At 35.7% G+C, this 144,179-nt stretch overlaps 2 protein-coding genes and 6 pseudogenes across 3 annotated transcripts; 5 read left to right on the plus strand and 3 right to left on the minus strand.

Annotated features, from left to right (window-relative positions):
• The window catches only part of LOC107502714, an 80,241-nt pseudogene extending 69,655 nt beyond the window's left edge, over window positions 1-10,586 (plus strand).
• Window positions 10,587-17,928: 7,342 nt separating this feature from the next.
• Window positions 17,929-99,985, minus strand: SPTA1 (spectrin alpha, erythrocytic 1). 2 transcript variants are annotated; one of them, XM_016130183.2, is made up of 52 exons: window positions 99,783-99,985; window positions 98,346-98,585; window positions 97,126-97,251; window positions 95,345-95,485; window positions 94,404-94,550; window positions 92,632-92,765; window positions 91,935-92,079; window positions 89,544-89,698; window positions 88,467-88,602; window positions 88,265-88,366; window positions 86,391-86,528; window positions 85,672-85,782; window positions 83,119-83,196; window positions 82,817-82,972; window positions 81,491-81,695; window positions 79,960-80,141; window positions 79,261-79,504; window positions 75,380-75,502; window positions 72,832-73,049; window positions 71,964-72,056; window positions 67,764-67,901; window positions 66,381-66,532; window positions 65,581-65,767; window positions 63,665-63,766; window positions 62,603-62,694; window positions 61,603-61,747; window positions 60,591-60,772; window positions 46,249-46,348; window positions 45,937-46,134; window positions 41,034-41,177; window positions 40,391-40,494; window positions 39,806-39,968; window positions 39,413-39,544; window positions 36,319-36,456; window positions 36,032-36,136; window positions 34,743-34,951; window positions 33,456-33,576; window positions 32,733-32,854; window positions 31,772-31,904; window positions 31,159-31,257; window positions 30,255-30,417; window positions 29,608-29,684; window positions 27,382-27,591; window positions 25,158-25,454; window positions 24,228-24,340; window positions 23,111-23,128; window positions 22,621-22,672; window positions 21,274-21,461; window positions 20,348-20,401; window positions 19,852-19,998; window positions 18,955-19,099; window positions 17,929-18,285 (listed from the first exon to the last, which is right to left on the minus strand). In XM_016130183.2, the coding sequence occupies exons 2-52, from the start codon at window positions 98,580-98,582 to the stop codon at window positions 18,160-18,162; spliced, it is 7,227 nt and encodes a 2,408-aa protein (XP_015985669.2). In that variant the 5' UTR covers window positions 98,583-98,585; window positions 99,783-99,985; the 3' UTR covers window positions 17,929-18,159. The 2 variants fall into 2 exon arrangements, with proteins under 2 accessions (XP_015985669.2, XP_015985676.2); XM_016130190.2 differs by lacking the exon at window positions 23,111-23,128.
• LOC118613176 lies at window positions 77,826-77,944 on the plus strand (annotated as a pseudogene).
• A 671-nt stretch (window positions 99,986-100,656) lies between the features above and the next one.
• LOC107502759 lies at window positions 100,657-102,672 on the plus strand (annotated as a pseudogene).
• Window positions 102,673-108,552: 5,880 nt separating this feature from the next.
• LOC107502767 (olfactory receptor 6K3-like) lies at window positions 108,553-118,747 on the minus strand. Its single transcript, XM_036235196.1, is given in 2 exon segments — window positions 108,553-108,640; window positions 117,873-118,747. Coding segments are annotated over 2 exon segments (921 nt in total). The 5' UTR covers window positions 118,706-118,747.
• A 12,918-nt stretch (window positions 118,748-131,665) lies between these two features.
• Window positions 131,666-132,641, plus strand: LOC107502775 (annotated as a pseudogene).
• A 759-nt stretch (window positions 132,642-133,400) lies between these two features.
• LOC118613115 lies at window positions 133,401-133,519 on the minus strand (annotated as a pseudogene).
• A 901-nt stretch (window positions 133,520-134,420) lies between these two features.
• Window positions 134,421-134,539, plus strand: LOC118613159 (annotated as a pseudogene).
• Window positions 134,540-144,179: the final 9,640 nt, after the last annotated feature.

Here is a 144,179-nt window from a genome sequence, read left to right on the forward strand (position 1 = left end):
GGTTGTTCTATAAATAGGTTGTACTTTGATGCGGTCATTTGAGGAGGCAAGCATAGCTTTTACCTACTCTGCCATTTTAACTGGAAGTCCCTGGTATGTTGTGTTTTTAAAGAATTTTTTTTGTCTAAGTTCTTTTAATATATTAGCATTAGGTTGTTCATAATATGTTCTCATACTCTAATTGTCTGTAGAATATTAACTGATATTCTTGTGTTCACTTTTGCTTTTTGTAACTATTTTCTCTTTTTCATAATCATGTTTGTTAGGGATTTATTCTTTTCACTAAGAATTTTTAAGTTACAAATTCCACTATTGCTGGTTTCTATCTTTATATTTAAATTTTATTTTTCACCAGTCACATCTATATTATGTCTTTTTTAGTATTGGATTAATTTTACTAACCCCCCTCCCCACACACAAAAAAAATTAAGTTAAAATACAGAGTATGTTATTAATACTTTTTTCTTTTCTAATATAAAAATGAAATATAAATTTGCCTTTAAGCAATATTTGGTTTCATTTTATGAATGAAAATAGATTTTATTTTTATTATTACTAAGCTAGAAATATTTTCTTATTTCAGTTTTTTCCTACTTTCACAATAAGTTATGTAAATAAAAAATATTTGTTAACCTGGTTTTATTACTTTAACACCAGCTGTTCCAATTACTAAAGCAAGAAAGTGATATGCTGTGATTGGTTCAGCTAATATCAGATGGCCCACTTGAACAGAGGCATGGGTAGAGTGGGTAAGACATTTAACCAGAAATAAGGTGAATGGATGCTCAGCATGAACTAGAATTAGAGAAGTTAGTATTGACATGAGGAGATCCAGTGATTCTACTCATAGACAAAAATAATTAAACATGGGCAAAAACATTAAAAACAATTATTTGAAGGCCCTGGAAAGTGACTAAAGTCAATCAGAAATTTTAGAAACATTTAATCTTAAAATATTACTATTTTATCATATTAGGGAAAACCTGTGAGTTTTTGTTTTTGTTTTTGTTTTTGCCAAGGAGCAGTTCCCAATACCTCCATATCTCCATTCCCTCAGGAAGGCACATTAGTAGAGTTTCAAGAACAAAAAATAGAAGTTTAAGAAAGGAATTTTTAAAATGAGACAGCTACAGAAGAGTAGAAATACCAAATTTGAGTATTATTTCTGCCCAAAATCCTGACTGATTATGGGTTGCTGAGCAAAAGAAAAGACACGAACAAATAAAAGAGAAATGTACTCTTGAAAGCCAAATGGCTCTTGGTAAGATTTTCGAGCATTATGTGCTTTTGAATTAATGTATTCCTTTATTACCACGCAGATTTGAGAGCTAAAAGAGGACTCTATTGCCTTGACTTTTTAGATTGCAAAAATCAGGAGTAGCAAATCAAACAGAATTTTAGAGAACTATAGAGAGAAAGAGTCTCAAGATTTGAAAGTAAACTATGCACAAATATTTGCTAACTACTAAACTATATATGCATAGTGTTTAGGAAGCCAGACAGAAAAAAATTTGCTTCTAAAAGCCAAATACAATATGAGCAGAGACATCAACTGCTACAAAAAATAGGTGAGAATAGAAATATTCTGGGTTTTTAGATCAAGGAAGTTAACTGCCTACTAGAAAAACAAAAACAAAATATTTACAGTTACTTCAGTGTCTTATCTAAAGTGTTTTTCAACAGAAAATTATTATATAAGTAAAAATTTAATAAAGCATAATTCATACGTAGAAAAAAAATCCAGTTAATAGAAATTGATTCCAAGTGAACCGCAATTTGAATTTTGCAGTATTCACATCAGTTATTATAATTATGCTCAAAGAATGAAAGAAGAATATAGTATTAAAAATTAAACAGATGGGAAATATTAGCAAAAGATTGGAATTTAGAAAAAGGAAACTATTGGAAATGTAGGGTTTATAGTTAGAATAGCTGAAATTTAAAAGAAAATTGTGAAATGAGTTCAATAGCATTTTGGAGATGATAGAAGAAAAAAATCAGTAATTTTGAAGCTGAACAGTAGAACTTATTTGTTTTGAGTAAGACAAAATAGAGATGAAATGAACAAATTCTTTGAGATTTTTGAGATGATATCAAATGATCTAACATACATATAATCGTAATATCAGAGGGAAACTAAAATATAAAAAAGAAAAAATATTTGAAGAAATAACACCTAAACTTCCCAAACTTGGTGGAAGATAATAACTTACGAATGCAAGCTGTTCCACAAAGCCACAAGTAAACAAAAAAAACAAAAATTTAAACAACAACAACAAAAAAAACCACACCTAAGTATGTAATAATCAAATTGCTAATAAGTTGAGGTAAAAAAAAATATTGAAACAGCAAGAGAAATTTGACACATTACATACAGTAGAATGGTGAGTCAATTAATGGCAACGTTCTCTTTACAAACTACAGAGAACAGAGATATTGAAATGGCATATTAAAAAAAATACTTTGTCAACCAAGAATTTATATCCAGAAAAGAATATTTTCCAAATGAAAAAAAATGACGAAATTCATACAAACAAAAGTGTAGATAATTTGTTGCTAGCAGAAGTGCACCATAAGATATACTCCAGGCTGAAAAAAGTAAAACCCATGGTATCTTTGCTATGCAAGAAAAAATGATGAGCACTGAAAATAGTAAATGTATGTTTCAATATAGAAGATTATATGAACGTACATATTTTTTCTCTTAATTTTTTTAAAAAAGATGTATGCCTGTGTAAAAATTATTGTAGTGTGTTGCTGAATTCAGGTAAATGGAATAATGCCATTGCAATTTTTTATATTATACTAGCAATAATTTCATCTTTTACTAGCAGTAATTTCACATTGTTTAAGTACATTGTTAAGTTAAAATACATGTTGTACTCCCTAGACCTACAAATAAAACAATAATACAAGAAAGTTCTGAGCAAGATGGCAGAATAGGTAAAAGCCGTGCTTGCCTCTTCTCACAACCAGATCAAAATTACCACTAACCAATAGAAAAGTCATTATTGGGAATCACCTGAAGTCTACTCGAAAAGAAGAGGCTACCTCAAGACTGGTAGAAGGTATGGAGACATGAAATGGGCTGTTTTTACACACACATGTGGCAGTTGAGAATCGAGATGGATGTCTCGAATGCAGAAATAACACTGGAGGAGCAAAGGGTCCAAACCCCATACAAGGCTCCCAAGCCTAAGATTTCAGTACCAGTAAGAGGAGTCCTCCACAGCTTCTGGCTATGAAAAACAGTGGAGATTGCGGCTGAATGAGACAGAGGGTAGCTGGAAGCACAGACATTTCTCCTAAGAGACCCACTTACAGACTTATTTACTGATAGACTTACTTGCTCTGAGCTCCAGCACTTGGGCAGCAGACTTAAAGGTGCCAGGGATATATGAGGAGGAACATAATTGTCTGGCTTCGGGTTGAGGGCTGATGGAGCAGCTTTCTCCCAGAAAGAAGTGCTGGTGGAAGCCATTGTTTCTTTATTGAGCCCATCCTGTTGTGCTGTGCAGATGCAGGCAGACACCATATCTGAGTCTCCCTTAACCTGGCTAACACTTATTATCTCACCCTGGTGATTCCCTGAGAACCTCACCCCCCAAAAAAAATTAGGCTCACCAGAGCCTCATCCAGTGGTTCTTCCATACAAATGGCTTGTTTTGGCTCATTCTGCAAACTTTCTCAAAATCTATCAAAGATCTGTAAAACCCAAACAAGCAGCTCAGCCCTCCACATGTGCCCTAACCTTGCTGAGTAGTTCCAAGCCCAGGAGTAGCAGCAGCCAACCTCTATTCATGGCTTGGCCTCTCACAGCCCAGCATGAGCAGTGGCTATCTGTGAATTGCTGGGTGGTTCATGCCAGGTGGCCCAGGCAGGGTGCAGGCTATGGCTCAACTTGGTTTGTGGTGGGGCCTCTTCCAGGAGACCCCAGTGTTGGCATTCCTGGTGGCCAGCTTTGTACCAAGCCAGAGCATTACCTGAGGCTACATCTGAGGACAACACATCCAAAGTGCAGACTGAACAGGCACTACAGACCTGTCAAAGTGAATCCTGATCCATAATGCCAGCTCCTCTCCAGTCAGTCTACACAACCAATCAGCCCAAAAGTCAATCTCTCCCATTGAGGTAGAAATAAGAAACAAGGCTCAACTACAAGAGCGGGCACACACACCCATATAAGAAATATACTTGAAGTACCTGGCTCCAGTTACCAGGGAAGTCTGTGCCACAGCACACTTACTACATAAGGCCACTCTACTAAAACAAGGAGACATAGAAATTAGACCTAATACACAGAAACAAATACAGGCAGGCAGCCAAAATGGGGAGACAAAAAAAACATGACCCCTCAAAAAAATAAAAGAAGAGAGCTCCAGAAAAAGAAGTAAACAAAATAGAGAGAAGAAGTCTACCAGATGCAGAGTTCAAAGTGCTAGCTATAAGGATGTTCAATGAACTTAGGAGAAGAGTAGGTAAACTAGTAGAACTTTAACAAAGATATAGAAAACATAAAAGTGGAGCTACAAAACATAAAAAAGCACCAGTTAGAAATAAAAAATACAATGACTGAAATGAAAAAAAATACATTAAAGGGAATCAACATTAGATTAGGTAAAAAAGGTTATTGAATTAGAAATTTAGGAGATAAGATAGCAGAAATCACTGAATCATAATAGCTACAAGAAAAAGAAATTCAAAAATGTGAGGACAGTTTAAGGAGCCTGTGGGACAACATTAAACCTACCAACATTGACATCACAGAGATACCAGAGAAATAAGAGACCAAGGACTTGAAAATATATTTGAAAAAATAATGATAAAAACTTTCCTTCACCTGACAAAGAAAATAAACATACAATCCAGGCAAGCACAGATAGTCCCAAACAAGACAAACCCAAAGAGGCCCACTCCAAGACACGTCATAATCAAAATGACAAAGTTTAAAGACAAGGCGAGAATCTTAAAAACATCAAGAGAAAAAGCAATTAGTTACCTACAAGGGAACTTCCATAAGACTGTCAGCTGATTTCTCAACAGGCCAGAAGGGATTTCCAGAAACATTCAAAGTGACAAAAAGCAAGGATTACAACCAAGATTAAACTATCCAGCAAAGCTCTCATTTAGAATTGAAGATTCTAAATAATAAAGAGCTTCCTAGACAAGAAATAGCTAAAAGAGTTTGTCACCATTGAACCAGTATTACAAGAAATGTTAGAGAGACTTCTTTAAGAGGAAGAAAAAATATGAATAATAAAATGACAATAACAACATGTAAATCAATAATTGCTTTAAATATCAATGAATCAAATGCTCTAATTAATAGATAGGGTAGCTAAATGGATAAAAAGAAAAAGACCCTTACGTATGCTATTATAAGAGACTCTCTTTAAAAAACATACACAGATTGAAAGTGAAGGGATGAAAAAAATATTTCATAAAAATAGAAACAAAAAACAACAAAAAAGCTTTGTAGGAATACTTATGCCAGACTAATAGACTTTAAAACAAAAACTATAACAAGAGACAAAGAAAGATTCATTAATCCCACTTCTAGGTATTTATTTGAAGGAGCCCAAAACATTATTTAAAGAGACGTGTGATTCCACATGTTTAGTTCAGTATTATTTATAGCCAAGATATATTGGCAACATGAGTGTTCATCAATAGATTAATGAGTAAAGAAAATGTAGTACATGTATACAATGGAATATTACTCAGCCATAAAAAAAATAAATTTTGCCATCAGCAATAGCATGGATAGACCTAGAGGGTACTGTGCTGAGTAAGTCAGAGAAAGACAAATGCCATATGAATTCACTTTCGTGAGAAATCTAAAGAACAAAACAAACAAAACAGAAACAAATTCATAGATAAAACAGCACTTTGCCAGATGGAAGTGTGGTAAGGGTTTAGGTGAAAAAGGGAAAAGAATTAAAAAGTACAATTTTGTAGTTATAAAATAGTCATGGGGATATAAAGTATAGCATAATGAATCTAGTCAATAGTATTGTAATAACTATGTATGGTGTCAGATGGGTACTAGAATTATGAAGGTAATTACTTTGTAAGTTATATTAATGTCCAATCATTATGTTCTACACCTGAAACTAATACAATATTGTATGCAATCTTTAATTTTAAAATGAAAATATATTAAAATAAATAAAGTTTTGTTTATCCAACCAAGAACGTTTCCAAAAATCAAAACCACACAAACCCAAAACAATAGTACAAAGAAATAGCTATAAAACCAATAATTATACTAGTTTCCACACCATACTTATCTATTGGATCCCTTATCATGCTGTTTCCCTTTCTATAAAACACAACTATTAACATTTTATTACTAGGTCCTTGCAAGTTTTAAAATAGATCATGTGAAAATAATTAATATAGCATTTAGCACATAATAAATATAAAAAAACCATTGTTTAAATTATGATTCCAGTACCTTTTTGTTTATTTCCTGTTTTTGCTTTCCCCAAAAGAATAGTCCCAGCTACTGACAAGCACAATTACATGTTCTTCCTATAACGGCACCTGTTGGGACTGGGGATCTCTCAGTGAGAGAAGATGTTTTAAAGGAAACAAATACAATTCACCACCTGTGGGTAAGGATATAAAAGGAGATTTTCTGGTGTCATTTGGGAACATTACTTTTTGCTCAGAATAGGAGTTTCTGAGATGGATCTCATGTTCTTTCCCTTGCAGGTAAGCCTGCTGGGGGGCAGTCTAGTGCATGATTCCTGAAAAAGCAGGATTTGCCCTCACGTACTCCTCTTCAGGTGAGTGGAGAATCTTCCTATACATAATCTCTTCCATGCCTTGGTTCACAATAGATTATTCAAATATAGTACAGGCTGATGGCTGATCTTTGGGCTGAGGGTATATAACTTGCCCTGAGACTTGATTCTTCTTTCAGTGCTCAGCATAGACCCATGGGTAAAGAAATGGTATAAATACAAGAAATTATTTTCTGAGTAATATGTTTCTTATTCTGTGTTCATGTTAGTGAGTGTCCCACAGTATCTGAAAAGAATCATTATTGTTTAGGGGAACTGATATTAGATTAGGGCTCAAGACATTTTTTCTCTAGTCTTGCCTCTGACTTTGAGCAAATCCTTCACTTTCTTAGCTTTCTTGCATGATTATAAAATAATTTTCACTAAGGCATCCCATCTCAAGTTCTAACAGGCAATGTATATTCTTTTGTGGCAATATATGCCTAATGTTGGCATCAATATATGTGTAGCGCACATATTTACATATTTATGTGCTATCTAAATATATTTACATTTATAATGTACATGCATGACTAATATATTTGTGGATATGGTCATTAATGGTGAATGTGCAACTCAGTTTTAAATGTGGGATATGTCCATAATAAGGTTGATTGTTTTGTATGTGACATGCATGTATTTATGTTTCTGAATGTGAGTCATATATGTGTCTGTATGCATGTGTCTGTATATTGTGTATCTTTGTGTATATGCACATAAGTTCATATGAGAATGGATCCATAAATCTGTGTATCTAATGTAGCAAACACCTGTTTGAATTTGGTTGCTGTCTAAACAGAACTTTATTTTCAAGTTACAACAGGCACAAATAAATGACAATCCATAACATCCTGCCTTCCAAAGAAACTAGGCATCTACTGGCATGGTAGAAGGAATTAACAAACCTATTAAGGATGTCACTCAGAATGAGGCAGACTACTGCAACCTCTTGGAGGGTCTTTGTCCTCTTGGGATTCTCCAGCTTTTTTTTTGCATTGTTCCTCTCCCTCTATCTTGTCACCCTGATCGGCAGTGTATTCATTATTATAGTTATCAGGCTGGATAGCCATCTTCACATGCCCATGTATCTCTTCCCTTCTTTCCTATCTTTCTCTGAGATCTGCTACACCTTGGGTATCATCCCCAGAATGTTCTCCGGTTTGGTCATGAGGGACTAGGCCATCTCTTATCTGGGGTGTGCTGCCCAGATATTCTTTTCTGTCTCTTGGGCTTATACCAATTACTTTCTTTTGGATGCCATGCACTATGACAGACATGTGGCCATCTGTGCTCTACTTTACTATGCCAGCTGCATGAATCTTACCTTCTGTGCTCAGCTAATTGGCATCTCCTTGCTGAATTGATATCTCTTTGACCTGGGAATGACATTGATTATTGGCTCCAATCCTGCAGCTCCCATGAGAGTCAGCATTTTTTTTGTGTGTGTGATATGCCACCAATGTTAAGCCTAGCCTGTGGGGATACAGACCTGAGTGAGATGAGCGTTCTCATCCTCAGCTTGCTGGTCCTCCTGGTCCCCTCTTCTTCATCATCTATGCCTTCACCCTGGCAGCAATACTGAGAATTCCCTCCACTGAGGGGAAAACGAAGGGCTTCTCCAAATGTGCTTCCCACCTCACAGTGGTCATTGTTCATTATAGCTGTTCCTCCTTCATGTACTTGAGGCCCAAAGCCAGTTACTCTCATAAGCGAGGTCAGCTTATTGTTGTCACTTATACTGTGGTGATCCCTCTCCTCAACCTCATTGTATATAGTCTAAGGAATAGAGCTGTGCAGATAGCTCTGAGAAAAGCTTTTCAAGGGAGATTGCTTGGTAAAGGATGAAGTTACCTTAATGGGACCATCTTCTCCACATAGGCTGGACATAGACCAGGAATCCAGGCATATGGGCCAGGTTTTCAGGGTCTCACACCAAAGCTGTCCTACCCTCAAGCCCCTGGGAGATTTACCTACTTCCTCCTGCACTCTTCCCTGCCCCAGAGCTGTAAGTGGATGCAAAGGCAGGGCTTTCTGCTCTGTTCATTGAGCTCAGAATCTGACTGCGTACTTTTAGCCCAACTGATGCCACCCAGTCAATTAAGAATTTTCTAACTGATCTGGACAAGATGAGGGAATTTGGGATTGCTCAAGTTCAAAGCAGAGATGACTGAGACCCTATCAGGGATCCTATAGAGATTTAAAATTATTACAAAATTAGACTATGCCACCTTTAATGTTATTCCAAGATCTGAAACTCAGTGAATACAAGTTTGTCAGATCGGTTTGAATATTTTAGTAAATGAAAAGGCAAGTTACTTTCTTTTTCTCCCACTGGGTGTCTTTCATCTTTTTATGGGATGTCCTCTCTGTCTCTGGCTCATTATTACTTTGCTCTCTTCCTTTTAATTGGTTCTTCTATTACGGTAGATTTTAATTCAGAAAAAAATATTTATCTCCTATTTTCCTTGATAATTGTTCTTGCTCTTTGGTGCCCTCATAATCTTGGGTGTCAAGGACTTCCTCAGTTGGTTCACTCTCTAGCACGGATACTATATTTTAGAATCTCTTGAGGAACTCTATATCATGCCTATTCCACCTACAGTATGTCATTGATGGTGCTAGACATTCTTAGGGATAAGTAAAAGTGTAATTAGTTTGCACAGTTGTCAGGTAAGAATTTGAGTACAGGTTCGGAAACTTATTGTCTGACTCTGGGTAATTCACTTAACCTTTCTCAGCTTCAATGCCCTCATCTCTAAAACTTCATAGTTTTACATTTCTGACTAAACAGGATCATGCATATAAAAAACTTAACACAATGCCTTGATAATAATTTTATAATAAATATCAGCTGCTACTATTGATAATGTGCTAAGCAAAGTGATACTGGCTTTAGTTAAAAGAGAAGTTATTCTTGGATATCAAAAAAGGCTTCATGTCTAAGGTAGCACTTAAATGTGCTCCTAAAGGATGGGTGTGTTTCGCATGCAGTAAGTTGGGGAAAAGTATATTCAAAAAAAGAGAGAATAGAATAACTAAAGTGTCAATGACAAGACACTATAGGCCTGTTTTGGAGTGTCCAGAGGGACTAAAAATGTATCACAAATGATGTTGAGAAGTTAGCTTAGGTTAAGACTTCTTTGTAGACAGCAGTTTGAACACCTTGCTTTCAACTTCAGCCTTTTGGCAATAAGTGATGTGACGTTTCCCAGACTCTGAGCATCTGGGAAATGATTTAGAAAGATTAATTTAGCAGCAGAGAGGATTATAGATCTAAGTAGGGAGAAAATAGAAGTAAGGAGATTGGTAAGAAATCTATTGTCATCATGCTAAAGAAAGGCAAAGAGACCTGAACATGGATAGTGGTATTGAAAATTGAAGGAATTTATTAACATAAGGTATTTTGGCAATGTAAAATTTACATAATTCAGCACTGAGTTAGAAGTGGGGTAAGACTTGAGAGATAGGAAAAACTTATATTCGGAGGATATTACCTTAAGATAGAAATTTATATTTTTCTATGTTCTCAGGGAAGAAACGCTTTTCCTAGTTAAAATTTGGTGGAAACCAAATTTAGTTGGAAGGAAGCTAGATCGAGAGAAGAGAACAAATTGTAAAGAAGTAGGAAAGTTAGGTGACAGAAAGGGCCTGGGTCAGGGGAAAAAGGCCATGTATTCTAGGATCCTTTCTACTATAAGCTATAAGTAATCCCCTCATTGCACTAAAGTTGTTTGAGCAAATTTATTTCCAAAATCTATTCAGTAAATCTAGCATTATATTCCTTAAATGCACAGTGAGCAGTGGTGGGTAAAGATGTTCCAAGAATTGTATAGTAATACTAAGAGGTGCATCTAGATTCCAAAATCAGTAGTCTTAAATGTTTATTAACATTTCTATACCTCTACTTTCTTAGTTGCAAATGGAATAACAAAATCTATTTTATAGGGCTTTTTAGTTAAGATTAATATAAAGTCTTTAGATCACAGTCTGCCATATATGAAGTACTTGATATAACTATCAATTATTATTTGGAATTTCTAGACAGTATTACTTTTGGTCTTCCTGTTTGTTACCTACTTGATGTTTGTGGACACCAAAACCAGCAGTGCCTAGCATCTTACATTTCATAATAAAATAGACAAAGAAGAGTAATGTGCTGTTACCTGGCACCTTGTCTGACTGGAGAAGGTAGGAATATGCACCTAGATCCAGAGACTTGAGAGGATTTAGTACTGGGAAACGGGCCAAGCTATAGGAAACAAGAATCAGATGACTTCCAGGCAAATATTTAGCATCGGACAGGTCCATGAAAAGTAAAAATGAATGTTATCTTAGGAGCAGAACAGTTTTGGAGACCCAACCAAGCAGTAGGAATTATGAAAGAAAATAAGAAATATAACCATATGGCCGAGGCTCAGAGGCAATCTCTAATCTATAGGTTGTGTTAGTAAGAATAAATCAGGGATTCCAATTTAAAGTAAGTGAATAGAAGGTCAAGAAAAGATGAGTACCAATTAGGAGAAACTCAACCATGAAATAAAGAGAGAAATTTGATACAAGTTTTGTTATAATATTATAAGTTAAATAGTCCCCAAGTAAATTATGTATGCTGATTACCATATTGTCATATTTTTCTTGAGTGCATAGGTGGCCAGAATCTGATTTCAGAAGGAACTGTATATAATAACTCTGACAGTGCCATCTTCTTATGGCATTTTGTTGATTCTTCCAATAAGTATTTTCTCTAGTCTCTATATTACCTAACCTCTCTTATAAAATGCTTCTAATGATCCCTTGCCTTAAAGAGCATTTTTGACCCATTGTATGTCCAATAATCTGATTTAGGCCTTGCAGATGCTTGGCAGGTGTTGGGGAGAGAATGAACCGATACTCACTTATGCCTTTAATTATTACAAGCCACATTTTTTTAGATTCTCCATACTTAATAAGTGTGATATTAAATGATACTGATTTCTGATGAACTATCAAACTTTGCTTTTTTCAACTTTAACTATTTTTGGTAACTCATATTCAGGTAGTTTAGATATTTTTGGATATGTTTTTCAAATACTTTTTAAAAATTTTATTTTATTAGTTTCAAATATACAGAACATTGATTAGACATTTATATAGCTTATAAAATGATGCCCCTAATTGCTCTTTCTCTTTTCTGGCTCTCTACATAGCCAATAACATTAATGCTAACTTCTTTCTCTGTACGGTGCTCCTCATCCCCGTGACCATCTATCAACTACTAATTGCACTTTGACCCTTCACCTCACTGTTGTCTTCCATACTATCCAACTGTTCAAGCAAAAATCAGTAAAAATATTTATACATTATCAGCAACAAAAATAGCTTTGTAGTTTTAACCAAAATTATTTTAAATAACTTTTATGACATGAGAGAGGACAAATTTCTATATAGAGGATGAGAACGAGACTAAAAGTGGTAATCGAGTGGTAATATATATGGATGGGGAGGTGGAGACTGTTCATGCAGGATACTAGAAGTTTCACACAAGCCAAATAAATGACCTAAGAATCCTCACCAGCAAATGTCTCTATCAGCTTTTACAAGTAAGGACAGAATGTCAACATTTGAACCTGATAAAATTAAAACTGGCCAAAAATTCTTTGCAAATTACACGACCTCTTCTCGCTTTTTTTTCTTAATTCTTAAATTTATAATGATTCTACTGACTCATACCAAGAGAAGATGGAAGTAAATCAAAACAAATATTATTTTTATAACATTACAATTAAGAGATAATTTGTGGACATGGAGGACAAAAGCTGAAATTTTGCCATTCTGAGAGCAATAGCATTATTCTAGTGGGGAAGTATGAAAAGGACAGATTAAGAAGAAAATAAATGCTATGCTTGTCTTTTCTGTGTGGTTTCATTTTACAGACTAAAATATTGGGGTTCCTCAGACTCAAATATCTTCATTTTCAAATGTAAGAATTTAAATACATCACAAAACTTAAAGGAAATTGCTTGTAAATCATCTTAGATTTTATTTATTTACTCTAGCATGGCTATTGTTTTACAATGTAATTAACCGTTAATATTTAGATGATAGAAAATTTTTCAGATATATAAAAGTCCAACTAAGTCAGTAACATTTTACTTTATATGGCCCTATTAAAACACTTAATTTTTTAAAATAAAATACTTTATTTTTTAATTAGAACAAAACAATAATAAAGCTACGTAGAATTCAAAAAAATAAAAAAAAATAAATTCCTCTCTTCCATCTCTATTAATGACATACCTCTCAAAGCTTGAGATTTTTTTTAGGTTCTGCAGTAAATGTAATAAACACAAACGCACACACAGAGTACTATCTTCCCATTCTCTGTTTTCGCTGGTCTCATTCATCCTCCTGTTGTAGCCACCAGCCCCCGAAAGACACACAGACCACCAGAACTCAGTGAGTTAGTTATAGGAAACACGCTCTTTATTTAGCCAGCTGGGTCTGCCAGGGGTACGCAGACTCTAAATTAAGCAGCCCTGAAATGTAGAGGTATGAGGTTTTTAAGCCTAAAATTTCATTTTTTATTCTGTCTAAACACAAAGGTCTATTTTTTGTTCCTTTTATTTCTTTTATTCACAGGTCATGTGTGAAAGCAGGGTTAAAGAAGCAGAAAGCTTATTGTTAGAATGTTATGTTTTCGTGGGTGACAGCCTATGTTTTTATGGACATAGCCAAAGAGTAATTTCCAGTGAGAGTCATTTTTTTAGCCACCACATTCCCAACTGGCCTTAGCAGACAACCAAATCTTTGATTCTTTATGCAGAATTCGCTCATAGCTTCTATTCTGTAATATTAAAAGTCTAATAGAATTAACTCTTTTATATATATATATATATATATATATATATATATATATATATATATATAAACAAGAAATTAAGGAAACATAGGTCAAAAGTTAACAAGAGGAGGAGGTTGATTAAAGGTCCAACTACAGCAGATAAAAGGGTTGTTAGCCATGGTGACCAATTGAACATCTTATGAAACTAGTTAGTTGACTCTACTGTTTTTCTCTGGCATCTAATTTTTCTGTACTAGTCGTAAGGTTTTTAAAATTATTTTAGAGTTATTGGCATAGAAGCAACAGGTTTTACTTAGAGCCATATATAATCTATCTTGTTTTAAGAATAATAGATTTAAAAGTTTTTTATTTTGAAGGACTATTTTTACTAGTGAATCGACTCGAAGTTCTAGCCTGCTGAGCTCAGTTAAATTTAGGGCAGTTCCTACCCCGACATAATAAGGGGGTTTTGGGTTTAGACACAACCAGCAATCATGTCCTTCCTATGTCTGGGGTGGTCTTATTTAAGACCTTGTGTATTGTCATTAGCAAAGTTTTTAATATTCTTTCTGGTTCTGGTTGTGGCTGGTTGAATGCCTGGGCTGAAGAGGAAAAAAGGAAGAAACAGGGTTATATTTCTGTATGCTTGAGTCTTAGTCTTAAGGGCCTGTTTTTTTTTTTGGGGGGGGGAGCTGTCTACTCTCATGCTGTCTTTACGTGGGAGTGATGAATCCATGATGGGATGCCGTCTACATTAGGTAGACAGCGAAGGGTCTTTTTTATTTGGGTTTTAGTCTGTTGGAAGTGAACTTCTGGATCTACACAAAGTCCCTAGACTGAAACTGATGGGGACATCTGTCCCCCGGGGCTGAGTGGGCAGCACGAATCCAGGACTAAATTTCTTTTTGTACACTTTGAAGGGCCTGTAAAGATTTTAGTAAGACAAGGTTACCCAGTTCTGTCTTTTTCTCATCTTCTATTCTAGGTATTAAAGGTGGGGGTTTTCTAAAGAAAATTTTAAATGGGATGAATCTATTAATATATGGAGTATACCTGCTCGGAGAAGAGCAAAGGGGAGAAGTTTTACCCAGGTCTCACTAGTTTTTAATCTTAACTTGACTAATGTCTTTTTTAGGGTCTGATTCATTCGTTCTACTTGGCTCAAACTCTGGGGCCGGTAGGCACAGTGGAGTTTTTATCACAAATTTAGGTAGCTAGCCAATTGTTTTGATACCTTTGCTACAAAGGCTGGCCCATTCATTCATTATCTGACCCTAAAGTTCCAGGGAGACTAAATTGAGGGAGGATTTCTTGCAGTAGTTTCCTAATAACTATTAAGGCAGTCTCTTTTTTGGTAGGGAAGGCATCTATGTATCCTGAAAAGGTGTCTATAAAAACAAGTAAATATTTGTAGCCCCCCATAGTTGGAGTTACTTCAGCGAAATTGACTTCCCAGTGACCCTCAGATAAGTTTTTTTTGCTGTTTTTTTGTTTTTGTTTTTGTTTTATGCCTAGGGTTTTTTATCTTTTCTTTTTTTGGATTAACTTTGGCACAAGCCAGGCATCGTGAGGCAATCTCTTCTGCAGTTCTTCTTCTTTCTAACAAGTGAAAGTAGGGGTCTAAAGCTTGGAGCATCTTGCCCTAGGTGTGTGGTCTGGTGTAGTTGGTAGAGGATACTCTTTTCAAGGGCCCGTGAGAGACCAATTTTTTTTATCTGGGGTCATCTACCACCCCCGTTGGTTCCTAGTGGCTTTTTTGTCTTGAAAATATATGTCCTCTTCCACTGTATAGGTTGGAGACAGAGGCAGTTCTGGGAAAGGGACAACAGTCAGTAGATGTGGTGGGAGCCCCACTGGCCTTGTGGCCACTGTTCTTGCCTCTGTATCAGCTTGTAGGTTTCCCTCAGCCTCAGGACTATTTTTTTTATGCCTTTTGTAAAGAATAATAGCAAGAGCCTTAGGCGTCTATATGGCTTTAAGTAAGGCTAAGATCTCTCTTTTGTTCTTAATGTTTTTTGCAGCTGAAGTCAGAAGCCCTCTTTTTTTGTAGATGGCTCTATGTACATGTGTAGTGGCACAGGCATATCAGCTGTCAGTGTATATTGTGACTGCCTTATCTTTTTTTTTATCTTAGTGTCTCAGTGAGGGTGATGAGTTCTGCCTTTTGAACAGAAGTCTCATGGGGAAGAGCCGGTGACCAGATAGTGCCAGTTAGAGTTATGACCGCTAATCCAGCATACCTTTTTTTTTGTCTGTATAAAGTTGCTCCCATCCGTGAACAGAACTTCATCGGCCTTAGGCAGAGAGTAGTCTTTGAGGTCTGGCCGTGAGGAACACACACAGTGTCAGTGAAATCTGTGTAGTCATGAAAGGGGGTTTTGGGGTCTAGGTCTGGCAATAGATTGGCTAGGATGATGACAGTAGCTTTGGATTTTAGCCATATGTTTGGGGTCATCTAGTGTTTTTTGTTGTTGAACACCTTCTGGGCTATCTCAACAAGTTGGGACAGGTTTATCTCTGTAAAATTTTTTAATTATTGCAATTCACACTGGATATCAGGAGCCGCCTGAGTAGCAAATGCTATATTAATTGCCTTTTGGTTTTCAGGGGCCTCAGAATCAATGGGGGTGTATACCCAGTATGCCTTGTTTAAGAAATATTCCAGGGGATTTTTAGTTATCTTAGAAAGATCAGTTGGCTGGCGAGCAGCTATCTTAATTCCCCCAATTAGAATCTGGTGGTACGGATCTAATGCCATTCTCCCTGCCTGAGAATTGTGTCCCCAGTCTGGGCAGGTGGAGGGAAATTCCTCCTCAATCTGTTTTCTTGTTTTTTAAACTTTTTTTCTCTCTTGCAGCTATCTTTTGTGTTTCAGTCTGAATGCATCATGTTCTTCTGAGGTCAAGGGGATAATTAAAAGCTGTTGGCAATGTCTCAGGTGGGGAAGTGAGTCTGAAAGACACTTTCTAAGAGTCTCATTAATGCCTGGGGTTTTTCAGAGAAAGGTGGACTTTGTGCCTTCCACCTGTACAGGTCACTAGTCGAGAAAGGAAAGTAAACCATAAAGGGCCTGTCAGTGTTATGCCCTTGGGGTGGGGCTTCTAGCAAGAGGAGGATGGCTGGGGTGGTGGTATTAGCTGGTGCCACACCTAGAGCAGGAGCAGGAGACCGATAGAGGTTACCTGCCCACATCCGAGGAGGTGAGGCTATGCTTTTGGGCCTCTGTTGTCTTGGATTATAGGGTGGAGGAAGGTCACTGTCTTCCAGTGGAGATTGGAGGACTGGAGGACTGGGCTGTCATGTTTTGGGGTGCCCACAACTAAAACTTGCACCTCTAGAGAGAGGGCACATGGGTGGAGCCAAGGAGGGGTTTCTAAACAAGGTTTAACCATTGATCAATGTAGAGAAACTGATCGAGATGTCCCGGGTCTCTTGTGACAACTTTCTAAACATTCTTCACCAAACTCTTGTCAAAAGAGCCCTCCAGAAGCCAGTTTATACCATAAGATGGTTACTCAACTTCACACAATGTCTTTAGTCTACCTGGAGAAAACTTTATGCCATAGTCAGCTCCCTCTACAAACCCTTTTTTAAAATGTTGCAGGAGACACCCCAAGGTGTCTTCTGTAAACTCAGGCTTCCCCCCCATCACTTGCACAGAAAACACAAAACAGAAAACACAAAACAGACATTCAGACAAGAACAAGATGTTCTGAGGTGTAGGTGGACCCAGAGAATTCCGCCACCTACAACCTAGACAGGACCAGAGACAATAAACAGAACCCAACAACAGGGCACAAGAGGCAGTGTCCCACGGCCTGGCTATTGTCTGGGAGATATGACTGTGTCCAGTCTCTCTACAGACCCCCAATGACTGGTCAACAGAACCAGGAAGGTATCTTTTATCCAGACGCCGGGACCTCGGAGATTCCAGATTCCCATCGGGACCAGGAACAAAGAGCATGTCCTAAAAGTTACATTCTTGATGATTGCATTAACCTTGTCATGACATTCAAGGGCCCTGGAACGTCTCAAGTTGGTCACTCCTTTGAAGCTGTAACAGAGACAGCAACCGATTTGGAGGCCAGTCTGGTCTTAGATCTCCGGACCACTCCCTGAGATCTCGTTGGGGCCTCCAAATGTTGGAGCTGCCAGCCCCTGAAAGACACATGAACCACCAAAACTTACTGAGTTATAGGAAACACACTATTCAGCCAGCTGGGTCTGCCAGGGGTACACAGACTCTAAATTAAGTAGCCCCGAAATGTAGAGGTATAGGGTTTTTAAGTCCAAAATCTCATTCTTTATTCTATCTAAACACAAAGGTCTATTTTTCTTTTATTTACTACCTGTCAACTCATAGGTCAGGTGCGTAAGCGGGGTACAGAAGCAGAAAGCTTGTTGTTAGAATGTTATGTTTTTATGGGTGACAGTTTATGTTTTTTGGGCATAGCCAAACAGTAATTTCCAGGGAGAGTCATTTTTTTAGCCACCAAACCCCAATACTTTCCTTCACACCAAGATATTATATAATCTAAGAAAAACTACTTATTAATTGCCGAAGTAGGAACTGGTGAAGCCAACATAGTCATAGCCGGCAGGGTGGCTTCGGCCCCGTGGGTCCACATATTGCTGCATATGTGAGGCACAGAATGACACTTGTTCTGGGGTTAGCGCCTGAAATACCAACAGAAAGAGACACAGTAATAAGAATTCAAAACAACTTGTTCCTTGGGGCTTCCAATATGCTGTAAACTCAGGGAGTGGAAGAACTTTAGAAGAAAAAGCCAGTCCTGTTCATATCATAGTTTTCTCATAAATCCATAATTTTTTGAAATAAAGTTTATCAGGGTGGCACCAGTTAACACAATTACATAGGTTTCAAGTATACGGTTCAATAATACATCATATTTATATTGCATTGTGTGTTTGCCACCCAAAGTTAAGTTTTCTTCTGTCACCACATATTTGACACCCTTTACCCTTCAAATATGATCAACTAATCTCTTTGGTTCACTTCTGACCTGAAGAATCCTGTTTCAATTAAACTCTGTAGTCTATTTATTCTATATCATAAATTTGGATTATTTAATAAGTGGGATAATAAATTTCCTTGAAAGTTTCAGGTTTGGGATTGACCCTGATAGTTGTTAGGGCTTGATTGTAGGTTTTAATTACAATGTGAAATGGTGAGAAAAGTAAATGATATCTAGAGCAAGATTATATCTGAGGGGGAAAAAGAAGCTCAAGGAGGGTAGTTGTCTGTAGTAGGCAAGAAGGCCTGAGATGAGCAAAATCTAGATTATGATGAGAGCATAATGAGAGTAGATACAATTGGAATCTGACCTGCTTCATGTCCTCTTTGGTAATATAGGTCTTGCCCTCTGCCAGGGCTTGGAAAGCATTCTCTATTTCATCGCTGGATTTGATGTTCTCTGACTCTTTGTCAATCAGGAATGAGGTATAGTCTTCCAGTGAGACATAGCCTTTTCTGTGAGAGAAATAGATCAGGCATTGTGCCCATTAAATACAGAGATGAAGGCAGGCCCCTTTCTCATCCTAATAACTGTCTCAGAGACAGAGGAAAGCCAGATTTTTCAAGTGCCTCTTCCAAATCAGCAATCTGACACTATTATCTCTATTTGACCCAACTCCTCATTCCCTTGCAGCCAAATAAACAGTTTTCTAAGTTCCAGACTCTTTCTATGACGGTCTTTCAGTCTGATATACTAAATAGAATTTGGGGATTTCCCATTAGCACTAATATCTAGGTACCTCGAACTCTTCAAGTTAAGTTGAAGACCTCTATTTTGTGTCTTCTCTAGTCTTAATTTTAGAAATAATTAGTCCCTAACAATAATGTGATCTCTCTATGACTTAGCTCCACTCTCCCAAGCATAAAATAACCCCACCCCATGAGTTATTCATCCTCTTCTTAGGGCTTTACAGACATGACCGGACTCTTCTCTTAGGTTCTATTTTAAGAATTAGCTGGAATTCCTATGTCAAGCATAAACCACACATTTACCAAATTGCAGAATTTGTGCCTGAGTTGGAGTTAGTGTCACAAACTTCTGAGATAATCCTAAAAGAACACCAAAAGCTAACCAATTTATTTATGGTAGTCTGTATCTTTCTATTCTTGAGGAGTTAATTTTATGTCTTATGAATCATTTTACTTTTTGTGTTTTTCATTCCAAGTCCCATTCCCTACTATGGTTTGGCCCTTAGTCTTCCTCTTACCTTCCTGGATCGACGGCATCAAGAAATTTCTCAAACTTGGGCTCAGGTTCACCCTCCTCTACCATGGGCAAGTAGTAATTGAGTCCTCTCAAACAGGACCGAAAATCTTTATGACTCAAGTGCCCTGTCAAATTCTCATCAAAACGTCTAAAAACCAAAAACATTTATCAACTTTAATAGAGAACCAGATTATAATAGAAAAGAACAGTTTTTATTGCATAAGCTGGAACTTTATTAACATTGAGTGGAGAGCTTGTCTGTGTTTCTACACATTTTTATAACCTAATGAATGGAGGAAAAAAAGCCACAAAATGTTGAACACAGAAGAAACATATTTTTCTAAAGTGCAGAACTACAACTTGAAGCTAAATAACATAACTAGATCTTCATTTAAGATTCTACCAAGCCACACTGAAGATAAAAATGTTGCTATCTGGAGATTCATTGTGAGAGAACTGAAAAATAGAGAGTTAATCAACCACAAAGTTATACTCACTTATAGGTAGTACTAAACTCCTTTAGTGTCTCCTCACTCACACCAATGGTGTCTCTGAAAAGAAAAACATTAATTTAGCCTTCAATATAACAGAGGAAAGGAGAAGACATGCCACATGAAATAGATAGGCATTTTAGTGAGCATTATGTTATTTGTGTCATTTAGTTTAGAGGTTGGCAAACCATGCTCAATGGGTCAAATCTGGTGTGTCACTTGCTTTTGTACAGTTACAGAGTTGATAATGTGTTTCACATTTTTATATGGATGAAAATAATCCGAAGAAAAAGAATTCAATAGAAAAGTTAAATAAAATTCAAATTTAAATGCCCATAAATAAAATTTTATCTGAATGTGTCTCTGCTTATTCATTTATGGTTATCAGTAGCTTCTTTCTCTCTGCAGAAGCAGAATTGAGGAGTTATAACAGAGACTATATGCATCACACAATCTAAAGTATTTATTATTGGAGTCTTTACAGAAAAAGTTTGCCAATCTCTCATCTATATAATAACACTGCCCAAAAGCTATGGAAACCTAAATCTTTTTTAATACAATTAATTTTTTTAGAAAAATGAATTCTGCTTTTTTGTTATATACCTTGACTATTTCTTACAGTCTAGAGGACATTTTACTAAAAGGAAAGCTTTCTGAAGAGATTACATAAGATGCTGAGGGAACTGAAAATTGGGTGATGAGTAGATTCAGGGTGATGAGAGTACTGTCTTCTATTTCATAATAAAATAAAGTAACATAGTCATTCCATGGGGCAGTAAACAGAGAGACTATTGTTTCTGAAGATGGTGAGTATACTATCTCTGAAGCAGCTCTTTTATCTATCATCCGAAACTCTAGCCCTTGGAGTTAAGTTTCTAATACCTAATAACTGCCCATGCCCTGTCCCAGCCCTGGATATAGGTTTTCAGTACTTGGCTTGTATCTGTTGCTCCAGGTTGTGTTGCATTCGCATGCCCAGCTGATAGAGCTGGTCCCATTGCTGGGCCAGCCCGATGGTGCTGTATTTAATGTCCAGGATCAGAGCCTCTTCTAGGTTGTCTCCCAGGTCCTCAATCTTGGTCAGGTGACGCTTCATCACTTGGATCTCCTTCTGCTTTCTCTGAAAAAAAAAGAGAGAGAGACAGCTACACAAGACATCAGCTCTAAACCTAAGGATGGGAGTGAATATAAGATAAGAAACTAATGAGTTTTGGTTTCCCCTAAGTGCTCCTTTTCAGTTATTTTCAAGGATATTTCTGTCATCCCTGAGAAATGAACTATTCAGCAAGATCATTTCATTTTTATATTTCTCACTTTAAAAGTGGTAGAGAGTTTAACTGATATGACCTATGTCATTCTGATAATCTTTAATATATAAATCAAAGAGTTAGTAGTTATATACTACAAATAGAAAAGGGCAGGATTCCAAATTCCATGAATCATCAATTCCCAGTGATTTTCATCTTGAATTATCTGCACTATTGATTGGGGTTGAGCATTCAGGCCTACAGTAAGCTCCACAGTATTCACTCTTGGTCCTCTTTCACTAGCTTGAGAAGATTTTCACAGAATATTCCTGTCATTTGGGCATATTATATGCCAAATTTCTGTATCTAGGTCATGTTACTCTACTGGGCAATATCTTTCCCTAAAGAGGAGAATAGTGAATTGGTTCTGATGATGGGAGTTGGTAAAAAAAAAAAGACATTACAATGCCTTTCAGCCCTGCAAAGATCAATCCTACCTGACAACATCTTATTCTTTAGTATTTTTCTCTCATTAAGAAGAAATTAAGTTTAATCAATTAATTTTTTCTCTAGGGGTCAATAATTAAAATAAGGGTAAGAAACACCACTCTAAGCCATAGCTTCTTCACTCAATTGTAAAGAGATCATCTAGACTCAACTGTATTATCAAATAATTGTTACTATCAAATAATAACAGAAGTTTGTCAATGTTCTAGGTTGTAGGCTAGGAATTTTTGCATTCGTTCTCTCATTTAATTAATATAATACTCTATAATGTAGGTATTATCAATTCTATTTTATAGATACAGAAATTGAATTTTAGAGATTTAAGCAATCTGATTTCCATGAAGTTGTGGACAATGGTTAGAATGCAAATTTTTGGCAGGGTTGGCACAAGAGCCTTAGGCTCTTGACTTTAAGGCTAGGGAATTTACCTAAAATTATTTCTTTAAGAGTTTCCTTTAAGCATTTTTTTCTTGCCTTCCTTGTACTTCTAGGTATATCTTTAGGTAATGAATAAACATTACTTACTTTATTTGCTTCTAACTGGGATTCCAGAGTTCCTGTTTCTTTGAGTAAAGATCTAGTTAAAAACCAGAGGAAAACATTACTTACAATATCAAAGGTCAATATTTTATAGAGACAAACAAACTCAAAGCCCATACACTTTTCTATTGCCACGTCTTCCAAGTTATATGACTTCTCTGTAATAAATTTTCATGACCCCAAATTTTCATGATCTATACCTTTTGTCTAAAGACAACCTTGCCAGATCCTTCTCTGCCTATGAGATCTCTCTTCTAGTTCTTATTTTCAAACATACCTTAAACTTAATGTAGACAAGGCATCTAGTAGGATGTGGAGCCAGAACAACATATATTAGGCTTTTCCTTCTCACTTTACATTTTTATTTAAGTACCATCAGATTGAGATGGGATGAAGATGCCTCAGTGCTAAGGCCTCCTTAGGTAAGTATTCCAGAATTTATAACTAAACAAACACAATAACATAAAATACTGACCCATCCAGAAAATAAGCCCTGTACATGGAGGTCCGGAACAGGAATCAGAAAAGAAAAAATGGAAATTATATGTTAACATGGATTACTTTAATGATCTTTTTTCTTCAGATTTATGAAACATTTTAAATCTTTTGTAGCTAAAAACATATAAACACGTTCTACCCATTGTTCCCAAAGACTCTTCCATACTGAGAAGCTGAGTCTTTCATGCAGTTCCTTCCTAAAGGATGAAGAGCACAGTGTCAGGTGATATGCTCAGTGTTGAGCATATGCTGCTGGGGAGAAGTACCAAAACAAGAGGAGAAGAGAATGAGCTATATTTCTTCTGCCTTCTGTCAAATGTATTTTAGCAATGATACAGGATTTCTTTTTGTTAATTGTCTGATTTATCCCTATTACTGGTGTGTAGAATCAGAATCATCATTGGTACCACCTAAACTTCTACTTTAACTCTCAAAAGTCCACAATTCTGACTCATCTACCAGATACAGTCAACCAAGTTAGGCCATTTATTCTGACATATTACATCTTCTAAATCTCCTTTTCCAGGTAAGATGTGACATTGGTTCTCATCACAGCTTTAGCAGTCAGGCAACATAAGAGCTTTATATTTGGTGTTCACAATATGCTTTGCTCTGCTTGTGTCAAAAAATACAAATGTGACCTTGAGCAAGTCAATTTATCTACTGAACTTTTCACACTTGGAGACAGAGGTAATAAGATCTACTTTGTACACTTTTCAAGGTTGTCCTAAACGTTAAGTGAGGTAACAGATATAGAAGTTCTTTGTAAAATGTAATGTAATATGGAAACATAAGGATCTATTGTTATTTTTGGACCATAATTATAGGCAACAGGAAAAAAAGTGAGAGTATCAAGAAGAGAATAATGAAGGTTGCACGATGGGCAGCAGGATGAAATTTCATTACTCAATTTTGCAAGGATCGATTCAGAAAGCAATCAATTTCAAGTATAAAGCATAAATAAAATATGGTGACTTTAGGACAGTATAAACGCTATAGGAGTTCCTCATCCTCCCCTCATAGATATTCATCATCCTTATATAAAATGGAGTGTGTGGCATAGAGATCATAAGTTTTAAGGTACCAGAGCATACCTGGTCTCCAAGATCCATTGAAGGAAGGCACTGGCATTCTGTTCAAACTCCTGGCACATCTCAAAGTTCTTGACCTGTCTTGACTCTTCCTTTTGCAGCTCCTGCTCCCGTTCCTAAAACCACAAATCACAAATAGTGCAGTGCACATTGAAGACTTCTCTTTGCAGCAAAATAACTGGTTTCCAGGCTCAGCTGCATATCTTAACTTTCCCAAATCTCACCTATCTTTCATAGTCATGTACCTGTGTGCTCACATTTCTTCCAGTCCACCTCTTCTCACCTCCAAAGGTCAATAAAGTTCATGTCACTTCCCATAAGTACTTGCAGATGTCTCAAAGACCAAGCCCAGTAATAAGTAATCAAGTAATAAAGGCAAATACTTCCCCTTCTCAATTTTTTTCTAAGTGAAATTTTATTTAATAGCAGCTTTGAAGGGAAAGGTAGTAATAAGAGTTACCAGCTAAAATTGGTGATTTTATGGTGAAATTTTGCTCTTTAAAACTTTTAAGTACTTCCCATAACTTTATATAATGAATATAATTATAGACAAAAATTAAATACAAACATATTAAAAAGATAATAGAGGAGTGTATAAAATAAAGAATGCCTTGGCTAGGGAAATATATAGGCTGTAAATATATATATAGACCTCATGAATTTTTTATAACCCATTTTTAGAGCCACCTCCTGGAACTTATGTTTACTTTTCTAAATCATTACTCAATACCCAGAAGTATGAAACTATCCAAATTATGGTGCATAGTGCTATACTTATAATAAAAATATTCAAAATTTTTCTAAGACTTCTGGTTTATGACTGCTTTCCTAATTAATGGTGTTTTTTTCCTCAAAAGTTTCCCAACTTGGATAATGATCTAAAGGGTTATGACCACTATAGCCAAGGTAAGTCTCTGCTGTGTCTCAAGCTACCTTGATGAGGTCAGGCAGGTGCCTCCAGATTCTTTCTAGCACCTCCATTGTTAACCAGGTATAAGGACTGGAGGACACATTTAAGGTCTTAATCTGCTGGTTTAGCTCTAGCAAAAAGTTGAAGTCTTCTTGGGCCCTGGCCAAGCTGGCCAAGAAGGCCTCATGGTTCTTCTGCAGCTGGCGAATCTCATTCAGAGAGACACAGTGCACAGGCTCTGACAAGTCCTCCTCAATATTTTCACACCAGTGGTTGAAAGCTGAAGCTTTGTGTGCAAATTCCATGAAAAGTTCCTCAGCCTACAGAGAAAGAAAAAGACACCTTCATCTTTCCCAATAGAAAGAGAAGAAAATATTGAAGAGAAGAGACAAGAAGACAGAGGATAAAAATAATAACTGTCTTTAAATATTTTCAGAGCCAGTACTCTCATAGGGCAGAACTAAAACCTATAGAAACAAAATGATTAAGAGGATGAACATGTGAGTTCAAGTATTAGCCCTGATCCCAGCATTTCTCTTTGGGTGCGTGCAACTGGTCAAGTTTTCCATCATCTACAAATGAGAAGACAGAATGAATTCTAGAGTTATTTTAGCTCTAAGATTCCAAGAATGATGAAGGTTGTTTTCAATGATAAGATTTCATGATTTCTTATTCTGAAGTTCATGTTTCAATTTTACTTGCCATATAGTAAACATGTAAAAATAGGTGTTAAATAAATGAATAAATAAATGGTTAAATGAACGAATCATTTGTTAGATAGGCAAATCTATCCCATTCTCCTCTTTCTTCTGTCTGCGGACCACACCTCTCTGATGTCTGTCTATATTGTTATTTTTCTACCTTTCTTCTAAACCTTGTTTAGGGCTCATCTGTTGCCTGAAGCTACTGCTTAAAATATGTCCTACTCTCCAAACTGTATCCTTATTTCTGCAATACTCTCTAGAGTTATCCATATATTCTGAATGACTTTGGATTTTTGAATGACAGAAATAACATGGATTGTTCTAAACAGTAGGTAATAAAAAATACTTTTAGATTTTAAATGTATCATAGATTTTGGGTCAGCTGACTATACTCCCAAGGAGATTTATGTTACACAAATGAGTTTTCATCTCCAAACATAAGGGTTAAAGAGAAAACAATTTGTCCAGTGGAAGGAAGATTACAACGTTCTGCATTATTACATTTCCCTGTACTCGTTTCAGCAATATATATTGGTAAAATAGGTCAACACAGATAAAACTAATATGGACTCTATAAAGAACATGGAAACCATAAAGTACTTCATATTATTTTCATAATACTAAGGATCAAATAAAATTTTTACAAAGATTTTATAATCAGAAAGTAATATAATACAATCATAATATGAAGTGTTTTTATACATATATTTTTATATACTTTTAAAGTTACCCATTAATTGATTCAGTTCTTCACCTAAAGTTAGGTATTATGTCCTACAAAAATGTAGAAATTAACTAAGGGTCTAAATTAACTGACTATTTATATGATTGTTTTCCAATTCCCTAACTCTCTATTTTAACTTGTCGTCAGGTAAAATACCAGTTACGATATAGGAATCCTTAATAACTTCCCTGACCATGCTGACTTCCTTTCATCATTGATTTTCTTTCTTTTTTTTATGATCAACATCTAATACTTTAGCAGCCACCACTAGAAAAAAAATTTTTTAAATCACATATATTCATATACAACTTAGTGGTCCAAACTACATTTTCAGATCCATTATTTCTTTAATAGCAATAACAGAGAACAGCAGAAGATGATGGTAAAATTTTATAAATGGGAGAATCAAGATTTGAAGATATTAAATGATAAATATAAAGTCTATAGGCTGGGGAAGATGAGAACATAGTTTTACTTGTTTAGTTATTCTTTTATTCAAGTTAGAGAAAAGCACAAGGATGACCTTTTCTCCCATCAGTTTTAGGCCTTCCATACAGCAAGATCTTCTGTTCTTTTGTTTCACCTGCCTCTTACATTACATGTACTTGGCTTTCATATTGAGTCAACTGGATAATTGACAAATCAGTCTAAAAAGTGTCCTATCAGTCTAAAAAATTGAGTAACTTCTTTCTTAATTAGAATTTCTTCCTGATCTTTCTCAAAGTACTAAAATATGTATAGATTACCCAAACAGAGTTTAGTTAATGTATAGATAATTAAGGCCTTATCATGGTTCATCAATTTTTTTTTGAAATTTACCTTCTGTAAAGGTAGCCGTTTCTCTAGCAATTTGTCTTTGTGGGCTGCAGAGACTTCCAGAAGCTGATCCCAATGCCTCAGCAGGGCAGCATGGCGCTCTTCAATGGCTTTGGTCTGGCTATGCTGAGAAGCCACCAATTGGTCCTTTAGACCAGTTATCTTTGACAATTTCTCTTGCTGGAAACTCTGCAGACTGACATCTAGTGTGTCCTGAGAAAGACCCATAGAGAAGCAGAAAAAAGAGAAATAATACATATTCCAAGAGGTTATTCACACCTGGGTTCCATCAGATTTTTATCAGAGGTAAGAGAAGCACTATGAAATAGAATGATGACAAAAGAAAGAAAGAAAGAAAGAAAGAAAGAAAGAAAGAAAGAAAGAAAGAAAGAAAGAAAGGAAGGAAGGCATGAATGAGGAAGGAATGAGGAAGTGAAGGAAGGAATAACTCCAGCAACACTAAACATCACTCAAGACCGACCTCCCTCACCTACAATAACAGAAAGAAATATGATTTAGAGATTAAGTGAACATTCGGGATTAAAATTATGGTTAAGTTCTAGTGGACATATGTTTTATAATTAGATTTTAGGTTAGGTGGATTATTAATATTAATGAAATATTGGAACATCATATGATATATCAAATTTCCCAAATCGAACTAAATTCTTCATATAGCTCATATCCTTTCTAGGACTCTTTTATATCACTTATTAGATTTTAAGTTCTCATTAGTAGCAGTGCACTACTAGAGATCTTGAAAGTACTCAAACCAACAAAAGACCTCCTACAATTGGTATTTTTATGAAAATGCTGTTATAAAATTAGGGATGTTCTACTTCCACCTTTAACAGTGTGGCTCGTATAACCGATTTTTTCTTTGAGAACAACTTAACTGTTGGATAATAATACAAAAAATCAGCCATATGAAAAAGATCACAATGCAACTCAGGTAGCTATAACTCAAGGGATCAAAATTCCATAGAGGAGAGAATACTAATAGAGTAGAAGTAATATTCTCTGTTAGTTTTCCTTTTGAAGTATAAACTGTACAGGGTAAGAAGAGAAAACAGCTAATCAGAGATTTTGAAAATCTCATGATGCTAAAGAGACAAAAATTGAAGTTCTGGGAAACTGAAACCATGAAAAAGGAACTGCAGAAGTGTAGGTTTAATATTCAGTTTATATTTTCCCCTCAAGCCATTTATAGATTCCTAAATTGTGCAGGATACAAGTCCTAGAAGCCAAGCAGAAAACAATAGTTAAGAATCTAAAATGCTAATCAGTTTTCTGTAGTCACACAGTACTTAGTTCAGTACACATCGATCAGGAGTGACCTTAGTGAAAAAGATTTAGTTGAAACCCCTGAAAGGCCCCAAGTATAAGAGCAAACTGGAAAAGGCTAGCTTTCCAAAAAACTGAAACTATGCCTTAAATCATTTCAATCTCTGGCCAAAAAATAGGGGTTGGGTGGGAAATTGGAAATATTAAATTATAGCTTTAAGTCAAAACTTATGAATTAATTACTTTAAATGTAAATGGAATCACTATTCTAATAAAATGATCAAATTAGATAAATGAAACAATACTCATTACACATTATTTATTAAGACACATCTAAAATATAAAGACATTGGACTTCTATATTTATTGTAACATTATTCATTATAGCTAAAATATGGGAACAGCCTGTGTCCATCAATAAATGAACAGATAAAAAAAAAGATGTGATACAGATAGATAAATACATACAACGAAATATTTGTTTTGAGCATGAAACATTGAGCATGAGAAAGAAGAAATCCTGCCATATGCAACAATTTGGATGAATTCTGAGTGTATTATGCTAAATGAAATAAGTCATAGAGAAAGACAAACACTATATGAAGTCACTTATATGTGGAATCTAAAAAAGTAGTTACAAGAACTGAACACCAGGGTTGGGATACAAAGGGTACGACACAGAAAAATTAGAAAGCCAAAAGCTGGTTCTCTAATAAAAATAATGAACACCTATTGCAAGACTGTTGAGAAAGAATGGAGAAAGAGAGAGAAGAAGAGAAAACTGCCTAATTATCAATATCAGAAAGTAAAAAAGAAACAATATTCTAAGTCCTACAGACAATAAGATCACAAAATTTAGAAGTGAAATAATCCTATATTCAGCTTCTGTGTGATATGAGTCTTGGACCTCACTGACATCTATTAACAAGGCAGTCTTGCTCTCACCTGCTTTGCCAGGAGAGTGAAGAATGCAGCAAGGTCTGTACCATTACCATTGGTCTTCAGGCTTGTTTCTTTTTCAGCTAAAAAGCAAAGATAATTAATAATGTAGGAAAGATAGTTGGTCCTGTATCAGATTGGTAAGGAGAAACGGAATTTATCCTATAGGTCATAAGAGAGCATCCTAAGTCTCAAAGTGGTGATTTATTGGAATATAAGAACAATGGAGATTAATGAATTGCTTTGCTAGCTAGATTTATGCAGGATAAAACTGGCTGAAAGAGACCTAGGACCAAAAGGACTTCTGAGTGTTTCATAGAAAAAAAAAATTGTGTGTTAAATATAAATTATAAGTAAATATATAAATTTCCTATCTTTCTGAATATCACATGTGAAATCACCAATTCCCAAAAAAGAGTTTCTCTGGAATAATGGCATATAGTTTTCCCCTTAGCATGTCTCTGTGTGCACATGTATGTATGTGTTTGCACACATGTGAGTGTAATTGTAATTGTGTCCCGAAAGGCTACAGATGTGTGATGAAGGGAGAATCTCTCTTTGTAAGATAAGTGAGAAGGGCCCAGGAACCATTTTATAAATGAAATTTATCAGCATTTCTCAAACCCAAGGACTCTGGCCTTCGTACATCATACCTATCCAGGCCTCTACCACATCAACGTTCCAGTTGAACTGCTGAAAGCTGTAATCATTTTCAAGTTGCAACTTCCAAACAGCTATTGCTTTGGCTAGAGAAGGTGTCTTTTCATTCAGAGTCTCTATTTTAACAGAAATCTTCTCCTTGTGCTGATTTTCCTCCTGCAATGCCAAGGTTAAAAAGAGGAAAGAGAACGAGGCCAGGAATGTGAATTCTTTAGTACTATTGAAAAGCTCCTGTTTTCTTCATTCTAAATATATAAACTATTCCCTTGTATGTCTAGTGAATTTATTCTATTATTTATCTATGTCTCAGGGGGTTATTTCCACCCCAGCATTTGGAAGATCTTTTCATGTTTATCCATATAAATATGATCTTCTTAGTGAAAACATCTAATAGATATGAAGTCATCTCTGCTTAGGGTTCTTTTTACAGCACTTAGATCATTGAGCTTTTATAAAAACAAGAATTTGAACAAAAGAATGGCTGTCAACTTATGAAGAGGTCTCCATGTAATCCTCGCTAGAAGTTTACAAAGTTTTTTCACATTCTTATAATACTTTATAACCAAAGTGAGTCATTTATATGTCTTCATAAATGCTATATTGTGCATAGGTTAAAAGTAAGAATGTCCACAAAGTTTTAAAGAAATCCTCAAGCTGTACTTATAAAAACTTGAAATAAGAATTTCCAGAGAAAAGCAATTAAATAGATAACTATTTCTTAATAACAGCAAAAAAAAAACCCAAAACAAACAAACAAACAAAAAACGAAAACAAGAAGGTAGGTTAGAAGACATTATTAGAAGTCTATATATGATTTTGGCACTACTCATGAGTTTATATTGGGGCCAGTCTCTTTTGAAAATAAAAAATTGACCTGGAAGCCCTGGAGCTCCTCACCTGACTCAGGATGCCTTCTCCTTGAGCACACACATTTTGCACTCGGGCCTCATGGACAGCAAAGTCATTTTCCAAAGCTTCATGCTTCTTTAGCAAGCTCTGCATAGGTGAGTTAGTGAGAATCAAAACATCTGGAAAACCTATCTCACCCACGTTCTCACTTCCTTTAATGCCTTTCACCATGGATGATTCAGCTAAATTGACAGAATGATGAGTGTCTACTTTTTCCTGCATAGCTCTACTAAATTATTTTCCCCAAACTCCACACTTGCCAAAAAGGGCAAACTTACCAGAAAAAAAGAGTCAAAGGCATATAAGTGACATTGTTGCTAATTTACCATGTGACCCTAAGGTTTTCTGGATTTTGGAATAAGAGTGTAGACCAAAATAAGGTACAGGACTTCTCCACATTGAAATTTATATAATTTTATGAAACACTGCATCTGCTAGAAAAATATTAAGTATCAAGAACATTCTATACTAAGAGCTGACCCTAATGTCTGCTTTCCTCACCAGGAGAAAAATATTAATGTTAAAGCTGAAAACATTGACTACTTAAAAAAAAGATCTGTAGTAAACAGAAGACAATTGGTTCATTCAGCTTATTTCTCACCTGAGTAGCAGCCAACGTATCTCCAGAATCCCCTTGGGCAACCATTGCTTTCTTTTCACTGATCCAAGTTTCTTCCTCCTCAGCATTCTCCATGAATTGCAAGTATTCTAGGGACTCTTCCAACCGAAGCCCTCTATAGCAGGGCAGCAAGCCCCAACAAGGATAAGAAGAAACTAGTAAGCAGTAAGAGTGGAGCCAAATGGCATGATCTCACAAGGCAACCACCATTGAGCTGTTCCACAAAACAATCAAATATGTGCCTATTGGTCATCTGTGTTGATTTCATCTTAAAAGGGAGACACCCTTGCTCCAGAGGCTCAATTTTGTGGCATCATCTACTCTTTAGGAATTTTTGTTGGAGGAAGGAAACCATGTTCAAACAAAAGTGCCAAGACTTTGGAGCTGGAGAATAACAACAATTAAGCACAGTCTCTTTCTACTATGAGAACTGCTATTCTTTTTATAAGCATTGCCAAGTACTTTTATTCCCCAATGGAAATGTCTTTTTATTACCAATGGACATGGTAGTATAGGAAGATATTTTATTTAGCAATAGGACTACTTGATTCAAAATAGCTCTATGGCTGTAAGGGAGAAAAGAACAACATTTCTTCATTTTTCCACTACTGAGTGTTGTACACAGAGTTAAAACTGGAGAGATAAACAAAAAGGCCTGTGGCAAATAACCTGGTATGAAGGATAACATATGTATGGCAACAATGATAACAGCTGCAAGTAAGTGCAGGAGTAGAGGTATATTTAGAACACAGAGGCAGCAATCACTTCTGCCTGGTTAATGGGAGTAAGCTTCAGAGAAGACTTTGCATTTGAGCAGTGACTTAGATAGGTAGAGATGGATAGTGTGGGAGATATGCTGAGCAAGCATTTAGTATCTCCAATCCCAACAACAACCAACAATTGCAAAACAGGAAGAGAACTGGGCTTCCTATCCTCAACTCACCGAGCCTTGGCCAACTCTTTGAGCTTCTCCCAGTGTTGAACAAACTGAGCCAGCCGTTCCTGGATCTCTTCTTGCCCAACTGCAGCCTTGTCCCCCAGCCTCTCTGCCATTGCCAGCACATTCTAAAAAACACCCCTTCCATGTTGCATTATCTCACAATCTCTCTCAATTTAGACAGTTTCCTGTAAATGTATCTAGTTCTTCCTACCCTCCAGATCATTTCTAATCTTCATGGGACTTGGAATGATCCTGAAAATCCTGGGAGAATGAAAAATGCTGCAGTGAGATCTGCCATGCTAAGCTTACCCAAGATTTTGGACAAATATGTTGGCATCTGTACAAGTTTACTCTACATGATCTACCTTATGAATGATTCGTGGTTACAGGGTGACCCTGCTGCCAAGTCAGACCCAGAGTTGCTTTCTTTCCATATGATTCAGCTCAAATGCTGCTTTTCCAGGTGTTCCAACCTGCATCCAAATTGTCAACAAGTGTGCCCTGAACTGTTAAAGTGATTCTTCCAGAGAGGAGAATGGGTTCTGTGCAGAATTCTTCTATTCACAGAATACAAAATGTGGAGGAGAAAAGAACACTTGTGAACTCTGTGACTAACTCGATTTTACCTTGGCATGCCACCTTCACATTTTATCTATAACACAAGGGGATTATTTGTTAGATTAGATCATCTCTGTCTTTCCAGGTCTCATATTCTATTATTCCTACCTCGATTGCAGGTTCATGTGCCATTAGCTCTCCCTCTAGACGTTTGTGTTTCTTCAGTAAGTTTTGAACCCCTTGCAGATCCTTCCCATAGTCCTGGGAGCTCACCCGTACCAACTTCTCCCTACAAACAAGAAAGAAAACAGCAAATTTAGAGTTTAGATATCTGAAGTCATTTTAGAACAGTTCTCTAAGAGTGTGTATAGCCGGGGTGAGGTAACACTCTGGTGTCAGTAATCACAAAGATGATTAGTGCCAAAGGCTTTCAGCAAAACTTCTGATTTATGCTAATACAAATTAAATAACATACTGATATCTACCAAAGGCACAGCTGTAATAGTTTTCTCATTAGTCATTTGCATATCTATTTATGTTATCTTCTCTTTTTTGCTTAAGAACATTTACTACCATTTCTTTTTCAAAAAGTGAAAATTATACATGTACACATAATCACAAACATATATACATATATGAGTTTCATGGCCTTTGTTATTTTTGTCTATTAATATCATTAATGAACTTAGGTAGAATGAGTTATAAAGAGCTGATACTATAGCAATTATGGCAGTTGGATCAGTTTTGAGCATGAAATGTTTGGACATAACCCGGAGCACAAAAAAGACTACATAGACAAGATTATGTTCTTACTATTCCTAAAAAGGTTTCTAAAATATCCTGCTTATTGCCCTGTGCACATTGCTTTTTCTAATTATTTTTTCTGATTCTTACTAGCAAGAATCAAAAGGTTTGTTTAAGAGAAACACAAGTCTGGTTAAATAGTAAATAAAGCAAATAATTTGATTTGCTAATACATTCAGAATTTTATTTTTTATAACAAAAGTAATTGGTAATAAAACTATGGCAGGTAATGTGTAACATTTTCTATTCAATATACAATTCTGTGGCATGTTAAATACAAGGATACAGAGAGAATAATAATGATCTCATTAGCTGAGTAAGTTGTAAATGCCCAGTTGTCTGATTCAGAATGAGCATTACACATTCTGTGAACTATCTAAAACAAATATATATGGCTTCTTAATTTTGTTCCCAGAATGTATATGAACTGCTCCCTACTCTCTCCATTCTTGTTTTTCTCTTACTGAATACAATGAGGGAATTTGGGGAAAATAAAACCAATGCTAACTTCAGGCTAAGGCAAACATGATTAATAAGTAATATCAACTACAATAAACATTACATATTTCATTTAAACATCAAATAGTAACATATTTGGTGGATTATCCACTCTCTTAGATTGTCAATGCAATATGAGTTGTTAGTACATACTCTATCCAGGATTCTTCATCATCTAGGTCCTGGAAGAACTGGAACAAGGCGTAGGCCTCTTTCAATTTCTCATGGTGTGCAGCTGCTAAGTTCTGGACATCTAGGTAGCGCTTATTGACATTATCTATTTTCTCCATAATCTGGTCAGCATTGAAAGTCCCACTGGAGTGTAGATTAGTAGCCAACTCATTCAAGTCCCTGAGTGCGTCCTAGAAAACCCAATATGCTCAGTGAACAGTACAGTATAGGTATTAAGTAGACTTGCAACTTTAACCATTGCTGGTTCGGGTTCAAAGACTGGGTCAAAACATTGTTTTTGAAGATAGTAAATTTTACATTATGTTCTTTTAACATTATATTCTTTTAACATTATTTTTACATTATGTTCATTTCGAATAAAAGCAAGATCTGAAGGCAATATGGATAGCATGACTACATTACTCAAATTGCACATTTGGCCTTATGTGTTTTCTTTTTTATGATGTTTCCCTGCTTTATTTGCTTCCTCTTCCCAACTAGAAAACAAGACCTTGGTGAGCAAGCACAGTACTGAATTTGATGCAGACTAATTCATTAAAATATTTATCAAAAACTACTCTTAGATTGGCTGCAGAACACACCCAGCCTCTTCTTTATTTTCATTTCAACTCTGCCTCTTTATGTAGTCAGAAGGTATATCATCAAGTCCTGAAATAACTGAACTTAGAAAGCCTTTGACTTCTTGTCCTTTCTGTGAGTATCTCTAGCTCCAAAAAAAAACTGATAATGTAAAATTCTCCTGCATAAAATTAACACCTGACAGCACTTTAATCACTGCTCCTAACACAAATATTTGTTTGATATTAAAATGCTACTGGAATCCTCGAATGGATTTCCAGAGTGTACATGTAGTTTAACTGCACTGCATATGCCCTCATCCAATTTTATCATTTTTCTCTCTAATTCTAGAAAATAAACTTGCATTTTCTTTCAAAGACCATATGAAATGTGCACTTTTGGATGACAGTGAGTTTATATGCATGCATCAATTAAATAAACAAGATAACTTTTAGGATCCACTTCCTGGAGTCCTAGAAGCAAATTTAATGATCACTGGTTAACAGTGACTGTTGCAACCTCTGCAGCCCATGAATTGAGCTGGTTATAAAGACTGCTGGCTGATAACACCATGGCGAGTTTTGCAAGACTGTATTCTCAAATGATCTCATAATACAGGAGAGAGGTAAGTCAGAAATTTTTTTATTGTAGAAATGGAAATTCCAAAAGAGTGAGATTCTAACACCACTTACCTCTCGGGCCAACATCTCAGTTTCCAATAGTTGATGCTTCTTGAGCAGGTTTCCTGCAGAAGCCAAGTCCCTGGCCTGATCTTTCATGGCCAGCAGTGTCTCTGCCTGAGAATAGAAGAATAAGCAATAAAGCTGCCAAATGAAAACCATTTTTAAAAAGAACAAGATTAGCAACTATGTCCCCAAACTTTCCCCAGAAGAGTCAAGGAGATCATTCATGCATAAATCTGATTACCTGACAAGCATTTATTAAGCTCCTATTTCCCACCATTTCCAGGTGCAATTACCTCTGAGAGCCAGAACTCAAAATCCCGGATGCCTGTATTGAATCTCTGTTGACGACTAGCCTCATTGAGCTTCTTCCCTTTGTCAATTGTTCTCTCAAGCAGGTAATCCCAGTGTTCCTTCAGCTCTTCCAGTTGACCCTAACCCAAAGAGATTGAGGGGTCATAATGGCCTTTAGAATCCTGGGTCCTGTAACAGCTAGAAAGGATAATGTAGGGAGGCTGTGGAAGTAGGGACTAGACAAAATTTTTCAGTACTTCTATTTAATCTGGGAAAACAACAAAAGATATTGTTTGAAGAAAGAGTACTAAGATGATTACAGGGTCTGATGCCTAAGTTCCAAAAGGCTCTTGGCAGTAGGGATAGAAAATATGAAACAATGAGGTGGGGGAAAAATGGCTTAGATGATAGTGGCTCTGTTCATCTCTCTGGCAATCAAATCAAAATTGTAACAGAAACAAGAAGCAAACACAAAGAAAAATTGCCTGGGATCTAGATGGACAAGCCATACAACTAGGGAGAAATCTAAGAAATCACCCTGCAATGGCAGAAGGTAGGATGGGGCAAAGACAAGAGGCTTCCCAGTCCTGAGCACTGAGAGGGGCAAAGGCTATATCAGCAGCATCCAGAAGCTGCAGACACCTCTTAAAGGGGCTGTGTCTGTGATCTGACTTTCCCAGTGATGTACCTGCTCATTCTGAGCACCAGCACTGGCTTGCTATGCAGGGGGCACCAGGGACTTACATGAGGACATTGAGTTGTCAAAGTGAGGGCTTAGGTGAGACTTGCTCTGTATAGAAGTTTCAGTGGTATGTATTTTTCCTCTGTTGGGCCCTCCTCACTCTTAGTGCATGAACTTAAGTTACCATAGTGGAGACCTCATCAAACTGGATAGCAGAGGTCCTTATGCCAAGAGGATTCCATGAAATTCCACCTCCTCCAGCTCGCAGCTCCACCCGAACCATATCCAGGTATGTCCTTGCTTAATGAGGTATCCATTGCTGAGCAGCACTTAGACTCACACTGGTGGCAGCTGACCTCAGATACTGGTGTGGCCTTTTGAGGCAACTATAAGCACAATATCTGTGGATTGCTTGCTGAATCTTAACAGGTTACCCCGGAGGAGCACAGGCTGGGGCTAAACTTGGCATGCAGCTGAACCTTCTCAGGACTGTGCCACTAGACAACTACCACACAAAGCCACACTAATAAGATTGGGAGTCTTAAGAGCTTTGCTCTGTACATTGAAACAGACACAGAAAGGCAGCCTAAGACAAAGAAGCAGAAACCATATGAGAGCACAGAACAGAGATCCAGAAATAATGGAGTTAAGCAATCTAACAGATAGAAATTTAAAACACTGGTGATAAAGATGCTCAATGAACTTATGAGAAGTGCAGATGAATTCAGCGAGAACTTTAACAAAGAGATTTAAAAAAACACAAAAATGGAAATGGAAAGGATAAAAGGGAATCAGTCAGAAATGAAGAACACATTCTCTGAGATGAAAAGTATAGTAAATGGAATAAATGGAGTGAGTAAAGAAGAGGATCAAATGACCTTTATAGAGCATGCGGAAGCCAAGGACATTCATTCAGAATGGCAAGAAAAAAGAAACCAAGACTATAGTAATAATTTAAGGAACGTATGGGACACTATTAAATGTAAAAAAAAAAAGAAAAAAAAGTGTCATAGGAGTACCAGAAGGAAAACAAGATGTTGAAGAGCTATTTGAAGAAATAATGTTGGATAACTTCCCTCACCTGGTGAAAGAAGTAGACATACAACCCCAGGAAGCTCAAAGAGTACTAAAAAAGATGAATCTGAAGAGGCCCACACCAAGACACATCATAATTAAAATGCCGAACGTTGAATATGAAGAGATAGTCTTAAAAGGAGCAAGAGAAAGGCAGTTAGTTAACTACAAGGGAACTTCCATAAGACTGGCAGCTGATTTCTCAAAAGAAACTATGCAGGACAGAAGTGCTTGGCATAAAACATTTGACATGATGAAAACCTAGGATCTACAACCAAGAATATTTTATCCAGCAAAGCTATGATTTAGAGTTGAAGGATAGACAAAAATAAGCTGAAGGAATTTATCAACACCAAGCCAGTATCAAAAGAAATGTTAGAAGGACTTCTGTAAGGAAAAATAACATGTATCAAAAACAGAAATAAAGAATGGTAGTAACTACATTCCTATCGACATATACCTTAAATGAAAAAGAATTAAATGTTCTAACCAAAAGATTGGTTGAATGGATAAGGAAACAAGACCCCAACATATGCTGCTTTCAAGAGATTCACTTTAGATTAAAAGATACACACATGCTGAAAGAAGGGGATGGAAAAAGATATTGCCTTTATGGACCTAGAGGATGTTGCACTGAATGAAATGAGTTGGATAGAAAAAGACAAAAATCGCATGATTTTACATACATGTGGAATCGAAAGAACAAAATCAACAACAACAACAACAAAAGTGGAAATAAATTCATAGATACAGAGAATATTTAGAGGAATACTAGATGAGAGGGGAGTTGAGGGAATGGCAAAAAAAAAGGCAAGGGGATTAAAAGGTACAAATGGATAGTTGCAGAATAGACATGGAGATGTAGATTGTAGCATGGGAAAGATGGTTAATAATGTTGTAATAAATATGTAAGGGAGAAGAGGAGTACTAGATTTAGTGGGGTATAGCTTTCCAAGTTATGTGGTTCTCTGATCACTAAGCTATACAACTTAAACTGATATATTATTGTATGACAACTGTAACTGAAAAAAAACCTCATTGACTTGTACAATATGAATACATGCAACTAATTGCCTATTATATTTCAATAAAGACAGAAAAATATAAAACAAGCAGGATATTGCTTAGGAATTAAATCTAAAGTTTTCTTGGAGTTCTAGATACTAAGTGTGGTGGGATCCATAAGACATGAGCATCACTGTTTTTCTCCTTATTGTGCAACAATGAGAGGGAAGACTATTAACCAGGAAGAAATTCCATATCTCTATACATGGAAACATTAAATTTTTACTTTTCATTTGACTTTGTAGGCCAGAAGCTATGCTGAACAGAATCTCTACCTTCATGGTCTCTTCATTGCCATCACATGCTCTCCGCTCAATCAGAGAGTTCCCCAAGCTGATGACTTCTTCCACGTGATCAGCTCGGCTATAAACCTCATTTTCAAAGGTCTGGTGCTTCGAGTATTTCCTCTGAAGGGAAAGAAAAAACTAAGTTATCTTCTTATTTAGGGAAGCAAGAAAATATAACTTCTGGTCAAAAGGAAGTGTTAATATTTCTATCACAACCAAAGTGATGATGACTTTTGAAAGACCTGCTCCACGGACTTAGTAAACCATGAGGGCATCAGCAGTAGTCTCAGTAGTAAGGAAATATTCAGTATGGGGAGACGAACATTCATCCAATGATCTGGGTATACTGAAGTTTTCCAAGATGTTCTATTTTGAGCTTGCCTGAATGTTGGTGGGGTCTTTGTAGGACTCATCACAGGCTGTGGGCAGCATCTCATTAATCCACTCTTCCAGGTCCTCAAGGTCATGGTAGAATTGTTTTAGGTCAGCATAGTCTCCAAGTTTTGTCTGTTCAGTGATCAATTGTGCTTTGAGAGCCTTCCACCTGGAGGAGGGGGTTAGATCACTCTGTGTCCTTTCTCCTTCTCCCAAGCTCTAATGGCATATCCATGAATTTTCCCAGTTTTCAACCCCATTATATATTTATGTGTTATATATAACACAGTTATATATGATATTATTATATATTATGTATGATGTTATATATGATTTATATATTTATGTCATATATAACATAGTCTCATTATTTTTAGGTATGAAATAATGTAGTTAAGTCAGGTAATTTCTAAGGTAACTTCCATGTCTTTCATTCTATCAGTCTAGATCACAAAGTTTCTTAGTGTCTAGATAGTCTTAGGCATCTAGAAATGAAAAGTACTCAGAGTGTTATCCCAATGCTCAATGCCTAAAGATTGGTCACTTTGTCACATCTTTCTGTAGCTCACAAAACAATTTCTCAGGTCTGACCTGTCTAATAGCCATTGGAGCTGAGCAGCAATATCTTCCTTGGCGTAGTGATCATCGGCAATGAGCTGCTCAGCAAAATGTTCTAGTTCAGTGATCTTCTTTTCCTAAAGAAAAAAAAAGAGCCAAGATGTCTGGATATTAGGCCCTGGTGCAATCCCAGACTTTTTCCTAGAAAAGAACAGAGATATCCTTTGCGGTCTCACAAAAGGAAACAAAACCAAAGCCAAAGGATAAATGCTTTAGAGAGAGGTGAATTTTAACCCAAAAAGAGGTTAAACATTAATAATGATACTGAGATGGACTACTTGTGTGGTACTGGGTATCTTTCTTTGACACTTCCCATGGCCATTTTAGAGGGTGAATCTTGCATTGGGTAGGATGTTGTAATAGACAGTATATGAAATCGCTTCCAACTCTAAAAGTCATGTTTTAAAAGGCTCAACTTAAAGTAAGAAAGTCTAATGCCACATATGAGTTGGGTTAGGTTCAGCTGAAGTGTCAAACTGCTCTGCCTACCTAAGAGTTTCCTGTAAGAAGCAACTAGGAGTTAAAAAATGTTAAAATCATAAAACCACATACATATGAAGGAATTCTGTTATTATTACTAATAGTTATTTTTAGGACTCATATTAGTTGTTATTACCTGGGCAGTCACTGCTTTGTCCAAATCATCACGTTTCTTCCTCAAGGCCTCCAAACTGTCTAAGGAACCCTTATCATCTGACCTCAAAAAATTCTCACGTGCCATCATCCAGCTCTCAGCTTGATCACAGTTCCCTTTGAACAGCTATGGGGAATGAAGTTAGAAGTATATTATACAGTAGTTCTCCCTTTTTTGCAGTCTTGCTCTGCAGTTTCAGTTATCCACAGTTAACCATGGTCAGAACATACTATATATAAATTTCAGAAATAAACAATTCATAAGTTTTAAATTATGTGCTGTTCTGAGTAACATGAGGAAATCTCTTGCCATTTTGCTCTTTTATGCCTGGAGAGTAAGCCTACCCTTTGTCCAGCATATTCATGCTATTATATGTTTTCCAACTCTTAGTCACCTATCTTTATTATTAGATCGACTGTCACTGTATCAAAGTCTGGTGTTCAGGTAGCCCCAACAGAGGTTTCTGGTCAAGATGGTGGGATAGATAAACACAACTACCTCAAAATTACAACTAAACTACAGAACAACTATCATTGAGAATTGTCTCACATCTAACCAAACAGAAGTCCTAAAGCTAAGGATACACACACACACACACACACACACACACACACACAGCCATGTCAAGACTAGTAGGAAGGGTAGAGATGTGAAAAGGGTTGATCCCACATCCACTTGAGGTTAAAAATTGGCTATGGAGCTCCACTCTGAGGAGCAAGAGGTTCCAAGTCCACACCAGTCTTCCCAACTCAGGGTTCCAGTGCCAGGGGGAAAAGTCCTCATAAATTCTGACTATGAAAACCAGAAGAGATGTGGCTGAGTGATATGGAGGGCTGAGGATGTCACAGACATTCCTCTTTAAGGGTTTGCATATGGACTTACTGCTGATGGACTTGCTTCCTCTGAGCTCCAGCTACAAAGTGATCTTCAGATGATTGGACGTCAGCTGAAAAGGCACTAGGGATATATGGAGAGGAATTGAGTCTGGTTTCAGGGCAAGGGCTGGAGGGACAGCTTTTTCTCAGATAGAAGTGCTGCTGGAAGCTGTTGTTTCTTTGTTGAACCTTCTCTTATCCAGCCTACACATCCAGGGGGTCACCAGATCCAAGTCTCCATCAAACTAGCTACTTCCATTCACTTTGCCCTGGTTATTCTATGAGACCCAACCCGCCCAACTTGTGGGCCCACTCAAACTGCTTCCAGTGGATTTTACATAGGAACAGCCTGCTTTTGCTACAGACCTTGCTACAGACTTTGCTACAGACTTTCCTAAAATCTTTCAAATGTTCACAAACACCAAACAAGCAGTATTTGGCTTTGGTGTGCCCCTTGCCTCTTGATAGTTACAAATCTATCACTAGTGGCAGCTGGCTTCAGTTCACAGCTTAGCCTTGCCCAGGCACCACCAGGGCCAGAACAGGTGGCAATCATCTGAAGATCACTTTATAGCTCATACAAACTGCTCTCAGGCAGGACACAAGCGATGAGTAACCTCGGCCTACACCAGAGCCCCTCTCAAGAGGCTCCATAACTAAAATATGTAGTGGCCAGCCACAGACCACGCCAGAGCACCACCCAGCTACCTCCACAAACAACATACCCAAAGTGCAAACGTGGCAAGTACCAGAGCTCTGCTAAAGTGAATTCTGCTCTACAGGGTCAGTCCCTGCAAAACAGCTCCTCCACTGTAGTCATAGACAGTCCTCACAACTAATCAATTTCAGGGTCAGTCCCTTCCATTGATGTGACAAGAAGAATCAATGTTCAATTACAACAGGATGCCCTACACAACCCACACAAAGGACACACTTGTAGCATTCAGCTCAGGTGATCGGAAAAGACTGTGCCACTAAGCCCTACTAGGCATCTAATAGGTAGGCTATTCTACTGAGACTGGGTGATATACAAGCCCTGCTAAATACATAGAAACAAACAGGTAGGCAGCCAAAATGGGAAGACAGAGAAACATGTCCCAAATGAAAGAAAATAAGAAAACTTCAGAAAAATAAGTAAAAAAAAAAATGGAGACAAGCAATTTACTAGATGCAGAGTTCAAAACACAGGTTATAAGAATGTGTAATGATCTAAGTGAGAACTTCAACAAAGAAAACAAACATAAACATGGAGATTGGAAACATAAAAAAGAACCAGTCAGAAATGGCAAATACAATAACTGAGATAAAAAACACATAAAAGGAATCAACAAATTAGATGAAGCAGAGGGTTGAATAAGTGATTTAGAAGATAAGGTAGCAGAATACACCCAATTAGAACAACAAAAAGAAAAAAAAATCCAATCAAGTGAAGATAATTTAAGGAGTCTCTGGAACAATGTAAAGCACACCAAGATTGGCATCATAGGGGTACTAGAAGATAAAGAGGGAGCCCAAGGAATTGAAAACTTATTTGAAGATGTAATGACAGAAAACTTGGCAAAGAAAATAGATCTACAAGCCCAGAAAGCACAGAGAGTCCCAAGCAAGATAAACTTAAACAGACCAAAACCAGGATACTTCATACTTAAAATGCCAAAGTTTAAAGACAGAGAGAATCTTAAAATCAGCAAGAGCAAAGCAGTTAATTACCTATAAAGGAACTTCTATAAAACTGTCAACTGACTTTTCAACAGACACTGCAAACCAGATGAGACTAGTATGAAATATTCAAAATGATGAAAAGCAAGGACCTACAAACAAGTTTACTCTACCCAGCAAAGCTATCATTTAGAATTGAAGGACAGATAAAGACCTTTGCAGACAAGAAAAGTGAAGAGTTCATTACCACCAAATGAGTATTACAAGAAATGTTAAAGGGACTTTTAAAAAAAGGATCAAAATTAAATTTTAAATGACAACAGCTGTATATCTAATGACAATTACTTAAAATGTCAATGGATTAAATGCTCCAATCAAAAAACATAGGGTGAGTCTGCTGTATATCTAAAACTAATAATGATGATGATGATGATGATAATAATAATAATAATAATAATAATAACAACAACAACAACGACAACAACAATAACATAGGGTGGCTAAATGATTAAGAAAACAAGACCCTTACACGTGCTGCCTACAAGAAACTCATTTTAGATCAAAAGATGCACATGGATTGAATGTAAAAAAAATAAAAAAATTATTTCATACAAATGGAAACAAGCAAAAAAGCTGTGGTAACAATACTTATATCAGACTAAATAGACTCTAAAACAAAGACTATAACAAGAGACAAAGAAGAACCTAGTAATTTCACTTCTGGCTATTTATTTGAAGAAACTAAAAATACTAATTCAAAAAAATATGCTTCTATGTTCATTGAAGTATTATTTACAGTAGCTAATATGAAAGCAACCTAAGTGTTCGTCAATGGATGAATGGATAAAAAAGTGGAGCATACATACAATGGAACATTACTCACTCAAACAAATGAAATTTTGCCATCTGCAACAACTGGGTGGACCAGGGGGATATTATGCTGAATGAAATCAATAAGACAGAGAAAGACAAATACTACATGATTTCACTTATATGTGGACTCTAAAGAACAAAATAAGTGAACAAACAATACAGAAACAAACTCATAGATAAAATAACTTTTGATGGTTGTCAAATGGGAAGAGACCTGGGTGATGTGTAAAAAAGGGGAAAGGATTAAGAAGTACAAATTGGTAGTTATAAAACAGTCATGAGGATAAAAGTAGCATAAAGAATATAGTTAATAATATTGTAATAAATAAGCATGGTGTTAGGCACTGTACTATTTATCGGGGTGATCACTTCATAAGTTATATAAATATTTAATCACTGTGTTGTACACCCAAAACTAATATAATATCATCTGCCAACTGTAATTGAAAAATAAAAAATATATATATACAAAAAAGAAAAATATAGTGACAAAAATAAAGAAAAAAATAAAAGAAAAAAATTAATTTATGTTACTGAAAATGCAAGGCAATGGAACAAATTATTTTGAGGTTAAAAAAAACACACAAAACAACTAGGCAGTGGAACAAAGTACTTATAAAAAGAAAATAATGTCCCAAAGCCATTTGCATAACTTTTATTACAGTATATTATTTTAATTGTTCTATTTTATTATTAGTTGTTATTGTTAATATCTTACCATGGCTAATTTGTAAATCACACTTTACAATAACTATATATGTATAAGAAAAAACATAGTATATATAGGGTTCAGTACTAACTGTGGTTATAGGCATTCACAGGGGCCACTGAAACATATCTCTCACAAAGTGGGAAGTGACTGTAGTGGATTTTTACACTTCCATGAAAACACATTTTACGCTTTTATAAAAACTTTCGTTCATTCCTGAGTGCTATTTCGCATATCCTAAACCTGATGAATACTGTCTGGTTATTTCTTTAAGACTGGCGAATACTATTCTTGACACTCAATCATTTCCCTTAAAAGTGTTAATTGCTCTCTCTTCTTTAGCTTTAAAACTTTCATACATTTTGTTTCATTAACAACTATCTTACTGTACCAGAATTATCTGTCTAAATGTCTAATTTCACTACTTAAGAAAAGGAACATTATCTTATTAATCTTTGTGCTTTCAAGTCCAGCACGAAGTAGGTTCTCAAGAAAATCAATTAAAACCTCAATCGATTAATAAATTATAATCGCTCTACTTCATTGCCCTGACTGACTCCATTTTGTTTGGCTCTTTTAACAAGCATAAGGGTAAAGAATACCACAATAAGCAATCTACAAAGCAGAGAATATGATGTCGGATAAATAAGAGATGCCCTGTACTTACAGCATGGAAGGTCCACTAAAATAATTGCTTATACTAACCATGTAAAATTGCATAGGAAAAACAGACTGTTAATCCTACTCAATAATAGGGGATTTGCTGTACCTGCAACTCCAGACACTGATCTAACATCTTCTTGCGTCGTTCCCAAGCTTTGTCCAAATTGTTTCTCTCTAGTCTAACAGCATGAAGCTTTTCTTCAATTTCAGGGCTGCCATAGTGCCCACTACCTATAAGTTCTGCACCAAAGTCTTCTAAGGCTTGAAAAGTAGGAGCCTCAGCCTCCATGTCAGCATGATGTTCCTGTAGGGAAAAGGGGGAAGAGACTGGTGAGGTCAATGACATCCTATCAAAGTTGTAACATGAGGGAAGGCTCTGAAATCATGTGACCAGTGGCTATGTCTTTTGTACCCATACCTGGTGTCGTTCCATCAAGATCTCAGTACCAGTTAAGTCCTCAGCTAGCTCCTGTGAGGATACAATGCCACTGAGGCCACTGATCCAATTCTGGAGGTCTCTGGGAAAACAGGCATATTGAAATTGACAAGAAAACCTTGCAAATTGCTACAGGATTGTCTGTCCTTGGGCTCATTCCTTTCTAGAAAATATTTCCAGATTAACACTTTCTCTCCAGCTTTATATTCTTCACAGATCATAGGTTTGTCATTTTCACTGCATGACAATACAGCAATTCTTTATATTCTTCACATATTATTTCTTTCGATTCTTGTAATAGTCCTCTATAGAGCTCTGGAAATCCTTTTTATTATTTATTTGTTTGTTTATGTATGTATGTATGTATGTATGTATGTACGTATGTATGTATTTATTTAATTTTTATTTTAGAGATGAGAAAGTCAGCTTAGAGAATAATAAGTGATTTGCCCATGTGATATAATGAAAAACAGGCATCTGGACTAGAACCCAGACCCTAGAATCCTGGACCAGTCTATATTCCATTAATCCTATTGATTCTTGATGCTTTAAAGTGGATTCTTAGGTTTAAAGATTTATCTTAATATGGAATCTCGAATAAGGCATGTCTAGGGCAGAACAGTCTCTTTTGAAAACTCATTTATTCTCTTATACAAAAAACTAAATTTTGTTGGGTGCTTATTAATTACAAAACATTGTTTAAAAAAAGCATTTTTGTGCCTTCTGGTAGGTCACTTATTTTTAAAATATAAAACAACCGAAAAAGCAAGTGTCATAAAGAGGTAAAATAAAGTGTTAGGCTTCCTCTGAGTGTGAGAATATTGCCTCTGTACATTAAAGGGTAAGATTTCATAAAGGGAATAAGGCAAACTTTGACTTGGAACATGAAGTCCAGATAGAATACACACACACACACACACACACACACACACACACACACAGACACGTACACAGGTATATGAGTACAATATTATTTGCAGGAAATTGTTATAGTTGCTATTTATTCTTTATATATAAATAACTCTCTCTATATAAATAACTCTCTCTATATAACTCTCTCTCTCTCTCTCTCTCTCTCTCTCTCTCTCTCTCTCTCTCTCTCTCTATATATATATATATATATATATATATATATATATATAAACTATAGCTCATAGAGAGATTCAAGATGATGTAGAAGGTAAAGGATATACACACTTCCTCTAGTGACTATGCCAAAATTATAACAAAACTACTGAGTGACCAGTATGAAAAATTGTCAGAGGTCTGGCTGAACAGAAGCCTCACAACTAGGTCACCTCAAACAACAGGTTACCTCAAAACATTTGGAAGGGTGAAGACACGAAATGGCCCATCCCAGAACCACAAGCAGCAAGAGAGAATCAGGAGGGCTATCTTGGCTGCAGAGCCACCTCCTACACCAGAGAAATGAGAGGTCTTTGATTCACTTTGGGCTCCCAAGCTCAGGGTTCCAGTGGTGGTACAAAAAGTCTCACAACCTCTGGCTGTGAAAAACAGCAGAAGTTGTGGCTGAGATTAAAGACTGAGGAAAGTGGTGACCTTCCTCTTAAAGGCCTAAAGCCAGCCTTACTGACAGACTCACCTTCTCTGAGCTCCAGTGCTATGGCAGCTGCTTGAGGGGTGCCAGGGACATATAGGGAGGTGTTGAGCTGCTAGGCTTTAGGGTTAAAGCTGGAGGGGGCAGCTGGCTCCTGAACAGAGTCGCAGGCTGAAGCCATTGTTCCTTTCTTGAGCCCTCTCCACTTCCAGCCTGCAGACTCACCTCCATCAACCTGGATAATATAGCTCACTATTCCCAGGGAGTTTCCTGAGACTCCCACCTCTCCCATCTTGTGAGCCCACCCAAGCCACTTCCAGTGATTTATTCCATACAAATAGGCTTTTTTGGCTCCTGTTGTGTACTTTCCTAAAATCTCTCAAAGACTCACAAAACCAAACAAGTAGCATCTGGCCTCAGCATGCCCTGTACCTTTTGTTAAACAGCCCCAAGCCTTGTACCAGCGGCACTTGGCCTTGGTTTCTGACTCGGCCCCTTGATGCACCTATAAGTTCAGCACAGATGGCCACTATATGTGGATTGCTTAGTGACTCTTACCAGGTGGCCCCAGAGGGGCACGGAATGTGGCAAACTTGGCCTGCAGTTCTCTCATATATGTGCAAAGGGGCCACACAGCACACCTACTACATAAAGCCACTCTACTAAGACAGGGAGACTTAGCAACCCTACCTAATACATAGAAAAAGACACAGGGAGGCAGCCAAAATAGTGAGACAAAGAAGCATGTCCCACATGAAAGAACAGAACAAAGCTCTAGAAACAGAATTCACCAAAATGGAGACAAACAATATACCAAATACAGAGTTCAAAATGCTGGTTATAAGGATGTTCAATTAACTTAGGGAAAGAGTAGATGAACTCAGTGAGCACTTTAACAAAGAGATAAAAAACATAAAAATGGAGATAGAAAGCATAATGAGCAACTCAAAAATGAATACAATATCTGAGATGATGAGTGCATTATAGTGAATAAACAGAAAGAGTGAAATTTAGGATATAAGCAGTGACATAGAGGATGGGGTATCAGAGGACACCCAATCAGAACAGCTACAAGAAAAATTAATTCAAAAAATGAAGATAGTTTAAGAAGCCTCTGGGAAAACATCAAGTGTAACAATATTCACATCATAGGGTTATCAGAAAAAAAAGAGAAAGAGCAAGGAATTGAAAACAAAGAAATAATGACAGAAAACTTCCCTAATCTGGTGAAAGAAATAGACATACAATCCCAGAAAGTTAAGAAAGTCCAAAACAAGATAAATCCAAAGAGACCCACACCAAGACACATCATAATTAAAATGCAAAAGGTTAAAGACAAAGAAAGAATCTTCAAAGTGGCAAGAGAAAAGTAATTAGTTACACACAAGGGAATGCCAATAGGACTGTCAGCTGATTCTTCAACAGAAACTTTACAGCCAGAAGGGCTTGGTACAAAATATTCAAAGTACTGAAAACTTAACACCAAGATTATTTTACCCAGCAAAGTTATCATTTAAAATAGAAGGACAGATAAAGAGCTCCCAGACAAGAAAAAGGTAAATAAGTTCATCACCACAAGTCAGTGTTATAGGAAATGTTTGAGGGACTTCTTTAATTAGAAGGGGGGGAAAATACACACACACACACACACACACACACACACACACACACCAAATATTAAATAAAGAATGGCAGTAACTATATATCTATCAACTAGCACTTCAAATAAAAAAGAGTTAAATTCTCTGATCAAAAATTAAGGTGGCTGAATTGATAAGAAAACAAGACCCTTACATATGCTGCCTACAAGAGAATTGCTTCAGATTAAAAGATACATAGAGAGTAAAAGTAAGGGAATGGAAAAAGATATTTCATAATGGCCCTAAATAGTGTGCTGAGTAGAGTAAGACAGAGGAAGACAAATGCCATATGATTGCACATATATGTGGAATCTAAAGAACAAAATAAACAAGCAAACAGAAACAATTTCATAGATACAGAGAACATTTTCAGGGTTACCAGATGGAGTTGGGAGGGTCAGTGAAAATGGAGCAGGAAGTAAGAAGTACAAACTGGCAGTTACAAAATGGAGATCGAATGTCTAGCATAAAATATATAGTCATTACTATTGTAATAACTATGTATGGTGTCAAAGGAGCACTAGATTTATTGTTGTGATCAATTTGGGAGTTATATAAATGTTTAATCACTATCTTGTACATTTTAAAGTAATATAGTACTGTAGGCCAAGTATAACTGAAAATTAAAATATGTATACATTGTTAATTAAAAAAATAAACTATAGCTCTTGACTTCTGGTCAAGATGGTGAAGTAGGTAAATGCTGTGCTCGCTTTCCCTCACAATCAACCAAAATTGCATCTAAACTACAGAATATGCAGCATTGGGAGTTGTCTGAATCTAGCTAAACAGAAGTCCTACAACTGGAAAGACAGAAGAGGCCACCTCAAGACTGATAGGAGGGGTGGAGGTGCAAAGGTTACTGGTTCCACACCTGGATGCTGCAGTTGAAAATTGGGAGAAAGATCTCGGTTGAGGAGGTCCCCCTGGAAGAGTGAGGAGTCCCAGACCCCCAGCCCAGGGTTCCAGTTCCAGGAAGAGGAATTCACACAACTTCTGGCTGTAAAAACCAGTAGAGATTGTGGCTGAGTGAGATAGAGGGCCGCAGGAGTCGTAGACTTTCCTCTTAAAAAAAAAAAAAAGCCTGAGCACGGACTTACTAGCTCTGAGATCCAGGGCAGGGGCAGTGTTCAAAAGGTGCTAGGGACATATGGGGAGGAATTGAGTGGTCTGGCTTCAGGATAAGAGCTGGAAAGGCAGTTTTCACCCAGACACAAGTGTTGGCAGAAAGTATTGTTCCTTTGTGCATCCCCTACATGTCAGGCTTGTAGACTCAGGCAGTTCCATATCTGAGTCTCCATCAACATGACTAACAGCAGTTGCCCTACCCTGGTGATTCCCTGAGACTCTGCCCCTTCCAACATGCAAGCCAACTCAAGCCTCTCAGAGGCTTTTCCATACAAATAGCCTGCCTTGGCTCATAATGCAGACTTTCCTAAAGTCTCTCAAATGTTTAAAAAATTTAAAAAGCAGCATATGACCTCTGCATATCCCTAAAAGCAGCCAGACTTAGTTCATGTCTTAAACTCTCAAGGCACTTCCAAGCCCAATGTGGGTGATGGACATTTGTGAATTGCTTGGTGCCTCATGTGAAGTAGCCATGAGGAGGGCACAGGCTGCAGCTGAACTTGACCTACGACAAGGCTTCTCCCAAAAGCCCCAACCTGCAAGCCTGGTGGCCAGCTTTAGTCTGAGCCAGAGTACCAGGAGCACCACCCAGGGTTACATCTGAGGACAACACACCTAAAGTACAGACAGAGCAGGCACCAAAGTCCCACTAAAGCGAATCCTGCTCTATAGAGTCAGATCTTGCAGAACAGCTCCTTCGCTGGTCATCGCCAGTCATCACGACAAATCAGCTCAAGCACCAATATCTCCCATTGATGAGCAAACAGCAACCAAGACTCAACTACAACTGGAGACACACACAACTCATAAAAGAAACACACTTGGAGCACGTGGCTCAGTTGATCAGGGAAGAGTGTGTTACTAGAACCCACAGCACATCTACTACATAAGGTCACTCTTCTAAGACCGGGAGACAGAAAAGCCCTGCCTAATACATAGAAATGAACATGATTAGGTGGCCCAAATGGGAAGACAAAAAAAAATGTAACAAATGAAAGAACAGAACAAAGTTCCAGAAAAAGAACTAAACAAATGAAAAGAAGGAATTTACCAGATACAGAATTTAAAACAATTGCTATAAGGATGTTCTATGAACTTAGAGGAAGAGTAGATGAATCCAGTGAAAACTTTAACAAAGAGATATAAAACATGAAAATAGAGATAGAAAAAATAAAAAAGAACCAGTAGAAATGAACAATACAATAACTGAAAGGAGGAATACCATAGGAGGAATTAACAGATTAGATGAAGTGGAAAACCAAATTAGTGATTTAGAAGATAAAGTAACACTAAATATCCATTCAAAACAGCAACAATATGAAAAAGAATCCAAACAAAGAAGAATAGTTTAAGGGGCCACTGAGACTACATGAAGCATGCCAACATTTGCATCATATGGGTACCAGAGAACAGAGAGAGCGAAGAATTACAAACCTATTTCAAGAAATAATGACTGGAGGATTCTAAGAAACATGGTGGAATGAGAAACATCCTCAGTTCTCTCCCCTTGAAACAACAATAAGCTGAACATCTAAAACTGAATAAAAAATGCCCAAACTGCACACCACCACATCTCAACATGGGATCTGTGCACAAGGACTACCAGAGGTCAGAATCCCAGGTGTCAGGCAGTAGACTGAGATAAATAAAGAAGCTGCCTCTCACAGTCACCGGAGCTCCTGGCAGGAGAAGGAGGAGGGGTGAAGATGTGACGACTTCCCTGAACAACCCTTCCCGGAAGTGCTGGGACTTCTACATAACTGGCAACAGGGCCAAGTCATCACAGCATAAAGGAGAGAAGCAGGACGGTGCCCCAGAGAAACAACAGTTGACTTTTATCAGGCATGATTGCAAAATGGAGGCTGAGCCACAGCCCCCAATTCCCAACACAGAAGGCCCTTCACCTACCCTCCAAGACTGATCACCATGGAGCCCTAGGGGAATCTGAGCAAATGCTACCAAACTATTTGCTAATACTGAAAGGAACTAAAACTGAGGGTAGTGAGTGTGGTTAAATTTCTACAAGATTAAAAAAAAACATTATTTAGGCTTTATATAAAGCAGGAATCCAAGAGGCTGAGATATCGCCTACTGGAAACCAAAAGAAAAGCACCTTCATTGTAGCAGACTAATGAGAGACCTTTATATAATAAATCTTCTTTCTGGAAGAACAGCAGAATACACTTCCATTAATGCCCAGGCTGAGAATAGTCCATCAACCACCATAAACAACCAAGGTGATAAGGCATCTCAGAATGAAAGAGAAAAATCTCCAGAAAATAAGCTTACAGACATAGAAATATGTGACTTAAATGACAGAGAATTCAGGATGGTACTTCTGAAAAAACTCAATGAATTCAGAAATGAGTGATATCAACAATTTCAGGAATTGAGAAAACAACAAGATAAGCAGAGTAAAGAGATTGAAACCCTCAAAAAGAACAGAATAGATATTCTGGAGATAAACAACAACAACAACAGCAGCAGCAACAACAACAACAACAACATTGCAAGAGTTGAAAAATGAAATAGCAAGCTTGGGAAATAGTTAACCAAATGGAGGAAAGGATCATTGATATCAAAGACAGAAATCTAGAAATAAATCAGAAGAAAGAGAGAAACCAAAGAATGAAAAATAATGAAAGAGAAATACAAAAACTAGCTGATACTATCAGGAGAGGTAAAATAAGAATAATGGACATTATCAAAGGTGAGAAAAAGAAGAAAGGACTAGAAAATATTTTCAGACAAATAGTGGATGAGAATTTCCCAAATCTAAAGAATGAACTGAAACCTGAAATTCAAGAAGTCAACAGAACACCTAATTACCTCAATCCAAGACATATTTTATTAATGTTATCAAAAATCAAAGGCAAGGATAGAATTCTCAGAGCAGCAAGAGAGAAGAAAATAGTAATTTATAAATAAAAACCCATTAGATTATCATCAGACTACTCAGTGCAGACCTTACAAGCCAGAAAGGAATAGAATCAAATATTTAAACTATTAAGTGAGAGGAACTACTAGCATAGAATAGTGTATCCAGCTAAGCTCCCCTTTACCTGTGAAAGAGAAATTAAGACCTTTTCAGACATACAGAAATTGAGGGAATTCTCCACTATGAGGCCTGCACTACATGAAATGTTGAAAGGCATCACCTCACCTTAAACAAAATAATGACTATACACACACACACACACACACACACACACACACACACATATGAGTAAGGCAACTAGAAAGCAGGCAGAAGCATAGGAATGCAACCCTTACTTAAAAAAAAAGGACATTATAAGTTTAAACAATAAGAAGAGACTTGCTATAGCAAGATGGTAATGAACGTTCAGCATACATAAAGACAAATTGATACAAAAATGACTGAAAAGGAGAAGATTCAAAGATCAAAATTCACAAAGTGGAATGGAGATAAGGCACACACAGAAGAAAATGGATGACTGTATATGTATAATTATTCTTTACATTTTTGTAATGGTAACCACACACCAAAGATTCAGAACTGAAGTATATAACATAAAACAAGAAGAACCAGAGGGAAAATGCACAAAAGCCACCAAAATAAAGAAAATAGAAACACAAGGACAAAGAAGTGGAAAAACCAAGCTACCAGACAGCAAAAGATAAAATAGCTATAAGAAGACCTCGTATTTCAATAATCACCCTAAATGTAAATGGACTGAACTCACCAATAAAAAGACAGAGTTGTAGAATGAATCACAAAACACAAGCCCACCATATGCTGCCTCCAGGAAACAACATCTCAGCTCCAAAGACAAATATAGACTCAAAGTGAAGAGTGGAAAATGATATTTCAAGCAAATGGTATTCAGAGAAAAGTGGGAGTATTGGTACTAATATCAGATCAAGTAGACTTCAAAATAAAAAAGGTAAACAAGGATTCACCAAGAAGACATAACACTTATTAATATCTATGCTCTCAATCAGGGAGCCCTGAAATATATAAAGCAAATACTAACAGAACTAAAGGGAGAAACAGACAAACACACTATCATAGTAGGGGACCTAAATACTCCACTGTCAGATATGGACAGATCATCCAAACAGAAAATCAATAAGGGAATACCATTCTTAAATGACGCATTAGACCAACTGGACATAATTGACATTTATAGAGCTTTTCATCCCAAATCAGCTGCTTATGCATTTCTCTCTAGTACATATGGAACCTTCTCAAGGATGGACCACATACTGGGACACAGAGATAACTTCAACAAATATAAGAGGGTTGAAATCATATCAACCATATTCTCTGATCATAATGCTTTGAAGCCGGAGATCAACTATAAAAAGAAATCGAGAAGAACCACAAATGCATAGAGATTAAACAATGACTGGGTCAGAGAAGAAATTAAAAGAGAGATCAAGAGATACATAGAAATGAATGACAATGATAGTACAACATATCAAAACTTTTGGACATGACAAAAGCAATCATAAAAGGAAAGTTCATATAATTGCAGGCCCATCTCCAAAAACAAGAATGAGCCCAAATAAACAACCTAATGCTTCATCTTAAAACAAACAAAAAACAAACAAACAAAACAAAACAAAAACAAAAAAGTACTAGAAAAGGAAAAACAAATGAATCCTAAAGTCAGCAAAAAGAAAGAAATAATCAAAATTAGAGCAGAACTGAATGAAATCGAGGACAAAAAAAAATAAGGTGAAAAAATAAATGCATCAAAGAGCTGGTTCTTTGAAAAGTTTAATAATGTTAACAAATCCCTGGCTAGATTCACAAAAGAAAAAAAGACACAAATAAACAAAATCAGTGATTAAAGCAGAAAGTATGACAGACACAGCAAAGGATCATACTAGAATACTATGAAAAAGTCTGTAACACCAAATTTAATAAACTAGAAGAAATAGAAAATTTCTTAGAAATATAGAACCTTCCTCAACTGAATCTGGAAGTATGGAAAATCTAAATAGACTTATCAGCAGTATGGAAATTGAATCAATCGTCAAACACTCATCAAAAAATAAAAGACCAAGACCAAATGGTTTCACCAGTGAATTCTATCTATCATTAAAAGAAGATTTAACACCTATTCTCCTCAAACTCTTCCAAAAAAATTGAAGAAGAATCAATACTTCCTAACTCACATTATGAGGCCAATATTACTCTGATATCAAAACATGGTGAAAATAAGACACACACACACATATACAAACTACAGACCAATATCTCATATGAACACAGATGCAAAAATCTTAATAATATGCCAGCAAACCAAATACAACAACATACCAAAAAGATTATACACAATGATCAAGCGGGCTTCATCCCAGGGGCACAAGGATTGTTTAACACATGCAAATCAATTAATGTGACATACCACATAAACAAAATAAAGAAGAATCATGTGATCAAATCAATAAATGCAGAAAAAGCCTTGAAAATATATAGCATCTATTTGCAATCAAAGTACTTAAAATAGTATAGAAGGAAAATAGCTTAATATAATAATGGCCATATTGGACAAACTCTCAGCTAACATTATACCTAATGATGAAAAATTTAAAACCTTTCTTCTAAGATAAGAAACATGGCAACACTGTCCACAATGGCCACTGTTATCCAATATAACATTGGAGGTCCTAGCAAGTGCAATCAGGCAAGAGAAAGATATAAAAGGTATCCAAATAGGAAATAAGGAAGTCAAACTGTCACTACTTGCAGATGACATGATTCCCTATACAGAATACCCTAAAGACTCCACAAGAACACTAGTAGAAAAATATGTGGATACCGTGAAGTTTCAGGATACTAAATCAATGTTCAAAAATCCATAGCATTCCTATACTATAATGATGAATTGTCAGAAAAAGAAATAAAAATAATAATAAAAACAATTCCTTTTGCAACTGCAACGAAAATAATAAATTTTCTAGGAATAAACCTAATGAAACGTGAAGGATGTACATAATGAAAACTATAAAATCCCATTAAGAGAAACTGAAGGAGATAAATAAATGGAAAGATATTTCATGCTCTTGGATTGGAAAAATCAAGAGTTAAAACTAACTTATTACCTAAAGCATTATACAAATTTAATTCAATCCCCATCCAAATCCCATTGGCAATTTTTAAAGAAATTGAACACAAAATTATCAAATTTATATGGAATAACAAAGGACCCTGAATTGCCAAAGCCATCCTGAGAGAAATGAACAAGCTGGAGGTTCACTGTGCCTGATTTCAAATTACACTACAGAGTGACAATAATCAAAATGGCATGATTTTGGTAGAAAAACAGATACATAGACCAGTGGAACAGAATTGAGAGTCCAGAAGTAAACCCATATTAACATGGGCAAATCATTTTTGGCAAAGTAGCTAAAAACGTACAATAAAGGAGAGTCTCTTCAATAAATGGTGCTGAGAATACTGGAAAGCCACTTGCAAAAGAATAAAACTAGACTGTTCTGTCACTACACGCCAAAATTAACTCAAAACGGATTAAGAACCTGCACATAACACCTGAAACAATAAATAGAAAACATGGACCTTGGATTTGAAGATGACTTTATGAATTTAACCTCAAATGTAAGGGAAGTAAAAGCAAAAATAAATGAATGGGACTACATTAAACTAAAAAGCTTCTGCACAGCAAAATAAATCTTCAACAAGGAAATGACAGAACCATCTGAATGGGAGAATATTTTTGAAAGCAATGTCTCTCATAAGGGCCTAATACCCAAAATATACAAAGAACTCATATAACTCAATAACAACAACAAAAAAAACCAAACACTCCAATTAAAAAATGGGTAGAGCACCTGAACAGTCACTTCTCTCAAGAAGATTTTCAAATGACCAACAAACATATGAAAAGATGCTCAACTTCACTAACTCTTAGGGAAATGCAAATCAAAATTACAATGGTTTTTATCAACAGGACAAGTAATAACAAGTGTTAGAGAAGATGTGGAGAAAAAGGAACCCTCAAACACTGTTGGTGGAACTGCAAATTGGTACAACCACTATGGAAAACAGTACAGAGTTTTCTCAGAAAAACTAAGAATTGATCTATTATACAATCCAGCAATCCCTCTACTGCATATTTACCCCAAAGACTTGAAAACACTTATCTGAAAAGATATATGTACCCAGATGTTCACAGCAACATTATTCATGATGGCCAGGACATGGAAGCAACCAAAGTGTCCTACTATAGATGGTTGGATAAAGATGTGGTACATGTATACAATGGAATATTATTCAGCTATAAGAAGAGATGAAATACTTCCATTTGTGACAGCATGGATGAATCTTGAGATAATCATGCCCTTATGAGTGAAATAAGCCAGATAGAAAAAGTTGAAAACCATATAATATCACTTATATGTGGGACATAAATTTAAAAGCAAGAAACATGAAAAACAGAGATTCATGGACATGGACAGTAGGCTAGTGGTTACCAGAGGGTAGAGTGATGGGGGAGGTAGATTAGGTAAAAGGGTTCTAGCTGTGGGTAGTGAACACAATGCAATATATATTGCAATATATATAACCAATGTCATCATCATAATAATAAAAAAAAGAAAGTTGATTTTTCTTTCATAGAAGTCAATATAATCACCCGGTATATCCTTTTATACCAGATATGGTTTATTTACATATAAAGGATATTTATTCTCTCCTTTATCATGTTTTTAAAAATGTTGTTTCTGGGTTTAAAAATATAATACTTATTTGAAAGGAATAGAACCAAGTGTTATAATGTCCATGACTAAAAAATGAGGTGGCTAAGGGTTAATAGATTGGAGAGTGCACCTAGACCTGGAAGGCAGAAAAATAATTTGCGAGAAGTGTCCGGAAAAGAAAAATATTGGAGGAGGCAGGAAGTAATTCTCACTTACAAGGACACCCAGGTAGATAAAATGAGAACTGAAGATAGTGACCACAATTATGGCTGGGTTATACATGTATGTTTTAATTCTGTTTCATGTAGTTTAAAATGTTTATCAGTTCTCTACATCATAAATTAGTACTACATTATTATTAAAATCTGTTAAAATCCATATCATTTAAAGCAAGGAAAGTAACAGATGAATTTATTAAATATTCAAGTGTCAAGTGATGCATTCTGCAGAAAAGAAGAAAAAGGCTTTATTTTCCAAAAGTACAACTAGTGTGTCATATGATACAAAAATCACACTATTCATCACTTCCACTACCTTCACCCATTGTTCACCACCGCTATTGCTCATGCGATAGAGATTTACAAAACTCTGTAATGAAATGTGGATCCTTCCTCAACCTACTAATTTAGCAGCTACAGACCTGCTCCAACTATTCCGTAATAAAAAGAAGAAGAAAGAAGTTATTATGATGATTTTAAAAATGGAATTAAATAAATCGTGTAGGCTCACACTGAAAATTAAAAAGATGGAATGGACAAATGGATAAGAACGCAAGAAACTCACTTCAGATCAAAAGACATAGACTGAAAGTAAAAGGATTAAAAAAGATTATTCATGAAAATGGAAACAAACAAAAAATCTAGGGTAGAAATACTTATACCAGACTCCCCGCCCCCCCCCAAAAAAGACTTTAAAACAAAGGCTATAACAAGAGACAAAGAAGGACCCAGTTATCTCACTTCTGGATATATCTCTCAAGAACCCCAAAACACTACTTCAAAGAGACTGTGAATCCATATGTTCTTTGCAGCATTATTTACAGTAGCTAAAATATGGAGGCATCCTGGGCATCTATCAGTGGATCAATGGAATACTACCCAGTCAATAAAAAAGAATGAAATCTTGCCATCTGCAACAACATGGATTGACCTAGAGAGTATTTTGCTAAATGGAGTAAGTCATATCGAGAAAAACAAATATCCTATGTGGAATTTAGAGAACAGGATAAACAAACAAACAACAGAAACAAGCTCATAGATACAGAGCATTTTAATAGTTATCAGATTGGATAGTGAGAGGATGTGTGAAGGGGAAAGGGATTAAGAAGTACAAATTGGTAGTTACAAAATAGTCATGGGGTTGTAGAGTATAGCATGGGGGATATAGTCAGTAGTATTACAATAACTATTTATGGTGTCTGATAGGTATTGGATTTTTCAGGGTGATCACTTCATCAGTTATATAAATGTCTAACCACTATGTTGTACACCTGAAACTAATACAATATTGTGTGTCAACTATAATTTTAAAAAATAAAAATATAAAAGCTACAGCTTTCTAGAGATGCTGAATTGAGATGGAGGTTGTCAAGAGCATTTGCCAAAAGTTTTCTCCTTTTTTCTTCACAAGTATTATATTGTGAGCTACTACTTTCTGGACTCTCAGTTCTAAATACTCCTCCCAGCAGACCTATACAATGGGGAAGAAAGTGGAAATTGCTTACAAAGTGTATATTTGTTAAATTGTGATATGTAAACTCTTCATCAAGGCAATGATAATTATCTGGAATTTGATCTCAACATTTCTAAGGTTATCTCTTGCTACTTCTCCTTATCCTTATGACATACAAAACCTGTGCTCTAGCTATCAATGCACACTTTGTGAATATGCCATATCTTTCTTAATCTTGTGCTTTTGTTTGTATACAGTACCATCTATTTGTTAGGGTACATGATTTAGGCTGTATTATGTTCTACCATGGTTATCTGTATTCTTTTCTTTCTTTGCAGCAGAATGAAAATGTCCATATCCTACAAGTCCTGACAGAGCACCTTGACAGAGTGTGTATATAGCACACACTCTATAGAAGCTTACTTAATTGGCTTAGGTGGCCTCACATTCAAACTTCAATATTTTATGGCTTGAAGTATTGAACTTGAGATTTGTGTGCTTTGCCAGAGGTACTATCTAGACATAGAGATATACTCCAAACCCAATTGTGAAGAGCATCTATATCCAGACTGTTCCTAGAGTCTCCACTCAAGGTCCAAACAAGAAATTGCCAACCCACATGGTCTTTTGAGCCTTACCTGGCCTTGCTGAGGAACAGGTAGAATTTCTTGGCTTCAATTAGGTTCTCCTTACGATCCTCTGTACGCTCCAGCAGGTCATCCCAGGCCTCATTCAGCTCCATTCGCTGTCTCTGCAGGTCATTAGTGGCATCTGGATGGGATTCATTGAGCCGCTCTGCTGTCTCTCCCAATATGATCACCTGGGGAAGTACAAAGCTCCAATAATTAGTCAAAAGTCACAACTGATCCTCAGCAAAAAAAAGTCCTTAGCCCTGGGGGGATGCTGGCTCTTCAAACAGACATCGGTGTGGTACAAGAACATTTTACTACATTATTAATTAAAAGGGCAACTCTATTGGTACAAATGTTAACTCCTCGAAGCAGTCAACACTGAAACAACTGTAAATTTTAAGAAAAGAAGACTGTTGGGAAGTTTGCTTAAGTGAATGCTGGTTAGTGGCAGCATCATTAGGAAACCCAGAGACCCTGATTTTTAATGTAAAGATCTTTCCAATATAGATATTTGTGTGCTTTTTTTTTGTTCTGCATAACAATACATGCTATGTGATGATTCTTATTATTCCCAGAGTTTATCCATCAAATTACAGAGTTCACTGTTTGGTAGGAGTAAAACTAAGCTCATGAAATTACTTATGCAGGTAACTGCATCATGCTCAGACATAGGTCTGGCTATCTTGAGTCTGATCATTTCCTATTTATCTTAGGCTGCTGACCTCCATCTAGCTTCTGTAAGTTCTGCTCACTTGGAACCCATTCAAGAGACACGGGCCAGTAGGAAGTTAACATAATACGTTAATATATTCCCAATATATTTTTCCTCCATGTTAATGGTCCTAGGGTAGGTTCTTTTAGTGGCCTTTCTTTAGAGACAGGTTACTAGAACAAATATGAAGTAATATAAAGAGAAATGTAAGAATAGCGACTGGGAAGTAAAAGCAGAGAAGAGAGCACCGGTAGGTAAACACATGAAGGGGAAAATGTTAGAAAAGCTTGGAAGTTCATGTCTCACCTTTTCTCTGAGGGGTATGAGATCTCTTTCAAAGCCTTCATGCTGTCGCTGAAGGGCCTGAACACTGAACAGGTCTGAGCCAGGATCAGCAACACTGAGGGCCTGGCATTTCTTCTTAATCTGGTCCTTCATGTCATCTGCTTCTCTGGTACATGAGAGTAAAGAGTTTAGGAGTACTAATATGTACCAAAGGCAGACTCATAAGAAAGTCCTCACTATCACCACCACTATCATTATCATTATTGCCATCATCCTTTTTAATATGCTAGAACTTATGCTCACTTAATCTTCCCAAAAGCTACTTGAGGCATAGCTATCATCACTGCCATTTTACGTATAAGAAAACTGAAACTTAAAGTTGCTAAGTATATTTTTCTTAAGGCTTTACTACTGCTAAGTGGAAGAGCCTAAGTCTGAACCAGGAAACCTAACTGCAGAGCTACATGCTTAACTATTATATTTCATGACATTCCATCTAAAGCCATTCTAAACGACCAGAACCATCTGCATTTCAGTCTTCCCTTCTCCATATGTTTAAAACTACATTTATACACAGTAAAGGTGTTTTGTTTCCTATTTTGTTCATTTACTTGTTTATTCAGTTAGTTACATGTGTGTAGACAGATTTGGAAATCAGACATAACAAATTGTTGAATCAATAGTTAAAGTAACTGTGATATCTGTGATTCTCTACTATCTGCTTATAGTTCCAACATATAATTGCTTAAATCTCTTGTTTCTACTTTGTTTTGTTTACTATCATATATATAGCTAATTGTGTACCAGGGCCCAACTTAGTCACTAAAAAGTTGAAATTTGTTGCCTGGGAGTATTCTATGCTACAAATGAGGAGTCTACTACTGAAACACCTTACCTTCTATTATCTTTATCTCAGGAAGAAAGGTTATAGTAATAGCTATGGTTCTATTATAGTAACCAGACTTGGAATTTTTTGAGTGGGTTCTAGAACAGCAGTATATTTTAAGGTTAAAATTCTCACCTGTGAAACATTTGAACAGCATGGGCACTGCCCAGCAGCTGACGCTGTTCTTCTGCAAGCCTCTGCAAGGAGCTCCAGCGAGCGTTCAGCTCCTAAAAGAGGCAGACATACTAGACTTTAACTGGAGAACTGACTTAGATTACTCAGTGGTGTCTGAAGACTAGATAGGGTTTAAATCTTGGTTGATTTTATATTACCTTCCTTAGAAATTGCATAGGTTTCTTTCTTTCTTAGGTAGCTTGAGTTTTGGCGTCATCAATGTCAGTGCAATTAAGAAAAGAATCACTTTCCTTCCCAAACTAATGTTTCCAGATGGAACTATTGACCCTAGAGTGGTAATTGATGTTTGTTGCCACAGAGACTGTATTACAACCTCGGAATAATAAGTGGAAAATATTGAATTGGTAGTTTGAAGCTACTATTTTCTCTAGGAAAAATAGAATATCTTTCTGCATCCTGAATTGATGAAACAAAGTAGACTCTTAGAGTCCTATTTTCTATAGAGCGTAAGTAAATTGTTCTTATGAATGATCTTTTTTTTTCATTTTAACTTCTTATACACCACCACAAAAAGCAACAGAAAGCTGGTGTATGACAACCCAGAGAGCTGGATTAGACATTCCATTAATATTGATTAGATATTTTATGGAACCATAGGTCCAAATCTGAATCAGGTCTCTACTGACTATATTATTTTCCTTTTTCATCAGACTTTATTGGGGCTTATCTTCTCCAGTCAGTTTCCTTGATTTACCTTCTACTATTATAGCTCTTTTATCTACATTTTATTTGTATTTATGTATTTTAGCATTGAAATTCTTGTGTCTGTATTGACTGGAGAGAGGTGAGTATGCGTTGCAATTTAAAGATTTCAGATCAGTTCAAATGGCTAGACTATTTGAACTATTATCTTTGATCTTTTCTACAGTCAGCTCTATACTTTCATTACTTTCTGCTTGTTCTAGCTGATCTGTGCAATATAAAATTGAGTATATTTAAGTGAAATAATGACTCCTAAAGCTCAACCTTGTAGTGAAGAGAAATAAAAGGAGCCGTAGTTACCTGCTGTATCTGAGCTCCTTCCGGTGTTAAAAGCTCTTCGAACAGAAGATCATCAGCCACCTTGTTGATGTCCCTCAGTCGAGGTTCATTGGTTTTCAAATCCTAGGTGAGAAAATTTTCCCAAAGCTGTGTAAATGGCCTTTTTGAGAATCTTTCATACTCGCCTGCTCATCTTTGCCTTAACTTGGCTAAGTATTAAAACATATTTCTAACCTTCTCTTCAATGTACAATGAGCTGCCTTCCTCCAATCTGTCACTAAGAAGAATATCTTTAATATTCCCTGATACCCATGACTGTCAAAACTTGACAAGGGAGCTAGTGTGTATCTGAAGCATAGAGTACAACCATTTGCTTAGATTTATATTATAAATGTCTCTGTTATTACCTTTCATCAGTTTTTCTTTGTTATTTCTTTTCTTAAATTTCAAGTTACTTACATACTGGCATATTAGCTCTTTATCTGTAATATGTCTTGCAAATATTTCCTCCTAATGTGTTGATTGTCTCATGACTTCGTTTATGGTGATATTTGTCATGCAAAAACCACAATTTATTTTGTTTTAATTAGATTTATCAATCTTTTCTTTTAGTGCATTTAGTGAACTTGAATTTGAATTCATAATTAGAAAGCCTTTCCCTATAAGACATTTAAAATATACTATAAAACTTCTATTATTAGAACAGCGTGGTGCTTACACATAAATAGACAGGCAAGTCTCTCATAGTCTATCAAGTCTATGATAGGAAAAACAAATAATTTTAAACATATGGAAGTTTATTATATGATAAAGTTAACAACTTAAATCACCAGGGCAAAATGGACTTTTTACTAAAGGATGCTAGAACTATTGGTTAGCCATTTGGGAAAAAAATAAGATTGAGGTATATTTCACACCATATTTAATAATAAACTTCAAATGATCTTGATCTAAATGTAAACCAAATCTATATAACTATTGGGAGAAGATAAGGTAAATTTCTCTTTCCTAGATTTTTAAGAATGTTTTTCCTAAATTAAATAACACCAACAAAGGAATTGATATTTAAAACATATAATATTATTCCTACTGATATAAACTTCTCTACCTTTTGCAACCTGCTTATATTAAAGTATGCAGTAAGAAACAACTCTAGGAAGCTCATCACAATGTCTACAGTGACGATATTGTTCATTACATTATACAATAACCTATCAGTAAGTTTTCCCATGAAAATATCATTCCTGGTATTCTTTTATAGTTTTACTTATTTTCCTTTCTTTCACTTTTCTCTTTATATAGTCCCCCCAAATAAAATATAATCTCTCTCTCTTTCTTTGTCTCTCTCTCTCTCTCTCTCTTCTCTCTCTCTCTCTCTCTCACCTATCTATCTAATCTATATACATCATTTTGAATTCCATATGGAAACTACCAGTAGAAAAAAAAGGAGAGGTTATGCCCACTTAATTAAAATAATAAAATGAGTCAGAGAATGAAGGAGAATGGAAGGGTTGTATGTAGGCAGAAACTTAGAAACTTTCTAGCTGTAAAGTCAGGTCGTCCTTCCCATCTTCCCACCCAACTCTGCCCCATAATTAGACTTTCCATAGAGTCCAAAAACACCACATCCCAACCTGGGCATCAGGAACACAGTATAATATAGAGCAAGTTTTTAAGAATTCAGAAAGATCAGCACTCCCTGCAGTACTTGGAGGTAGCAGAAACTGCAGGTTATAAAGTTAAGGTAGCTACTTCCCTCTGAATTTTCCTTGCACCTAAAATACCCAAAGAAAGTTGTAAAATTTGGAACCTCAGTGGCTTTGGAGAGGATATTTAACAAATGTGAAATTAAAGACTTACTTAGGAGATGTGAGATAAAAGAAAACAATGATAACCCTCAAAAAAACTGTCTAAAGAAAGTGGTCCCTCTTTCTCACCGTTTGGAACTCATCAAACTTTTTTTGCAGCTCCCAAACATCATCTAGATCTACCCCAGTGTTTTCTGCCTTTTTATCTCGAATCCAGTCCAGCATGTCCTCTGCCTCATAGGCCAACAGAAACTCATTGTAACATTGCAATAGACGACGCCTGCGTTCTTCTGCTCGATAAAGGAGGGAGTGGTACCTAGGTGGATAAATAAAGAGAATGGGAAATGTGGAATAACAGATGGAGAAAACAAAGAAGAATAGAGGTAGGGTGAGAAAGAGAATAAAAGAAACCGAAAAAGAGAGAGAGAAAAAAATCAAAGGAAGAACAGGAAAGGAGAGGAGGAAATAAAGATATAAGAAAAATAGCATTGAGAACAGAGAGATAAACTCAGAATGTTCCATTTAAAAATAATAAAAATGTCAAAGTTCCAATAGTGTGACTGGCAACATCCTACAAAATTTCTACAGAAATTTTGGCATGCCTGCTGACAACTGGGTATGAAGCAGCCTGGCATAGTAAACAAAATTCATATGAAAGTCAGAAGACCTTTAGATAACCTTGAAAGAAAGCTGGGTAGGGAGTCAGAAGACATGACTCTATTAAAGTGTCAACTTTGGGTGATTGACTTAACGGTACTGAGCCTGCCTTTCCTTATATAAAAAGTAAAATACTTGAAGGACTCTAAGTTTGCTTTCAACTCTTAATATTTGTGACTTTTCAAGGCATCTTTAAACTAACAGAAGTGACTCTGGCTAATAGAAAATGTTTGCCCAAACACCTATCTAGTTCTCCAGGCTCAAGAACTTACTGGTTCTCAATCTGTTCCTGGCACTCAGTGATGTTGACTGGTTCTTCTTGCCGCTGCTGTGGAAGCATAGGAAACTCATCATGGGCCAGTTTCCTGACATAGACAGCAGGCACAAAACCCTGGTGATCATCGGCTTCCACTTTCCACCAGTCCTAAGGGAGAACAGATCCCAACTCTTTCTTTAGTTCTTGGAAAAACCACAAATAAGAGAGACTTCAACTCTCCTAAATCCCTAAGCATAAGCACAGGCTGATAGCCAAGAAAGCAAACCCATCATTTATTGGGGACATATAATTTTCAGGTATTATGAAGAACATAAATATGGAGTTGCAGGAATTTCATAGATAAGCCTCTGAAATCAAGGAATTTGACATAGTTGATGTTAGACTTTTAACTTTGACAAGGTTTGCAAAAAATAAAAGTAGTTCTCCTTATTATGGGCATTTTGTCCACAAGAATAAAAAAGAAAACTAAACAAACAAGCAAGCAAAAAAAAAAAAACATGAAAGCAGAATCAAACTGGGCTTGTTAGTAGTAGAGTGTTTGTGTATGACAATATTGTACAAGAACTCTTACCTTATCCTTCTCCCAGAATGCCTAAAAATCGTATTGCCCTGAAATTCACTTATGTGAATGCTATATACTTAATTGTCACTTTTATCCCCAAAAAGTGTTTTGGGTATGGAGCTGTGATAAGTACTTTGGATTTAATCTCTTCAGAGAATAATGTGGTGAAATGAAGATTAAGCAAAGAGAAAGAGGGCTTGGTACACAACTTACTTAATAATGAAACATCTTGCCTCTCTAAAATTTTCCTTCCCCTCAGAGTAATAATATTTCAAACTCTCTCCTTCTTTTCCTAATTATTTAGGAGATTAAGTATTATAATATAAAAAAAACTTGAGCTTTTATAAAAATACATATTTAAAATTGTACTCAATATTTTGTCACAATCCTCACAGGAATAAGATCCAAAGATAATCAGATTGGCAAAGATTTCTCTTCAATCATCCTTCTCCTAACTCCAGCTACAATTGTTTCATCACTAGGAATATAGGCACAGAATAGAAAAAAAGTAAAGAGATCAAAGAAAGGGACAATTTAATCCTGTAATATATGTATATGTGATAGAACTGCTATTCATAGCTTGTATGTTATGGGGCTAATTACTTAAGATCTTTGAGTCTTCATTTTGTTAACTGTATTTAATATTATAATTCAAATATGTACAACATCCTAAACAATATCTGGAGGAAAGGTACTTTTAATAAATTATGGTTATTAAGAGAGACAACAGAAAAATGTTGGATATCTGGCTAGTTTGGGGAATGACTTTAGAAGAACCATTTTGTTGATGGGGAAATGATTTGAAGGAACATTCACCTTGTTGATGGAACTGAGCAGAATTAAGACATCATCTTTCTTCAATGTGACTTCTCGAGGGCTGCGGGCCTGGAAGTCATATAAAGCCACAACCCTCTCTTCTCGAGCCACTCTCTCCACTGGTGCAGCCTGTTGTTGCTAAACAAAAACAGGAAGCAGACTGTGTAAGACACTCATTGGAAATATCTTTCTGTAGAACCTAATAGTGGGAGGCTGCTTGGGCCTGAGAGATGAGAGGAGCCTCTGGTTAGAGCCACTTGCATGGCTGCCGATAACTGAGAAATCATCACATGCCACTTTCAGAGATATTGCTGCACCCTAACACTTCTTAGAAGACAGGTAGCCTGAGCAATATGAACACAGAGTGAGCAAATGAGTATGTAGTTTGTTGGAAAAATATTAAAGTCTCTAAGCCATCAGTTCTCAAAGCAGGTAATAAAGGATTATACAAGTCAACATTTCAGAATATTCTTTAAGGAAGTTAAAGACCCACTATCTCTCATCACTTTCTTCATTACCTAGGCCTCCACTAATAATCCTTCCAACTCCTTGACCTATAAATTATTGTATAAAGAAACAGTGAATTTTCTTTTTAGACATGGATTATCTAAAACACAAAAAAGGACACAGAATTTTAAAAATTGAGATCATGAACTGAGATGAAATATCTTGTATCTCTCTTTAGAAGGCAACTTGTTTTTAAGGTAGCCTCTAAATTTTACTTTCTGCAAATATCATAACTCTGAGAGAATTAACAAAATAGAACACCAACCCCTCCATGCATAATGACCTATACCTTCAAACTGGAGCTGAAGATGTACCTCCCCTTACAGATTTCTCTGATTTTATATTCTTCAAGTACTATGTTTCCTCATAACATACAATGTATAAATCCATCTGTTGTTGTTTAGACAGCCACTGCTCACAGCTTGGTGAAGGCACAACACTGAAGCTTTGCCAATATATATATTGATTTGACATGGTGAGTCTATGTCTTTTATCTACTCCCAATATATGAATTCAGAGATTCTCAGTAGAAAGAATTACATGAATGTATTTTTTTCCTTTTCCCCCCTTTTAATTCACACAGGATATACTTATATCATTTAGTTGTTTCCAGCTTCATCATTTTTCAGAGCACTCCTTTTCTTCCATCCTAACTGTTCTCACATTCTCAACCCTTTGCATTTCTCATCTTGCAAATACACTTGATTGTTTTGTGCTCTGGTTTATTTGCTCTCATAGCTTATTGGCTAGATAAGTTCTTCTCCTCCTTGTCTGCACAGTAAATCCCTTTTTTTGTTAACAAGAAGTCAGTTTTAAATATTTCAATGCTCTTATTTCAAGAAAATGGAATACTCCCTTTGACATCACTTTTCCTGTTCATTATCTATTATATGCACTTACTTGTTTAAATATTTGAACCCCTGACACACCAAAATTTTCCTACAAATCAAGATTAACTTTTATTCATGTTTCCACATGGTAAACATTGAATATATGTTGGTTTAAAAACTAAAGATGGAAGGAAGGAAAGAAAGCAAGAAGGAAAATAAGGGTTTCCAGTTAAGATGGCAGAGGAGGCAAGGCTATGCTCACCTCCTCCCACCTCAAAATTACAACTAAACTACATAACAACCATCACGAAGAATTACCTGAAGTCTAGCTGAACAGAAATTTTACAACTAAGGACATGCAAAAGAAGCCAAAATGAGACTGGTAGGAGAGAAGAATGTAGCACAGGTTGGTCCCAAACCAACATGTGGCAGTTAAAAATTGGGAGGGATGTCTTGTGTGCAGAGGTAACCCTCTGAGGAGTGAAGAGTCCCATCCCCACACAAGGCTCCCCAGCCTGGGGTTCCAGTGCCAGGGAAAGAAGTCCCCATAACTTCTGGCTGCAAAACCAGCAGAGATGTTGCCAAGTGAGACCAAAGGCTGCTGTGTCTCAGGCATTCCTTTTAAAGAACCCACACACGAACTTACTCACTGAAGGACTCTCTTGCTCTGATCTCCAGCACTGAGGAAACAGCTGAAAAAGTGCTATAAACATACAGGAGGATCTAAATTGTCTAGCTTCAGGGGAAGGGTTAGAGGAGCAGCTTCATCTCAGGCAGAAATGCAGGCTGAATCCATTGTTCTTTTGTTAAGCCCTCTCATGACCCAGCCTTCTCACATAAGCAGGCACCATATCTGAGATCCTAATAACCTGGCTAACACTGTTCACCCCATTCACCCTTCCCTAGTGATTCCCTGAGACCCCACTTTATACAACCTGCAGGCCGACTCAAGCCACTTACATTGGCTTTTCCATACAAACAGCCTGTTCTTGTCTCATCTAAAGACATTCCTAAAATCTCTCAAATGTTCACAAGCCTCAAACAAGCAGCATCTGATCTCAGCATGCCCCTTACCTCTTGCTAAGCAGCTCCAAGCCTAGTGCAGGCCAAGTTCCGCCACTGCCTGAACCATCTGCCGATCACTTTGTAGCTTATACTAAGTGCTCTCAGGCAGGGTTCAGGCAGTGGTGGAACTTGGCCTGCACCAGAGCCCCTCCCAAGGGCCCCAGAACCAATATACCTGGTGGTCAGCTTTGGACCACATCAGAGCACCACACAACCACATTGACAAATGACATACCCAGAGGGCACACTGGTCAGGCACCCAAGTAAATCCAATTCTTTAGGATCAGCACCTGCACAGCAAGTCTTCCACTGTGGTCAGTCCTAACAATCATTCAGCCTCAGAGTCAGTCCCTCCCATTGGTGTCCAAATAGAAACCAAGACTCAACTACAATAGAAGGACACACACACCCCACAGAAGGGACATGCCTAGAACACCTGGCCCAGTTGACCTAGGAGATTGCACCACTGGGCCCTACAGAACACCTACTACATAAGGTCACACTACATAAGACTGGGAGACATAGCAGCCCTACCTACTACATAGAAACAAACACAGGCAGGGAGCCAAAATTGGGAGAGATAAAAACATGTTCTAAATTGAAGAACAGAATAAAGTTCCAGAAAAAGAACTAAACAAAATGGAGACAAGCAATCTACCAGATGCAGAGTTCAAAACACTGGTAATAAGGATGCTCATTGATGTCAGTGAGAACTTCAAGAATGAGATAAAAACATAAACATGGAAATAGGAAATATAAAAAAGAACTAGTCAGAAATGAATAATACTAAATTGAAGTAAAAATATATTAGAGGAATCAAAAGTAGATTAGATAAAACAGAGGATCAAATTGAATCAGCTATTTGGAAGATAAAGTGGCAGAAAACACTCAATTAAAACAGCAAAATAAAAAAAAGGAATTAAAAAAGGAAAGTTTAAGAGGCCTCTGGGGCAACATCAAGTGTAACGATATTCATGTTATAGGTGAACCAGAAGGAGAAAAGAAAGAAATCACAGGACTGAAAACCTATTTCAAGAAATAATGTTGGAAAACTTTCCTAACCTGAAAGAAAATAATCATAAAAAAACAAGACATACAGAGAGTCATAAATAAAATTAACCCAGGCCCCACCAAGACACATCATAATTAAAATGCCAAAGGTTAATAATGGCAAATAATTTTAAAAGCAGCAAGAGAAAAGTAGTTACCTACAATGAGCTCCCATAAAACTGTCAGCTAATTTATCAACAGAAATTTTAAGGCCAGAGGGATTAGCACAACATATTCAAAGAGATGAAAAGCAAGGACCTACAACCAAGATTACTCTTCCCAGTAAAGTTATCATTTAAAAATGAAGGATAAAGAGCTTTCCAGATAAGACAAAGCTAAAGGAGTTTATTACTACTAAACCAGTATAACAAGAATCGTTAAAGAGATTTCTAGAAGAAGAAGAGGAAGGAAGAGGAGAAAAAAGATAAAAAATGTAAAGAATAAGATGGCAAAAACTACATATCTGTCAAGAAGGAGAAATGCAATTAAGTTAAATGTTAAAGAAGATCAAAAGTATAAAAGGAAGAAAAGAGGAAACCAAAAAACAACACTTATCTAGAAATTCTTGTGAACTAAACTTCTGTAGATGTTACAAAGATGCTACAATCTTGCATATAAGAATCATAGAACTTATTATTTTCTTTGTAATTGTTTCTTGTGTTATAGAAAAAGAAAAACAGTAATAAAGAGAATTTATTTTGCTCTGTTGTGAAAATCATGATTCTTGTCATCTCTAAGTTTTTCTTACCTGGCAGACTTCTGCCTGATCTCGTAGAGCTTGCATACTCTTTCCAAATGCATTAAGATCCACGAGGAAGGCCTCGTGCTTCTTTAGAAGAGCCTGGATTTGTTGATGGAAAGATTATTGGAAGCAAAACAGAAAGAAAAGTAAGCATCCTGGAAGGAATGTTTCAAGCATAATTTTAAGTTTTTCTGTCTATCTTAATTCCTGGAAAAAAAAAACACTTGCTATTTAATGTAGACTTAACCCTAAATTTTAAGTATTAAGAAAATAGAAGTTAAAAAATTAATTACAATTTCAGTATATTTGTTTCACTCAACATGAAGTGAAAAGAGCATGAGCATTTTAGGAACACACATTGCAGCTAAAAGAGGGTGTTCCTAATAGTGTTACTTTGTAGGATGAAACAGCACATCTTTAGATGCTCATCTCAATTATTTCTAGTGCTGAAGGTTTGTGAAATACTATACTGTATTCCCACAGGAGAATAAATAAAACAAAGAAATAGATATAAAAGATAATATAACCTTTGATTTTCTTTTTGCTCTCATATATCTGCCTGATTTTATTTTAATAAAGTATTTAAGACGACTTTATCTTAAAACTATGGCTGGTTTGGGACCAAGACAGGTATGGATCTCTGATCATGCCTTTCTGAGTTTAGATAATCTCTAGGGAATCTATGGGTTTCTGTGGGATTAGGAAAATGTATTTTTGCATCTCTGCCAACGCTGAAGGTATTCTAGCAAATGAAGTCCAAAGGCTATCATCCTGGAACCTCCAAATAATCTAGCAGAACCTGTAACTGTCCCACAATCTAATTTGGTACTATTTGGTGAATACTAGATAATTTCCATCATCATGTTTGCCTTACCCCAGCTGCTTCTTCATCAGCCCCATAGTTGGTGTTTTCTACAATAGGTTCTTTCTCTCTAATCCATGCTTCTGCTTCATGCAAATCAGCCAGGTACTGCTGGAACTGGACATTAGCCTCAAGATCATTTTGCCGTCTAGCAGCTCGAGCCTGAAGAGACTCCATATTCTCATTCAAACTCTTGACCCTAGAGGCCACATCTTTTGCAGCAAAGTGTCCTATGGAGTAGTTATAGAAAAGGTGAGTGTTACCCTCATTAATGTTTACTACACTTCAATTCTTTTGAAGACCTGGAAGAGAGAAAAAGAGGCATGAGATGCTGCTGCATGTACTCAGTATGACATTTTACCTAAGTTTCATCAGGGAATTGGAATGCCATAGGTGAGATTAAGTATCAGTATAGATGCTAAGTGTGAATAGAGGGTATATATCTGGTGGTGTAGGTGTGTCTATATGGTAGTCAATTGGGTGTTACATTCTATAATATACAGACATGAAAACAAAATATCTATGAGTAGGTACTGCTCAAAATTCCAAAAACATGTATTCTCTAGACTAAACAGAAAATTCGATAGATTTTCATTTCTGCCCATAAACTTCTCAATACTACAGAAATTGTTCTCCACCCCTAAGCAACTAGATAACAGAGTTGTAAGGTGCAATTGTTTTTAGACAATAGGCAGGGAATTGTGACTTTTGAGAAAAGGGGAAAAAATGAGGTATGTCCTATGATAGTCACAGTTTATGCCTGGCACAGTTTCTAGGCTATAGTGCTAAGAACTGCAGAACTAGCAGTCACACTGAGGTGAGAAGGCAGATATAAAAGTTGGGAGAAGACAATACAGCTACAGTTTGTGGAACAGAATACTGAAGAGAAAGGTGCTACACAGAGATAGAGCTTCAAAGCTATGTAGTAAGGTCCCCTAGAGTATTGGACTGATTACTCTTAAATTTTCCTCCAAAAATACCTTTATAATTTTATAAGTTATTGGGAACCCCTTTAAGCTTTGCTTACATGGTAATATCTATGGATAATTATCATATTGAAAGTCAAAACAGAAAAATTTAAAATGAATACACATGTATATATTTCATAACCATTAGAGCAATAGCCTTATCACACATCACATAGACTCCAGAAAACTTTGCTGTACACTTATAAAAGAGTGAGTGTGAAATAGGCAAATTACATCTTAACAGGAAAACCACAAAACAAAAATTAGAGAATCACTATCATAGAATAAACATATTCATGCATGCATATACAGACACACACCACAGAACTATAGCTGATAAACAAATACTGAAATAAAATGAAATTATAATACACAATTAATCCAAAGAAGGCAGAAACTGATGGACAAAGAGAAAACAAAAAGCAAAATGTTCGATTTAAACTTACCCATATTGATAATTCCTTTAAATGTAAATTGTCTAAATGTTCTAATTAAAAGGGAGAGATTACTAGATTGCATAAAATAAAAACAAAGTCTAACTATATGCTTTCTATAAGAAATCTTCTTTAAGTAAAAAAAAAAACAGAACATAAGCAAAAAGATGAAGAAATATATATTGCACAAATATGAATCAAAGACAGAATGGCTATGTTAAAGTTGCACAATGTAACATTCAGGGTATCACCATGGGTAAAGAGGACTATATCAGGTTAAAAGAGAACTAAATCATGCTAAAGATTTAAATTCATTAAGAATACATAACAAACCTAAATATGTATGCATGCAGTAATAGGGCATCATCAAAACTCATAAAACAAAAGTGATAGAACTGAAAAGAGCAATAGATAAAACCCACAATTACAGCTGGAGATTTTAAGAAAAAAAAGAGTCTCTATAGTAAAATAGGAATCCCAAATCAACATATTTAGGTTTGAATCATTCAATTCAGATCTGAATGTTTGTTCAGCAATCTGAATTTTAAACTATACTTTTGATAGTTTGATACTGGCTAGAAGTAATTTACTTTTAAATCAATGGAGAGAATATTCCAATGAAATCCATATTGCTTACACCACACCTTGTATATGATGTTTGATTCTGAACATTATATTTAAGCAGTAGGGGTTTCTGAAGATGGGAGACCAGGAGGAAGAGAGACATTGAAAACTATATAAGGAAATTATGCTATTAACAATAAAGACTGTAAGACATTAGGAATCTAAGATATGTCTTTTCTTTCAAGTTCCCATATGAGAAAAACATCCAATTTATTTTATTGAGTTTTGTAACTTAAATTCTGAATTCTGTAACTTCTACAGAAAATCATAGTGATTAATAGGATAATTGTTTTAATAATTTTGACTCTACGGAAAAATAGAAATGACCGGCTAATGAGATAAGTAGCTTTTTTTTTTTGTTTTTTTGAATATACAAACATTGTATCTATAAGAAATGCCCAAGGGAAATTTCTGCATTGGACAAGAAGGTGAATCGGTTATCTTTAAATTCTCTTGAGGCCCTAAAGTCGAACAGACTTTCCTTATAAATTTGGAAAAATGATTATTGTTCAATCTGATCTGAGTCATACATACCTTCTTCTACCATTTTGTTTCCCCTCTCTGTTATCAACCGTATGTGTGGCTCATGGCTGGCAATGTCAGCCCGGATGACTTCATGTCTATTCAGAAGATTCTTGGAGGTAATCAGGTCTTTGCCTACAGAGAAAAATAATTTCAAGGTCTGGTATTTTTCTAGTGTAAGGTAACTCTACTCCTGTAACTCTTGGAGCTACAAGTTCTTTCCTTTGAAATTTTAATCATTATATGGGCTTGCTGAAATTTTTAGCATTTGTCTGATTTTACTTTGCTCAGTTTTGTTCTTCTCCTTGCCTCTTTATACTAAGAAAATTCAATTCATTATTTCACAAGAGATAATAAATAAATTATTATTCTCTTTGGAAGACAGATAGAAATGCAAGTAACTCTACAACTGAAACTTCCAATATTGTGCAACCGATTTTCTTTTGGAATATTGTGGTATAAGAATCGGTATCTTCCACTTCTCATTTCCACATCTCAGAAAGTTATTAAATTCTCTAAACTTAGGATTTTTCCACCATAAAAAAAGCCACAATGTTACCTGTTTTGAAGTTTTGTTGGTAAGGACAGAAATTACTTATAAAAAGTGCCTCACTCATTGCTTAACATTAACATGCACATAATAAATACATATTGTTTATTTCTTCCATTTTTCTAAGATCTCCAGTTCATCTTCCCTGTCTCCCTACCACACTTTACCTCTCTTCTCTCCAAAATTTCCTTCTCTATACTTCACACTAAATGCCTTTCTAGAAAATTTCTATGCCCATCCACTCTTCAAAGAGATCTTTTCTCTTCTAGAAAGTTTTCCCAAACCAGTCCTCCATTGTCACCATTGTCTATTCTCTCATAGTTGTTTCCAGTAAATGCATAGTAAATAGTGTCCTGATACTGACAATAGTGAACTAATAGCTTCCAAATGAAGAAAATATGTACTTCATCTTCTACTATAGCCCATATAGTTAAAAAAGAGAGCCTTCTGGTCATTACCCTGATACCAAAACCTGGCAAAGACAACACACACAATAAGAAGTCTATAGACAAATATTTCTTATAAACACAGATGTAAAAATCCTAAACAAAATTCTAGCAAACTAAATATAACAACACATTAAAAACATTATATATCATGATCAAGTGGGCTTCATTCCAGGGGCACAGGGATGGTTTAACATAGGCAAATTCATTAATGTGATACATGACATAAACAAAATAAAAAATAAAAATTATATGATCATATTAGATGCAGAAAATGAATTCGACAAGCTACAACATCTATTTATTTGTTAAAACATGTAACAAAATTGGTATAGAAGGAAAGTACCTTAGCATAATAAAGGCCATATAGGACAAACCCTCAGCTAATGTTATGCTTAATGGTGAAAACTAAAAACCTTCTATCTAAGATCAGGAACAAGACAAGGCTGTCCTCTGTCACCACTGTCATTCAATATAGTATTAGAAGGCCTAGCTAGAGCAATCAGACCAAAAACAAAAACAAAAACAAAGAGAGAGAAAAAAGCATTAAAATATAGAATGAGGAAATCAAATGTCATTTTTTGCAGGTGACATGATTCTCTATATAGAAAACCCTAGATACCCACTTAAAATCTAGATACCCACTTAAAATTTACTTAAAATAATAAACCAATACAATAATGGTTTCAGAGTACAAAATAACAGTTCATAAATCCATAGTGATTCTATACTCTAACAATGAATTTTCAGAAAAAAATCCTTTTGCAATTGCAACAAAAAGAATAAAATACCTAATAATAAACTTTACAAAGTATGTGAAAAAGAAAACTATACACTCAAACTGAAACATCATTAAAATAAATTAAAGAAGACACAAAGTAGTGGAAAGATATTTGGGTTCATGAATTGGAAGAATCAACATAGTTAAAATGACATATTACCTAAAGCATTATGTAGATTTAATTGAATTCCGATAAAAATTTCAATGGAATTTTTTAAAGAAATAAAATAAAATATCTTCAGATTTGCATCAAAGCATAAAAGACCCCAAAATTTGCCTCTTCTAAAAAAAAGAAAAGAAAAGAGAGAAAGAAAGAAAGAAAGAAAGAAAGAAAGAAAGAAAGAAACAAAGAAAGAAAGAAACAAAGAAAGAAAGAAACAAGGAAAGAAACAAAGAAAGAAACAAAGAAAGAAACAAAGAAAGAAAAAAGAAAAGAAAGAAAGGAAAGCAAGCCACACGTGATCCTGAGGAAAAAAGCAAGGCCAGAGGTATCACTTTGCCTGAGTTCAAATTATACTACAAAGAACAAAAGAAAAACAGACACACAAATCAATGAAGTGGAATCGAAAGTTTAGAAATAAACCCCAATATACAGGCAAGTTATTTTCAACAAAGAAGCCAAAACATACAATGGAAAAAGAAAGCCTCTTCAAAAAATGGTGCTAAGAAAATTGGAAAGTTATCTATGGCCATGCCACCCTGAACAAGCCCAATCCCTTCTGATCTCGGAAGCTAAGCAGGGTCAGATCTGGTTAATATTTTGATGGGAGACCACCTAGGAAGACCAGGTGATGTAGGCATAAAAAATAATAAATGAGTAAATAAAAAATAAAGGATTGTAAGCTGACAAGGTCCTTGCAATCTGTGAAGTCAACCAAAGGTTGCTTCTCCAAAAAAAAAAAAAAGAAAGAAGATGAAAGAAAGAAAGAAAGAAAGAAAGAAAGAAAGAAAGAAAGAAAGAAAGAAAGAAAGAAAGAAAGAAAGAAAGAAAGCAAGCCACATGCGAAAAAATAAAACTAGACTGCTGTCTATTACCATACACCAAAATGAACACAAATACATCAAGGACCTGAATATAAGACCTGAAATAATATTTTATTAGAAGAAAATCTAGACACTTAACTCATGGACCTTGGACTTAGAGAAGATTTTATAAACTTGACCTCGAAGGCAAGGGAATTAAAAGCAAAAATAGTGAATGGGACTATATCAAACTAAAATCCTTCTGCACAGTAAATAAAATCATCAAGACAAAAAGACAACCATCCAAATGGGAGACTGTAACTGTGAACAACGTGTCTGACAAGGGTCTAATATCCAAAATATTTAAAGAACTCATACAACTTAACAACAACAGCAGCAACAACAACAACTTTAATTAAAAATGATCAGAGGACCTGAACAGACAATTCTCTCAAGAAGACATACAATTGGTCCACAGACACATGAAAGGATGCTCAATTTCACTACTTATTAGGGAAATGCAAATCAAAACCACAGTGAGATACCACTCACAACTGTTCGAATGGCTATCATCAAAAGGACAAATAATAAGTGTTGGAGAGGTTGTGGGGGAAAAGGAACTCTCATATGTTGCTGGTGGAAATGCAAATTGGTACAGTCACTATGGAGACCAGTATGAAGGTTTCTCAAATAATAAGAATAGAATTGCCATATGAACCAGCAATCCCTCTTCTTAGCATTTATTCCCTAAAACTGAAAAACATTTACCTGCAAAGATATATGCACCCTGATGTTCAATGCAGAATTATTCACAGTGGCTAAGATATGAAGGCAACCAAAGTGTCCTTTCATAGATGATTGGATAAAGAAGAGGTGGTACATATATTGCCAAGGACCTTGGCAATAATTTACGTTAGAGCAAGTAGCAAAAATCTAAGCACTCTAGCTCTTCCCAGAGGCCTTAATTTCATGGCCCTGTCCATTTCTGGGTTTAGAAGGTAAACTTTCAATTATGAGGCTTTTTTTTTTAATCTTCTTACGGAAGAATGAAAACATTTTTTATGAGTGTAGGGGAGAAATCTGAGTGCAAACTCAAACGATCCGCAGACCTTGGGGTGTTCCTTATGACTCAACTTTTTCAGGCTGCACTAACCAAGGTAGATGGAAGCTGCTGAAGGTTCTGTTTCTTGGATCCAGGCCTCCTCATCCTCTGTGTCTCTGCAAATCTGTTGTAGATGGAGAAGGTCAATGAGCTTCTTCTTCCGGGTAGCCAGTGGCTCTTTTAGGGCTTCAAACTGGGACACTAGGTTCTCTTGCCTTGCTCGTATATCGCCAGCATCAGGATGGCCTGTTTCTTCAAAATATGTCGCAAGGTCTGTGAGAGAGTCTACCTGATCCTAAGGGAGAAATTAAATGGATGTTTGGTGTGGGGAGACCATGGAGAGAATTAGTTCCCATATTCACTGTGTTAGGACATTGAATTAAATCAATGATATGGAGTATGAGGAGTGGCCTCATTGAGGATCATTTCATCAAGCTAAGAGAACTATTTATAGGAAAGTAGTTTTTAAGTCATATTTCAGAAATGACAATCTACTTATAGAGTGTGCCAAGGAAATTGGAGAAATCAGAACTACAGCCATGGGGTTCTTACAAGAGACACCAGGCAACAAGGAGAATGGCTAGATTAGAAGGAATATTGGGAAGAAGTTGTTTACCAGCTAAAATTTTTGAATTTTTATGTTAAGTTTCTTGATCTTCTCTTTTAATAATAATTACTTATTATTATGAGTTTGCTTAGAGCATACACAGGTGTTTTGGCATACAACTTGTCAAAGAACTAGCAACAAACCTGACGAGCAGCCACACCAGACTCCAAGAGGCTGTGCTTCCTGAGTAGATTCTGTACATCAGCTAGGCCTTTCCCATAATCCTCAGAGGTAGCCTGCCACTTCACCTCCTCTAGCCAGCACTTCAGATCTTCTGCATTATTTTCAAATTGCAGCTGTTGATTAGCTTCATACAACTGGGTCCCTGGGAGGAGATATTAAGTATAAGATAGGTACTATAATTGCTCCTCATTATATAATAACACGTCTTCCATCAACTTAAGGATCAATATAATAATTTGATATTCCAGTGGGGGAAATATAACTGTAATATGTGTGATTATATAAAAATTACTTTAAATTTGTAGATTTTGATAGTATTTGTTTTTGAATATAGTATAATTCTCAAAACAAATATGAACAATAAGTTCATTCCCTAGTGAGTGTGTTAGATTATAAACAGCTTGGGTATTTTCATATGTGATTTCTTGCACTCTATTAAGACCTCTTTTTCAAAGAGATTCAAATCCAAACACCTCACTTTCTCAGAGAAGTATAAAACTTGGGGTTGACTCAGTTTGAAATTTTGAAGTGTATTTTTATAAATGTCTTTCTCAGAACTTCACTAGCCCCCTTTTAGTGCCTGGCCGTCATCACAAGACATGCCTCAGAATTTTCTTTATTGCACACACTATTCTCAGACAAACTTTATTCTATGACTTTATAGCAATTATTTTTATTATTTCTGCAAAGCAATTACTGTATCTCTTAACAGTAGGGAGTACTAGTGATTTCTTATTGTTACAGTCAAGTTGAATTTTTTTCCTAAACCAAAAAATCAAAATGATGTCCAATAAAATCAGTATCTCTTCTATAACCAGGGCAGAATCATATCTACAGATGTTTATCATCTGTAAGAGAATATTGGGAAAATATTAACAAGAGATTCTCATGATTTGTGTGAATATGGTAATTGATTTTTTACAATAAGAGGTGAGGTTAAATGTATGTAGATATTTAAGTAGATACATAGAACATTTTTAAAGAGCTACAGCAAAGCCTGAAAACTTTGATAGATGAAAAAAGCAACAAGTCATTAAGCCCTATTTATAAAAACAAAATATTATAGGAACATTACATGTGGTACTGACAGTCTTTCAATGTTCAATTTACTAACCTGGGTTATAATATCTTGTCATGTCTAGAGAACAAAAATATGTAAAACTGAATTTAAGGATAGTAGTTTAAGGTGCATAGAAAATACAGAACTCGTGGTTCCTAAAGTTTTTTTGAAAAAAAATTTTAAAAGTGGAAAAAGTTGGAAAAAAGTAGTTTTAGTTTTAAAAATCTACATACATGAATAAAACATAAAATTTTATAAATATATGGTGTGATGAATTTAAAACTTCTTGACCAATAACGAAAAAAAGCAGAGAAGAAAATGAATAACATCTCTTCTCATAGAGGTCACCAGACAAATTCAAAATGGTAAAGATGAAAATGTTAGGTTTCAGAATTTAGGCATTACCCTTTCAATAAAACCTCTTTTCTAACCTTTCTGTGCTGTAGCCTCCAGCAATTCCTTCCAGAGGCTTGCAACTTCACTAACACGAGCAGCCACACTGTCAGAGGCATAGTGACCTCCCTCAATCATCTCCTGGCCAGTTTTCTCTAGGCTATTGAGTAGGATCTTATTAGCTGCCAATTCTTTTTCAAAGACTTGCTGCTTTTGAACCCGGCTTTTCAAGTTCTGTGTGTCCTGACACAAGATGAAAAAATAAAAGTAAACCATTACTTGAAGAATGAAAATCAAACATGTTGAGGACAAGGGTTACTTCTCACTATAAATTTAAGTGCAATAAAAAGATAGAAGAGAGAAACTGTCCTTGTTCAAGTATAGAGCCAGAGAATGCTTAGGAAACCCAGTTCCCTAACCCACTTATGCATGGAGTCTAAAGAACAAAATAAAATGAAGATAATTTGAATATGACACTCCATGAAAGAAATAGCAATCAGAGCTGTCATGAAAGGATAAAAACTTTTTATCTCTGTCTTAGTATGTGTACCCTCCAACCTTTTGTCTCATATAGAAAAGATCTGTTTATCCTAAATTCACTGGAACCATAACTCTCCTAAAGAACACAAGCACATAGTGCTGAGTTTTATAGAATAAAAGTTATAGATAGGTAGTAGTTCTCATAGTTCTATAAAGATATAAGAACAAAAGGATAAGATGTATACATTTAATACTAAATGATAATTCAGGAATTTCTAAAAGTAACAAACTAAAATAGAAGAAGGAAAGATTTAAGCCCAAGTTTATTTTGTCCAGAATTCATGCCTCTAAACTTTACATCAAACTGCCTTGTTAATAATGGGATAACTTAAGACAATTGACTCCACAATTCATTTTCTTGATTTTCTCATCTGCAGCTCTTCCCTTCTAGGTGCAAAACTGTGTAAGTCTGTATTATACTAATACAGGTTACTTTTGAGTTCCAAGTAACTTTCAGGAAATTTGAATGTACATTATGATAAGATACAATGTGTTCTACTATAAGGGTACAGAGTGAGCAGAATAGGTGATAAAAGGAGAAGAAACAACTAAATAAAGAGCAGACCCTCCCTTACCTCATTCTATTAAGCACCATTGGAAATTGTGTCAGAGAAAAGGAGCGATGGGGAGCAGGCAATTCGAAAGTAAAATTCCCGGCTCTTAACTAGATATATAGCCTTAGGGGAGTCATTGCCCTTCCCTGAGATTCTGTCTCCTCACCTATGAAATGGGGCTTATCAACTATGATCCTTTCAGCTCTAAGACTCTAGTTCCATGAAACTAAGTCCTGATGAATATGACCTATACTGGAAAACCCTGCCTACCTTATAATCTTCATCATCTGCCAACTTTTTCTTCTTGTTGATCCAGTTCTTCAGGTCATCTGAGTCCTGATATAATTGCTGCAGAAGCAACGAATCCTCCAACAATCTGCGTCGAGTGATAGCCCTTTCACGTAGAACATTTCTCCTGATCAACAGCTGCCAAACCATGAGCAAACTCATTGTCAGCAAAACTCAGTGAGGACACGTGAGAGCCATTGCCCATATTAGTCATCATGCCCCCAACAATTCCCCTGACTCTTGGTGCATAAACAGGCAGACACACAGCTGAGCCTTGAACATACCCCATCCCGGATGGCAGCAATGTTCTCTGAATCATAATGATCATTGTCAATCAAATTGGTTGCAGTCTTGTCTACTGTCTAAAAAAAATAAATAAGTAAAACAGAGTTGTTCCTCCTCAGTGGCAACTGAATATTGCTCACATTTTGAATACCTGTTCAAAGAAATAAGCATGGTGGCATGGGAAAGTGTTTACCTCTGATTTGTTATAAATTATATTTCAAAATATAGACCTTAGTCAAGTCAATTATCCTCTCCATGCCACTATATGTGTGTGTATTTGAAATTAACAGCAATTTATCATCTATTTGCATACTTTTACTTGTATTTATTATTTTACATTTTTAATTACAGTTGACGTTTAATATTATATTAGTTTCAAGTGTACAACTTCTGGATTCTTCCTCTTGTACAGTTTGGAAGATAAACTTCAGCCCGAAATTACATTGTAGCTAATTTTCTTTTTTTAATTTTTACTTTTTAATTAAATTTGACTTTCAAATCCCCATAGAGAGGGATTTGCCCCAGGGGGTTCTATTATCTTCCAAGAGCATCCTTTGATTGTGCCACTTGTGGGGTTAATTGGGTGGTGCCCTGCTGTGATCTGAAAATGGCCATTGGGTGTGTTAGTTTGGGACTTCTTGGAGGGGCTCCCATATAGGCCAAGGTCAGCTGTTGCCTATGATGGGCCTGGAGCTACCTGGTAGGAGCTACAAGGTGATCTCAGGTTGGTCACTGCCTATGATGGATCTGGAACTGTGTGGGAGGGACCATACTGCAAAACAAGGCTGGTTGCCATCAGTACTGAGCCTGGGATATCTAATCAAAAGGACCAGGCACCCTGAGGCCTAGTGCAATCTGCCAGCTGCTTGTAATTCTCACTTTCTGGAAGTGCCTTGAGTGGTACTCAAGTTGAATGAGGTGGAGTCTCAGGGAGTCACCAGGGAGGGTGAGTTGTGTTCACCAATTAATGCAAGTTTTGATTCACTTAGCAAAAGGTTCAAGTCACACTGAGACCAGCCCTTGCTCACTTGGGGCCTGCAGACCCCTGTGTCCTGTCCAAGAAACACTTTAGCATGGGCCAGTACTGGCTGCCTGCCAGCCACAGGTAAAGCTTCTAACTGTGCATGAATTGGGGAGTTCTTACAAAGTCACCAGGGTGGGGCGAGTGGTGTTCACCAGGTTATTGCAGATTTAGACTTGGCACCAGTGCTAAGCCTGGGGTTATTCAAAAGGCTCAGAGCATTTCAAGCATGATACAATATTTTTAAAATCTTGGTTATAGTAAATGAATTCTGATGTCACTGCAAGGTGAATATTGATCTCTTCTTAAATCTTCACGAACAAGCACTATAATGACATAACCATGTCCAGTGCCCAGTTGATCTATCATCTATCTATCTATCTATCTATCTATCTATCTATCTATCTATCTATCTATCTATCTTTCTATCTATCATCTATTTATCTATCAACTATCTATCATCTGTCTATCATATATCTATCATCATGTATGTATGTATGTATGTATGCATTATGTATGTATATATCTACCTCTATTATTTAACTATCATCTATTACATGTACTTATATTTATACCTATATCTATATCTCCAGCTACATAAAGAAAGAAGTCAAATATTGTAGAGGTAAATTTGTACTCATATTTATTCTTGAACCTAGCTTCTCCCCACCCCCCAAAAATTACTAGAGGTAAAGATTGAGAATTAAATAGGACTAAGAAAATAATCTAAAATGGGTGATAGTACTTTATAAACAATAAAATTATTTTACACCTTTAGCTTTTATCAATAAGCATCTGCAGAATAAGTATATGTGATTATAAGGGATGATATTAAGCTCTGTATTGACTGAACATTAACAGAGAAGACTTAGAATTTGATTGTTATTTTTGTTGTTGGGCTGGTGGTGGTATGTATGCATATATGTGAGTTTAAATCAACCATATCTTAGGAGACAGACAAAGACTTATAATATATTGACCCACAGTTTTTCTTACACTTCTCTGAGCTCTGTTTATATGTTGGCCAGTTTTTCTGGGACAGTGTAACTTAAGTTTCACAGGAAAATTGTAGTAGCATTAGATGAGGAGAACAAAAATGAAGATAAAGCAAAGAATAAATATTACTTAGATATCCTAATATTGTTAGAGAAAACTAATAGAGATACTACGAGAGAAGAAAAATCTTTAAAAAATACATTTCAAAATTTTTAAAGAAATAATTCTATATTAAATATGTAGCCAATAGTTTCTATTTAGAATGAAAAAAAAAGACAATCATGAATTTCATCAAAATATAAAATGTCATGAAATCTTGAAAGACTTTCTAAAGATGCTTCATGGAAAAAGATATGTGTTGATAAAAATAAGTATTATTGTTTTTCTGGATGTTTTCTCTTAAAAATAATCCTTACATAATGTCTGATAGTTATAGGAGTGATTCTAAAAATAAGTGTTGATTGAAATAATATATACAAATGATATTGGCTTCATTGAAATGAAGCCAATGCCCAAACCAGGGCCCATTTCTTACTGTGATCTTCTCCTCCTGGGCAGTGAAGGCTTCTTTAAAGTCATCATGCTTCTGAAGAAGGGCTTTTACATTGCCCAGGGAGTTCCCCAGGTCCTCATTTTCCAAAAATGCCTATAGACAGAAAGACATAACTCAGCTGTGCCTCACTGGTGACAAACATTCCATTTGGAATATTTCTGAGACAAGGACTAAAGAAGGAGGTGAGAGAGCTGGGGAACAAGGTGGGAATTATCACAAAACAGTATAGTAGGTAGAGCTTTAGAGTTTTTTCCAATCCTTTCACACAACTTTATCATCTTTGTCTCTAGGTTATTCACATTGAATTCTCCCAGCCAATCTAGGCACTATTCTGAGCAGTCAAAGCTGCTTCAAGAAGACCACTCACATCCTCCAGAAAATCTCTGGTTAACCCTGTCTAACTCATCACAATTTTCTCTTCTTGATCCCTTATCAATTTGATATTAATTTTTCCTTATGTTCATTTGAGGTTGAAACCCCTCTTCTATGTATTTAGGTATTTTTTCTATGCATTTGTCCATGAAAGAATTGTAGGAGCTTTCTTCTTTTTGTAGTTCACTCTCCAGTTCCTAGGACAAGCTTAGGACCTCAGAAGTGTTTGTGAGAGTGTTGGTAGTAGTCATAAATGAAGAGTAAAGAAATGGTGATAAATGAGGAGTAAAGAAATGATTTCTGGACACTTGCTGAACCCCTTCCGTTACCTCTTGTCTACTCATCCAATTGTCCACTTGCTCACTGTCACGGTAGAAGAGGTGCAAGTTCAAGCACTGCTCATACTGATGATGACACCTGACCCACAGTTCCTTCAGGGCAGCCCAGTTTTTGTCGAGTATTGCCATCTTTGGAAAGGAAGAGATAATGTACATAGGAGATATTTCATTAATTAATTTTTCTACATTACTGAACACTTAACAAATGTACGGTCTTTTGAAGTTTACGAAATTGAACAGGAAATGGGCTTTTCTCTTTGGCTCCAATATCTAAGCAAATAACTGTAATAAAAAAATAGGATAATACTATAAAAGAGGTGCAGCACATTTAATATATATAAACAAACAAATAACAAACAAACAAAAAGATTAATTTTGACTAGAAGAGCCAGGGAGTAGAAGCATGGAAAGTATATATACCCAACAGAGATAGAAAGGGTGGGGAAGAGGGGTTAGGACTGTAGGAGAACATAGTGTTGCAAGGAAGTAATTACTGCAAGTAATTGTTAGATTGTGCAAGGTGCTCCAGAGAAAAGTGCAGAGCCTAAAAGAAGCAGACACTTGATAAATTTCCAAGTTCATAGAGCACTTTAATTATTGGACTCAAAAGTTTGTATTTTATTCTGAAAGCAAATAAGAACCATCGAGGAAAGAGAAAAATGACATTATCAAACCCACAAAAGCCTCTGTTTCTGCCCAAGCATCTACCTAAGAAATTCCAACTCATTATCATAACTTCTGTGTTAAGTCCATTAAAAAGGCAGCACAAATACTCAGAATTCCAGAATAATAGGCAGGTTTTAAAGAACTTAGGATCCTACTATTCCTTTGGCCGAAAATCATTAATGATAAAATCCATATTATAATTATTCCACAGAATACTGGGGGAATTCAAATTATGGCTATCTCAACCTTATTTATCACACAACATTGGAGGCTGTGCTTGAAATTCAATGAAATGCAAATAAACCTTCAAATTTTAATTATCATCCCAAGAAGTTCTTGTGACTCTGTGACTGGAGCAAAAATCGCCATCGGGGTGAGGGAGTTGAGGTGAGTCTCTGTGATTCAGGAGGTTAGGATGCTGGCAAACCTGATTGTTCATTCAGTGGAATTCTGAGTGTTCAAAGGTTTCCTGTTATTTAATGTGAATTTGAAAAAAAAACCATAGAAAGAGGAGGATCAGTTTGATTTGAGATTGTACAGAGCAGTGGTCCCCAACCCCTGAGCTGTGGACCAGTACTAGTCCATGGTCTGTTAAAAACCAGGCCACACAGCAAGAGGTAAGTAGTGAGTAAGTGAGTGAAACTTATATTTCCAGCTACTCCTCAGTGCTAGCATCACTTCCTCAGCTCCACCTCAGATCATCAGGCATTAGGAGCACCAGTCACTGGTGTCAAAATGGTTGGGGACCGCTGGTATAAAGGAAAGAAGAAAAGATACAATTTGCCAGTCATGTGTCAGACACTGCCAAGCACCTTAGGGAACCCAAAGATGAATAAGGTACAGTTCTCATAGAATTCACAATCTAGGAATGAGCATGCAAAAGTGATAAAACAGAGCATATGTGACAAGACAAGATGGTATGGAGGTTTCAAATTAGGTAGATGTTACGTTGATGAAACTAAGTAGGTTGATAAAACAAGGATTCAGAGGTAAGGAAGCACACATCATGTCCTAAGAATTTCAATGACTAAATTGGCTAAAGCTGTATGTGAAGAAAGCATTGTGAAAGTTGGGTTCATATTACTAATATGTTAATATAACTCCTTTCTTTTTCCCATTCAGAGATTATTATATTATTATGAAATTAAATGAGGGCTAAATATATATCAAAATTTTACAAATTTGGTTAAACTAATTACCTTTTCCAAAACTTCATCAGAGGCTTCATGATTGGCATCCAGCAGAGCTTGACCAGTCTCATCAGCAGATTGAAAGCGGTCATCATATGAGTCAATCTCATGCTGTGGTGATAAGACAAAATGTCTTAACATTCAGCAAGAAACATTCTAGTATTCTTGGTGTCTCCCTTTTCCTCTTAATTGAGAGGACTTTTCTCTCTACCTTATGCTGCTGATGCCTGTCCAGTAAGGCTTCCCCACCAGCCACATCTGTGGGCAGCTCATCAGCATTGATCAGAGCAGTCTTCTCCTTTATCCAGCCTGAGAGCTCATTATAGTCAGATAAGAATCGTTGGTACCTGTGGGAAAGGTAAGGTAAAGGCCAGGGAGAAGAGACTAAATGTAAATGGACTTTGGATGAAGAGTTAGGGTTGGTTTGAGCTAAAATGTGAGATATGTTCCTCACCCTAATCCTATCCCTCCCCTTTCCCTGATTTACATCCTATTCCTTTAGTGGTGCAGATTTAAATCCTTTTCTCTGGGTTGTGTCTTCCTTGAGTAGGTGTGCCATTGCATGGTGAGGCACATTGTCATTACATCTCCATCATCACAAGTTCACACCTATTTCAGAGGCACCAGAAGTGGAATAAAGTACTCCCAATGAAGCCTATAAATAATCACATAACATAAAAAACAGGAAGCACCTTTCTGAAAGAGTTAGGGACTATCGTTAGGGTTAGGAGCCCTCTTTTATCTTAGTTCACCCTTAACCCTATTAATAAAAAACAACAACAACAACAACAAAACAATTAAAAAAAATTAAGTGCTCACTATTTGAGTTTAAATCATATCAGTAAGATAAACACTATTTTTCTGGTGATTTAACAACTAACCATAAAATTAGTTTCCCAGTTTTTTGGCAAGCTGACCCACATTCAAGAAATAATTCTAGATTTATTTGTATGCTCTTCAGCTTGAAAATTTCTTGCAGTTCCTTAAGTAGGGCCAGGAGTTTGATGTTTCTTTAGCTGCTTTTCCAGCTCCATGGGCCATTTCATAGCATTCTACAACTATACAAATTGAAGAAAACGAAAGGAGGGCATGTGGGGGGAGGTGTCATACGAAGTATTATATCGCCTACAAAAGACTTCTTTTGACAAGTTAATTTTTTTTTTTTTACATTTGTTAAGCAGGAAGAAAGTCTGGGTCCCTCATTGTTTTACTACTTTCATTCTTTTGTTTTTGGTGTTATGCCTGGACCTTGTGGAGATAGACAGAAAAATAAAGAGGGACTCCTCACCAATAAGAAGCCTGCAGCTTTGCATATCTGCGGGTAGCCAAGGCACGAATATGCTCCCAGTTAGAGACCAGATCCTCTTTCATCTGCAGGATCAGAGGTGCATCTGAAGGATGGGAAAGACTCAGCTTGTCTGCTTTGGCATATAACTCCTTCACCTTTAGGATGAAAAAGAAACATAGTGGGAAATCCAAGCACTCTGATTTCTGGCAAAGTTTTATTGGGGAGATGCTACAAAATAATCTCAAACAATAATACTTAGTAATATATTTAAATCAATATATTTATGTTCATATACAATAATAATAATAATAATTTACTGAGCACTTTTTGTCTGTCATTGTACTAAGCACTTCATATGCATTTTCTTGTTGTATAGACTTCCCTTAATAATACTATAAAGTACAAACTATTCTTAGTCCCCTTTTATGTAAAAACTGAGAAGTAAAGTATTTTTTTTTGCTCAGGATCACTCAGCTAGCAAATGTCAGAAGCAAAGTTTAGATCTAAGTCTGTCCTTTACTTCCTTCTATACTGTTTCCATAAATATCATTGTGGTAATCAGAAAAATCCTTCTGCCTAGGAGGACAAGTAATACCAATAAGGATAACCATTTTGAGCACAATTTCTGAGTAGAAGGGATACAAGGGTAAAACTATGAACATGGTGAGTTTCCATATGTTACCATTAGTTCTCTAATCAAACCCAACTAAAATCAGGTATTATCTAGTGTTTGGATTTCATCACCATTATTCATTAAATTATCGGATTTTATTATTCATCATTAAGAAGAAAGACCAAAGACTTAAACAAGCAAGAATAAAAGAAGTAGAATTGTGACACAGTTTTGTCTACTCCTCTAGATATAGGAACTGAAATTTTCTAACTTTCAAAAGAGAAACCCAAGGTAGATTTAGTAACATGCTCAAATGTCTCTGAATTTGTTATAGAAGGGGAACAAGGAATTTATTCCCTCATCTACTGAGTGATGAACAAAAAGAAGCAGAATTCAACTGCAAAAGAAGAAACTGGAAGGAAAGGCTCTCTGACCACAGGGCACTTAGTGAAATTAGGAAACCATTCTAGGAGGTATGTTTTTGTTATTGTGTTTTAATCATGAAAAACAATTTTAAAATTTATTTTATTTTATTTGACTGCAAGGGTTATGAAAAGTTATGGGTTTCTCTGAAAGAAATGGGTGTGCGTCAGTGCTTGATTATCCTAATGCATAACCTGAATTGTGAACAAGAAGCCACTGTCAGAACAGAATATGAAGAGGCAGAATAATTTCTTATAGGCTAAGATGTCAAGCAAGGGTTCTTTTTCTCTCCCTATTTATGTGACTTATATGCAAAAGATATATGAAAAACTGAGCTAGACTCAGAGAAGGGAGGTGTGAAAATTAGTGGAATATCAATAATAAGATATGCAGATGACACCATCCTACAGGCGAAAAGTAGTAATAATTTGAAATGACTTCTGATGAAAGTGAAAGAAGAAAGCACTAAAGTGGGACTGCATATGAATTCAAAAAGAGAAAAAAATTCAAACTACAGAGGAAATACACAACTTTAATGCAGACAATGAAGACATTGAAATTGTTAAATATTTTGCTTCTATAGTTTTGGTCATCAATTCAAATGAAGACTGCAACCTAAAAATCAAGAGAAGGCTGAGATTAGGAGGGCCAGCAATTAGAAAAGATCACCAAGAGCAAATATATGTCATTAAAGACCAACACTAAGATCATCCACACCCCTGTATTCCTGATAACTATGTACAGATGTGAAAGCTGGACATTGAAGAAGCTGATAGAAAAAAATGGTTCATTTGAATGGTGGTATTGGAGAAGAGCTCTACAGGTACCCTGATTGCCAGAAAGATGAATAAGTGAATCCCAGAGCAAACCGAGCTTGAAACATCACTGGAGGCAAAATTGATAAAACTGGAGGTATCTTACTTTGGGCACGTCATTAGAAGACAGGATTCTTTGAAAAACACAATATTTCTGAGAAAGTAGAAGGCAGCAGGAAAAGAGGAAGACCAAATATGAGATATATTGATTCCATAAAAGAAACCATAAGCATGAGTCTACAGGAACTGATCAGAGCTGTTGAGGACATGCTATTGTGGCAAACATTCATTTATTCACAGGGTCTCCAGGAGAAGAGGTCAACTCAGTGGTACAAAAAACACATAAAAAATCATAGATGTATACTTAGATATAAATAATTTTAAAAAATAAAAATTATCTAATATTCACATATAAGTTATGAACCAAAATGAAGAGTTATGTTCAAGGGCCACAGAATTTCTACTTTTTTGAAATAGTAAATTTGAAGGCAAGATTATCACCAAATATCTCTTCCAGACATTCCTCCAAAAGTGGCTTACCTTGTCATCCATGACTGCAAGATTTCTCTGAAGTCCCTTGTGAATGTGAAACAGTGCCTCAGAGCTAACAAGGTCTTTTCCATAGTCCTCGGAGGTTAGTTGAGGCTCTTTCTCTTTGATCCACTGAATAGCTTCAGTCACATCCCTGCCAGACATTCACATGAGCTCCAGCAAAAGAAGATGGCAGGTATTCCATGGCAAACAGAGCCCACAGGAAGACCCAACTTAGTTCATCAGTTAGAAATTTCCCTGTCTTCCTATGCTATAGCAAAAATTAATGTAAAAAGTTCTTACTTTTAATGTTTTCCATTGAGATATAGAGACCTAGACATCCTTACAATTCAGCCTCCAGATATACTTCCCATATCCAGGTCAACTCTTAGTGAATTTCTTTCTTTTCCCTAACTCCATGTTTCAATTCTTAACCTGCTTTTTTTTTTCGTGCCTCTGCAGAGCTTCCACCACTAATTCACCAGTGCTATTTTTACTGCTTTGGGCTCCAGTCACCACAACTTGGATATAAGGTGAGTTACAGTTTTTTTTTTTAAACTACCCTTTTCCATGTCTTAAAGGCAGGTACACAATTTTCTTTGGTTTGAGGTATTGGCCACTAATTGCTAATAGTAGACAGATACTAACACAAATTAAAAACAATGCTATTGAAGAGTTTCCTATAATGCAGGGCCCAGATTCATACCGTTTGAATCTCTGGAGGTCTGCAGCATTGGACAGTGTCCTCTGTCTCTGAAGAGCCAGACCATGGAGACGCTCCCAGGAGGCATTCACCTCATCCTGCTTTAACTTAATCAAAGGCAGTTCAGGGTGGTTCTCCTTTGAGAGGAAGCAAATTATGGAGTTATGCAGGGGAGATTATTCCATTATTTAAACATTTTATTTCAGACTGGTTTATATATTGTTAGAAGTGAAAAATGGCCAGACAGCCAGATACTAAAATTCACTTTTGTCCTGATCCCTGGCTCTAAACTGATCTACATTATCAAAATCTAGAAAACTAACTTGTGAAATAATATTGTATATTTTTTCCACAACACTGGTCTAGCCTACTAACACACATTGCCTAAACATGATTTATTTTTTTCAGAACACCTTGTTTATTCCTGCTAAATTCCCTGAAAATCCTGGAGGAGGAGGAGGAAGAGGAGGAGGAGGAGGAGGAGGAGGAGGAGGAGGAGGAGGAGGAGGAGGAGGAGGAGGAGGAGGAGGAGGAGGAAGAGAGGAGGAGGAGGAGGAGGAGGAGGAGGAGGAGGAGGAGGAGGAGGAGGAGGAGGAGGAGGAGAAGGAGGAGAAGAAGAAGAAGAAGAAGAAGAAGAAGAAGAAGAAGAAGAAGAAGAAGAAGAAGAAGAAGAAGAAGAAGAAGAAGAAGAAGAAGAAGAAGAAGAAGAAGAAGAACTTCGCTTTGTGAAATATTTATTAATATTCCAAAATACTGTGATTCTTAACTCTTTTGGGGCCCTGATACCTTTGAGAATTTATAAGAACAATTTTCCTCCACCCGGAATTATACACAAATGCACACTCATTTAACTTTGCAGAAAATGTAATATAATTTTGTAAGCTATCTGAAGCAATGAGATTTATGAATGCCTGATTAACCTAGAAGCATCAGACTATTTTGATACTTGGAAATTTTGATCAGTTCCCATATGTCCAAGACTGTGTAGTCCTTCTGTTCCTGTTTCTTTCCATTTCCATTTATATTCCAAAGCCTCTTCAGAGAGAATTTTCTCCTTTCGGAGGGTGTGATTTTTTGTATTGTAGCTATGTGAGCCCCACTTCAAAAGAGCAAGAGATAAACTCTGTGTTGAATTAACCCTTCCTATGGTTGACAGAAAAAAATGGCCACATTATTTTACCATGACATTCTCCTTCCAAAAGATGGAGTCTATTTCCTCATGCTTTGGATCAAAGTTGGACTGTGACTGGCTTAGCAATAAAATGTGACAGAAATAATAGTCTATTAACTCCAGTACTTAGGCCTTAAGAGGTATTTCAGCTTTTTTTTCAATGCCTTCGTGAAACACTAACACACACACACACACACACACACACACACACACACACACATAAAAATTATGGGCTACTGAAATATAAGAGACCATGTGGATAAAGCCTTCATTATCTTTGCTGTATAAACATGAGTAATTAGTGTAGTGCACAGTGCAGGAGTTACTTCATTGTGTATTTAATTCCTTTACACACACACACACACACACACATTTATTCACACCTGCATTTCCACGAACTAGCAAAGAATGGATTGAGAAAGCAGAAGAAACTGCTTTGGGCATGTTACTCCAGGAACATGCATCCATCTCTTTTTGTTCGTTTGCTTGTTTGTCTGTTTTTACAATGTCCTATATCCCTTATGTCCTATGTACTAATAGCTAGAAGTTCTTCTTTAAGATCAGAACAGTTTCCCTGGGTGAACTCTTTTGCTCCCCTCCTCACCTCAGCACATTCATTGGCATATTGGTTTACTCTATCCACTCTCCCCTTTCGAGCTGCCAGATCCACTTGGAACTCTTCAAACTTCTTATGCAGAACCTCTGTGCGCTCCCAGTCCTCACCCAGTTCTACTGATGTCACTATGGCCTCCTGTAGACACAGAATAGTCTATTGAGTCACCAGCAAAGATTTAGAAATTTCTTCAGGTAAAATGTCTCAAATAGCTGCCTGCCTTGCTAGGATAACTCAGAGGGAAATACAGGTGGAGACTGCTGAACTATTTCTGAAAAGAGCCAGAAGCAAGAGTGTATTTTCTGAAATGGTAGCCTGGCCCAGGGAATGGTGCCTTAGGGGTAATCATTAATCCATTATAGAATAACGGGTATTGTTGGCCAGCACCAATGGAAACAGCCTTTATGTTTTGTAACATAAAACATAAATTTGGAACATAAAAATAAATTCATCCTGGTTCTACTTAATTCAACATACTGAAAATATACAGGGTCATTGTGCTAAGCACTTGCTTGTGTAAATCTTCAGCCTTAGCTATAGTATTATTTAAGTATGTAGAAAAATAGGGATCTCCATAATTATAGGCATTGAGATACAAGGGGCTAGGGAAAAAGCTGGCAATGATCTCAGCCTATACCTGAGTAAGAGCAAAAATCTAGAAGGAGGGAGTTGAGGATCATGAAAGGTAAAAAAGGAACAAGCCTAGATCATTTTTCAATGCACAGTTTTGGTATAAATCTTGCCTTCTTCCTATTAATATATGTAGATTTACCCTCCTCCCACCCAGTGTTAACCACCTCTAGAATACCCTTAAATCTTTGCCAAAATTCCTCATTTTTTCAAGGAACAAAGTCCAGGAACAAGACATCCTGACTTCTTTATGCCTGGGATAGAGAGGTACAAAGTCTTATGCATACTGTTTTGTCCTATACCTTGTCTTCAATCCACTCCAAGATGTCGGCACACTCCTGTAAGTACTGCTGGAGCTTCAGGGCTTGCAGCAGCAAGGTCCCCTTTTCCCGAGTCAGCTCTATCAGTAGGTCCCACAGGCGGCGCAATTCCTCCAGATGGATCTTAGGGTAGGAGAGGCAAAACCACTCATGCAAAGAGGTTGTGAAGTAAGTGTAGACTCAGAGACTTGTGTATAGAGGGACCTAGATAAAAATGTCTCTTCCCTTTCACTTGCACACTAATATCTCAATAAATACTTAAAAAAGAAAATAGAAGATCTATGGTAATAGCTATTAAATCAAGCCAGATATTATCCTCCATAAGATTAAAATTTTATAAATGCTTTGGTGTTTTAGAAAATAAAGTGATTGCAAACACTAAGACAGGATGGAGTAAGGATTCATGGAAGAGTGTTTATTTGAACTGGAGCTTGAGAAACTGGTAGAATTTTGACATAGTTAACGATCAGAGGGTGTAGTCAGCACTGACAAAGTCATAGAAGAAACAGCATGAACTAACAGTTCACCAGAAAATATAAGAACTACAATTTTGCTGGCTTATGTACACACACACACACACACACACACACACATACACAATCAGTGGCACTAAAGCGATAAGAGGATTCTGAGACTATATAGTTAAAGATTTGAAGCCAAGTTAGCTTGAAGATCATGTGATAAATATCTTGTAAAATTAAAGTTATTATCTATTCATGTTTTCAGAAATCTTGTCTTTCAACTACTCCATTGCTCAAGGTAGCATGTAGACCACATTTCTCTCTGAATACTGCATAATACAATCTGACATAGCCCTCGTATAAAGCCCTTTCAAATATTTCTCAAATATTTTAATTAATGTACCATGCGAAACTATGAATAATACAAAAATGATTTATAATTTGTATCAATAAATAAGTTTTGAGATTTTCTTGTTTGGATTCTTTTTTCTAATAAGATTCTATTCTGGTTAATGTCTGTGTTCCCTGACTATATTTTGTCGAGAGTAAAATGAGATAGAATTTACTAAACATGAAAAGACTAGCCCCAATTTTATATATGTAATATAAAATTTTAATAATTAAAAATATAAACAGTAAAAAAACATTCATACAAAAAGATTCTGAATTGATTATATCAACAAAAACATGTTGAAAGAGCACATAAAGGTAGAAAAGAGCAGATACATTAAGCAGTGAGTTCCAAGCGGTGGTGCTCTTCAGTGTTTAGTGTTCAGGAAAGATTTTTCTGAAGATGAGGAATTTTAAGAGTCGTTTGAAATGTCCAGGAGGGTTTGGAGATCTACAATAGTGGTCATAGCATGTGAGCTGTGAAGAGAAAGAGGCATTTTAGACAAAGGGAGAAAGATTTCAGAGAAGATTCATATGGAAGGCATCCCTTATTTAAATAGTTTAAGGGACAAGGATTCCGAGGTTAGAAGAAATAATTAGGACATTTGGGAAAGAAATTCATCTGGGAAATGTAGAACCAGATTGAAGTGGGCTTGATCTTGAGTTAATTTATTCTGCAGTGGCATAAGGAGGAATGTGATGCCATCTATGACAGGTTTTGTATTATAACTTTTCTCCCCACTCCAAGAAACACAAGGGCATCTCATCATTTTTCTTGCCTCAAACCTAGGAAAAGATAAGAGTCAGGAGCCCTAATTCCAAGTCAGCTACATCAAGGTTTATACCCAGTATAATCACTTAAAACCCCAATAACAAAATCAACAATTAGAAACTTGTCTTCAAGAACCATACCTTGGTATCCTCATGCGCAAAATGTCCCTCAGCAAATCGAACTTTGCTGATTCTTTCCAGCTCAGGAATAACCCTTGATTTTGCTTGCACCTCTGCTTCGAAGGATTCATGTTTCTGATATTTACCCTGAAGTTTAGAAATAAAAATTTATAGCTAATGAAACCTAATTTCTCTGGATTATAGAGGTCTTTCTGTTTCTCTTACTTTTGAGGAAGAACTACTTGTTGCCCAGCCTGGATTAAGTAATAACCTAGGGTCATAGCTGAAGGAGTCACACCCTAAAAGAAATGGTCACTCTAAAGAGAGCCATCGCACAAAGGTTTTCAAAGAGTCCCAGGTTCAAAGTCAGTGACCATTGAGATAGATATTTTTCCTTTCCCTACTGCCTTTGAAAAATCTCCAATAAATAATTCATTATTTTAAAGTCTTAGTTGTCTTCTGTGGAAAAGAAAAAACGTAATGGAGGTTTTCCTCTTCAAAAAAGAGACATTTCTTGTCAGAAAATAAAAATTATGTGCAGTTAAGAACAATGAGGAAGATGGTCATTACAATAATGCCTTTTGAAAAATTAAGTTTTTACATGCCAGATTATGTTATTATTGTCATATATAAATTGATACATTTAATAAATATCACTTTATTCTTATCCAGGTGCTCTCTCTCCAGTACTAATTGCATGTAAACCTTTCTTCTGATCATGACTAAGCTACATGCTATTGTACAGGTAGGGGTGGGAACTTCCATCAAGATTCTCCTGGGACCTCTCATTTGAACTTAACAAGGGGCATGACTAAACATTTGGGGAAAAAAAGTAAAATCCTAATTAACTCATGTGTTTCTGAAGAGAGTGAAAATCAACTGTTTCAGAAGCATTGATGTCTCTTCACCTCAATTCCATCCTTAATGTCACAAAATATTGAAGTTATATGAAAAAATTCTTTGAACTCTCATTTACTGTTTTGCCCAGAATTTAATATTGGATGAATATTATGGTCATAGAATGCTACCTAGAATTAATTTCCTTTGTTAATAATACACGGGCTTAAGAAGATGAAGTTATGGGCTATTTAAAGGCAAAATTACTGTCCCTAATATAGAGTCCAATCTTTCTATTACATCATCTTTCTGCAGTTAAACAGATATACACTTACATTACAAAAATGTTTCCCTTTCTATAGATTTTAGGGTCTGCTCTGGGGAACTCAGTGTAACTGAATGACCTGTATATTAGTTGGGTCTTCATAGCTTTTATCTCCTGCAATCTTGAGTTTCTCCAAGATCCACTTCTCCAGGTCATCTGCATCCCGTCGGAAAACCTGGTAGTGATAGGACTCTTCAAGTTTCTGGCCCCTCTCAGCAACCAACTCCTTGAACCTCTGGTACCGAGTCAACACCTCCTGACGCCTCTCTTGGATCTCTTCTGCTGTTTCCAGCACCTTTGGTCCACCACTCTCCATATCCTTCAAGTTAAAAAAAAAACTTCTATCTATTTCTGGTTCTCAAATTTCTAGTATACTGTCCATTTTACATGTCCCAAGGCATATACTCATGTTGGACTTATGTTTAGGTACATTTAAGCCTATAAAAGCCTATTGTTAGAAGGGCTATAGTATATTTATGTAATTTTAACATATACAAATATCATTTAGGCTAATAATTCTTGAATCGTTAAAACACTTTCCAACTCTTGGTATAAACTTATACCAACATTTATCTTTTTATAAATAGTATTAATTTGGACTAATGATGCAAGTTGGTCTAAATTAGTGAAATCACTGAGCTTCAGGTAGATAAAATATGATTTTAAAAAGCTTTAAAAGGCTAATGTGTTGAAAAGTACTAATCATTTTGAACTCAATTTAATGAATGGTTAAAATAGAGCCTGCAATTATTCGTCGAATGATATATACAAACATTTAAAAATGATTTCTTATTACTTAAAAATGTAGCTCATATATTCTCTACTTTTTGTTTGCTTAATTCATAAGCACTACAAATCAAAAGTTTACTCTTTTTATTTGCTTAATTCACAAGCACTACAAATCATTGTGTAACCAATCTAAAATTTCAAGTTATTAGTATCTTAGTAATTGGCTTTTGAAATAGAAAACATTGTACTCTCAAACAACAAAAAATACCCTTTTTCTATAATGGGATCCAATGGATTTGTGAGAAACCCTGCAAAATCTCCATAGAGTTTACCTTCATTCATCTGTATATAGGCAGTTTCTCCTAGCTTCTCTCAGCTGGAATATTCAATATAAAGTTCAAATTTTAATTCCCTTTCTAAATATAATTACTACTCTGTGGGTGACCTTTACTGGGTTGGCAATAGAATTAAATCATTCTATGGAGACTCAAATCAGTATTCTGTATTACTTTGTTTTAAGTTACTTAGTTGTTCTCTCTGTGAACTCATATGAACAGGTCATGATAAATTTTAGTACTGTATATAGTCTCCAGCTCAAAGTCATTGTTTAAAGTGAGACATTCATACACACACACACACAAATATAATTAGCATTTACCTTCTCTGGTTCTTAAGAGTGAAGAACAATTCTTAATCCACTTGTCACGGATAGTACAGAACTTTCAAAGGAGACAGCTTTCTTAATTATATTAGGGACAAATTGCACTGTAAAGAATTTTATACTCACAGTTTTCTTTGGAAATTGTTCCACTTTTCCCAAAGGTCTAGAACCTGGCAAGATAAAATGTATCCAAAAGAAAGAAGCAAAGAAGAAGAGAGAGAAAAAAGACCATTCACATGGAATTATCTAGTCTAATTCAGATAGTAACTAAAGAACATCACATATAAGGCAGAAAAAAATAAGCCTCTTGCTTGGACCCAGAATCCCACCAGCTACAACCTACTTTATCTCTAGGAGACAGATTTAGCTGAGCCAGCTGCTAACTTTCACAGATACTGCATGACTCAGCAGTTTGGGGGGGGCTATGGCTCACTCTCAAAGTTTCTTTATAGGACTTTATAAAAAAAAAAATGGAACAAAGATATTGAAATGAAAAATGAGAAAGAAAAAAACAGTTATAAATGTAAAATAAAGAGGCTGTATTAAGGTTGTGTTTGTTTCTTTGATTAGTTTTAGATTTTATTCCTGAAAAATATATATATATCTGGAAGAAATTTTGTATTGTCCATTTTTCAGACTCTGTGCAGAATTATAAGAACTCAGGGTATACATAGGTTTTGTTCCAGTCTGTTTCTAGGAATACAACTCAACAACTTCAGAAAAACCCAACTATAGATTTTTAATAACCTTTAATTCAATAAGATATCCTAATTTTTGCTATACAGCCTTTTCCTAAATAGGAGGAAAATTTTATTCCTGGCCTCAAATATTGAATTTTTAAAAAATCTGATTTAGCTGTATCCTTAATAATTTAAATGGAAGGGGAAAAAAGAAGTAAGATATGTGTGTTTATTTGTATTTCATAAAGCAAAAATTATAATACCTCATTTGACAAACTAATGGTCACAAAGTATTGGAAAATAAGACTGGGTTATAAAATATGAGGTAAAAGTCATATTTTTAATGTAGAGAAAAGGAAGGAAAAGTTATTTTCCAAAGGCATAATTCTTTGGGGCAAATTTACAAAAATGAAACAAACAAACAAAAAAGTAGTAGGATGGTTTCAGAACCTCCTATAAAGCAGTGGGACTATCCATGCAAAACATCATTCCAGTGGAATCTATTTAGAATAATCTAGCTTTCACGGTCTACTAGAGTAATCAAGGTTCTACATTTCTGGTTTCTTCATTCCTGAGTCATCTCACCCTCCCCCCACCAAAACAAACAAACAAACAAACAAACAAAGAACTTTAAAATTCTCTTCTAGAAATTCTGATAATACTTTACTTTTCCATATAGTTTCCATATAGATTCATTATATTCAAATCAAATCTGGGTAAGAAAGGCAAGAAGACAAATTTTAAAGAATACATTCTATCACATGCACCAAGTAACCTCTGGTTGGAGTTGGAGTGGGGAGGTGACATTTTTAATCTTTACTTAAAATGTAAGAAGAACCTTTTTCACAATAGGCTAACTGCCAAAATGGGAAAGGAAGACTCATATTAATGTCATCATCATTAGACATGTGAATTCTGGCAAATCTACCTCAACTGGTCATCTGATCCACAAATGTGGTGGGATTGACAAAAGAACCATAGAAAAAGTTGAGAATGGGGCTGCTAACATGGGGAAGGGCTCCTTCAAGTATGACTGAGTCTTAGATAAACTGAAAGCTGAATGTGAGCATGGTCACCACTGATATCTCTTTGTAAAAATTTGAGACCAGCAAGTATTATGTGACTGTCATTTATCCCCTGAGACACAGAGACTTTATCAAAAACATGGTTACAAGTACATCTCAGGGTGACCGTGATGTCCTGATTGTTGCTGCTGGTGTTGGTGAATTTGAAGCATGCATCTTCAAGAACGGGCAGAACTGTGAGTATGCCCTTCTGGCTTATGCTTTGTTATGAAACATCTAACTGTTGATGTTAAGAAAATGGTTACACTGAGCCACCCTACAGCCGGAAGTGGTACAAGGAAATCATTAACAAAGTCAGCATTTGTGCTAATTTCTGTTTAAAATGGTGACAACATGCTGGAACCAAGTGCTAACATACTTTGGTTCAAGAGATGGAAAATCACTTGTAAAGTTGGTGATGTCAGTGGAACCACATTGCTTGAAGCTCTGGATTACATCCTGCCACCAACTGACAAGCCTTTACTTCTTCCACTCCGGATGTCTACAAATTGGTGGTATTGGTACTGTCCCTGTGGACTGAGTAGAGACATGTGTTCTCAAACCCAGCATGGTGGTTACCTTTGTTCCAGTCAATGCTACAATTAAAGTAAATTCTGTTGAAATCAAATACACCATGAAGCTTTGAGTGAAACTCTTCCTGGTAACAATGTGTAGGCTTCAATGTCAAGAACATATGTGTCAAAGATGTTTATTATGGCAATGTGGCTGGTGACAGCAAAAATGACCGACCAATGGAAGCAGCTGGCTCCATGTCTCAGGTGATTATCCTGAACCACTCAGATCAAATCAGTGTCAAATATGCACCTGTACAGGATTGTCACATGGCTCACATAGCTTGCAAATTTGCTGAGCTGAAGTAGAAGGTTGATAATTGTTTTGAGAAAAAACTGGAAGATAGCTCAAAGTTTTTGAAATCTGGTGATGCTGCCATTGTTGATATGGTTCCTGGCAAGCTCATGTGTGTTGAGAGCTTCTCTGACTATCCTGCTCTAGGCCATTTTGCTATTTGTGACATGAAAGAGACAATTGCTGTGGGTGTCATCAAAGCAAAGGACAAGGAAGGAGCTGGAACTGGCAAAGTCACCAAGTCTGTCCAGAAAGCTCAAAAGGCTAAATGAATATCATCTCCAATACCTGCCCCCAGTATTAATCAGTGGTGGAAGAACAGTCTCAAAATTGTTTGCCTTGAAATATGCCATTTAAGTTAATAGTAAAAGACTGGTTAATGATTGCAATGCATTATAAAATCTTCAGAAGGAAACACAAATGTTTTGTGGACCATTTGGGTTGTGTGTGTGTGTGTGTGTGTGTGGCAGTTTTTAAGTTATTAACTTTTAAAATAAATACTTTTTGATGGAAACACCTTGACCAAAAATGTGTCACAGAATTTCGAGATCCATTAAAACAAAGTTTAATGAGAAACTGTGTGTTCTTTTGTTCAACACTGTAATTTCCTATAGTACTACTCAGGTAAAAGAATAAAGAGCTGCCCATAACATATTTCTGGTGTTACATCTGCTCAAACCAGAATTTGAAAATTCTGGGTTAACGTTTTTTTTTTTTTCTGAGTAGGAATTAAGGGTTTTTTTCACCTTGTCTTAAGGGGAGAAATCATCTGTTTACATAGTAAAAAGCTATGGGAGGGTCTGTTGGTAAAATATTTCATTGGTCAGGACAGATAAGCAAAGACTAACTTTGTGTAAGATAGTTTACAAAGGCCAAATTCTATAATAGTTAAGTTCACGTGTTGCATATAAAATTTTGTGTAGCTACATTAATATTCAGAAAATTGGTTAGTATGTCAAATTTTTGTTTTTTAGTTACTGAACTGTGAATTCTCACATTTACAAATACTGAGGCAGTTTGTAAAGAATATAAAATGAGGCTTAAATAATACTGAGCATTGTTTTGCTACAGTTAATTATATCCAGATTCTAGGGAAAAAAATAAATAATACTGGAAGATGAGAATAAGAGGGCTAAGAACCATCATCAATTAGAATTTACCATATCTTAATTTATATATCAACATGATTAGTTTACATTAATTTCTAATTTTTTAGAAGATTCTGCAAAGCAAGTATTGTCATTCCTATTTTTATATGAGAAAACAAAAGTCATCACTGAGAAGCAAGTTCTTTTAAGGATATTTGGTTTGTAAGTATTTAAACAGAGTCAAATTTATGTGAGTATGACCATCATGCCACTGTGCTCCTCATCTGTTTTAGTCAATCTTTTCTTAGTCCCTCAACATTTCTAGTTGTCCTATTCCAAGATCTTCTCACCAAGAGTGCCAACTATGTGATGACCTTGTCGACAAAAATATAAAAGAGCTCATTCAATGGGATAGGTCATCATTATATAAAATAAAAGTGGATAGGATTATGTTTGTTTTGTAGTATAATTTGAAGTCATGCAATATGATACCTCTGAACTTGTTTTTGTTGTTGTTGTTGTTGTTGTTGTTTTCCATGAGATGGCTTTGGCTATTTAGGATCTTTTGTGATTCCATACATCTGATGCTTTTTGTTCTATTTCTTTTTTTAAAAAAATGCCTTTGGGATTTTGATGGGGATTACATTAAAACTGTATATTGCTTTGGGTAATATGGCCATTTGAACTATGTTGATTCTTTCAATCCATGGACATGTATGGAATTGGAAAAATAAAAACTAAACTAAACTAAACTAAACTAAACTAAACTAAACTAAAATAAAATAAAATCAGACACAAAACAATGGAACTAAGTTGAAAGCCAAGAAATAAACCCATATATATATGGGTAAATAATTTTTGACAAAGGAGCTAAAAACATACAATATACAAAGGAAAAACTCTTCAATAAATGGTACTAAGAAAATTGGAAAGTCACATGCAAAAGAATGAAACTATACTGGTATCTGTCACCAAACACCAAAATGAGCTGCATAAAAAATATATAGTTATTAAAAATATGAACCTCGGTTTTAGAGAGGATTATATGAACTTGACCTCAAAGGCAAGAGAAGTAAAATAAAAAATAAATGAATGAGACTATATCAAGCTAAAAAGCTTCTGCACACCAAAAGAAATCATCAACAAGACAAAAAACAACCAGCTGAATGCGAGAAAGTATTTGCAAACAATGCCTCTGATAAGAGGCTAATATTCAAAATATACAGAGAACTCATAGAACCCATCAACAACAAGAACAAAACAATCCAATTAAAAAATGGGCAAAGGACCTGAACAGACACCTCTTCCAAAAAGATATACAAATGGCCAACAGACATATGAAAAGATGCTCGACATTACTAGCTATTAGGGATATGCAAATCAAAACTACAATGAGATACTACCTCAAACCTGTTAGAATGGCTAACATCAACAGGACATTTAATAACAAATGTTGGAGAGGTTGTGGGGGAAAAGAAGCTCTTATACACTGCTGGTGGGAATGTAAATTAGTACAGCCACTATAGAAAACAGTATGGAGGTTCCTCAAAAAATTAAGTATAGAATTACCCTATGACCCAGCAATCTCTCTTCTGAATATTTACCAATAAAACTTGAAAATACTTATATGTAAAGATATATGCCCCTCATTTTCCTTATGGTATTATTCAGAGTGGCCAACCATGAAAACAATGTGTCCTTCGATAGATGATTGGATAAAGAAGATGTGGTACATATATACAATGGAATTTTATTCAGCTATAAGAAAAAATTGAAATACTGCCATCTGTGACAACATGGATGGAGCTTGAGATTATCATGCTAAGTGACATAAGTCAGACAGAAAAAGTTGAGAACTATATAATTTCACTCATATGTGGAATATAAAACCAAAAGCAACAAATGAACAAGACAAACAGTGACATGAGACTATTGCAATGGGCAATAGTCTAGTGGTCCATGAGGGAAGGGGGAAGTTGGAGGTATAAGGTAAAGGGGGTAAAATATATAGTGACAAAAAGAAATTTAAGTTTGGGTGGTGAACATAAAATGCAATATATATATTATTGAATTGTGTTCTTGAAACCTATATAATTTTATTAACCAATGTCACTCAATTAATTTAATTTTAAAAATTGGATAAGTTGAACAATAGTCTTTAGAGCACTTAGCAATGTGAAAGAGATAGGAGGCAATCAGAAAAGAGGTTTGATACATTAAAACAAAAGTGTTCTTTGAATTTTCCGTCATTATTTCCAGGAGAGACTCATGGTAAGAGTTTCTCTGACAGCACTCTTGCTGTTACTCTTTAAATTTGGTCTCATCCTATCTTCTCAGTCTTTTTAGACTGACAGTTTTTCCAGTATCTGAGCACCATTTACCATTATTAGCACAAGTATCAGGATACCTTCTTTGGATTGATGGAAGAACATAATGAGAAAATATTAAGCTCTGGTGGCTTAACACTTGGTCTCTGATTTCTTGCCGCTTTTGTAGTGTTTCAAGTATGTTAATTGGCTCTGATGAAAGAGATCCTGGTTAGAGGAGTCTCAGGTAAAGAATGTACGACAGATACTACAGGAGTTTGGAATCATGTTCAATCTTTAAAATAACATGTTTCGCTGTACATAAATGGGTGCTGAGAGGCTATAGAGGAAGCTTTAAGTAATCATAGATAGCTTCATTAAAGAGAAAACAATTCGCTTTTACAAGAGTGGGAGCAATTTGGAAGGCTGCTGTATTTGGTCATGGATATCAGCTCTGGGCAGATGTCTTCACACACTAGTTTAATCAGCACTGCGCAGCTTGCCTGAGCCTCTGCTCAGTTATCAGATCTTCCTTTCCTAGGTTCGGAAACTCCAAGAGACGCTTTATAGCCAAAAATTCCGAAGTCTCTTCAACTTGCATCACTAAAATTCATGTTTACTATAGGTTTTGGAGTCAAATTTTCTCAACTTATTTACCAACAAGGAAAAACATCTTACTTTTAATGTAAAAGTAATTTTTTCATGGAATAGAAATCATCATTATTTTATTATTTTAAAAATTATATTGTCTCTATAGAATTAGTTCTTATTTTAAAATGGCTCTAATATTTACCTCCTAAATGGAAAAGAATATTAGATAACATTCAAAAAACAAAAAGAAAGACTTTTGCAGTTAATTATATTTGCAAAAACTCATCAATTCAGATCCTCTAAAGTTATTTGTCTTTTAACTCTGTTTGAAAAATTATGTATTATACAATTTTTAAACCTATAATAAAAAATGTTAAACTCTATTTTTCCATGCTATTACCTTCTCTCACTCTATCATTTTTATTTTATTATTTTTCTGTTTTATTTGGTGTAATACATTGAATAAAAAAAACCCAAAACCCATGATATTTTCTTTATACAGTGAACTATTTAATTGAAATAGAAAGAAAGCTTGAGATAATGGAAGGTACATTGTTTTTGAACCTGAAGTGTCTAATTTGAAGACTTCATGCCAGCATTTATTAATCAGGTGATCATTGGAAATTTTTTACATTTTATTAAGTATATAATGGAGATAGCAATGACTAATCTATCTATTCCAGAGAATTGTTTTATGACTCAATTTAGATGGTTGTTTAAAAAGCACTTTGCATTTAAATTTAACAAAAAGAATTATTGTTAACTGATGTGAATAATGCTAACCTCATGTATTCCAATTACTTCAAGTCATAATTTTATTTTGAATCATTAATTTTTAAAATAAGAATGTAAAGAATAATTGTCAATATATCATTAGAAAATCTTACTTAAATTTTAGAAGTTGTTAATTTTATAGTGGAGACAAGTTTTCCAAAATTTTTATTTTCATTTGCAAGTTCAAATGTAATCATTGGCAACATATTTTCTTCAAATGAGTTACTTTTTTCATTTTTGAGAACATGTCTATTAAATAAGACATTTTTAAGACTCAAAAATCTATAGTTTTTTAAACTTTTTTTGAAATAAAAAGGATATTTCATGTAAAAAATGTCCAATGTGCAACTCAAACAATTGTGTAATTGCTTTTTTCAAATCAGCCATTATGTATCAGTATAAATAGATATTAAAAAGATGTACCTATGGTTCAAGATTTAATAAACTTAAAAATTGTTTCTCTTTTTAAAAAAAATGCTTGATGTTTCCATCCACTAATAATTATCTCTGAGCACTGCAACCCTGAAGGAAACTAACTGTATAAACTTAATCTTAATATTATAAAAACAACATGTTTGGTGACATGGTCCCACTCAGGGTAAAAAGAGTTTAACTAAAAAATATTCTTTCCCATTAGAATAAAGGAGATTAGGAGTCAAGTGCTAAGACTAAACATATTATTTCCTTTATGGTAATATATATTACTAAACTATAAAATTTAATTCTTATACTTCAGGAACCAGATTAGAAGAATATTAATGAAAGTCCTGTTTAACATCTAAATATATTTCAGTCATAGAAACTTGAGTAGATTATCTGTGACAAGGCTTCATTTCATCACTAAAAATTGTTTTATATCCAAATATACCACAAATCTTGCTTTTACCCATTATCTACTCCTCCTCTGCCATTCTTTGTTGAATGTGGAAATGATCTGAATTGTTTTTTATAACATTGCTTTTATTATATAACTTATTATTTTGTCAAGACACAAAGACTACTTCTAATTTATTTACTTTTTCAATAAATCATTATTGAGCATTTCTATGGGCAAAGAATTTTAATAGGCATTGGGAATATAAAGATGAATAAAATAAGATACCTAGTTTCAAGTTCACAAACTAGAGGGCCCATATAAAACTTGTAAACCATGATGCAAGAAAGAATGCAAACTATACTAAATAGAAGCTCAAGAAATGTTTTATAGAGACATAGAAAAAAATATGTTTATTTCTGTTCCAGTAGTTAAGGCAGGGGCTTTCATTGCAGAGATAGAATTTTATGTGACTCCCTTTAGATTCAAAGAATAAATGAAGGAAACTCTGTGAGTCTTCACCTTATTTTCTTTGGATCCTATGGTTAATCAACCTCTGAGGACATTTTCTAAGTTCACAGAGATAGAATGGCTAAGCATTTCACTTAGCATCAATGCATAGAAAAAAATAAACACAGCAGCAACAAACACACTGAAACCATAAATATAGATATTGATATAAATATAATACTTAATGAGTATATATTTTATATTATTTTATATCATGTCTGAATGAGGTAGATTGGAACATGTATACTTCCTTGATCTCTTTCCTCCTCAGACTATAAAGAATTGGGTTAGAGAACAGTGATAATACTGCAAACACTAGGCTAATGACCAGAAAGAAAGAGTACTTGGCAGAGAAATGCAGGTATGTTGAGGCCATACTTCCTCAATGATGCAAACATAGCTCAAAACCACAGCATTATATTTGCAATGATCTCCACAGCATGTATGATATCGACAACCTAGATTAAAACAATTATATTTGCGTCCATATATGTCAGATTCAAGATGAGATCAAAGTTGCAGATGATACTCTTAACTCGATTTGGACTACAAAACCCAAGCAGTATCAGGGAGTGGTGTGAAGAAACCACAAAAGTAACCACATACAGTTAGCTGAATGTAGAGCTGAGGTATCATTTTTGTTGAGTAAGAGAAGTAGCTACAGATGGCCAGGTATCTATACATAGTCATGGTAATAAGCAGGGAAACTACAGAAAATGCAAGGCAATCAAAGAAATACATAGGCAAAAGACAATCAGCCAGAGAAATGGTCTTCTGCTCACTGACTAGATTGGAGAGTATTTTTGAGTTGATGATTGCGGTATACCAGATCTCCAGGAAGAAGAAGCCACTGATGAAGAAATGCATGAGGTGTGGAGGTAAAAATCCAGTTTGACAGAAAAGATGTTAAGGGCCCAAGTGATGATGAATAGGCAAATTAGAAGCAAGAGTATAAAAATAAGTATCCATCTTGGTGCAGATAAGAAAAGCCAGTAAATATAAGTTCAATCACTGCTGTCTAGCTTTTATTTGTCATCTTCTCAGCTGTTGAGCAAAACAAACAAACAAACAAATAAATAATAAATAAAAGATAGATATGAGAGAGAGAGAGAGAGATACTGGACAACTAGTTTAGAGAATTAATTGGATAATCAATTAATTCATTTATTATATTTTTCATTTGTTCATTCAAATATTTGATGAGAGCTTTCTATGTTCCACATGCTCTGCAATATGTTTGGATGAGAGGCTTAACTAAGAACCAACATTCTAAATATGTAAGTTGCTTTATTTTTCCCTTGTTAGCTACATCATAAGATTTGCTTATATAGTCAATTGCCTCTGTAACCCAAGAACACACTTTTATACTTAGCAGAAAATTTTCCCTTTACATTTTCTTTTTGTTTATAAAAAAATATATTCTTTACTTTTCTTCCCCTCTAAAATAGCCTCTCTCAGACTCAAAAAAAAAAAAAATCAGAGATCAGCTCAAATACTGCCTTCCATGAATGATTTTAGTTAGATTAAGTTACTCTCTCTGAGATAACTACTGATACTACCACAGCAATTAATTTTTCACTTTCTATATCATGGCTAATATTATGATAACATATCTGCTTCTCCAATTACTTTGTATACTCTGTTTTAACATGATGTTTTTCACTAATAAGTGCTCAGTAAATATGGATGGAAATGAATTTTATTGAAAGTAGAGAGATAAATAGCTTATGGTAGAGCAGTTTAGATTCATAACTATGGCAACTTTGACTTTAATTCTGAAAACTGAGGAAAGTTTGTCTTCTCCCTTTTTCTTGGGATAAGTGCAATACATTTTTTTTTTAGGTAGGTAGGTACATTGAGCAAGCAAATAACATGGAGAAAAAGAAAGACAAATTGAAGTTAGAGGAAATGCTTAACTACTTGATCTCTGATATATTTTAGAACAAAGTAGGGAATAAATAAATAGATATATAAAAAACAAATGCCTTATACCAGTTAATGGAGGAGCTCTCTTTCCAGTCCTTTAGGCTAAATTCCTTAAAATCAATCTTGTCTCCTCTCTCTCTCGCACCTCACATTCAATCATTAAGCAAATTAGTCAGTGATACCTTCACAATATATGCAGAATCTATTTATTAAAACATTTGTACTGCTACCCTGGTCTGAGTCATCAACCTTTACCTGGATTTTTGCAATAACATCCAATGTTTCCTTTCAATCTATTCTCAACATCAAAATAAGAGAAATCTTACTTCACTCCAATGGTCTTTTAGTTCTCATGTAATCTGGTGCCACAGTGAGTTTTTTAACTTCATTGTCTAGTTTTTCATATCCACTACCATCACTCTATGCACATACCGCCTGGAATGTCCTTACCTCATAGCTGTTGTACTTCCATTCCCTCTACCTAGAATATTCTTCCTTGAAATGTGTCCAGAAATTTCTTTCCTGAACTTGTGCTGGCCATTACTCAAATATTACCTGGTGAGGGATGCCACACTTAATTACCCTATTTAAGATTAATCACACCTAGTCCCCAAAGTCCTTATCCCCTAACCATACCTTACTTTTTTTCTCTTCCTATCTCCTTTTATTCTCTTAAATATGTAATTATATTTTATTCAGGTATTATCTAACATCTATAACTAAAATAAATTCTGTCTTTTTAGGGGTATAGTTTTATATGTAATGCATAGAACCGTAATTGGGACAAAGTTGGCAAGTAAGGCTTTATTTAGAATTACAAAATATGTACCTTCTCTACTTCATTCAGGTTGCTGTTGCATATAGAGCAAGTTCCTTCAAAAGTCCAAGACAAAGATAATTCAAAGTCCTTTTGACTGATGTGAAGTTATAATTGGGTAAACATACTCTCATATTATAAAGGAAAAGTGATGAAAATGTTAATGGTATCAGGCTATGAAGATATGCAAATGTATAGGTCAGACTAGTAAATAAGAGAAGAAATCCTGAGTTTAGGAGTGTAATATCTAAGAATTTTATAAATTCTAAGCATTACAATGATCAACATTTTGAAGAAACTTAGAATTCAAAATGGGTTTGTCAAGATGGTACGGTAGGTAAATGTCATGTTAGCTTCTGCTCACAAGCACATAAAAATGACAGCTAAACTACAGAAAAATCATCATTGAAAATTGCCTGAAGTCTACCTGAGCAGAAGCCCTATAACTAAGAATATGCAGAAGAAGCCACATCAAGAATGGTAGGAGGGACAGAGACATGAAAGAGGCTGGCCCTCCACCCATTAGAGGCAGTTAAAACTTGGGCAGGATATTCCTTCTGCAGAGGTCCTCTCCTGAGGAATAAGGGGTCCCAGACCCACATCAAGCACATCAGCCAGGATGTCAGTGCTGGGAAAGGAAGTCCTTGTAACTTGCTGTGAAAACCAGTGGAGGTTGTTGCTAAGTGAGATGAAGGGCGGCTGGAGTTGCCAGATGTCCCTCTGAAAGGGCCATGCGTGGACTCACAGATTTATTCACACTGAGCTTCAGTATTGAGGCAGCAGCTCAAAAGGCACTGGGCAATATGAGAAGGAGCTGAGTTATCTGACTTAAGGGCAAGGATTGAAGGGTTGGCTTTCTCCTAGGCAGAAATGCTGGCAGAAGCTGTCATTCCTTTGTCGAGCCCTGCCCCCACCTAGTCTATACTTGTAGGTGTGTGCTGTATCTGAGTCTCCAACAACACAGCTCATATTATTTATTAGTCCTGGTGATTCGCTGAGATCCTGACCCATCCTACTTGAGGGCCCACCCAAGCCACTTCCAGTGCTTTTCCATTCAAATAGCCTGTCTTGGTTCATGCTACAGAATTTCCCAAAATCTCTCAAAGGTTCACGATCCCCAGACAAGCAGCATCTGGCCTCCCTGTGCTCTGTATCTCTTGATAATCATCTCCAAGGCTAGCACAGGCTGAGGCTGACTTTCGTTTGCAGCTTAGCTTCTCCCAAGCAACCCCAGACTTGGTTTGAACCAAAGCACCTCCCAAAAGCCTCCAGGGACAAGACACTTAATGGTCAGTTTCAAATCACATCAGAGCACCACCTGACCACCTCCACAAACTACACACCCAAAGGACAGACTCAGCTGGAACCAGAGCCTCACTAAAGTAAATTCTTCTCTGAGGGGTCAGTCCATAAGTGTTGTTGTGGTGAGACAGGTATGTAATTTGAAGTCTGCACTCATTTTGGTTACTTATTCTATTATTTGTCAACCCTGTGATCTTAAAAAAGTCTTTTTGCCTCTATTTTTTTATCTTCATAATGAATATAATAATATTAACTGTGCAAGTTTTTTTATAAAGATTAAGTAAGGTAATCCTATGAAAACTTGCTTTCTAAGCCATAGTTTTTATTAAAACCAGGTCCAATCATTCAAGTCCATATGAATAAGAGTGTTTTGTATGAGTGTTTGTGTATGTGTGTGCACTGTACAACCTATAAAGTGAAAAAGTAAGCTTATTTTAAATATTTATTCCACTCACACAGAAAAATATACATAAACAAATCTTTTTCTCATGATGTTTGGCTAAAGCCATTTTTTTTTACCTACTCAAAGTGTTTGCACCTTCTCTCACAGAAGATGAAGCTACAGTTGGAGATTTTTTCTCTTCGATCTATGGTACTACTTTGAGATATCTGACATCAGGCTCCATATTTACAACTATCCAGAACTCTCTTTTGTTTTCTGATACATGGGTTAGAATATACACCCCACCAAAGATTTCTTAGCAGTAATGAGTAAATTAATTTTCCCTACTGAAATTTTCTTCCAGACTCTCTGGAAATTTTGAATATAAAAACTAAACAAAAGAGTCTATTCCTTTTTAGATTATTTAAGAAAAAGATTTGACTTGCATTTAGAGATGCTATTCTAAATGAGCCTCTACTTCCCTCATTCAGTCCCTAGGTCACACCAAAGTCTAGGTTTTGAAAAGGTGGGAAAGAGTAAAAGATAAAGATGTGAAAGAAAACTGGGGACAAAATACAGGAGATTAAATAACAAGGATGACCAAAGAAAGAACAATTTCTTGCCTTGGTCTTTCATTTTCTTTGCAAACTATGCAAATGCCTAATCCATTTTCCTTTGTTACAATTCTGGATTATGTGATTCTGGATATTAAAATACTTTGTGCCCATGCTATTGCACTATTTACCACATTTTCTCTGCACAGAGTAGATAATTTTTTTAAGTTTCTTGAAGAAATAAGTGAGAGATCTCATCCCACTCTACTTGTAGGCACACCTGAGCCACTTATGGTGGCCTTCCCATATGAACAGCTTATAGTGGCTCATGTGCAGGCTTTCATAAAATCTCCCAAAGGTTCACAGAATCTAATGAAGCAGCATCTGGCCTCAGTATGCCCCAACTATCTTGCTGAAAAGTCCCAGGCCCAGCACTAGAGGTAACCAATCTTGATTTGTGGCTTGGCCTCCCCAGGCACCATCAAACCCAGTGCAGGTGGCAGCCATCTGAAAATTCCTTGATGACTAATGCTAGGTGGTTCTAAGCAGGGCACAGGATCTAGCTACACTTGGTATGTAGTGGCATCTTTCCTACAAGGCCTCAAGGCTGGCATGGCTGGTGGCCAATTTCAGAATGAGTCAAGGCATCACTTGGGGCTGCATATGAAGACTACTCACCTAAAGGCAGTCTGGACAGGCACTAGAGCCCTACTAAAGCACATTCTGCTCTTTAGGGTAATCTTGTACACAACAGCTCTTCTACTATAGTTACTAACCAGTCCTCACAAGCAATCATCCCAAGTGTCAATCACTCACATTAATGTGGAGATAGCAACCAAAGCTCGACTGTGAAAGGAGGGCACAGAGACCCATATAAAAAACAATCAGAAGCACCTAGCTCAGGTGACCAGAGAACCTCCACCCTAGGCCCCATAGAACATCAACTAAGGCCACTCTACTAAGACTGGGAAACATAGCAGCCCTACCTAATACCTGGAAACAAACACAGGAAGACAGCCAAATGAGAACACAAAAAACAAACAAACAACAACAAAAAAAGCATGTCCCAAATGAAACATAAATACAAAGCTCCAGAAAAAAAAAAACTAAACAAAATGGAGACAAGCAATCTGCCAGATGTAGATTTAAAGACACCGGTTATAAGGATACTACATGATCTTGGTGAGAATTTCTACAAAGAGACAGAAAATGTTAAAATGGAGATAGAAACTTTAAAAAGAACCAGACAGAAATGAACAATACAATAACTGAAATAAAGAAAACCTTAGTAGAAATAAATAACAGATTAGATAAAGTGGAGGATCAAATCAGAAATTTCAAAGATAAGGTAGCAGAAAACATCCAATCAAAACAGCAGCAAGAAAAAGAATCCCCCCCCCCAACACACACACACAAATGAGGATAGTTTAAGGGGTATTTGGAACAACATTAGTTGTACTAAGATTTGCCTGATAGGGGTACCAGTAAGGGAAGAGAGAGAGCAAGGAAATGAAAACCTATTTAAAAAATAATTACTAAAAACGTCCTTAAGCCAGTGAAGGAAATAGACATACAAGCCCCAAAAGTACAGAGAGTATGAAACAAGATGAATCCAAACAGGCCCACTCCAGGACACGTCATAATTAAAATTCCAAAGTTTAATGACAAAGAGAGAATCTTAAGAGAAAAGCATTTAGTTACCTACAAAGGAGCTTCCATAAGATTGTCAATTGATTCCTTAACAAAAATTTTGCAGGCCTAAAATTGGTAGAAAATATTTAAAGTGATGAAAAACAAGGACTTACAACCAACATTACTCTACCCAGCAAAGCTATTATTTAGAAAGACAGATAAAGAGCTTCCCAGACAAGAGAAAGCTAAAGGAATTCATCATTACCAAGCCAGTATTACAGGAAATGTTAGAGGGACTTCTTTAAAAAGAAAAAGAAAAACATGTAAATAATAAAATGGCAATAACTATATATCTAACAACAATTTCTTTAAATATCAATGGATTAAATGCTCCAATCAAAAGATACAGTGGTCGAATGGTTAAGAAAACGAGACCCTTACATATGCTGCCTAAAAGAGACTCGCTTCATATTGAAAGACACACACAGACTGAAACTAAAGGATTGAAATAAAAGATGTTTCTTGAAAATGAAACAAAAGAAAAAAGAAAAAAATACTTTAAAGCAAAGGCTATAGCAAGAGACAAAGAAGGACTTAGTATTCTCACTTCTGGGATTTATCTGAAGAAACCTAAAATGCTACCTTGAAGGGGGACATGTCAATTCTTATGTTCATTGCAACATTATCTACAACAGTCAAGATATAGAAGCAAACTGGGTGTTTATCAGTAGATGATTGGATCAAAAAGAGGTGGTACATATATAACATAATATTACTCAGTCTTGAAAAGAATGAAACCTTGCCATTTGCAACAGTATAGATGAATCGAGAGGGTATTGTGCTGGTGGGGTAAGTGAGACAGAGAAAGACAAATATCAATATGTGAAATCTAGAGAAGAGGATAAACAAACATCAGAAACAAACTCATAGATACAGAAAGCATTTTGATGGTTGTCAGATTGGGGTGTGGGCGATAGATGAAAGGGGAGAGAATTAAGGGGTACAAATTGGTATTTACAAAATAATCATGGAGATGCATAGAGAATAGTCAGTAGTACTATAATAAGTATGTAGGATGTCAGACGTGTACTGGATTTATTGGGGTGATCACTTCATAAGTTATATAATGTCAAATCACTGTGTTGTACACCTGAAACTAATATATTATGTATGTCAACTATAACTGAAAAAAAATTAAAAAGTAAAAGTTTTTTTTTTTAAAGAAATAAATAAAGTTTGTGTGTGATTACAAAGATCACACTGATGTAATAACTAACACAGTTCCTGGAAGTCAAAGTAATTCTGATACACATTTAGAGCAAAGCACTCTATCAAGATTTTCCTATAAAATTATATGTGAGTGTATTTTCCTATTTACAGCACCAACTTATGCTGTAGGATTTGATTCATTAAAAAACATCTTTCTGGGGGAGAAGACTGCTAAATGGAAGATGTCCGGTGGGCAGATGAATGGCTTTAAATGAATGGGTTTTCTGTTATGCATCCGTACAAAGTGGTTACATAAGACCTCAACACAGGATTGTGGAGAGTAGTTTCAGTTTGTGGAAATGTATTCAGCTATGTGAAAAAAAATTAGCTTAGCAGAAAGGACAAATGGTAGAAATTGAAACCAATCAGTTACAAAATGACTTGTTAATTGACCTCTGTGGTACAACATTGCTATGTCATATGCAAAAGACCTTTTACCTACTCCTATAGGGAAGAATTTATAAGTTTTAAGACAGGAAGTCAATGCAGTGTAAATGCAGGACCCTGTAGAGTTCAACACACTAGCATTTTTTAGTATGAAGAGGAAAGATGTTGTTGATGAGAAACAACCATGGGAATGAACAAGAGAGACTCTCTCTTGTCCCGACCCGCGGGACTTGTTATTTGGTGGGGGCGAGGGAGACCCAGCCTGTAAGGAAAAATGGGCGGAGAAAGAGGAGCGGAGGCAAGACAGTATTCTGATCAAGCCTCGAATTTTATTTTGCAAAGCAGCTATATTTATACAGCAAGAACAAAGGGGGGCAGGCAAAAGGGACTTGTCACAATATAATTGGTGTTCAGCTGGTGCTGTGGGGAAGGGGCAGTGGAAGGAAAGAAGATGAAAGGGGGTACTGGTCATGTGCTAATAAGCAAAGATAAAAGAAGTTCTAACAGGAAGTCTGTGGCCGGCCAGTCTCTGGAATGTTGGTGTCAAGGGCTGCCATTTGTCTTCTTTATCTTCTGTTCTTGTGAGGCCCAAGCCCAGCAGTTTTATCCTTAACCCTTAAGGGCCCGTTTAGGTTGTGGCGCCCCTAACACTCTCTTAACCTTCACATAGTTGTAAAATTTGGTAATTAAAATACTTTATGAAAATAAATTAATATTAACTACCATCATGTAAGACACTTTTATTTTTAACCACTGAAAATAATCAAGAAATACTTTTTCCTTAATGTTTTCTTGAGTGTAGTACTATAATAGAAATTCAATGCTAAGAAACATTTTTATGCATCTTTGAGCATATAATTTAATCTAGATTACATATTTTTCTCTATTAATAACTAATCTGTTTATAGTATCAGCAACATTTGGCAATTTTTTTTCAGATATTATCTGTGGTTCATCTGTTCACTGTTTCTAAAAATAAAAATATTTCTACAAGAAAAAAATCATACGTTAAATAAGAAAGGAGAGTGACTTAATTTGTTTTTTAAATAGAAGTGCTTAATTAATTGGTCTGTATTTGTTCTTATCCAATTGTCAGAAAATCTAGAAATATACAAGGTTGAATAATAATATTGTGCCCCCTCCTTTAATCTAGCAGACTAGATTTATGAGTGGGATTGAATCTTAAAAAGAGTTGCCACAGTATAACTTAATAAATATTTGGTTAGCAGATGGGCACCAATGACAGCAGTATGAAGAATGGGGCAAGTATAGTAAACATCAGTGCAATGCCTCTATTTAAAACTGGTGGGTAAGTGGTATTGAAACACAAGTACATGAATGATACACTGCTGAAGACTATTAGTAAGATGGTAAAATGGTCTGCACAAGTAGAAAAAGCCTTTTGCCAACCCTCAGCAGGGGGATTCCTCAGGATCACAGTGACGATCCTTATATAGAACAGGGTGATGATCAGGCTGGTAATGATGATGGCCACAGCATGGATTATATCCTCAGTCAGAATCATAGATTTGTCTGTAGAGGCCAAGCTCAGCACAAGGACCAAGATACAGAAGATCTAATGGATTTGGTTGGGTCCACAGAAAGGCACTGTTGAAATCGTTAAAATCTCAGGAAGCAGGATGAGGAAGCCAAAGATGCAGGAGCCTGCAGAGAGTTAAGCACAGAGCCAAGGGGTCACAACCATTTGATAGTGAAGAGGGTTGCAGATGGCCATGGCGATCAGCAAGATAGCTTCTGAATTTCCCAGTGAATGGAAGAAGTATATCTGCAAGAAGCAGCCTGTAGTAGAGATGGTCTTCTTTTCACTAATGAGATTGGAGAGCATCTTGGGAATGGTGACTGTAGTGTACCAGATCTCCAGAAAGGAAAAGATACTGATGAAATTATACATGGGATTGTGGAGATGTGTATCCAGTCTTACAGCAAAGACGATCAGTAAATTCCCAATGACGATAAAGGTATAGATAAAAAGTAAAGGAAAGAAGTGTAACAGACTATCATCCTGGATCTGAGGAAAGCCAGTAAAGATAAATTCAGTCACTGTTGATAGGTTTCTACTCTCCATATCCCCAACAGAGCTACCTGCAAATGAAGAAGAAATATACCATCTCACAATGAGGTGGAGAGGAAAATAAGATGTACAGCTAAATAACTGGAATGAGTAACAAGGAATAACTTTAAAGTTTTATTTTTTCCCTAATTTCACACTAATGTACATATTAACCAATATTATTTTTTCTCACTCCTGTAGAAGCACAATTACAGAAATAGATATCTCCAAATGTTTTTATTAGTATAAAAATTAGTATAATTTTAACTTAATCTCTAATTTAAGTATTTGTATTAATAAGTTATATACATGTACTATAATATGATATAATAATTCAAATATATGTGTAGATTACATAATAATAAATTTAAAAAGTAAGGAGCATGGATAAAAAATCAACATAATAGAAGTTATGTCATTTTCTTTTCCCACCCAATTGCACCATCTTGCACATTCTTCTTTGGAGATCTTTGTACTAGGGCATTAGAATGTAAACCTGGGGTTTACACTGAAATCCCAATTAAGCCTGCTAACACTTATATGTGTTTTTGCATATTACTTAATCATTTGGTCTCAAGTACTCATTTGTGAAATGAGGTTAAAAATAGTATCTATCTAATAAGGATGTGGTTGGATCAAGTAAATACCTGCAAAAGACTTAAACATTACCTGATAGAGTAATAAAATCCACTCATTACATCTCTCCTTTTATAACACTTGCTGTATACTTTCTATACTACTGTTCCTCTAAAGCTTTTCTGACCAAGTTAAGCAATGCCCTGCCTGTCAATTACTAATGAAAACTATTCAACTCTCTCTGGCACTAGAAGCAGTTCAATATCCCTACTTGAAGCTTTCCTCCTCTGCTCTGCAATTCCATTTTCAATAGAACTGACCCCTAGTGGCTCTCAGAGGTGTTTATGACTTTTACTTTTACTTCTGTTTCACTTATTTATATATATATTCTTATTCTCACTCTTATTTTTCCTCTTCTCTCTTGTATTAACTTGGCTGCTTTTAAAAAACTCTTTCCCAAGTGTTTATTTTCCCCATGCTCCCATCATCAATTCTAACCTCTATAATTCTATATGTTCCCATAGAGATCCTATCTACTTATAAGAGATTTCAAATATCACTACTTCCAAATATTGTTCTCCAGCCAAGCTCTTTCATAAGCTCCAAGCCAATATATCTGATTCTGAACTCTCTCTAGCTTCACCTCCTGGCAATCCCCAAATCTATTCCCTGTAATCCCAATGTTCATACTGTTTTATAAAATTTTGGTACTTTCACATGTGTGTTACTTCCTCTGACTGGAATGTAGCATGTTTTTACTTCCTATATCCCCTCTCCTGACACAAAAGCAATATAAAATACTTGTTAATAGTCTGTATGCCCAAAACAAATTTCCAGGATTTAAATGCTCTTCACTGCTTACAAACCCTGTGACTTAAGTCAAGTTATTTAGCCTTTCTATGGCTTTAATTCCCTATTTGTAAGATGGAGAAAATATTAATACTGGAGCATAAGGTTTTGAGAATGGCTGAATATATTATAACAATAATAACATAGTAGCTATGGTACTTGCTGTGGCAAGTGCGGTCCTAAACACAAGCATGTATTTTTTTCATCTAATGCTCATGATCTTTTAATGAGGTAAGATTATTATCCTCATATTACAGATGAGAAAATTTAGGCATAGACAGGTTAAATACTTTGCCCAGGGATTCTCAGCTGATAAACTGGAAAGTCAGAATTTAAATCTACACAGTACATCTCTAGTGACATGTTCTAACCTACACTTAACTGCTTCTCCAATATAGGTAAATATATATTAAATGCTTAGAGTATCGTGAGGAATATAGTAAACACTCTAAAATATTGGGCACTAATATGTTAGAGTTGCTGTGTTGTATTTATCATGTTGCATAATAATTATCAATTTATTCGTTTTACCTTCTCTAGACTGAGTTTGTCCTTCAGGAAGTAAAAATATTTTATCTTGCACAGTGTATAGAACAGGATTGGTAGGTAAATAATAGTTGATGTCAAATAAATTAACTTGGAACCAAGTCACTGGGTATAATCATAATTAAACTCACAAGACAGCCATGGAAAAGTGAGCAAAGAAAATTGGGGACTGTTTTGAAGGAGGAGTGTGACAATTCAGTTTTAATAAGAGTCTTAATCAAGTCTGGATGAAATGATTTGTCAACAGATGGCATCATAAGTGGGCTATCCTATTTCATATATAGCTGTGCCCAATACCCCTGAAGGTAGTTTCTCCTAAACTTGTCATCGCTTCCCTCAAAGCTTCTAAATTAATTTACAATGCAGTTTTCAGGAATGAGATTATTATTTTTAAGCATGGTGAATGAATCCTTTTTTTCCAAGCTTTGGTTTTTTATACTCACCTCTACCAAAGACTACAGAAACTCCTCTATCCATTTGAGTCTCTACATCCTTCATACCCCTTTAGCCTTTTCAAAGGGGAACTTATGGTTGTTTTCACAGACATCCCAGGGAATAGCAAGGAGGGGACATGGGCTCCACAAGGGATTCCTCCCCTGTGCCACTAGAGAGAGCAACACATTTCCTCATTAAGTTAATTAGAAGTAAGGTCCTCATTGTGCTTTCCACTCATTAGATTTTCAAATTCAAGTTGTCAATAATAATTTTTTCCTGATTGCACTCATCTGCCTTAACACTGTAAGCTACTTTCTCCAGCGCTATGGCTATCATCTCAGCTGCATGAGTCTACCAGGTCTTTCTGCAAAAAGAGTTTTGTTGTGGTACTGCTCTTCTTAAATGAACACGCAGACATGGGAAGTCTTGAAAGAAATATATTGACACCAGTAAACATCTTGAAAAAATAATTAATAGTAAATAATGTCATTTCATAATAAACATGTCATAGGGATATTGTGCCAATATTGAAGTGAGGGAACGGTGTCATTTTATTCTCATGCACAAATGCATGTGAATTTATCCTACCCTAAAGAATTCAGGATAATTTTACTGGTATCTCTATTGATGGTCAATATCTCAACCTTTTTCACAAGATCATTCTGTACTCCATGTGTTCAATCCACTGTTCTATTGAAAGATCAAAGTTGTTTTTTTTTTAATCTAGTTGCTTTTGTTGTATAAACTTCTTAGAAATATAGATCAGATTTTGTGATGAGAAGAGGTTTCTTTTCTGAGTTTTGTGTAATATTTCTTCCTATGAGTTAGAGGATTATTTTCCTTGTCTTATGTCTATAATATGTATTTTTTGAAATTCAAAAATTTCAACTGACAAAATTTTATTTCTAAGGACTTAGCATATCATGAATCAGTCTTTTTTTAAAACCAAATTTATTGGGGTGACATTGAGTAAAAAGATGTTATAAATTTTGAATGTATAATTCCATACTACATCATCTGTATATTGCATAGTGTAGTCTATTTTTGAAAAAAAAATGTTATTGAGGTATAATTTCTATACAAAGGACTGTACTTACCTAATTTGTGCAATTTGGTGAATTTGAATACATACAGACACTCTTGATACCAGCACCACAAGGTAATAGATATATATCCAACCCCTCCGGGAGTTTCCTGGTGTCCTTTTTGTTGTTGTTGTTGTTTTTGGGCCTTTCATTTGTATTAAGAACACTTAACGTGAAACCTACAATTTTAACAAATTTTGAACTACATAATGTCATGTTCTCAATTATAGATACTATGTTATACAGGAGATCTCTAGAACTATTTCATCTACCATGAATGAAAATTCATATCCATTGAACAATTCCCCATATTCCTCACCCCACAACCAATAGCAACTATAATTGTATTTTCTGCTTCTATGAGTTTGACTATTTTAAATATCTCATCTAATTGGAATCATGTAGTATTTGTCCTTCTGCAGCTAGCATGTTTCACTTAGCATTATACCCTCCAGGTTCATTCATGTTATAAATGGTAGACTTCTTTTTAAAATATAAATAATATTCTATTGTCTCCATATAACACATTTTTTATTCCTTCATCTTATGATGGACATCTACATTGTTTACATATCTTGCGAATATTACTGCAATAAACATGAGAGCGGAGATATCTCTTCGAAATCCTGATTTCTATTGTTTTGGATATTTACCAAGAAGTGGGATTGCTGGATTATATGGTAGTTATATTTTTAACTCTTGAGGAAGCTCCATACAGTTTTTCATAACTGCTACAACATTTTACATCCCCACCAATGTTGGGAGCCATTCTGTTAGGAGCTGGGGCAGCATTGCAAGATAAGGAAGTTGGCCTTGACGGGTCAGCCAGAGAGTCCGGGAACAGGGAGTCTCTGGAACAGAGAGGTGGGCTGCTAGAGGTTATGATAACACGCTGACTTGAACAAAGAGTATATTGTGGCCAAGCAGTGCTTATGTAAGTCCTCTGTGTATATAAGCTGAGAAAAAATAAAGGTCAGGGTCGAGTCTTTGAGCTCGTCCCTCTCGACCCCATCTTTTGTATATATGTCTCTTTTTTTCTAATCCCGTCCATCACTCAGGAGGCCCTGGCTCGAAGGTCGGCTGGCTCCGACACACCAAAAGCATACAAAGCTTCCAATTTCTCTACAACCTCACTAATGACAATTATTTTTGTTTTTTGGGTAATAGCCGTCCCAACAGGTTTAAAGTGATATCTCATTGTAGTTCTGATTTGTGTAGCTTTGGTGATTAGTAATTTTGAGAATTTCAAACTAACTTTAAATTGAATGTCTTCTAAAAAAAAAGACATAGTATGTCTTTTTTGGAAAAAAAAATCTATTCAAGTTCTTTGCCTATTTTTTAATATGCTATTATTATTATTATTGCTAAATTGAGTGTAAAAGTTTCTTATATATTTGGAGAGGAGAGATTATTCCATGATGTGACCTCTATCTGTCCCTTGAGCTGGACCCATGCGAGAACAGCGGTGGTTTTCTGCAAATTCCCTTTAGAGGCTGTCTGATTCGAATTGATGTTCTTTCTGACATAAATCAGCACCACTTCCTTGCTTCCTGTCATGTGCTGATTCCTGAAACAGGTTGTTATCCTAACCTGGTCAATAATGTAAAGTAATCTCTGGTAGCATTCACATACCAGTACCCTTGACTATCAGCCTGTATAATTCTCTGGTGCCTGCCAAGCAACATGGGGATCAGCTTCATTTTGTAGATACTCAAAACATGTTTTATTTATAAGTCTCCCTTAATAAACTCTATTAATTACCAGATGAGTGGCCAGTCTCTTTCTTTGACCATTTCCTGTCCTCCACTTATGCAATTTCATTGAAAAAAAGAAATTAAAGAAGATACAAATAAATGGAAGCATATACTGTGCTGATAAATAGGAAGAATCAACATCATTAAAATGGCTATTCTACCCAAAGAAGTCTATAGATTCAGTGCTTTGGTTTATTTCCTTTCAAACCTTCATTTATAATTAGTTTTATATTCTTTTTGAAGTTTCTAAATAAATTTCTTATCATCTTTAAATAAGTCCAGTTTTTTTTTCCATATGTTATAGAACAGAAAGAGTTTGTTTACCTGACACCAGCAAAGCAAACACTAAACACCAAGAGTTTCAGTAGAGAAAGATTAACTATTTTATTATAAATGGTACCACCCAGGAAAATAGGAAGCAGATACTCAGAAGCTCTAACTTTTCAATCCATGGTTTGGGGCAGGTTTTTAAGGGAACAGGTATGCAAAAGCACTTCCAGGGCAAGTTTTATTTGGAGGACCTTGGAGCTTGGCCATTTATAAGGTGTGTTGTCAACACAGGACAATGAATATTCTCTTTCTGAAAAGGTTACAGTGTTCAAGTTCTGGTTATATCCTGGTCCTGTGTTGTGTGTGTGTGTGTGTGTGTGTGTGTATGTGTGTGTGTGTGTGTGTTGAGGGTGAGACTTTGGTTCTGGGTGCAGTTGGAGTTCTCTCCTCTGCCAATGTTTCTACTGTATGACTTGCAATTTTAGCCTGTAGTCTCTGAAAAGCAACTTGGTATCTTACTAAACAAGATAGAACAATTTTAAGCTAGTTCTGTGATTACACTTAAAATCCGATGCTATATATATACTTCCTTTTATTTTATTATTTCCAAGTAAATTTTTACTTTTTTTTAACATTGGACAGCCATGTCTTATTTCTTATTTTAAAGAGAACACTTTTAATATTTCACTATTATGTATGACTATATGGTATCTTTTAAATATATGATTTATAGTATTAAAAAGAATCCCCTTCCATTACAAGTGTGCTAGACTTTTCTCTTTTAAATAAAAAATAGAGGTTGAATTATATAAAATATTTACTCTGCATTTATTCATATAACTATATAGTTTTTTTCTCCGTTAATTAGATAACATGGTGAGTAATATTAACAGATCTCCAATTTTAACTAAAATTATATTTTGGAATAAACTTTATCTTTAACTTGTAATTTAAAATATTTTTAATACATCACTGAATTTATCTAGAACTTTTAAATTTATGTGTATCAGTATAATTTGTATATGACTTTCTTATACTATTCTCTAGTTTTGGTGTCAAAAATATAGTCTGATAAAATACATGGGGCAGTTTTTCTCTTCTTCCTAGGCTCTGCAAGAGATATTGTACAATTATACTTTTCCATTTCTTGAACACTTGATAAAGCTTACAGGTTAACTATTTTGGTCCTATGCTTCTTCTTAAGAAACTATTTAATATTCACTTATTTAATGAAATGGTGCTGTAAGATTTTTAAATTTTACATTGATTTGTACTATCCATTTGCAGTGTTTCCAACACAAATCTCAAATAAATACCTAATTGGTGCTTTTCTTAATGGTTTCCCATATGTCAAAATATGTAGGCATACCTACCCACACTTTTAACCTTCTTCCTTTCTGAGACCATTACCTCTACCTGTACATTCATCGTACACTCAAAACTTCCACTTGTCCCATTTATTATCACTTTAATCTTCAATATATTTTGTTTCTTTTACTACTGACTCTCTTCTTTGTTCAAACATGCACACATTTATTACTGTGTCTTAGATCTACGATACAATAAATCTACTATATCTTAGAGAAAGTTAACCTTAATTGCATTACCAATTCTAGTTCTTTCATCCTTTCATTATCAAACTTCTCAAAAGTGATTCACATTGACTAATTCATTTTTGTGACTACTTTTATTCTTTCATCCTCTGTAAACTATGCATAAGCCTCATAATAAAAACTGTATTTACACATTTGCCAATGATCCTTTAATCACAAAATTTAATTGCCATTTTTTCAGTTCTCATTTTCCCGATAGTTCATTCTGACTCTGCCATCTAGTTAGCTACATAACTATGGGAAAGATACTTAAGTCATTAAAACTTAAGTTTACTCATCTTTAAAGTGGGAGAAAATAATAACGAATTTACAAGAATATTGAAAAGATGAAATCAGATGAAATATATAAATGCTTTAGTGTATCTTAGGAACATGCTTAGTAAATGATAGTTATTCTATATTATCAGTAATGTTTTTTTCCCGTCCACGAATTGTAATTCTCCAGTCTCTTCTTGTTCTCTGTTCATTTGTTCAAGTATCTAGTGTATCCTCATTGTTTAATTATAACCTCTACTTAAAGAACACTTACGTCTGTGTCCACGGGCTTATCTAAATGTAGAACTCCAGTTCTACATTTTTAATGGCAATTAAAAATTTCTGCTTAAAAATTTCTCACATGCTCAAAATAACATATCTATAACTCATTTTATAATTGTCCCCCTTAGTATATTTTGCTTTAGCTGTTTTCATATCTGTCAATAGTGGTATCTGACAAACTAATTCAAATTTAAAATTTTCATCTTTAATGCTCTTTTTTCTGATATTCCCTAAATATAATCAGTTGTCAAATCTTACTGGTTATTCACATTTACCTTCATCTCTTTTATCCTTTAGCTTCATTATTACTGTCCTATTTTAGGGCTTTACCTCAGATATTGCAGAAAAGGGTCTGTTGCTTGAATAGTGCTCAATAAATGTTAGTTAAATAAATTAATAATAATTTTTATTTTAATAAATTTTTGGCTTGAACATATTTTACACTTTGTTAATATATAGTTTTGTGCATTAATCCCCACATGAAAATTATCTAATGATTTTTGATTTTTTGCAAAATATATTTTGAAAATCTCACTGGCTGACATTCAAAGTTCACCTAACCTGACCCTCCAGTGTTATTTCTCCATACTTTACTCTATAATCCCTCTGATTCAAACCAAACACATTTAATATGCTACATGGTTCTCATACTTAGTTTATATAGACCTCAGTTTATTCTCTTCCATTAAGAGACTCTGCTGGAGTTCCATTGTAAGTTACTGAGCTATGCACTGGAGATTCAAATATGAATAAGTAATTACAGATAACCATCAAATATCTTAGAATCTAGACATATAACTAGATAATTTCAACAACTTATGTATGCATTAGGTGTTTTAGAAGCACAGAAGAGAGACCCCCAAACCAACCTGGGGATCAGGAAAGAATTCCTAGAGGAGAGGGACAATGTGCTGAATCTTAAAAAATTAAGAGTAGAGGTAAGTATATGAATTTATTTTAGGCAGGGAGAAGAAAGGCTGGGTTAAAATTTTAGGAAAAGGGAAAAACAGAAAAATAAATTATAAAGGATTCAACCACCATTATGAGAAATAGCTACAAGCAGTTTGGCTGCTGAGACTTAGAGTATAATGCAGGGAGTGGAGTGAGAAATGGGGCTAAAGATCTAAGCAAAAGTTCAGAAATGTCCTTTATCTTCCTTGTCTTCTTTTTCTTAGATAACCTAAGTCCTGTTAAATGATACTGCAAATTAAGTGAAAGATCAAGGTAGAAAATACATATTTGGGAATAACCCATAGAGTTATAATTAAAGAGTAAAGTTAGTTAATAGCTAAATTAGAATGCAGAGGATAAAGGTTCAGTCTCTTCTCTGCTTTCTATTGCCTGTGTGAATTGAAGCAAGCCTTAGCTTCTCTAAATCTCTCCATCTGAAAAATAAAAATAACTCTTATCTTAACTACCTCATGCAAATATATATATATATTTTTAACTTTTAAAAAATTAACTAGTTTAAGCACACAAATTGTTTTTTAATGGATCAAATAAGATAATGTGTATTTTAAATATATTAGTAGAAGTATATCAGCAGAAAGAATGAAAAGCATAAAAAGTAAAAAAAAAAATGAGTGAAAGGCTGAGAAGAAAGTAAGTTTTATTGATTGTGTGTTCCAGAGTAGTATGATCATAACTGAGGTCTATTCTTACACCTACGTATATTGTGGGCCCCAGTGACCAGCTCTATACTCTTCTGAGAGAAAAGATTATTTAGCCACTAGAATGCTTTTGAGACATGACCTTGGGGAATGTCTAATTACTACGTGACACTTTTCCCCTAATTTGTCCCTTAGAGGAGAGAGTGAGATGCCCCATTTTCCTTTAGATCCTCATCATCTAAAGAGAAACTCCAGGAAAGACACTCTTGCTTTCCATTCTGAATATTTCCTAAAGAGGCTTCAGAGACATGTATATCTTCATTGACAAACTAGCACTGGGAGGAAAGCAAGTTACTACAGTGATTCTAAGGCAAGTTTTTGTGTTTCAGGCAGGGTAAGTGCTAAAACTATTGAAAAGGCATTATTCAGTTGAGAATGCTAACCTACCTTTTACTCCTTTACTGTGTCTGCCCACTACTCTGATATATCCTTAATGATTCTGGGCCCATATTTACCCTAGTCTTTCAGGGCAAAATTTTCTCAATATATGGGGTAATACTTCATATTTTAAAAACTTTATTACATGAATGGAGACATCAGTATATGAGACATGAAACCTAGAAAGAACCTTAGAAGAAATATAGTTCAGCTAACAGATGAAGATACCAATAATATCTAAGGTTTTCACAACAGTGCAATTTTGTTGAAGCTTAAAGAATTGCGGATTCCTAGGGAGCCACAGAGAAACTTAACTGCTTTTGTTTCAGGACTAAAATCTAATTCAAGTTTCTTTTTACTATACAAGAATATTTGTAGGCCGATTATGTGTCATTCTAGGACATTTAAAAAATATCCTTTATGTGTTTCAGAAGCAAGAATAATGTTCTATTCAACTATAAATAGCTCTTGAACCTATGGTAGTGATTGGCACATAACAGAGAATCAATCAGTATATGAGCATTAATTGAATAAATATATGAATGATGAATAATGATGCAACCTTACTAGTGAGAAGGGCCTCATTCAGAGAAAAATAGTAACTACTCTATTTGCCTCTTACGAGTCATTCAGCACTGAACTTTCTTGCTTTTTCTCATAGCCCTATAGTCTCCTGCTTTGTTCACCTGTTTTTCATAATGACAGATTAACATGGCCATTCTCTGGTATTTTAGGCTGAGAAAAGACAACATAAAAGCAAAGAACTGACTGCTCTAGTCAGGGAACACTCAGATCTCACATCTTTCCTCATGCAGTCTGCCCTTCTGCTAAGCACTCTTGCTTATTCCATTCCAAAGCTAGTCTCTCCTGCTTTTCTTCCTCAAGGCCTCAGGTATAAGGAAAGAGGCATTCTTTATAAAATAATCTTCCTAGTCTGAAATGAATTTGTTTTCATCTGTTTTTTACCCCCAAATAAACAAACAGAAAAGACATCAACACCTTGAATAGTTCTAAATATATAGTAGTACACAGAGAAGGAAACAGACAGAATGACTGACAAATTTTGACCTAGATTTCCAAATGTGGTATAAAAAATAAAAGTGGGCTTGTAATGTCTACAGATCAGGCTTCCAGTTTTTATTCTGGATCTTAGCTGTGTTGTATTTGAACAAATTCTCTCTCCCCTTTGGTTCTCAATTTCTTTAATAATAATCTATCATAAGTAGGAATAAATGAAATAAAATATGTAAAGTGCTGAGTATTATGACCATTAAATGATAACTTTTCAATAACACCATTTTATGTATTCTTTATGATTCTTCATAAGGAGATTTCGGTCTACTTGAGGGAGATCATGCTTATATACAAATATATAAAATGCAAGGAGGATATGTTAGAAATTATAAAAGATGAAATATAGAGCACTTTTAAGGGTCAGAGGAGAGAGTATTTACTTCTGACAAGAGGATCAATGTGATTTCCATGATAATGGGAACATTTAATGGATATTGACAGCTAGGATTCCAAAACAAAGAGTTCAAGAAAATGGAAGGAAGGAATGACATAAGCCAAAAATAGAAATTCAGGTAAATATGCCTATTTGATTGAGCCGATGAGTATGCAGAAAAATATTTGCCTCTGAAATTTAATTAGAACCAGATCTGAGAAGAAAAGAAATATCAAGCTAAGCTCTTTGGCCTTTAAACTCAAATGCATTTGAAAAAAGAAGGTCAGTAAAAGCTATGCTTAAGAATCCTCATCTATAGAATGACTCGTTGGAGATAAGAATACCAGTAAAAAAAGATGTTAAAGTAGTCAAAATGATTGGTAATGTATACTACTATAATTTAATTAGCCTTGAAAAAAAGTTCAGCCACTCTTTTTGCCTGATATGATGCTGATATGATTTCTATTGTAGCTGATAAGATGCTGATATGATTAGATGCTGATATGATTGCTATTGTAGCTGATTTTTGTGACACTTCCTTCTGAAGATAACCATAATTATAAAGAAGTAATTTCATTTTTATTCAGAACGATTTCTTTCTTTTGTCTCTTAAGAATGTGACCTCCTTAAGAGGGATGAAATATGCAGTGGAGCTGTTATATGTTTGTCTAAAATTCAACAGCCACTAATTAGGTCCAAGGTGGTTCTGGAAAGACTCAGCTTGAGAAGCTATCAATATCAACTACTGAGAGAGGAAAAGGAATTATAGATAAAAAAAAGACAAAAAGGAGGAATATTTCTTGACGTCTGGGTACTTACCATTTAATGAGAAATAGGCATGTTACTGTGAAACCAACAGCAAAAGCAAAGAGATAAAGATACATAATTTAGCCAAGCTCAGATTAAATATCAGGGCTAAAAAAAGATGGGGAAAATAATATGAAAGTAAAGAGAAGAGTTTCTTACGGTGTCTTTATATTTTTTTAATTACTTTTCTGAAAAACAGGAGTAAAGAATAGTTGGGAAGAAAGGTACATGTTTTAAAGTGATATTACTCAGCCATAAAAAAGAATGAAATCTTGCTATCTGCAATGACATTATAGACCTAAAGGGTGCTGTGCTGAATGAAGTAAGTCAGTCAGAGAAAGACAAATGCCATATAATTTCACATACATGTAGAACCTAGAGAATAGGATAAACAAACAAACAAAACAGTAACAGACTCATAGACACAGAGTATATTTTGAAGGTTGTCGGATGGGGAAGTGATGGTCATGGAGATGAGTGAAGGAGTGAAGGGAATAAGAGGTACAAATTGGTAATTACACAACAGTCATGGGGAATATTGTCAATGATATTGTAATAACTATGAATGGTGTCAGATGGGTACTGGATTTATCATGGGGATCACTTTGTAAGTAATATAAATGTCTAATCATTGCACTGTACACCTGAAACTAATATAATATTATATGTCAACTGTAATTGAATAATAGAAAATATTTTTTTAAAAAGCTAAACAGAGGATCAGAGAGTGAGGAGAACTAAGAAATGAAACAAGTGACTTAACCTCCAAAAAATATTTCCAGAGATTTAATTTATATGTCACTTTGTGTTTTCTTTGCATCGATTGAAGATGTTTACAAAAAGGTTCATTTTGAAATCCATAAGCAAAAATTCCAGACACTTCTGTCATCGACGTACAGCTAAGAGATATTTCTAACTGAACTGTTTAGGATACCAGAGTCAGCAAGTAACTGATTACAGAAAGGAGTGAAACAATTTTAAGTAAAAAGTTACCGTCTCAATTCTAGAAGTCTCTTGTCTTCTTTCTTCCCCTCACAGATGACATGGTTTATGGCCCGTGGGAATCAGACAATGGTCACTGAGTTCCTCTTTTCTATATTCCTGCATGTGCAAGAAGGTGGCCTATTATTCTTTATCCTTGCTTATCATCTATGGATTTATCATAATTGGGAACCTAATGATATTCATTGTCATCCAGTTGGACATGGGCCTGGACACCCCCATGTATTTCTTCATCAGTGTCCTCTCTTTCCTGGAGATCTGGTATTCCACAACCACCATCCCTAAGATACTCTCCAGCCTAGTCAATGATCAGAAGACCATCTCTCTGGCTGGCTGCCTCATGCAAATGTACTTCTTCCATTCTCTTGGTATCACAGAAGGCTGTGTCCTGACAGTGATGGCTATTGACAGGTACATAGCTATCTGTCATCCTCTTCGTTACCCAACTATCATGACTTCCAAACTTTGTACTCAGCTGACAGCCGGGTCCTGCTTCTGTGGCTTCCTCCTTGTACTCCCTGAGATTGTGTGGATTGCCACCCTACCGTTCTGTGGTTCCAATGAGATCCGGAAGATTTTCTGTGACTTTACACCTGTGCTAAGCTTTGCCTGCAGATACTTCCCCGGTGGTCATTGCAGATGCCATACATGCGGTGGGGATTTTGGCCTCCTTCTTGGTCATTGCCTTGTCCTGCACTCGGATCATCATGGTGATTCTGAGGGCCGTTGCAAGGCCTTTTTCACCTGTGCTGCCCATCTTGCTGTTTTCTTGTTATTTGTTGGCAGTGTGGCTGTCATATATTTGCGATTCTCAACTACCTACTCAGTTTTTTTGGACACTGTGATTGCTATTACTTTTGTTATCCTTGCTCCCTTCCTCAACCCCATTATCTATAGCTTGAGAAACAAGGATATGAAAGATGCTATTGGGAGGCTTTTCTGCTATCAGAAGAGGGCTGGTGGTTTTGGGAACTCGATCTAGATCCTAGAGACTCTGAAGAACCTCCTGGAATTTTGGAATTTCCCTATTTCTTATCTTGTTCATGATTATGTTCTTCTTCTATTGCCACAGCTATGTGTTCTATTATTATAAACAAGAATATAAAACTGCTATGTCCAGGTAACTGATGGCAATTGCATAGCCTGCTTACATCAATGTCTTTACCATGTTTATGGTAGCTGAAGCAGAATACGTGGCTCTCCTTCTTTACAACACAGGTTAGCTTCTTCCTAACACTCTCTCAGCTGAAATCCTAATTTTTCTATTGTGGTTCCATATACCAGAAGATGAGAAAACAGAATAGAGGAGACATGAAGGGCATCATAGTTTTGAAAATTGCTACTGTTAACTTCTTCCTAATCTTCCTTCCAGTAATAAATCTCCTGTTGTTCAGTATCTCATATTGATAAACAATTTCTTGAGTCTAGAGAGGAATGATTTCCACTTTTAGCTTACTTAATCTACAAACTCAATTAATAGCTACAGACTGATTATATACATTATATGTTTTAGAATGTTAGGCCAAATGGAGGGATATAACATTAATATTAATAATAGTCCACTCTATTTCTCTAGAAATTTACTACTTTTGACATTTTCACATATACAAATCACCTTGAAATCAATTTGTTTATTTATTTTTAGACATGGTAATCCTTGATCTCGCAGATTGCAAGGACCTTGTCAGCCTATAATACCTTATTTATTTGTTTGTTTGCTTCTTTGTTTGTTTATGTTTTACTTCTACAGCACCTGGTCTTTCTAGGTGGTCTCTTATCCAAGTACTAACCAGGCCCGACCCTGCTTAGCTTCCGAGATCAGATGGGATCGGACTTGTTCTGGGTAGTATGGTCATAAACCATCTTGCAATTTAAAATATCCTAAAGTAATTAGGTCAGGTATTACCACTATTTAAATGTTGGATGTAAAGCTCAGAGTTTAACAACTTTCCTAAAGTCATGTAGTTAGTTGACAGAACTGGAACTTAACCTGAGAACTCTACTTCATTCTATGTCCCCAATATATTCATACGCTTGTTTCATTTATCAGAAAATGGAATTGACAAACTTATTTCTCTAAAATTTTTATAAACCTTGTCCATCTTTGATGAATCATAGTAATTATTGGTTCTTTTCTCTGTGAATTCCTTAGTCCTCAGGTGTTTATAGTATCATGGAAAGACTATTGGACTATGAGATGAAGGACTAGACTTTGTAATTTTTCCCGCCACTATGTTGTACCATTTCCTACCCAGTCTGTAATATTGTGTTATTAATCAGATAAGTAGTTTTCATCAGAACTCGTGATTCAGAAAATTTGAAAGCGAAGCCTATGTATTTGCATTTCTGAAAAGCTCTCAAGGAACCCCTGACGATGGGTTAGATTTGGGTCTAAGATCATTTCTAGACCTAGAGCTTTTTGATGTTTATAAGAGCTAAGATTTCCGAGTTTATGGTAAGAATCCTACATGCATTTTCTCATTTATCTTCACAACAATCCTGTGGAATAAATACATACCCTTTCTTTTTCCAAATGAGAAAAATAAAACATAGAGTTTCAATAACTAGTCGAGTACACAGAGATAATTATTAGGGATCCAGGTCAGAAACTCAATATTATCTGATCCCAGAGCCAGGCTCTTATTTATCATAATCTCATTCCTTATGTATTTCAGTCTAAATCAATCACTAAACCAAAGAAGAGTTCCAAAAAATAATGGTATTTAGTGAGTAAATTTGATTACTAATTATTATGAAAAAAGTTTATGGCCATGCTACCAGGAACAAGCCCGCTCCCGTCTGATCTCAGAAGCTAAGCAGGGTCGGGCCTGGTTAGTATTTAGATGGGAGATCACCTAGAAAGACCAGGTGCTATAGGTGTAAAAAAATTTAGAAATAAGGGACTGTAAGCTGACAAGATCCTTGCAATTTGTGAGGTCAACCAAGGGTTGCCTCACCTAAATATATATATATATATATATATATATATATATATATATATATATATATATATATATATATTATACAGAAAGTAGTGAAAATGTTTACTACTTCAGATTTCTAGATTTCTTCATTAAAATTCTTTTAGTAGCAATTCTACATCAGGTAATCTGTTAGATGCAGAGGAGTCATTTAGTGACTATTGTATCATGGTTTGGGCCTCTGAAGGCCTCAAATCTAATGAATCATTATTAGTGCTATTAATAAAAATGCCGTTATCTATTGAATTCACTGTTTTTCTTGGCATGAGATGCGATAGTCCTATAAACCACTGTCCCAACCATTAAACTATTCTGTTTCCTCTAAATCTTACAACGTTTAGTATTTGTGCTTCAACAAATTTGTGCTCTTTGATATATATCTTTATTTTGTCCTTTCATTGCTCTCAATCCTACCCATTGATTTTTTTTTCACCATAAAATCCTTAACCTTTTGGATTAAAGATCAAAAATGATTACTTTTGCCACTACTGTCCCCTATTTTTCAATATTACTTCAAATTGATGCAATCTTCAAGAAAGTTTCCTCACACTGATATCCCTGGCACTGATATCAGAACCAATATGGGTCCTGATTTTGATGTGACTTACTGTCTTTTTGTTTTTCTTTTTGTTTCTTGTTTGTCCCATATCTCCCTTCAGACTAAGTGTCCACAGACAGCAGGAATAAGGTGTTTTGGTTTTTTTTATCTTCTGAAGATCATATCACTCAGCATGGAAGTCTGTAGGTTATCTATCACTATTCAAAATTCGTTGTTGGCTAGTGGACCAATTTATCAAGAGGCTTATCTGGCTGAGAAGACAAGAGAATCAACACCTATGACAGCAAAAGGAAAAGAGAGAGAAAAAAAAGATAGACTTGGTGACAACAACTATGACAAGCAATGTTCATATTAGCCTAAGGTAGTAAAAGGAAAAGGAATAAAGGAGAAATAATCTGCCATCTGGATGGAGGTAGAATTCAAAGGAGCCAGACTAAGATAACAATTCCTTTCAGAGTGATGTCAAAAGAATGATGGAGTGAGAGCTCTCCCTTGATCCCTCCCCTTGAAATTAAAAAAAAAAAAACAGCTACAATCCAATAGAAATCCCCCAGCCTAGCATATCAGATCATCTGAAAGTGAGTAAATCCAGTGAGCAAAAGAAGAGGAAAGACTAGTGTAAAGACTGGTGCTGTGGACACAGCCCAGAGCTTCCTGCAGGTTGCAAGGAAAGGAGAAATTACATGCAGTTTGTGTTCTTTGAATCTCTGAGAAATCCTGCCTAAGTGAGTGATCAGCATATTCCACGCAGGCAGAGTCCAGTGACCAGAGCAGAAAACAGGGCAGAGACGAAATACAGAGGGGAACAGCTGTATTTTAGTTACTGCCATTGCCAGGCAGAAAGCTGAGTCATAGGGTCTGCCCACCTACCTCCACCATCTAAGAGCATTCTTCCCTATACCTTCCCAGAGCTAGTATCAAAACCCAGTACTGTCTATGGTCATGTCACCCTGAACGTTCCCAATCTTGTCTGATCTAGGCAAGCTAAATAGGATCAGGCTTGGTTAGTACTTGGATAGAAAACCACCTACAAATACTAGGTGCTGCAGGCATTTAAATAAATAAATAAATAAATAAATAAATAAATAAATAAATAAATAAATAACAGTACTGCATCTGACTCTTGTGGCAGTATTGAGATTTTGGGGCTCTTCAGAGATTTGAATCCCATTGCCTTTCACATTCTCTCATGGCTTGAGTCTTGAGACTGGGGCAACCTGGTCAGAAAAGAGACACATACTTCCCAAGGGAATAAAAGGCATTTTCCCACACAAGGTAGAGATTCAGAGGTCCTGGGAAGTGCAGGAAGCTTGGATGCCACCTACTGGAAAATGAAGCAAAAACCTTTTCTCATCAACCTGCTAAAGAAAGATCACTTTCATAATAAATTTTTAAAACAAAAAATTTACACCCCTATAAATGCCTGGGTAAAGAAACAGTCCATTGAATACCATGAACAGCCTGGGTGACAAGGAAATAAGCTTAAAGACAATAAGCTTAAATATGCTATTTAAATGATAAAGTATTCAGAATCATACTTTTGGAAAAACTCAACAAGATGCAAAAAAATTCAGACCAACAAGTCCGGGAAATTAGAAGCAAAATAAACAAACAAAATGAATACGTTACAAAGGAGATCGAAACCCTAGAAAAGAACCAAATAGAACTTCTAGAAATGAAGAACACATTAAAAGAGTTGAAGAATGAAATAGCAAGCTTAAGAAATAGAGTTGACCAGATGGAGAAAAAAAATGATGCTATCGAAGACAGAAATCTGGTAATGACACAGAAGGCAGAAGAGAGAGATATGAGAACATAAATAAATAAATAGATAAACAAACAAACAAACAAACAAATAAATAAATAAATGGACTTTACAAGAACTATCTGATACTCTCAGGAAAAGCAATATAAGAATAAAGGGTATACTGGGAGGAAAAGAGAGGGAAAAGGGAACAAATTATATTCAAACAAATAGTCAGCAAGAATTACCCAAACCTATGGAAAGAACTAGATCTCTAGATCTAATAAACAAACAGAACACCTAATTATCTCAACCCTAAAAGGCCTTCTCCAAGACACATTATATTAAAATTGTTAAATATTAATGACTAAAAAAGAATTCTCAAGGCAGCCAGAAAAAATATGAGAGTAACTTATAAAGAAAAACCCATTAAACTATTATTAAACTACTCAGCATAAACCTTACAAGCAATGAAGGAGTGGAACCAACTATTCAGAAAGAAAAAATCAGCCAAGAATAATATATTCAGCAAAGCTCTTCTTTAAATATGATAAAGAAATAAAAACCTTTCCAGACATACGAAGCTAAGGGAATTTTCTGACACATCGCGGCTTCAAGACAAATATAGATTCAAAGTGAAAGGGTGGAAAATGATACTCCAAGCAAATGGCATCCAGAGAAAAGCAAATGTAGCTGTACTTCGATGAAATAAGCTTCAAAATAAAAAGGTAATGAGAGACAATGATGGACACTTCATAATGATAAAGGGATTAATCACTGTCGGATATGGACAGATCGTCCAAACACAACATTATTAAGGAAATAATATCCTTATATGATACAGTAGAACAATTGGACATAATAAACATTATATAGCCTTTCATCTCAAAATAACAGTTTATATAGTCTTCTCTAGTACACATGAAACATTCTTGAAGACAGACCACATGTTGGAACACAAAATTAGCCTCAACAAATTTAGAAGATTGAAATCACACAAAGGATATTTTCCAACCATAATGCTTTGAAACTGGAGATCAACTGTAAAAAGAACCATAAATATGTGGTGATTAAACAAAATGCTACTGAAGAGAAGAAATAAAAAGAGAAACCAAGAGATACATAGAAACAAGTAAGAATGAAAGTACAACATATCGAAACTATGGGGATTCAGCAAAAAGTGTAACAATAGAAAAGTTTATATCATTACATGCCCATCTCAAGAGATAAGAATGAGCCCAAATAAACAACCTGATATTATAGCTTAAAAACTAGAAAAGGAAGAACAAATGATGCTGAAAGTCAGCAGAAGAAAGGAAATAATTAGAGAATTACATAAAACTGAGAACAAGAAGACAAGGAAAAAATAAGTGCAATAAAGAGCTCGTTCTTTGAGAAGATTAATAAAATTGACAAAACCTTGTCTAGACTCACAAAAGAAAAAGAGAAAGGACACAAATAAACAAAATCAGTAGTGAAAGAGAAATTATGACCGATATCACTGAAATACAGAGGATCACACAAGAATACTATGAAAAATTACATGACACCAAATTTAATGACCTAGAAGAAATGAACAAGTCCTTAGAAATATAATATCTTACTAGATTAAATCGAAAAGAATAGGAAAATCTAAAGCAATCAATAGTAAGAAAACCGAAATAATCATCAAAACCTACCAAAAAGTAAAGGTCCAGGACTAGATGGCTTTACCAGTGAATTCTATCAGACATTCAAGATGATTTCATACCTCTTTTTCTCAAATAGATGGGCAAATAATTTTTGAGAAAGAAGCCAAAAACATACACTGGAGAAAAGAAAGCCTCTTGAATAAATGGTACTGGGAAAATTGGAAAGCCACAAGCAAAAATATGAAACTAGACAGCTGTCTGTCACCATACTCTAAAATTAACTCAAAATGGATCGAAGACCTAGATATAAGAATTGAAACAGTAAATTGCATAGAAGAAAACATAGGTACTAACCTCATGGACATTGGATTTAGAGAGGGTTTTCTGAACTTGACCTCAAAGCAAGGGAATTAAAACCAAAAAAAAAAAAAAGAAAAAGAAAAAGAAAAAGAATGGGACTATATCAAGCTAAAAAGATTCTGCACAGCAAAAGAAACTAACAAAAAGACAATGCAGCAATCTTGAGATAATCATACTAATAGAAATAATTCAGACAGGAAAATATTTTACTATATTTTACTCATATGTGGGCTATAAATCTGAAAAAAAGAAACAAACACAGACTCGTAAAACCCAATAATGGATTAGCAGTTACCAGAGGGAAGGAGGGAGGGGAGACGCAGATAGAGGTAAATGGGTTCAAATACTTCATGATGAAAGGAAATTTAACTTTGGGTGAGAAACACACAATGAAATATACATATGACGTATTAGTGAATTGTACATTTTTAACCCACATAATTTAATTAACCAATATCACCCAATACATTTAATAAAAAGAGAGAGAAATATATATGTAAATATGTAATTAAATTTTCGCTATGAAAAGAATGCAGAATATAAAGAACAAAGTTTGGAATATAGAGTTTTATATAGTGTGGTCAGGTACGACTTCTTTGAAGAAAGGGTGTTAAAGTGCATACCAGAATAATGAGAATGTGTTTCCTGGTAAAAGGAACCCTAGATACAGATGTTCCCTTCAGCACAATAATAGGAGTTTATTCTAGGAGTCTTCCAAGCAGAGAGGAATATGAATTTAAAACTTAGAGAATTTATATGAAGTCTTTGCAATCATGTTGCCCTTTTCAGAGAGTGAGATAATGATAAATCAAACCACTCTGAGAGTGAGTGACTGGTATGTTGAGGTACTTTGACAAACATGTAGAAGAGTTAAAGGCTCTTCGGCTGAAAGAAAAGATAGTCAAAGCAGAACACGAAAGCAGTCTTCTAGTAATTGTGGAACTTAGTGTTGAATTAGATCCAGAAGGTTGCCTTAGGCCAATGGGTGGAAATGTCAGGGAAATGGATTTCAGTTTATAAAAACTAAGTTTTAAACACTACAGAATGACCCCTTGATAGGGAAATTATAAATTAATTTGGAAACACTAAAAAGGAAAATGATATAATGGTTGGGAGAGAAAAAGTTAAAGATCACCTAGTATGTATTATACTTTGTTCTCTGCATTTTATATATTTTACCTGAGAAAGATAAAGGCATTCAAAGCTAGTCCATAGTGTTCTCACAGAATACCAATATCAGACAAGGTCACTCTGTGACCATGATGATGTGAGAGAGAAAAAGAGACTACTTAATAATTACTTACAATCACATAGACAATAAAGATTACTATGTAAATATCATTTCAAAAGAAATCTCCCTCTCCTAGTTAATTGAGTAACTGTTGCTTCTTTATCAATTACAACTTTAGCCTACCTTCTAGATAAGATTTATTAAGATACTCAGTCATAGTTATCCTATTAACTGACAGGATCCAATCCAGTGCAAGCCCTGATTCATAGTGCTTTTCCCCCATATAACCTAACAAGAGCACATATCCTATAACATTTCCTAACACTCTCTACTGAAAATCTCCACAGTCTACATGATGTGTGATATCCCTAACTGTAAAAAATCAATGAACTCAATGTCAACGTAAGAAGCATCCAAGGCTATAGAGAATTTTTATAAGTGCTAACTGATAACAGTGGTGGGAAGCAAGATCTCAAATACCTGGAAAAGGACAGTTTTGCAGTTTCTTGTATACATTTGTAATTAAAGAGGGAACATAACACAGACAACATGAAGGCGGGAAAAAGAAAGATTGACAAGATTATTTGCTCTCTTGAGAAATCTGAAAAATGGCATTTTTTCAAAAGTGTATTAACTTAGATGTACAAAAACAATAAACAGGGCTTGCTTAAGGCAAAGATAAACCTTTTACTAGTGGAAGTTACAGTCCTATGGTGTGATTACTCACCATGACCTGCCTAGTTAGAAATTTATGATTAGATTACCCTGTGAAGTTACTTCTGATTGGATTTATATTAGAGCTCCCCCCCCCCGCCCCCGCTACATCAATTTTGTTAAACTATAGGTGAGTTTCTGTTCTTTGACAGGTATTACCATGTTGTTAATTCTCAAAGCAAGCCCTCTTTAAGAGTGAAGAAAACAAAGCTCTGAGACATTAACTTACTGAGATGTATTATAGCTATTGGGAGGAGTTTAATTAACAAATTTTTACTCTACACCGACTAAGTGAAACAGAAATATGTGTTTAGAACTGTTAAATGTGGAAAATTTTCCAGTAAACCAGCATTAAGGATTTACTTCTGATTCTGTTAACCAGGGTGTGGTAATCTGCTTACTTGTTAACCTGGGTGTGGTTCTAGGTTTTATAAACTGCCTCTTTTGGGAGCTCGGGGCCGATCTCCTCTGACCCTGCATGGTAGAGAGTCAGTTGCCGGCCGGGCTAATAAAGGCTCTCAATTCATCTCATTTGGTTCTGTGGGTCTTAGATTTGAATGCACCACAACAGAACTAAGACTTACTTTTTGTATTTCATCTCACTTAACCCTGTTGTAGCCACCAGCCCCTGAAAGACGCACAGACCACCAGAACTCAGTGAGTTATAGGAAACACACTCTATTCAGCCAGTTGGGTCTGCCAGGGGTACACAGACCCCAAATTAAGCAGCCCCGAAATGTAGAAGTACAGGGTTTTTAAGCCCAAAATCCTATTCTTCATTCGTCTAAACACAAAGGTCTATTTTTCTTCTATTCATTACCTGCTGACCCACAGGTCAGGTATGCAAGCGGGAGTACAGAAGCTGAAAGCTTGTTATTAGGATGTTATGTTCCTATAATTAAAAGCCTATGTTCCTCTGGCGATAGTCGAACAGTAATTTCCTGCAAGAAATAAATTTCTAGCAGTCATTTTTCAGCTACTACACCCTCACAACCCACATTTATACATGAGAAAATACAGATTCAAAGAGATAAATGAATGCTTAATGGAATATAGGTAGTGAGTGGTGGTTAGGAGGACAGATCTTGAAATAGGCACCATTTGTGCTACATGACCTTGGTTACATTCCTTCAACTGTTATTGAATTAGGGAGTCCTGGGACTCCTGGACCTTGGTGCTTGGCATCCAGTTGACAAAGAACTGAAGGCAAATGCCCAGCAGTTTGTAATCAAGCTAGTTTTATTGAAAGCAAAAGTATACTTCTCAGGTGGAAGAGTAGGCTGCCAGGACTAGTCAACCTCAAAGATAAAGTATACTCTCTGAAAGGATAGTGGGCTGCTAAGAGAGGTCAGCCCTTAACGCACCCCCCACCCCGCACACCCCGCCCCCTTTAGGCTCTTTTGTTTTGCCTGCAAGGCTTTAGTCCTCCCTTTTTCACTGTAGTTCTTCCTTCCCCTACAAGCTTTGATTGACAGGTTTCTCATATAGCCTTTTGAACATGTGTACAACCATAATGCACTTGGTTTGCCCATAAGAGGAGGTCAAAACTGAAATATAAATTTATTATGAGGACCATGTCATGAAGAAAAGGTGAATTCTAGGTCATGCCAGCTGTCCTTCTGTGCCTGCCTATGTTGGAGAATTTCCCTATCATTGCCTCACTATTGTGTCAGGTCCGACAGTTAAGTCAAGACTCTTTTTCATTTTGGCTGCTCTGGGGTGGAGGACTAGTATAACTCCTACCTCACAACCATTATAACACTTCTGGAGGCAGCAGATCTTAGAAGTGATAAGCACAGATTCTGGGGTCAGAGTGCTTTGGTTCATAATCCTGACATGGGCAGTTACTAGCTGTGTGATCTTGAGCACATTATTACTCTCCGTGCCTCAGTTTCCTCAAATGTAAAGTGGGAATAGCAATTGTACCCACCTCATAGAGCAATTGTGAGGATCATATTGAGATGGGACATCACTTGTAAAATTCTTCATCTCTTAGCAGGGAAATAAAAACTCTTGCAGAGTTCATCTTTTTAGTAACCCTAGTTACGTTTTCTTCCCTCCTTTCTTTGGAAAAAAGGCCTACTCCCTCAAATCCTCTGGCTATTGACAAGGGTCATCAGCCCATTGTTAAGTAGAAATGGTGTTAAGCCAGGCAGGGCCCTTAGAGTCTGAGGGGGGAGGGGACTTTAGGCTAAAGGTCTTTTTACTCTTTAAGAAACATTAACCAAGCCTGTTTCCCTTTACTCACTTAATAGGCAAATCAACAATAGAAATTAATAGATGTATGATTTAAATAACAAGTTTGTATTTTCTTTTCTTTGTCCAGAGACCGAGGTGTCACTTCAGCAGGAAACCCAAGACCACACCCTGCTAAGGCAGAAAGATAAAGAGCTCTATGAAAAAACCCCTGTAGGGAGGGACTATGGCAATACAGAAAAAGAGACCTCCTGTCCCTCAACATCAGTACTAATAATAAGCGGGTTTATGGCTCTTAGAAAAGAGGTAGGCAGGAAAGTTAGTTGGGGTTTTGGGTCTGCCTGCAAAGATACTGAGGTTATGCTATCTTAGAAGTAGTCCTCTCTAATCTGTCCACAATTAAGCAAGCCAGAAGGCATTTTTTTAACTCACACGAAGAAACTGTTAAGGGTGGAAAATTTTCAAAGTGAGCCAACTAGCTAGTCAGCTACAGGGAAGAAATGTCTTGAGATACCAGAAGTTTTCCTACTTGCTTGGGTGTGGGTTTAGGAAATGTATAAGATATGAAGATGGCCAGTGTCTGCTTCTGGAATCTGCTTGTTTGATGTAGTTTTAGGTTTTATGAGCTGCCTCTCTTGAGAATGTAAGTGTAAAGACTTCCCAGTAAATCAGTAACAAGGAGGCACCAAAGCCCTAAGAAGAGGCACAACATGCTAGGATACAGATAACAAGACTGTCTACCAGGCCATATTTGATCTAGCAATTCCCCAGATACATTTATCTTTGTAAAGGACATTAACGGTTAAGTTCTGCTTTTTATAATTTCCTTACTCTCTTTGTTCTAGGATGTAGTCAGAGGCTTCATAAACTGTCTCAAACAAAGACCCCGGGCTGATCTCCTCTAACCCTGCATGGTAGTGTTGTGATGTGATCAAATGTAAGACCCACGGAGCCAATTGAGATGAATTGTGAACCTTTATTTGCTGGCCAGCGACTGACTCTCCCCACTAGAGAATCAGCCCCGAGCTCCCAAAAGAGTCAGTTTATAAAGCCTAGAACAAGTAAACAGATTACAGAAGCAGAAGATGACTGTTAGCAGATCTG

The sequence above is a fragment of the Rousettus aegyptiacus genome, unplaced genomic scaffold, assembly GCF_014176215.1.
Source record: "Rousettus aegyptiacus isolate mRouAeg1 unplaced genomic scaffold, mRouAeg1.p scaffold_m13_p_17, whole genome shotgun sequence".
In the NCBI taxonomy this organism is placed as follows: domain Eukaryota; kingdom Metazoa; phylum Chordata; class Mammalia; order Chiroptera; family Pteropodidae; genus Rousettus; species Rousettus aegyptiacus.

What these genes read in the sequence shown, in the direction of transcription:
- SPTA1 (XM_016130183.2), bottom strand. Translation starts at nt 98,582, where the DNA reads ATGGAGAGTGGTGGACCAAAGGTGCTGGAAACAGCAGAAGAGATCCAA. An exon ending in CAGATGATGAAGATTATAAG is followed by an intron (nt 81,696 to 82,816) that starts GTAGGCAGGGTT and finishes ATCTTGTGTCAG; the next exon opens with GACACACAGAACTTGAAAAG. An exon ending in ATACGTTGGCTGCTACTCAG is followed by an intron (nt 31,258 to 31,771) that starts GTGAGAAATAAG and finishes TCACCTATGCAG; the next exon opens with AGCTTGCTAAAGAAGCATGA.